This window comes from Prionailurus viverrinus, chromosome C2, assembly GCF_022837055.1.
Source record: "Prionailurus viverrinus isolate Anna chromosome C2, UM_Priviv_1.0, whole genome shotgun sequence".
Classification (NCBI taxonomy): Eukaryota; Metazoa; Chordata; class Mammalia; order Carnivora; family Felidae; genus Prionailurus; species Prionailurus viverrinus.
Genome location: NC_062569.1, coordinates 71,291,731 through 71,434,420, shown reverse-complemented (window position 1 = coordinate 71,434,420; position 142,690 = coordinate 71,291,731). Strand labels below are relative to the sequence as shown.

Here is a 142,690-nt window from a genome sequence, read left to right as displayed (position 1 = left end):
AGAAAAGCCATCTCAGCTATAGATTAGATTGAAGCTTTGTGCTGCGTGCCGTAGAAACCCACTCTCCCCCCCCCTCCCCCCCCCCGTTTTTTTTGAGAGTAAAGCGATCTATTGCTTTTTGAGATCGCTACTGGTAAGGGTCCAGCGTTCTGCGTATTTCTCCCCCTGGTGGTCTTTCATTGTATTGAAAAGGCAAAGGAAAGTGATTGAAAGTCTTCGATACAAGTCCCCAAATATCCGTTTTCCCTTCAATTTTTTAAGTAGAGGACTTGGAAATGACCCGCCCTAGAGATGTTACAGGCAGTTTCATTTGTCATCCAAGAGCCAAAAACTTGACCAATTACCAATTTTTGTTGGAACACCACACGTTCATAATCGTAAATGAGATCCATTCCTTTATGTTGCCCTAGTTTTCATTTGAGTGCGTTTCTTGTTTTCTTTCTTTTCTTAAGCTCTGGTTTCCATCTCACATTCCAAGGGTCTATGTTTCTAAGTATTTTTCTTGAATCTGTTTTTTTTCCCCACAGTTTCAGAACATTATGTTTCACCAGAGCAGGGAATTTAAGAGCGGGGCCGGGGAGGGAGGAGAGGGAGGGAGGCGGGAGCAATAACATTGCATCGCGAGTCAAAGTAAACCTTAAGGCAGCACTTCCAAAACTGTGTTTCCAGACAGAGTTCTGTGAGATACTAATAGGTAGTCTTTGCTAGGTATATTTTTCCTTCTAAAATGTATTTTTAAATAAGAAAATGCTAATTACATTATATAATTTTTGTTATGTGATGACAACCCTTTAAGAAATGTGTCATAGCAGAAAATGCCATGCCTGGTATTTGAATGCATGATTATTCACTGTGCAGGAGTAGCATTTTTTGCCCACTTCACAGTTGATGCATTTGGTTTATTTGGTGACCATTGATCTATCATGTGTTTTATCTTGCTTTCAAAGGTGTTTGTACTATTATTCAGTGTATAGAATATGTTAGACATGTATATGACAAAACTCATTGGTCAAGGTCCTGTGGCTGTAGGAAAAATGTTTTATTTTTTAATTAAAAAATGTTTATTTATTTTTGAGAGAGAGTGTGTGTGTGTGTGTGTGAGCAGGGGAGGGGCAGAGAGACAGGGAGAGGGAGAATCCCAAACAGGCTCCACATTCAGCAAGGAGCCCACCTCGGGGCTCAGTTTCACAGCTGTGAGATCATGACTTGAGCCGAAATCAAGAGTCTGATTTTGTTGGATTTTGGCCTACCATTTTATTATTTTATTATTTGTTTTCTGTTTGTTCCTTATGTTTTTTTCTGTTTTCACTTTCCTGCCTTATTTTGGATTATTTGAATGTTTTTAATTTTCCATTTTAATTTATATATTGTCCTTTTGAACATTCTCTCTCTCTCTCTCTGTTTTGTATTTGCTCTATGGCTTACAGTATATCACCATAAACTTTTGCAGTCTACTGAGTGTTAATATTATATCACTTCAAGTAAATTTTAGAAAGATACTTTGCAATCATATAGGTCCTTTCCCCCATTCATTGACCTTTATTTCATAGCTGGTATATGTATTTGGGAATCCCATCATTTTTGCTTTCAATAGGTATACATATTTTTTGTATGTATACAATATACATACTATTGTATACAATAGTTATACATAGAGAATTTAAATGGGAAAAAAAAGTCTTTTATACTTAGCCATCCATTTCCATTTCTCTTCTTTCATTGCTGAAAATCCATGTTTCCTTTTAGTATAATTTCCCTTTAGCCTGAAGAACTTCCTTTAGCATTTCCTTTAGAGCAGTTCTACTGGTGACAAATTCTCTTAGTTTCTCTTCATTTGAGGAAGTTTTATTTAGTTTTTGTTCCTGAGGGATATGTTAGCTGGTTATAGAATTCTGGCGTTAACAGGTTTTTTCCCTCTAATATTTTAGAGATGTTGTTCTCTTCAGGCTCCACCTGAAGAGACCTGTGGTCATACAAATAGTTTTCCCCCATATGTACTTTGTTACTTTTCTCTAGATTATTTCCATATTTAACATTTTTTCTTTCATTGTTTTTTTCTTTGAGTTTATTCTACTTGGGTTTGCTGAGTTCTTTTAAAAAGTTTGTTTTAATGTTTTATTTATTTTTGAGAGCAAGAGAGAGCATGAGCCAGGGAGGGGCAGAGAGAGGGAGGGAGACACAGAATCTGAGACAGGCTCCAGGCTCTGAGCTGTCAACACAGAGCCCTACTTGGTGCCAAACTCACAGACCATGAGATCATGACCTGAGCTGAAGTCGGACACTTAACTGACTGAGCCACCCAACACCCCATGGTTTGCTGAGTTCTTAAACTTGGAAACTTACATGTTTTGCTAAATTTGGGAGGTTTTCAGCAATTATTTCATCAAATATTTTCCTATCTCAATTTATTTCTCCTCTTCTAGGAATCCAATGACAAGAATGTCAGACATTTTGATATTTTCCTACCTGTCTTTAAGGCTCTGTTAATTGTTTTTGATCTTATTTATTTCTCATATTGGAAAATTTCTGCTGATCTGTCTTCCAGTTCACTTAATTTTTGTCTCTTTTATATCCATTTCTGCTACTGAGCCCACCTAGGAAACTTTAAAATTTCAGAATGTTGTATTTATCAATTCTTAATTTTCTCACTGGCTCTTTTTTTTTTTTTTTTTTTTTTTTTTTTAAATTTTTTTTTTCAACGTTTATTTATTTTTGGGACAGAGAGAGACAGAGCATGAACAGGGGAGGGGCAGAGAGAGAGGGAGACACAGAATCGGAAACAGGCTCCAGGCTCTGAGCCATCAGCCCAGAGCCCGACGCGGGGCTCGAACTCACGGACCGCGAGATCGTGACCTGGCTGAAGTCGGACGCTTAATCGACTGCGCCACCCAGGCGCCCCTCACTGGCTCTTTTTTAATGGTTTCTATATCTCTATTAAGAACCAGTGTTTTCCCATTCATTTCAAATTTGTTTGTCTTTACCTCAGAGACTATAGTTAGTAGTATACCTTGCAGGCATTTTTATGAGGCTTAGTGGGAGAAACAGCTCCTAAGGGAAGAATAGCCAATTTTACTTCCTTTAAAAAAAAAAATCAACATTGCTAAGAAAAATTGCACACCTTGACTACAACAGAGAACAATTTTCTTATACTCAATAGCTATGGTTATAATTAAATCTGCAGTTACTAAAGATATTTGCAGTGCTATTATATAGTCTAAGGTTTTTCACAATACTCTGTTAAAATATTTCTACCTAGGAAATAAGAATATGTGTATTTGTGCTAACCCTGTAGTTAGTCAGACCAGTTGTATGAGAAGAGTAGGACCATGAGGTTATTTATTTATTTATTTATTTATTTATTTATTTATTTATTTATTTTTACATGGGCTGTATGCCCAGCATGGAGCCCAACACAGGGCTTGAACTCATGACCCTGATGTCAAGACCTGAGATGAGATAAAGAGTCAGATACTTAACTAACTGAGCCACCCAGGCACCCCTTGAGTTACTGATGGGTCAGGTGAAACAAATCTTTTAATTTAGCCAAATGATTTTTAGTGTTCCCTGACTCATAAATACCTAAATATTGAAAAAACCAGCTGTTTATTTTCTTCTTCCATTTGGTGAAACATTCTCATGTGAAACAGAGTTTTTGCATTATGTAAGAATAAAAGCAATTTGTAGAAATGGACTTGATTTTGCAGTGAGTAAGAGTATCCATTTCAACAAACATCATTCCTGGTAGTGGGTATTATAGGATAAGGCAGAAATATTTATTCTTATTAAAATGTTGGCTTTTTACAAATGTAATTTTATAAGAGCTTACTCATTAAAATATTATTTTTATTCCTTTAAAAATAATACATAATGACAAAGAAACAACTTATCAAACTCAACACCACAATAATAAATAATCCAGTTAAGAAATGGGTAGAAGACATGAACAGACACTTCTCCAAAGAAGATACACAAATGGCTAACAGACACATGAAAAATGTTCCACATCACTCACGAGGGAAATACAAATCAAAACCACAATGAGATACCACCTCATACCTGTCAGAATGACTAAAATTAACAACTCAGAAGCAATGGATGTTGGTGAGGATGCAGAGAAAGGGAAACCCCCTTACACTGTTGGTGGGAATGCAAACTGATGCAGCTACTGTGCAAAACGGTGTTGAGGTTCCTTAGAAAGATAAACATAGAGCTGCCCTATGACCCGGCAATTTCACTACTAGGTAATTATTCAAAGGATACAAAAATACTGTTGGAAGGGGCACAAGCACCCCACTGTTATTAGCAGCACTGTCAACAATAGTCAAGTTATGGAAAGAGCCCAAATGCCCATCGACTGATAAGTGGAAAAGGAAACATATACAATATATACAATAGAATATTACTCAGCTATCAAAAAAAAAATGAAATCTTGTCATTTGCAATGATGTGGATGGAACTAGAGTGTATTATGCTAAGCGAAATAAGTCAGAGAAAGGCAAATACCATATGATTTCACCCATATGTGGAATTTAAGAAACAAAACAGATGAACATAGGGGAAGGGAAGGAAAAACAAAATGAAAAAATAAGAGAAAACAGAGAGGGAGGCGAACCATAGAGATTTTAACTATAGAGGACAAACTGAGGGTTGCTGGAAGGGAGGTGGGTGGGGGATGGGCTAAATATGTATGGACATTAAAGGGCACTTGATGAGCACTGGGTGTCATATGTAAGTAATGAGTCACTAAATTCTACTCCTGAAACCAATACTGCACTATATGTTAAATAACTTGAATTTAAATAAAATCTTGGAAGAAAAATAAATTCAACCCATTAAAAAATGTTTAAAGGGAAAAAACCCAAGCCTCCCTAAAAGATAAAGGATGGTTATTTTTACTTTGGTATACATCTTCCTAGTCTTTTTTTCCCCCAATGTATATACACAAGTTATTTTACAAAATAAGTAACCAAAAATTATAGCCAACGTAGATGTTTTTCAATAAGTGAATAGTTAAACTGAAATACTAATCAGCAATAAAAATCAGCCCTGAAATACTAACCAGCAATAAAAAGGAACAGACTCCTGATACATGCAACAGCTTGGATGAATCTACTGAGATTCATCTTTTGTAAATGATTTATCTTGCTTCTTTGCCATTTTCCTGGTCTCTTCATATATTTGAAATGCCATATTTTTAATGTAATAAATTCCTGCATACATCTGAATCTGTTTCTGGACTTTACTCTGTTTTATTAATCTCTGTCTATGTTAGCATGGCAGTATTTGAATTATGGTAACTTTATTATTCATTTTGATATCTAATACCTCACTATTCTCTTAAAAATGTATTGGCTAATCTTTTGGAGAAAATTTAAATTCAGAAAAGTACAAAAATAAGATAACAAACACTCATTTTCTTACCACCCAGAATTAACAATTATTTAACAGTCTGTTATACTTGAGTGAAATTTGTTTTACATCAAAGAAATAAAATATTGCAACAAAGCTGAAGTACTTGACCCCTTACCCAAGTTCAATCCCAATTCCCTCTTCCCCAGAACTAACCATTATTTTCAATTTGGTATTGTTCCTTCTTAGTTTTACCTGTATTTTTTCATATTTTTACCTACTTTTATCTAGGAACAAGAAATAGTATTATTATTTTAAAATTATTTTAAAAAATAGTGTCATGTGGTATGTTTACTTTTATAGCCCTTTTTACTCAACATTATGTATTTAACATCTATCCATGCATATATATGTTGATCTAGTTTATCTATTTTATTTAAATTTTTTTTTCAACGTTTATTTATTTTTTTTGGGACAGAGAGAGACAGAGCATGAACGGGGGAGGGGCAGGGAGAGAGGGAGACACAGAATCGGAAACAGGCTCCAGGCTCTGAGCCATCAGCCCAGAGCCTGACGCGGGGCTCGAACTCACGGACCGCAAGATCGTGACCTGGCTGAAGTTGGACGCTTAACCGACTGCGCCACCCAGGCACCCCTAGTTTATCTATTTTAAAGGCTTGGTACACTCATCTCCCCACCCCCAACTCCTATACTCACTTGGCTTGCTCACTTATTTTTTTCTACTCTTTATTCCAAATGTCAGTATGGATTTCCTTGTCCATCCTTTAAAAAAACTATACACATACTCTTTCCCAGGGCTCCTGTTATCCCTCCCCACCTTTGTTTTTCTCCGTAGCTCATATTGGCATCTAAAATTTTATTTATTTCTTTATCATATGTCTCCCATGAACATACAAGCTACATAAAGGCTAGGATTTTTGTCTGTATTATTAGGTTATATTTCAAGTTTTCAGAACAGTGCTTGACAGACAACATCCATTCAGTAAATATTTGTTGAATGAACAAATGAATTTTAGTGATATGCCAGTTGATAGACAAGCTATTTTCAATTTTTCCATATTACAAGTAATGCTGTGTTGGCTAGCCTTCTACGTCTCATGTATGAATGTAAGTTTCTAGGCAGTAGTATGTGCACGTTTTCAGCTTTACTTTATTGCTAAATTGCTTTCCACAGTTGGTCACAAATTTACTATTCTATCAGTTGTGAATTTCCCCTTATCTTTCCTGACTATTGGTAATGTTCGAGTTTTAAACTTTTGCTAATCTATTGAGTAAAAACTGATATTCCATTACCAATTTATTTCTTTTTAACACTATTGCTGGTGAGTTTCCTTATGTTCTTTTCTTTTTAAAGTTTAATACAGTAACACATGCACATAATGGAAAAGAATATAATACTGAAAAGATTATATAAAAAAACAGTAGTTCTCCACACATTCTATTTTATTTTATTAAAAAAAATTTTTTTTAACATTTATTTTTGAGACAGAGAGAGAGAGAGAGCATGAACAGGGGAAGGTCAGAGGAAGAGGGAGACATAGAATCTGAAACAGGCTCCAGGCTCTGAGCTGTCAGCACAGAGCCTGATGCGGGGCTCGAACCCACAGACCACGAGATCATGACCTGAGCTGAAGTCGGACGCTTAACCGACTGAGCCACCCAGGCGCCCCCGTTCTATTTTATTTTTGAAGCCAAACACATTAAACTCTTCTGTTATTCCAGAAATTAGTATTATAGAACTATTTTCCAATTTCTTGTTTTAGCTTCTTTAAATAGATACATATGTAGTCTTCCCTTTATCCTATACTATCGGTATAAGGATAATTTTCAGTTAAAAATCAATATTTACTCTATGACTATATTCATATTGTTAATGTCACAGCAAACTAGTACATACTTTTCTGTCTTGATAAGCTTTTAATTTTCTTAAGGGACATAATTGCATCATTTATCCTGTGTATACCTTTTCTATGTACCTATTCTTACTTTTTTCCCAATTATTTATCAATTATGTCATATGCCTAATACTAGTTCTCATCCTCGTTGCTCAGATGTATCAGATAATCTATTAATTCCACTTGTATTTTCTTAGAGACCTCTTCCTGGAGCCCTTCACCCCAACGCTCCAGTCTGGACTAGTTACTGTCTAAGCTCTTGCTATCTGTCATCTGGAACTTCCCTTTGCTATTTCCTATCTTACTATCCTTGTTTCCTGAATCCTGTGTTTTCCTCTGTCTTGCTACTTCCTCATTAGTAGCTTCTTGAGAAAGGGTCAGTGGAAGTAAACTCTTTGAGATCTTGGATATCTGAAAAGGGTTTTATTCTATTCTAGTGGTTTTCAACCCTGGTTGAATATTGGAATTATAAGGGAAATTAAAAACAAAAGCAAAACTTCTCAAGCCCTGCTTCAGACCAACTAAGTGAGGAGTCTGATGTTAGGATTTAATAGTTCCCCAGGAGATTCTAATGTGATAACAGAGTTGAGAACCAGATTACCTCAAACTTGAAATGAAGTTTTGGTTGGATTTGTTAGGCAGAATTCTAAGATGGCCCTCAAGATTTCCTCTCCCCGATGTACATGACTTGCATAATACCTTTCTGTTGATTATGAGTGATACTAGTACATATAATGGGATATTATTCCCATGAATAAGTTGCTAATCAGTTGACTTTGAGTTAATCAAACAGAGATTATCCTGGTTGAGTCTACCTACTTAGGTGAGTCTTTCAAGCGAAGGAGTTTATTTATATTTTTCAAGAATCCATTTAATGTCATTTTTAGATGGGAATTTGGAGGAAGAGGAATTAAACTTACATGGTCAATGTGCTATCTGTTTCCATTTTGATGCATTATTCTTCTTGATAAGAATTTGTAAGCAGTTGTCCATGTTATTCTAACTCACCTACCATCATACACATAGGAATCTATTTAGAACTGCATTAAATCTATAGATTAATTTCAGAGAAACTGGTATCTTTATAACACTGAGTCTTCTGTTCTGGAATTATTTGTTTATTCCAGTGTTCTTTGATATATTTTAGTAAATTACCACCGGTTCTTCATATAGAGCTTGTATATTTCCTGTATTCTTATTGATAGATATCTCATCTTTTTTATTGCGTTAGAGAACAGACCTCTACTCAAACCCCCTCACTTCTTTTTTAACTGATTATAGAAAAGATTTGTATATTCATTTTTATCTGATCACCTTGATGAACTGCAAGTTCTAAAAAATACAGTTGATTGTTTTATTTAAATGTGTATAGGGGCGCCTGGGTGGCTCAGTCGGTTGAGCGTCCGACTTCAGCTCAGGTCACGATCTCACGGTTCGTGAGTTCAAGCCCCGTGTCAGGCTCTGGGCTGATGGCTCAGAGCCTGGAGCCTGTTTCCGATTCTGTGTCTCCCTCTCTCTCTCTGCCCCTCCCTCATTCATGCTCTGTCTCTCTCTGTCTCAAAAATAAACATTAAAAAAAATTAAAAAAAAATGTGTATAAATGTAATTTGTAAATGTGTATCATGTTTTATAATAAAAATATGAGATGAAAGCTATTATACTAAGCTTGATAAATTTTGTTTTTGTAGGTAGGCTCCACATCCAGTGTGGAGCCCAACGTGGGGGTTTGAATCATGACTGTGAGATCAAAACCTGAGCTGAGATCAAGGTCAATGCTTAACTGACTGAGCCACCCAGGCGCCCCTTGATAAATTTTGTTAATAAATATTTTTTTGTTTTCTTGCAGCAATTCATCTGCAAAATTTTTTTGTTTCCTTTTTATGAATATAACTATTATATGTTAGAAGTTCCTCTTGATGGAGACATATTCGCATACCTTCATTCAAGAAGTATTATATAATCAAATTAATTTGAAAAATGCTGTCTTGAAATACCCAACACCAGCACAGTGCCAGGCACTTAGCAGTAGCTCAGTAAGAACTTATTGTATGAATGAATGTATTCAGTCTTTCTAACCATCTTCTTTCCTTCAGGCTTTTTCTCTAAACTCAGACAGATGGAAATGTTTTCTAAAAAATCTCGAAGGTGAAGTTTTTATAACATCCCTAGAAACCTATGTTAGTGTTTAACAAATCTCAATGTCAGGAAACTTCCTTACCCTAAAGCTATTTTGCTGTAGTTTAAGTCATTTCCTTTTATTCTTCCTTTATAGTGCTGTTAAAGAACAGGTTACCATTCCCTGTGTATAAGAATGTTACATGGAACTAAAATTTAGTTTAAGATGCGCTTTAAATTTTTTTTCTCCCCTCTCCACCATGATTCTATCAAATTAGGAAAATTCTGCCACTCATTAAAAAAAGTGGATTAATTTATAGCATAATATTAGAAAAACATGTCCAACAATTTTAGGGAAAGGAAATCCTTATATATGAAGATGTTTATCTCATTCTCCTCAGAGCTCTTTAAACCAATTATTTCTAGGCTTGGCTCATCTTTAAAAGTGCTTGGGGAACTTAATAGATATAAAGATTTTTAGTACCCACTGCAAACATATTGAATTTGAATACCAGATGGGTGGTTCTTGGAAACTTGTCATTAAAAAAACCAATTTTACTTTAGAAACTTTTATGATCCCATCTTTATTTCTAGTGTTATCAAGTTTTCATTTGGGTCATTTTTTATACTTTGCACTAGGCAGTAAGGGATCTCTTTTACAAAGTTGGAGATTTGTATCCTTTGAGTCAAGGGAAATTTTTTCTTTAATTATTTTCCCCCTCTTGTTTTCTTTGTTTTCTCTTCCTGAAATTCCAACAAGTTGGGAATTTGAGCTTCTGGATTATAGCACTATTTTTCTTACCATTTTTCTTATGATAACCATTTCTGACTTTTTATTAACTTTTCTCAAGTTTACCTTTTAATGTTCCTATTGAATTTTTATTTTGATGGTTATACTTTGATCATATTTTAATTTCCTGGAGCTATTTTTCTTCTTGTGTGGTGATTTGCAGTATGTCCACAAATTCTTTGATGCTCCCATCAGAAAATAGAGCCTAATAACACTACCTGTAAGTATGGGCTGTACCTAGTGACTTGCTTCTAATGAATAGAAAAAAAGTGCAAGTGATAGTGTGTGACTTTTGGATACCAGGTAATAAAGACAGTGTGGCTTTCTTATTGTTGTTTCTCTGCAATACTTGCTCTAGGAGAATCCACTTGCCATGTTATAAGAACACACATAGTGTTATGGAAAGTTCCATGCAGTGAGAAACTGAGGTTTCCTGCCAACAGCCATGTAGTGAGCCATCTTAAAGAGGATTTTCTAGTCCCTGTCAAGTTCTCAGAAAGTTGCAGTCCCAGCTGACTGCTTGACTGCAATCTCATGAGAGAGCCTGAGCCAGATATCCAGCTAAATTGCTCCCAGATTCTTGACCTACAGAAACTGTGTGAGATAGTAAATGTTTGTTGCAAGTTGCTAAGTTTTGGAGTAAATTGTCATGCAGCAATAGATAAGTAACATATCTTGCCTCTACATGTTCCTTTTTATAGAATCCTGTTCTTGTTTCATAAATGCTTTTCATTTGTAATTTCATAGCACATTAATAATTTTTGTTTATCTTAAATTTTCTTTTCCTCACTGCATTGTCTCTTTTCCCTCTAAGTTTTTCTTTAAATTCCAGTTGGCTAACATAGGGTATAATATTAGTTTCAGGTATAGAATTTAGTGATTCAACATTTACATACATCACTCAGTGCTCATCATGACATGTGCTCTCCTTAGTCCTCATTATCTATTTCACCCATCTCCCCCGCCCCCCACCTCCCATCACCTCCTCTCTGGTAACCATCAGTTTGTTCTCTATAATGAAGAGTCTGTTTCTTGTTTTGTCTCTCTCTCTCTCTCTCTCTCTCTCTCTCTCTCTCTCTCGCTCTTTTTCCCCTTTGCTCATTTGTTTTGTTTCTTAAATTCCACATATCAGTGAAATCATAGTATTTGTCTTTTTATGACTTATTTTGCTTGCATAATACTCTCCAGTTCCATCAAGATTGTTGCAAATGGCAAGATTTCATTTTTTTTATGGCTGAATAATATTCCTTGTGTGTGTGTGCATACACACATATATATGTATGTATATGTGTGAGTATATATATATATATATATCTGGCATATATCTGGCATATATCTGGCATATATCTGGCATATATCTATATCTATATCTATATCTATATCTATATCTATATCTATCTATATCTATATCTACCACCTCTTCTTTATCCATTCATCAACTAATGGACATTTGGGCTCTCTCCATAATGTTGCTATAAATATCAGGATACATGTATCTCTCTGATTTAGTATTTTTGTATTCTTTGGGTAAATATCTAAGAGTGCAATTGCTGGATCACAGGGTAGTTCTATTTTTAGTTGTTTGGGGAAACTCCATACTGGTTTCCAGAGTGGCTGTACCAGTTTGCATTACCACCAGCAGTGTAAGTGGGTTCCCCTTTCTCTGCATCCTTACCAACACCTGTTGTTTCCTATGTTGTTAATTTTAGTAATTCTGACAGGTGTGAGGTGGCAGCTCATTGTGGTTTTGATTTGTATGTCCCTGATAATGAGTGTGTTGAGCATCTTTTCATGTATCTGTTGGCCATCTGGATGTCTTCTTTGGAAAAATGTCTATTTATGTCTTCTGCCCATTTCTTAACTGGATTATTCATCTTTGGGGTATTGAGTTTTATGAGTTCTTCAAATATTTTGGTTACCAACCTTTTATCAGATATGTCATTTGCAAATATCCTCTCCTGTTACGAAGGTTGCCTTTAGTTTTTTTTTTCAAGTGTATTTTGTTATTTATTTATTTAGAGAGAGCACGACCAGGGAAGGGGCAGAGAGAGAGAGAAGAGGGAATCCCAAGCAGGCTCCAAGCTGTCAGCACAGAGCCCGAAGCAGGACTTGAACTCACAAACTGTGAGATCATGACTTGAGCCAAAGTCAAGAGTTGGACACTTAACCAACTGAGCCACACAGGCATCCTTTAGTTTTCTAATTGTTCCCTTTGTTGTGCAGAAACTTTTTATTTTGAAGAAGTCCCAATAGTTTATTTTCGCTTTTGTTTCCTTTGCTTCAGGAGACATATCCAGTAAGATGTTGCTACTGCCACTGTCAAAGAGGTTACTGCCTGTGTTCTCCTCTAGGATTTTAATGGTTTCCTGTCTCACATTTAAGTCCTTAATCCATTTCGAATTGATTTTTGTATGATGCAAGAAAGTGGTCCATTTTCATTCTTTTGCATGTTGCTGTCCAGTTTTCCCAACACCATTTGTTGAAGAGACTCTTTTCCACTGGATATTCTTTCCTGCTTTGACAAAGATTAATTGCCCATATAGTTGTGGATTAATTTCTGGTTTTCCTGTTCTGTTCTATTGATCTTTGTGTCTATGTTTGTGTCAGTACCATACTGTCTTGATCACACCTGTTTTGTTGTTGTTGTTTAAAAAATTTTTTTTAATATTTATTATTGAGAGACAGAGAGAGACAGAGCGTGAGCAGGGGAGGGGCAGAGGGAGAGGGAGACACAGAATCTGAAGCAGGCTCCAGGCTCTGAGCTGTCAGCACAGAGCCCAACACAGGGCTCAAACTCACGAACTGTGAGATCATGACCTGAGTCGAAGTTGGAAGCTTAACCAACTGAGCCAGCCAAACGCCCCGATCACTACACCTTTGTAAAATAACTTGAAGTCTAGAATTGTGATGCCTCCAGTTTGCTTCTCTTTTTCAGGATTGCTTTGGCTATTCAGGGTCTTTTGTGTGTGGTTCCATGTAAATTTTAGGATAATTTGTTCTAGCTCTGTGAAAAATGCTGGTGATATTTAAAAAAAATGTTTATTTTTGAGAGAGAGAAACAGAGCATGAACAGGGGAGGGGCAGAGAGAGAGGGAGACACAGAATCCAAGGCAGGCTCCAGGCTCTGAGCTGTTAGCACAGATCAGCACGGAGCCCGATGTGGGGCTCAAACCCATGAACCGTGAAATTATGACCTGAGCTGAGGTTGGATACTAATGGACTGAGCCACTCAGGCACCCCTTCTGGTAGTATTTTGATAGGGATTGCATTAAATGTGTAGTTTGCTTTGGGTAATATAGATATGTTAACAATATTTGTTCTTCCAACCCATGAGTATGTAATGTCTTTTCATTTGTTTACATCATCTTCAATTTCTTTCATCAGTGTTTTATACTTTTCAGAGCACAGATTTTTTACCTCTTTGGCTAGGTTTATTCCTAGATATCTTATGGTTGTTCATGCAGTTGTTAATGGGGTTAATTCCTTGATTTCTCTTTCTGCTGATTCATTATTGGTGTATAGAAAACTGCATTGTATCTATTTCCTTTGAGTTTCTTTTTTTGGAGTCAGGATAGTTGACAAAAAGCCAAAAAAAAAAAAAAAAAAAATGGAAGGGGATACAGATTCTGGGAGTCAAGTGCGAGGAGAGGAGACAAATGGCAAGTGTCTGCTACAGGATTCAAGAAAAGTAAAGTTGGAAGAAAATATTGAATATCCTATAAGAGAAAAAGATCAATGAATATATTCTAGAAGTTTTTGTTTGTTTCATTCATGATTTTGTTAACTATCACCACACTGAAATTCCATAATCCACACTATCTCTGGCAAAGATTTTTATTGTAGCATAAGTTAGAAGTACTCATGGTGATTTTGCACTGTTTTACTAAAACCATATGATGGATAAGCCAAGAAGTTATATGGTTATGGTAAGATAATCCACATATTGTTTGCATATTAGATTGAGTGTTGAATTAGTATGACAGTGGTTTCCAGACAAAGCTAAAGGTCTATGGAATCATTGGAGATCCCATCACCTATTGTCTATGACTTTGAGTAAGTTTCCCACATTTTAAGAGCCTCTTTTATAAAATAGGAATATTAATAGTATCTACCCTAGGGGCATAAAGATTTAATGAAATAAGACCCTTAGAATAGTGCCTGGTGAAGTGTTCTGTGTCTATTTTCCTCTTCTTCTGCTTCCCCTCCTCTCTCTTTCTTCTCCTTATTCTCATTCTTCTTGTCCTTTTCTGCTTATCCTCCTTGACCTCATATTTCTCTTTAGTATTAATATTATATAACAATGTATTATCATGAACCTTGAGACTATCTTGGAGGCACTTCTGGCTTATTGTCCACTTTCACAAGTCTTATCCATATGTTACCACATCACATTATAAAATATTGGTATCTATATTTGTAAGTTATTATCAGACCTCTGACACAGAAGGTTGATTTCCTGTAACACACCTAAATCTCTCAACAAAGTTTTACAGAAGACCTCTTTGTGAAAGAAACTGTCCTGGATAGTGGCTATATAAAAACACTGCTCAGAGTCTAGTGGAAGAGACAAATATAACACAGAACTCTCCACGATTATAGGCATTCTCAGAATTCTGTGGGAACAGGGAAGAAGGAGCTCTGCTTTACTTATGATGGTTGTTGAAGCTGATCTGAAAGGGCTAATAGTGCAGTGTGTATGGGGGGCATTGGACTAACTCCAGATACAGAACATGATATGAAAGTTACAGAGGTACAACTCTCATACTGTGATTGGAAGCTAACAAGTAACTGAATGTGAAATCTGAACCTACTATGTATCAGTTATATAGTAGCACAGAGTATTCAAAGAGAAAACATAGTTCTTGCCTATACAAGAGCAACAAATTAAGTCCTCATGTGCTGTTTAAGGATTTTAAAATCAGCATGAAGTACTCACATTTCACTTTGTAAAAATTAAAGTGTTTGTTAAATAATTTGGTAATGTTTGTTGAATGAAGGAATACATAAATGGTAAATATCAAAGAGTTCAGGGGGTTCCTGGGTGGCTCAGTTGGTTAAACCTCCAACTCTTGATTTTTGCTCAGGTCATGATCTCATAGTCGTGCGATTGAGTCCTGGGTGGGGTTCTGTGCTGAATGTGGAACCTGCTTGGGATCCTCTCTCCCATTCTCTCTGCACCCCCCCCCCCCCGGCTCATGCCCTCTCTCTCACTCTCAAAATAAATAAATAAACATTTAAAAAATAAGAATGTTCAGGAGTCATATAGAAGTTTTATTTTTCTGTCTCAAATATCATTTCTCTATTCAATCCAGTGCCTCAATATTTATGAGATACTCAAATGTTTGCCTTTATTTGGCCCTCCTAATTATTTGCTGCCACCTAGTGTAATAAAATTGACGTAATTTTTCCCAGTTTCATTGAAAAATAACTGATATGCATTATTGTATAAGTTTAAGGCATATAGCAAAATGGTTTGATTTATATATATTGTGAGATGATTATAGTTGGTTCAGCTAACATCAATTTTCCCATATAGATGCAATAAAAAGAAAACAAAGAAGGAAAAAGGAAAAAAAAGTCTCCTTTTGGTAAGAGCTCTTAGGATTTACTTTCTTAACAACTTTTCTATATATCATGCATCAGTGTCAGCTATAGTCATCATGTCGTACATTACATCCCTAGTACTTAAATGTAATTTACAACGACAGGTTTGTACCTCTTGACCACCTTCCTTCATTCACCTCTCCCTCATCCTGCCTTGAGGAACCACAAGTCTGATCTTTTTTCTGTGAATATTTTTTAGATTGCATGCATAAGTGAGATTATCAGTTGTCTTTCTCTGTCCGATTTATTTCACTTTGAATGATGCCTTCAAATTCCATCTATGTTGTCCCCGGTAGTAGGATTTCCTCATTATTTTTTATGGCTGAGTAGTATTCCAGTGTGTGTGTGTGTGTACAATTTCTTCATTCATCTATTAATGGACACTTAGGTTGTTTCCAGGTCTTGGATTATAAATAATGCTGCTATGAACATGAGGATGCAGATGTCTTTTTGAGTTAGTGTTTTTGTTTCCTTAGGATATATTCTCTGAAGTGTAACTGCTGGATCATAAGGTAGTTTGAGTTTTAATTTTTTGAGTATCCTCCATACTGTTTTCCGTAGTTGCTGCACCAATTTATAATCCCACCAACAGTGCACAAGGGTTCCCTTTTCTCCACATCCACGTCAGCATTTGTTATCTCTTGTCTTTTTGATGATGACCCTTCTAACAGGTGTCAGGTGATATCTTATTGTGGTTTTAATTTGCATTTCTCTAATGACTAGTATGTTAAACATCTTTTCACGTACCTGTTGTCCTTTTGTATATATTCTTTGTAATGTTGTTCTTAATTAACCTGTTGCTCTGTTGGTTTTTGAGGAGTACTTCCCTTCATAATTCATTTTAAAATTTAGGCCATAATTAAAATTTGAAAAAAAAAGTGCGAAAGTATCGTAAATGATGGCGCTCCTTTTTTCTTATTTATTTATTTATTTATAACTTGTTTTATTTTTATTTTTTTTAATTTACATCCAAATTAGTTAGCATATAGTGCAACAATGATTTCAGGAGTAGATCGTGAGTGCCCCTTACCCATTTAGCCCATCCCCCCTCCCACACCCCCTCCTGTAACCCTCAGTTTATTCTCCATATTTATGAGTCTCTTCTGTTTTGTCCTCTTTCCTGTTTTTATATTATTTTGGTTTCCCTTCCCTTACGTTCATCTGTTTTGTCTCTTAAAGTCCTCATATGAGTCAAGTCATATGACTTTTGTCTTTCTCTGACTAATTTCACTTAGCATAATACCCTCCAGTTCCATCCACGTTGTTGCAAATGGCAAGATTTCATTCTTTTTGATTGCCAAGTAATACTCCATTGTGTGTGTGTGTGTGTGTGTGTGTGTGTGTGTGTGTGTATACATACATATATATATATACCACGTCTTCTTTAGCCATTCATCCATCCATCGATGGACATTTGGGCTCTTTGCATACTTTGGCTATTGTTGATAGTGCTGCTATAAACATGGGGGTGCATGTGTCCCTTCGAAACAGCACACCTGTATCCCTTGGATAAGTGCCTATTAGTGCAATTGCTGGGTTGTACGGTAGTTCTATTTTTAGTTTTTTTGAGGAACCTCAATACTGTTTTCCAGAGTGGCTGCACCACCTTGTATTCCCAGATGGTGCTCTTTAATAGTGTATAATGATGATTTTTCAGATTAGAGTCTATGTATTAAAGCTAAATCAGTGAAAGAATCTGATATAAAATTCAAGGGATGGTGGGCACAAAAAAAGATAACGTAGTTTTAAAAATTAAGAACACTCTAAAGTAATGTAATGGAATTTAGTTGCAATTTGGAATACCCTCTGTCCTGTGTTTCTGTCTCTTTGGTTCTGTACTCTATCTGCCCCGAGTTTGTTAATATTTTCCTGATGATGATTTTTAATGTTTTAAGATGAAGTAAGTCATATCATTTTTTGATAATTCAAAATATCCTAAGTAAATTAAGTTCAGAAAATGCTATTTAATTTATTCGCTGGCTTTAATGGTCATATAGGTATGGTTATGTCATTTTCTATTTCTCCCTCCATCCCCTCTCCTTTCTTTTGTATTCTGTGCAAAGGAAAATACTGTTTTGTTTTTTATTTCAGTTCTAGAAAACCTGTGGCCCTGAAGGAAATGTTGGCTGGGTAGGTCTGCCATGACATCATTACTAAACTTTTAAGGCAAGTGTAAAATTAAGTTGTTTTTTTTTTTTATTTTTTTTTTATTTTTGGGACAGAGAGAGACAGAGCATGAACGGGGGAGGGGCAGAGAGAGAGGGAGACACAGAATCGGAAACAGGCTCCAGGCTCCGGGCCATCAGCCCAGAGCCCGACGCGGGGCTCAAACTCACGGACCGCGAGTTCGTGACCTGGCTGAAGTCGGACGCTCAACCGACTGCGCCACCCAGGCGCCCCTAAAATTAAGTTGTTTTTGAAGCCAGCACTTGCTGTGATGGAAGAGACTCCGGAAGGAGGACTTCCTGTCCTTCCAGGCTTAGGGCCCCTCAGAGTTTCCTCTGAGAGGTACCAAATTAGAATGGGAATGCTTTATTAGAATATTTCATCTTCCTTCTTTTCCCCACTTCTCTCTTGAGTTATACCATTAACATGATGAATTCCTACATGGGAAAAACAAAGTTGGTACCAGGAGACCTTGAATTCTAATCCTGGCTCCTGTTACAAGTGGTGGTACAACACTAGTTAAGACACATAGGCCACCCTGGGCCCCACTTTCCTTTTTTTTAGAAGTTCAAGCAATTAATTTAGAAAAAAAATTTTTTGGGTCCTTTCCATTTCCAAGATGCAGTGATTTTTCTTACCATTTATTGAACTTGATATATTCTCCAGATTTGAAAGGAATGCAAACCTTGGCTAGAAAACAATTCCTGAAGAGGGAGGGTTGAGCAGTGGAAGAGCTGTTGGAGAAATAAGGAAGGTTAATTGGTTGCCATTCTCCTCTTAGGTCCATCTGCTAAGAGGCAGCAGAAGAGCTTCAGACATCCTCCCACGATTCAAAAAGCTGGTTATATTAAGTCTGAACATGTGTATCTGTTAGTAAAAGGATACAATCTCCAGTGTGAGGAAAGATGTGAGTCTACACTATGCAGTTTGTCACAGAGAGCCTCGTGCTCCAGTGAGATAAAATGAACTGGAAGGCACAGGACAGTCCTGGAGGCAAGTTGAAACATTCAGAACACCACAGGGGACGCTGAATATCCTGACTCCTCACTGATAAGCTGTAGGCTGTAACCATCTACTTGCATTACTTGTGGAAACTGGAGCTCTTTTTTATGAAGTAATTACTGATTTTCTGGAGTGGTTTATGAAAATTGGTCTTATTATCGGCTCATAAATAGGATATTAGACTTAATGAACACATTCTTCAGATTATCTGAGAATAGAAAGAATTTCACCTTTAAAAGTGAGGCAATTTTGCTTCATTTGGAGATAGCAGCACGGAACCACTTGACCTTATAAAGAAAATAAAGAGTTATGTGTCAGATTGAGAGTCTATCACAGTTAAGAACTTTTCCCAGGAGCTTGTATTATGGGAAAGAAGATTCAAGCACTTCACTCTTTCTTTTCCATTTTTTTTTTTCTTTTTGGATCCTATTATCTATCCAAAAACATTTACTTAGTTCCCTATTATTTCAAAGGTCCCCTTTTAAAAACATAAAAAAATAATGAGATGCTCATCTCATAGCAATGACATTTTTGTATCTAGTAATTAGATGACACAATATGTAAAAACCTGCTATGAATTTAGACCACTTTTAATGGAATTTGATTCATTATGCATACCAATTCTATGCATTTGAAAGAGTGCATATATTATCTGATGATACTCTTCAGACTATACATAATGTTAAGTGAGCAAAAAGATTGGGTAATCTCTTGTATTGTCTCCAAGGGCCAAAGATAGGAACCAGTCTACTTCTCTGGAATAATGGAACTCAACCAGGTTGGGGAAGGGAAGCCCTGCGATGCAAGTTGGTTAAGCTTTTGCTTCTGTAGTTAGTGTTATGAAAACAGAGTGTATTGAAAGTATGTATGTTCTTGTCCCTCAGACATTCCTCTGCCTTGAGATTTGTGCACTGCTTTGCCATCTTCCTCACCATCCTTCAATACTTCCTTAGGAGCTGAGAGGTTCCTGCAGTCAGTGGTTTCATGCACAGGGAACATTTAATAAGACAAAACCAAACAGAAACACATAATGCTAGGGGAAATGAGAAAATGGTATGATTAAGAATATTAAAAAAAAAAAAAACCACACCATAGAGGCACCTGGGTGGCTTGGTTGGTTAATTGTCTGATTCTTGGTTTCGGCTCAGGTCATGATCTCACAGTTCATGAGTTTGAGCCCCACATTGGGCCCTGCACTGGTGGTACCCATATGTCTCCACAGGACTGCCTGGGTGCCCTTAAAACATGGCACGTGGTTTTTCCAGAGTGAGTGATTTAAGAGAGAAGGCAAAAGCATATTGCTTTTAATGATTTAGTCTTGGAAATGACATACTATTATTTCTATGGTATTCTGTTGGTGACATAGACCAACCCTATTACATTGTGGGATGAAACTACCCAAGAATGTGAGTATCAGGAGATGGGGATCATTGGAGATACCTTGGTGGATGGTGCCACAATGATCAAATTAGGGATTCAGTGTTATTAATTTAAGAAACAAAGAAGTTTTGTGGGAAAAGTTTGTTCCTGACCACCCCCAGGCTGAGATATAGAAGAAATTTATTTCATGGAACTAAATAAAGGGGACATTATATGAAATTATAAAAGGTGATCTCAACAATCTAAAAGAGCTCTAGTATGAGTTACATATCAATGTTTTTTACATTACTTCTTATTGGGAACTGAGTGATTGTGTCCTCCCAAAATTCATATGTTGAAATTCTAACCCCCAATGTGATGATATTAGGAAGTGGGTCCTTGAAGAGGTAATTAAGTTTAGATGAGATCATAGGAGTGGGTTCCTCATGATGGGAACTTGTGCCCTCATAAGAAGAGTCCGGAGAACTCCCCACCTCTGAGCAGAGCCAAGGGAGGATACAGCAAGAAGATGGCCATCTGCCAACTGGGAAAAGGGCTCTCACCACACACGGAATCTGCTGACACCTGGATCTTGGATTTCTCAGCCTCGAGAACTGTGAGAAATACATTTCTGGTTTTTAAGTCACCCAGTCTCTGGTATTCTGTTATAGCAACCTGAACTAAGTCACTCTTTAGTGTAAACTAATGGCATGAAAACAAAGTAACACTAAGTGAAAGCAGTGATCTGAGAAATCTATACAATCAGTCAAGACCCAAAGTATTCAAGAGTGTAATACAAAGATAATTTTTAGGAAAACTAAAGTGATGCTTCTCAAATTGGGGTAATTTTATCCCTAAAAGTATACATATCAGTGTTCTGGGGATACATAAAACTAAAGAATTAACATGTCCCATCTTTCTGAAGCATTAAATTTATATAAATATCATAGAGAAAAAATTGTGAATATTTTTTATTAAAACATTTTGTCACATAAATCTACAAGAACAATCAGCAGTTACCTTGTTATGGTTTGTGTGTGTTTGTGTTGTGTATTTTACCAATTTTGTTTTACATGTGTTCAATTTTTGCACATTTTAATATTTTTATATACCAGGAATTACTGGGAAATTCGAACTTTGTATCATTGAAGAAATCTGGTTTATTTTGCCCTTCCCTCCTCCCAGTTGGGTGCATTATGGCTGTGAGTCCACTTCCTCCCTGTTATCCACCTCTGCCCCTTCCGCTTTGTAGTGCTTAGAACTGGACCATGTGATTTCTCAGTCAGCCTGTGGAAGTCCACACATTAAGTATTTTGAAGAACAAGATGGCCTCTTTTCAAACCCTTACATGCATTTGTGTATTTATTTATTTATTTATTTTTGATTTTAATTATAGAAAATAATTTTCTTACAAATCAGCCCAACTTCCTAACACAATTTCCCATAACCAAATGTAACCCTTAATATTACTTCCTGTGGCAGTTAGTTCCCTTGTAATAAAAATATACCTGAAATTCTGCTTTATTTATTTATTTATTTATTTATCAAAACCAATTTTTTTAATGTTTTTATTTTATTTTTGAGAGAGAGAGAGACAGTGAGAGCAGGGGAGGGGCAGAGAGAGATAGAGACAGAAACTGAAGCAGGCTCCAGGGTCTGAGCTGTCAGTGCAGAGCCCGACATGGGGCTTGAACTCACAGACTGCAAGATCATGACCTGAGCTGAAGTCGGATGCCCAACCAACGGAGCCACCCAGGCACCCCTGAAATTCTGCTTTAAAATGACTGCAATGCCTCTCTTCATCTTCTTAAAAATGTAATATTTAAAATTGTATTTTCAATTAGGGCCACACATTGCTGGCAGCAAATGAAAAATTTGATGATTAAGCTTAAAATCAATGAATATGTAAACTGTTCATACTCAAATAGAGAAAATAATGGAAATGATCAAAGCTTGTGAGGAAGTGGCATTTTCGTTAAAGACTCCCTTGTTGGCAGGAAAAAAAAGAGTTAGCCTTACTCCGTCATAGGTTGTGAGTCAGCAACAGTAAGAAGCAGCAGTTAATCAAAAAAGGTAGAATACACTCAGATGCTAGGTTTTGTGTGATAGAAAATTACTCTTAGGGGCTGAACAGTACAACAGCTCATTTGATCCCAGCCCAAAGCTAGTCACACAGGCTTATCTACCTGCAAGTGTATCAGGAAATGTGGAGGAGCCCAAGTTTATTTGGTGAGTAGTATATGTCTCTGCCATAGATGCATCTCTCAGCATGAGTCTTACTATTACAGAGATACAAAATAGCTTGAACCTTAGTATGACTTATAGGGGTAAATTCTGAGTACATACCACCAGCCATTTTTCAGTGACTTTTAGAAACTGAAGAAAGAAAATAATTAAAGAAGGTAAACAAAAACAAAATTTAAAATCAATTTCAGAATTATTGTGGGCAATGAAGCTATTGAGTAGGAGAAAATTTGGTGAAGATTTGGCATTATAGATTTGGTGAAAATATTTGGCCCCCCAAATTGGTATTCGAGGTGAAATAATGGAACTATCCCATCAAAAAACACATCCTGATATGCTCAAAACATGTACTCAAACAAATACAACGATATGTTGAAGACAAATTATTGATCTAGGTTTTCATTTGTTTTTCTTTACTATTGTTGACAATGAGAATATTTGTGGAGTCATCTTTATTTGCCAAGGGCAAACAAAAGTATTTTCGACAAGATATGTGAATTTTAAGTGAACAGAGTAGCAACTGAAAAAAATGAATAAATGGGCATCATATATAAAGCTGCAGGAGTGCTTATCTCCTGAATTTATTAACTAATCCTGCATCATTTGCTAAGAACATTTCATCTGAAAAAAATTTGCCTCTTTACTTAGCATGTTTAACAGAATGGTAAAAATAACAGGCTGTGAGCTTTCCAAAATAAAAAACAATAGCATTGCTTCAATGAAAAACGATTTTTGAGTGTATGTGAAGGAAGTTGATCTTGAGGATCACGAACCATTGGAGACTTTTAAATTTACACATGACAAAAATTATAGATTTAAGGATAAATCTCTCTTTCTTCATTAAAAACGTCTTTTGACAAGTAATCCCAAGATTGTAAAGGGTACTGACCCTGGATTAAGGAGCCTATCAGTCTTTCCTATGTCACTAGTGATGTGTTCCCGTAGAATGCCTGACATTAGCCTGAATTTCTGCTTGCACCTTATTATATTTGTGACTACATTTTGAGTGTCTCCCCTTAATGATTTCCCTTCATATCTTGTGATGTAGTAGAAACAAACATCTTTTCAGTCTCTATTCACATATTTATGGGATTCTGGGGTCTCCAAAATATTGTCACCTCAGGAGAGAAGAGAAAATTGACAAGAAATTAAAAATGTGTTTGGTAGGAGTTTGCTTCAGTCCAATTTTATAAAATCAATGCATTCACTGCTATAGCATTTTGTCCATTTACCACAAGACACGCCTTCACTCACTTCTTCCCCCACCCCCAGCAACTAATTTAAAACATTGTTTCTATACACAAACATACATGTTTTGAAGTAGGATGCAAGAGTTCTATTAGCATCTAGAAGTTCTACTAGTTTTTATCCTCGTAGTCGATCAGGCGATTAAGACTGTCAGATCTGCATTGTTCTTTAATTTTATTTTTGAGAGAGAGAAAGAGAGATAGCATGAGTGGCAGAGGGGTAGAGAGAGATGGAGACAGAATCTGAAGCAGGCTCCAGGCTCCGAGCTGTCAGTACAGAGCCCAATGTGGGGCTTGAACTCACAATCTGTGAGTCATGACCTGAGCTGAAGTTGGACACTTAACCAACTGAGCCACCCAGGTTCCCCAAGATCTGCAGTGTTTTTTGAAGGTTTTCCTGCCTAGTCCTGCTTCATTCCCTTTAAATTTTGCAGACATCAACCTCTAATAAACCTCTTGCCCTCCTAATATTGCCTTGGCGTCTGTCTACTCAGGCACCTGAAGTAATGTAGTAAGGCACCAGCTGTGAAGCCTGCGGATTGGATCATTCATCAATTGGCTGGCAATAGCAGCCCCATTCCAGGTGGTATACAAGGCAAAGATAGTTTATGTACAAGATGGCAGCCAAATTGCTAAAACTTCCACCAGTGGTGATTTAGGAAAATGTTCTGGTGGAGGAGAACATCTTCGATGGTGCAATTATTCAGGTTTTTGGAAAGTTGCCAGGTAGTGTGTGGACAATGCATACAAAGATATTAAACTGGTTGGCTGTTATTAAGTTGCATTGATGCCCCAACAACAGAGGGATAATGGAATGTTGAGGGCATTTAACAAAGAATTGAAAACTAAGTGTGAAGGTCATAGGACCTCCTTGGTAACACCTAAAGTCCATTGTTTCCTAAATTAACAGAGCAGAGGTTATAAAAACCATACTCGGGACTTAAAAGTTTGAATCACCAAGCTACAAAGATGAATTGACCACTCAGCTAAGGCAGGACTGCTGTGCTAAGGTTGGGGCTGTTGTTGGGAAGCTTGGGTCCCTGACAATTTGTGTGGATAACCTCAACGACTTTGAATCCCCAGGCTCCTCTCAACCCTCAGAGCTAGCACATTTGGCCCTCCCTATTAAAAGCTAGTACACAGGGCACCTGGCTGGCTCAACTGGTAGAGCACAGGACTCTTGATCTCAGGGTTGTGAGTTGAGCCCCACATTGGGTGTAGAGATTACTTAAAAATAAAATCTTAAAAAAAAAGTTAGCACTCCAATCTCCTATTCCCCATAGCCTCTCCTCTGCAAGGCAAAATTTCCCTCAAGATCTGCCCTTGTTTACTCTCCTGGCTTTCAGGCCAGTAACCAAGATTAAACCACAGTATAGCCAGTCCAATGACATACTAGACATGATGTGGGAAGAAAGAGATCATACCACAAAGGAACTGCAGGAGTTAGTCAACATGTACTGTCAGGACCCAGGAAAATTTCTTCATCAAAATGGCTAAAATTTACGGGTCACCTGGGTGGCTCGGTCAGTTAAGCGTCTGATTCTTGATCTCAGCTCCTGTCTTGATCTCAGGGTCATGACTTCAAGCTCTGCACTGGGCTTCCCATTGGGCTCGAAGCCTACTCAAAAAAAAAAAAAAAAAAAAAAGGCTAAAATTTAAAACTAGATAAGGAAGATATTGCTAGGGTGACTCCAAGAAGCTTGAAGAAGGCAAGGGCCCATGCTGAATGAAATTGAAATGCCTGAATTCTATGGCTAATGGTGGAGGGAGGGATTAAAAGGCTTAGACATTAGGAATGCCAAAATGTTTATATTGTATGCTGCTAGAAAAACCAACTGGGAATTACAGTCCAAGACCCAGAGGGTCACACTATTTAACAAGGCCACCATAAATGTACAGGTGAGAGGAGCATCACTAATAAGGTCAGTGGTGACTCTCCTTTGCAGGCTGTGACTAATGATAAGAGTGGTTGCCACATAGCTTGGCTCATGGTGGCAATGGGAACAATAGGGCCTCAAAGCTGTAGAGCCCTGGGGGTAATGATTATCTGCTGCAAACCAGGGAATTCAAATTATTATAGTGTCCAGAGAGGCTGGAATGGCAGCTGTCTTGCTCAGTTTGGGTTGCTGTAACAAACACCATACAGTGGTTGGCTTAAACAGCAGAAAGTTATTTCTCACAGTTCTGGAGGCTAGAAATCAGCAATCAGGGTACCAGAATGGGTTGTGGTTTCTGGTGAGGGCCCTCTTTCTGGTTTGCAGACAGCCTTTTTGCTGTATCCTCACGTGGAAGAGAGAGGAAGAAGCTCTGGTCCCCCTTTCTTCTTAAAAGGACATTAATCCCATCATGGGGATTCATCTAAACCCAATTACCTCCCAAAGTCTGCACCAGATACCATCACTTTGGGTTTTAAGGCTTTCAACATATGGCTTTGGTGGGAGGGGACACAAACATTCAATTCATAGTAACAGGCTTGAGCTACAAAGAATTGTAGAGATGGTTAATACAGCATGGTATCCCTAGGGACAAAATAGATGAGTTGACAATGAGGGTGTTGTTTAATACATGTGATCAAAAGAGAGTGGCAATGGATGAACAGGAGGCTGAGTTATCTTCCACTAAAAAGTAATGATCAAAGGTGACATATGACTCTATTTATATGAAATGTCTACCATAGGCAAATTCATAGAGGTAGAAAGTAGATTAGGGGTTGTCCAGGCTGGTGGAGTGGGGGGTGGTGGAGAATAGTCCCTATTACTCAATGAGTACAGGGTTTCTTTTTAGAGGTTTGAAAATGTTTTGGAATTAGATAGTGGTGATAGTTGTACAACATTGCAAATATGCTAAAAATCACTTAATTGTACACTCAAATGGTTTAAACAATGAATTTTATGCTACTTGGATTTTATCTCAGTGAAAAAAAAGAAAGAGACTCTCTTGTCCAGACATGAGTCAATTTTCAGGTCCAGGATCCACTGACTGAAAAGTGGTCAGATCCTAACAGGAAGGACCCTGAAGTACCACAGGAAGTATATCCTGTGATCATAGTCTGAGTCCTTGCCTAAAGGGATCTATGGCCATTTACTGAGGTGACTGTTCATTGAGGAAAAGGGACTATCCAAACATTTTGAAGACCACTGCACACCATACGTAGTAAGACCCTTATGACGTCATTTAATCTTAATTTTTTCCTCCAGGACCCATCTCCAACTATAGTCATACTAGAAGTTATGGCTTCAACATATGAATTTTGTGGGGCCCCATTCAATCCATAACACCTCCTATTATAGTAAGGGCACAGGAGGGCTGGGTAATAAATGGAATCCTGGCCAAAGCCTGGCTTCCTATGGGTCCATTAAACTGCAGACCTACCTGGTGTTCATTTTTATTTTTTTGAATTGGGAACGATATTCTTGGTTATGTCAAGTATGCCATAGTAACATACTGCGTCCTTGGTTTGTGAGGTAAGAACTCTCATACTGGGAAAAGCAAGTGGAAACCTTTTAAATTTCCCACCCTTATGTCCAGCCAGAATAGTAACTTGAAAACAATGTTGCATCCCAGGAAAGACAGGAGAGATTAGTACCTCACTTAAATATCTAAAGGATGCACATATGATGATCCTGTAGGTCTCCATTTAATCCACCAGTTTGGCCTCTGCAGAAAACAGATTTATCCTGGAAAATAACTACAGACTACCTCAAGCAGTAGTCTGACTTCATAAGTCATGCTGGCTGTAGTATTTTTGCTAGAACAGATGAATATGACCGCATGTACATCATGTGTGTCCGTTTATTTGGCGAATAAATTCTTTTTCAACTCAGTGAGGAAAGAGGATCATATATGCTCATATGAAATGTATAACAAAACAACTTCAGGGCTCAGGGCTGTACTAATTCTTCTATTCCCTGTCATAAGGTAGTCAATAGAGATCCAAATCATCTAGCATCCCACATAACTTCACATTCAGCTGTTGCATCAATGACATTATGCTGATTGACCAGGATAAATAAGAAGTTGCTAGCATGCTGAAGGTATTCGTAACACATATACACTCTGAGATCCCTATCATGATTCACATTAATACAAATTTTAGGGATCTAGCTGTCAGGGGCATCCCAAGAAACTTCCACCAAAGTAAAGACAAATGGCTTCATCTTACATCCCTCAGTGTGAAGAAGGAGACAATGCCTGACAGGACTGACTGACTTATTTATTTATTTATTTATTTATTTATTTATTTATTTATGAGAGGCAGCATGAGCAGGGGTGGGCAAAGGGAGAGGAAGAGAGAATCTTAAGCAGGCTCCGTACCCAGTGTGGAGCTGGACACAGGGCTTGATCTCGTGACTGTGAGATCGTGACCTGAGCCAAAATCAAGAGTCAGAGGCTTAACCAACTGAGCTACCCAGGCACCCCTTGAAAATACTGTTCTATCCAGGGAAAGAATATGCACAGGTTCATGAGCAATGGTGAATGGGCTGGCACACGGGTCTGGAAAGAAAAAAAAAACACTGGAAGATCAGAGAAAAGAAAGTTAGGAGTAGAGAGATGTGGATGGATGTAATGAGAATAATTATGAAGTGTGAAAATTTCTGAACCACACCCACATTCACTTTAGAAGAAGCCCTGAATATAGTTGGGTGTGCTGGCCAACTTTTCTCATCAGCCATTTGGAACTGAATGATGACACAAATGAAATTGTCATGGTGGCAGAGAGATGGAATCTCTCTTATGGGCCTGATAGCTCTGCTTACCAAAGCTGCTAGATATTATTGCCTTTGAATATCCAAACTGCCAAGCAACAGAGAACAATCCATGCTGAGCTCCTGATATCATTCTATTCCTTGATGGGCCAATCAACTAATTGGTGGCAAGTTGACTTATGGGGCTTCTTTCATTCTAGAAGGTCCTCATGAGAATAGACACTTAATGTTCAAATGCAATATTCAGTAACATTGAAGCGTTGTCTTGCCTGATGCTGAATGTACATATGATTTAGAGGCCCTCCATTGGACACTGTGTTCCCAATAAGAAGTATACATGGGCCCAGGAACTGAGGACCAAGGGATTGAGATAGGACTAAGCCTCACTTATCAATATTCATAATGATCCATTGGAGGAAATAGCACTTCCTATCCCTGCAACTGTGGATAGAGGTCCTGATCCCTAAAGGGGCGCACTCTCCAGAAGACACAGCTATAATCTCATTGAACTGCAAGATATGGATATTGCCTATGCAATTTAGACATTTTCTACCTAGGAATCTGCAGGTGGAAGAGAAGTCTTCATCTTCGCAGGGGTAATTATCTCTGATCAGTAGGATACTGTTATATCATGGGGAACAATGTGGGAAGAACAATGTGGAACTCAAGTGATCCATTTGGGTGCTTCTTGGTTCTCTCTTGCCAAGTTGGATCTGTGACTGGGGAAGTACAACAACCACAGCCTGAAAGCGAATGGTTGCCTGGGGCTCAGACCCCTCAGTAATGAAGGTGGTAGATCACACAATGGTAATCCATGGAGACCTGCAGGGATGACAGCTGAGGGTGAGAGGGAATGGAGGAGGTTAGAGGGTGAGTGCCCATCACAGTCTAACGATCATTTGTAAGAATGGGGCTATAGTTTTTCCCACTAACCTCCTTCTACTAATTTTCTCCCTTAGCAGGAGAGGAGAGGCTGCTGCCTAAATGAGTGTGAAACAATGGATCTATTTGGTGTAAGGGATGGACTGTGGCAGCCTTGGAGGTGTGCCACTTAGATCTCCCTTTAAGAAAGAAGCTGCCATTCACCTGTGAGGTGTGCAGTTAGCCGACAGCCTCCACTGTAGCACCTTCAGAATCTCCTGCAGCATTTGAGACAAAGCTGCATTCTTTAGCCTATGACTAGGTACATGGGGGTACTGAGGTCTGGCTTTTTTTCCCTGCCTACTTCTGTTGGGCAATCTCTGCCTTCAAGTTTCTCATTGGATTGGATGAGACTTATTAGATCTGTATCTTCTGTAGTTGTTCCACAGTTCTTGGACATTCTGTTCTGGTTCCCCCCCCACCCCCCCAGTCTCTTTTCTCTTTGCGTTTTAGTTTTGGAGGTTTCAGTTGAGATATCCTCAAGCTTAGACATTCTTTTCTTTGGTATGTCCAGTTTACTAATAAACACAAAAAGGAATTCTTCTTTTCTGTTATGGTGTTTTTGATCTTTAGCATTTCTTTTTGGTTCTTTCTTAGAATTTGCATCTCTCTGCTTATATTGCCTGTGTGTTGTTGCATTCTTGCATGCTATCTACTTCATCCATTAGGGCCCTTAGCATACTCATCATAGTTGTTTTAAATTCCCGGTCTGACAATTCCAACATCCTGCCATATCTGAGTCTGGTTCTGATGCCTACTCTTTCTCTTCAAATTGTGTTTTTTTGCTTTTTAGTATGCCTTGTAATTTTTTCCTTTGATATCTGGACATGATATACTGCGCAGAAGGAACTTCTATAAATAGGCCTTTAGTAATGTGGTGGTAGGTGTGGGTGGGGAGGGGGAGTTTCTACAGTCCTATGAGTAGGTCTTAGTCTTTAAGTGAGCCTGTGCCTCTGGACTGTGAACTTCACACATACTTCTTAGTCACCCCCACTTCCTTCCACTCCTTAGGTGGGACAAATTGGCTAGAGTGGGCTGCAGTTGGGTAATTCTCTTCTCCCAGGCCAGTTAGGCTTTCTTAAGACCCTAGCAGGTTAGTCTCTACTTAAATAGTTTCTCCTGAGGGCAGATATTGTCAAGAAGAACATAATGCTCTTGCACATTTCAAAAGATTTCTTTTTTCCTTCCCACTGCCAGAAGTGCATGGGGACTTTTCTCTGACATTCACTTTGAGAAACTGGTGGAACTCTAGGAGCTAAAACTTAGAAAAGTGTGCCCCTCTGCCCCACCCTGTGATGAGGTCTTCCTAGAGATTTTAACTCTCAGAATGGTCTATACTGAACTTCCAGTAATTTGTCAATTACAGTGTCACTTTGCCTACTCCAGCCACTCGTTCCCAAGGAGGTTTCTGATTACAGGTTTTTGGTCCATTAAGTTGTGATTCTCTATATTCCCTTGTTGGTCTCTCCAACTTTAGCGACAGTGATTTACCCTTAACCTCATTTATCTTCAACTCTCTGAGGAGAGTTGTTGATTTTTCAGTTTATTCAGTTTTTGACTTGTTAGTATGAAATGGTGACTTCTAAGCTTCTTACATCCCGGACTGGAAAGTGGAAGCGCTAACTTTTAAAATCATAAATAGCGCTTGCATTTTTAATCAAATGCTTTCCTTGCACCTATTGAAACTATCATGGATTTTGTCTTTTAATATGCTAACTGGCTTAATTACATAATTGGTTTTCTAATGTTAAACTAATATCATATTTCTGGAATTAAAAAAAAATTTAAGGGGCGCCTGGGTGGCTCAGTAGGGTAAGCATCCGACTTTGGCTCAGGTCATGATCTTACCGCTCATGAGTTTGAGCCTCTTGTCTGGCTCTGTGCTGACAGCTCAGAGCCTGGAGCCTGCTTTGGATTCTGCGTCTCCCTCTCTCTCTGCCCCTCCCCTGCTCACACTCTGTCTCTCAAAGATAAGTAAATATTAAAAAAAATATATTTTTTTAATGTTATATCTATTTTTGAAAGGGGGGGGGGATGAGCAGAGAGAGAGGGAGACAGAGAATCCCAAGCAGGTTCTGCACTATCAGCGCAAAGCCCAACACGGAGCTCAAACCCACAAACCATGAGATCATGACCTGAGCCAAAGTCAGATCCTCAACTGACTGAGCCACCCAGGTGCCCCTTAAATTTTTTATTTTTCAAGTAATCTCTACACCCAACGTGGGGCTTGAACTCACGACCCTGAGATCAAGAGTCACTTGCTCTACCAACTGACGTAGCCAGGCATTCCCAGGTCATTTTTCACACAGTTAATAAAGTGATTATAAAATAAGAATCAGGTCATGTTACTCTCTGTTCAAACTGAACCTTCGCATTGTACTTAGAATAAAACTCAAATTCTTTTTGTGGCTTCCAATATCTGGCCTTGCCTCTTTTTCCAGCATCATTTTCTGTCACTCTCCTTTTATTTTTTTATTTAATTACTTTTAAAGTTTTTTTTATTTTGAGAGAGACAGAGACAGCACATGAGGGAGGGGCAGATAGAGAGGGAGAGGGAGAATCCCAAGCAGGCTCCACACTGCCAGTGCAGAGGTGACATGGGGTTCGAACTCAGGAAACCAAGAGATCATGACCTGAGTTGAAACCAAGAGTCAAACGCTTAACTGACTGAGCCAGTCAGGTGCCCCTCTATTATTCTCCTCTTAATTCATATTGAACTTTTCCTATTTCTCCACTACATCGTGCTTATTCCTGCCTCAGTGTTCTTGCCTTCAGACATATGCTTTTCCTTTAAATCTTCCAGTGGCAGACTATTGCTTATCTAGGCCTCTGTTCAACTGTCACCTGCTTTGAAACATCTTCTCCATTGACTCCTCTCTCAGGTTTCTTCTGTTATATGTTCTCTAGTTGCTTTTTTTAAAGCTACGTTTTCTTCATAGCACTATGGCTCTTTGGTATTATTTTATCCATGAGTTTACTAGGCATTTATTATTTATCTTCTTAATTAGCATATAAACACCAAGAACTGAGGGATCTTGTTTGCCTTCTTCTCTGCTGTGTCCCCAGCACCTAGAACAGTGTCTGAAACATAGCTGACTTTGATTGATATTTGCTAAATAAATACATGAATGAGGTGATATAATCCTCTAAAGTAATAGCAACCTTCTCGGAAGCTAGTCAACAGGGTCTTTTTTTTTTATTTTTGAATTTTATTTAAATCCAAGTCAGTTAACATTTAGGGGAGTAATGATTTCAGAAGTAGAATTTAGTGATTCATCACTTGCATATAGCACCCAGTGCCCATCACAAGTGCCCTCCTTGCCCATCACCCTTTTAGCCCAACCCCCCATCCAACACTCCTCCAGCAACCCAAGTTTGTTCTCTGTATTTAAGTCTCTTATGGGTTTGCCTCCCTCTCTCTTTTTATCTTATTTTTCCTTCCCTTCCATGTTCATCTATAACAGGTCTTTTCTATTCATACTATGGATATGTTTTCATTACCTGTGGTGATGGTTTTCCAGATCCCTGCTTATTAAGCAAAGGGAGGGTGATGTTGTCCTCCTTGAAAATAAGAACTAATTTGATAGTGAAGACCAGGGACAGGTTATAGCAAACCATAAATAGTTCCATCAACTTTGAGTGCCCTTTCTTTTCAAATGCAACTTGTGAGGCACACTGACTGATGTTAAAGAACACTAGCACTGGAATGGTTCATTGGGACCTCATCAGGTGTGCCTACCATTCTTTAATAGCTTGAAACATACTAATGGAAGATGGTGCTATTTGATAGATTAAAAAAAAAAAAACTAACGGTTAGGGGCACCTGGGTGGCTCAGTTGGTTGAACCTCTGACTCTTGATTTTGGCTTCAGGTCATGATCCTGGGGTCCTGGGATTGAGCTCCGCTTTGGGCTCCACTCTGAGTGTGGAGCCTGCTTAGGATTCTCTCTCTCTCTCTCTCTCTCTCTCTCTCTCTCTCTCTCTCCCTCTGTCTTCCTGCCCCTCTCCTCTGCTCTTGCTCTTTCTCTTAAAAAAAAAAAGCTAACAGTTAAACTGAAAGGAATTCTACATTTTTATCACATAAATGTATAGGCTTATAAAATTTTATATTTGGATATGCGTTCAGACATCTAATCCAAAGCATTTATTACGCATATAAGGAAGATGATACTCAAAGCTATTAAGTGATTTACCCACAGTCACTTAGAAAAAGGGTGTCACAACTGAGACAATTACCTAGGTTTCTTCCAGTTCTTTCCTTTGGCGCTAATGTCTTTCACTGTAGTCATCACCAATTGACAGGTGAAGTAGCTAGTACTTCCAGAAATATCCCCTCTTTCTGGCCAGAGATGTTGGATTCAGGGTGGACATTTGACCCACTCCAGTCCAAGTAAACTCTGTTTCAAGAGTTTGTTTGTTTGTTTATTTATTTACAAGTTTTATTTAAATCCAAGTTTGTTAACATATAGCGTAATAAGGATTCAGGAGTAGAATTTAGTCATCCCAACTAGTGCCCTCCTTAATGCTGTTTTCAAGGGTTTTAAAATTTGGAACAAAAACAAAAAGGCCTGAGATTCAATCTTCTCTCATGGTGGAAGTCTTAAGCTGTAATGTTTGGGAGCTATTGGCATCCAGGCCTTCTACCTGTGAGAAACAAAACTGCAATGAAACAGCCTGAATCCCATTAGCCTTAGGGGAGAAACAGATCCGAGAGAGAGATTCCTGGCAGCATCTGAGTCCTTGTTTCTAGGAGCCCAGCTGCCTTTCCCATAGTTGTACTACTACGAAATCTGAGATCCTTCCATTCCTTCTCAGTTTTAGTTGTTTTCTGTCATTGCCACCAAGAAGTACATGTATTAAACAGCTATAATTTTTATAGCAATATTTTAAGTTCCCAAGAAGAAGCAAATTAAGGAGAGGCCTCTGCTATGTGTCAGATATTAGACATAGGTTCTTATTATTTTTTTATCCTAACAATCCTGCGAAGCTGGTCTGATTTTCTCCACATTTCATACGAGGGAACTGAAGTTCAGAAAGAATCTATGTTAGGTTAGAAGGCTAGTGAGTAACTGCATTAGAATTTGAATTCAGATGATCAAATTCCGAAGCCTGTGCTCCTTCCAATGAGTCAGATCATCTTAAATTCTGTGCTTTCAGTTTTGCTATTCAAAGTGTGGCATTGAGACTACTAGACTACAGTGAGAGACTGTGTTGGCATCACCCGTGAGCTTGTTAGAAATGCCAAATCTCAGTCCTTACCTCAGACATACTGAGACATTATCTGCATTTTATCAAGATCTTCAGGTGACTTATGTACATATGAGTTTGAGAAGCTCTGAATGGAAACCAAGACTTTGGGGGCCAAGAGACCTAAGCTAAACAACTTTAAACTATAATCCAAAATTTCAGAATCATTTCTCTCATCTACAAAATGGATAAATTAATACCTACCTCAATGGAGTTATTGTAATGATCATAAAGCCACCAGCACAGTGTCTGATATGGTAGACTCTTATTTCACATTAGTGTCCTTCCTTTCCAACATTAAATAATTGTATGATTCTTGCCGTTATTGGATGTCACTGATAAGCACATACACAAAATGGTACAGAAAAGAATATGTGGATGCATAATGGTTTCTCCCAAACAGAGCAGTGACTGCAAGGGTGAAGGGTCAAGAAAAAGTATGGTTCGGCTTTCTTTTTCATAATGGATACACAAAATTGAGTTCACATTAATAGTATCAATGACAGAGAAACAGAGGGAAACTAATTGGTCTGAATAAGAAACACATATTTAAAAAAATTTTTTTTTCAACGTTTATTTAATTTTGGGACAGAGAGAGACAGAGTTTGAACAGGGGAGGGGCAGAGAGAGAGGGAGACACAGAATCGGAAACGGCTCCAGGCTCTGAGCCATCAGCCCAGAGCCCGACGCGGGGCTCGAACTCACGGACCGCGAGATCGTGACCTGGCTGAATTCGGACGCTTAACCGACTGCGCCACCCAGGCGCCCCAGAAACACATATTTTTTAAATAAAAATTAACTCTAGTATTTTTTTTAGAATTGGCAGAGAAGTTATGTAGATTGTGAAGGGAGCAAGGTATTAGGCCAGGGAAGAAATATGGAGTTTTTAGGAAAGTAGCCAATTATTTCTGCTGCCTGTAGATCTTAAGACCAAAACTGGATAATCTGAAATCTCACAGGATAGAGAAAAGAAATATGATTGCCATTATATTAAAAGTACTCATTTTTGTCTCTTGTATGTTGATAGATTTGCTCACAAGGCAGAGTATATGATTCTAGTGATAGTATAAGAATATAATAAAGTTACTTAAATCCTTGAGCATAATACAAGGCTTTGGTAATTTTTCTGTATGTCAGCAATAATTACTTAAAAGTAAGTAGATTTCATTCAGTAAAACAAAATGTATATTTTACTTATTTGAATAATTATAATAATATGTCGAATATTGTACCTATGATGAAAAAAATCACAAAATCTTAGTGAAGGACATACAAGTCTTGGATCATTACAGAATGGTTAGGAAGATAATGCTATAAAATTTTAACTTCTCTCCAAATTAATAATTAATTAATTAATAAATAAAATTTGGATTAAAATCCCAATGAGGTTTTTCTTGGGCAATTTGACAATGTGATTATAACATTAAGCAGGAAGTACAAACAACAAAGAATAGGCAAGAAAACAAGAACAAAAGAGTAGTGAGATATATATTTTTATTTTTATTGAAGTAATATATATATAGTTTAAATTTTTTTTAAATGGGGATGCTTATATTAGTTATCTTTGCTTAACAAATTAACCAATTTTAGCAGCTTAAAATAGCATTCATTATCTTACATAATGTGATTATTTATTTATTTGAAAGAATTTTTTTTTTAATTTTTTTTTTTTCCAACGTTTATTTATTTTTGGGACAGAGAGAGACAGAGCATGAACGGGGGAGGGGCAGAGAGAGAGGGAGACACAGAATTGGAAACAGGCTCCAGGCTCTGAGCCATCAGCCCAGAGCCTGACGCGGGGCTTGAACTCACGGACTGCGAGATCGTGACCTGGCTGAATTCGGACGCTTAACCGACTGCGCCACCCAGGCGCCCCTGAAAGAATTTTTTTTAACACTTATTCATTTTTTGAGAGATGGAGACAGACACAGATATGAGCAGGGAAGGGACAGAGAGAGAGGGAGACACAGAATCTGAAGCAGGCTCCAGGCTCTGAGCTGTCAGTACAGAGCCTGACACGGGGGCTCAGGCCCACAAACCACAAGATCATGACCTGAGCCGAAGTCAGACGTTAAACTGATTGAACCACCCAGGCGCCCCTGTGATTGTTTATTTTATGTGTCAACTTGACTGGATCATGAGATCTCTACGTATCTGGTAGACATTATTTCAGGGTGTTTCTGAGGGTGTTTCTGGAAGAGATTAGCATTGGAATCAGTAGACTGAGTAAAGTGAATTGCCTTCCCCAATGTGGGTGGGCATTACGCACTGTATTGAGGACTGAATAGAAGAAAAAGATGGAGGAAGAAGAATTTACTCTCTCTCTTCCTGACCGCTTGAGCTGGAGTATCAGTCTTCTCTTGACCTTTGATGCTCCTAGTTCTATAGAGATGTCTTCCTCCCAGAGGGAGATTTTAATCTGCAGGTTAAAGACTTTTAACTGACCCCCCCCCCCACCCCCCAAGTCTCTTTCCCTGTCCCTGTTTTGCTGTGTAATTTAAGCTTGAAGAAATCAGGTAATTTGTTCTATGTCTAGATTTTATTGAATGCATCCCCATAGTGCAGTTTAACATGTTTCTCTTCCCTGTTATGTCTTGCTAGCTGGCAGTTGAATCTACAGGTTCAATCAGGAGCTGGAGGATGGTGATTTAAGATACCTTTTCAGTGTCCGACTTCAGAGCTCACTCTTCCCTTCTCCTCATGTAGTATCACCAGGCTGCTGGCTTACTTTCTGAGATCTCCTGGCTCTTTTCCCTCTTCAAGCCTGGATCTCCTCTCTCCTATTTCTGTCACCTGCAGCGTTTGGATTCTATTCCCAGTACTTTCTCCTCAGTTGGGGAAATGGAGTTAGGGTTAGTTAGCTCTGAGGGTTTATGGGCCCTGATGTGCTCCAGTCTCTTCTGAACTCATCACGTACCCATTGCATGCACCTGCTTCTGGACTATGCATGGCTCTTCTCCATTTCAGCTGCTGTCCTCAAATTGGCCCACTGAGCTTTCCGGTGCATCCCTGTCAGCTTGATTGGTATTCTCAGTCTGTCTCGTGTCCCTGCTGTTTTTCTCTGCTTTCGCTCGCTAATACCACACAGCTCTGTAGCTATTGGTGGTTTGTCTCTGTTGTTACTTATATTTTGAGGTGGTGGGGATACTTTGTGGTAGTAGTTGTCCAAAGACTTTTGGGCTTGCTACTTACTTTGTCTACTTTTTTAATCGGGGGAATTTAGGGAGGTTAAAAACTCATGCCAGTGATGTTGCCGTTTTCCCACTATTTCTTCACACTTTATTTTTAAGTAAAAAATGTTAAAATGTTATTAAAATTCCTGAGAGATTATGTTGCTTGATTTGAGTTTTGTTGTACTGCTTTGATTATAAAGGACGGATTGTGTTGAAAAGCAGAGGTTAGTGTCAAAGACAAATAATTTTGGAGGCTTTCTCTGATAATTTAAAGAGGGAAGTAGGTCTGGAAGACATAATGTTCCATGGCCTGGGCATGAGAGTAAAGGATATAGTCTCAAAAGATGATGGAAATTTATATTCCAAAGGGGGTCTGAACTGACAGATTGCATCAGTCCATGGAGAGGAACGAGTGTTTCTCCTTTTTTTGATTTTGGGTATAACATGAAGACTTCTGGCTTAGATTCACCATAGGCTCACACCATGACACCAAAAGTGTGTTAGAACCGTCTTCGTGGTAAATAAACTAATGAAAAGTGTAGATTTTATCATATGGGATCTAACAGAATGAAAAATCATTATCCTTATTTTAATATGGAAGTTTCGTCTTGATAAATTGAGAGTTTCCCACATAATAGTTATACCAAAGAGACAACATTCCTATGAAGTGTAATTGTCAAGCACTATAATCCCCATTACAGAGGAAGGAAACAGAAGTACCTCATTCATTAATTTATTCATTCATCCATATATCCAATTGAGCATGGTGATACAAATATACTAGTTATGTTAAATCAAGTAATAAAACTCAAGAGTGCAAAAAAATTTAAAAGAAAATTGTCTCAACGTTGAGATTTCGCTCTTCCTAAGGCCAGAAAACTTCACTTGGTCAATTCCACCTGCATTTCTGTTACCCACAAATCTCTTCTGTCCCCACATAATTTCTGGCTAAAATGTAATCACTTTAGAATGATCTGATTCCCCTTGTTCTTCTCAGGGAAGCAACTAAACTCTTTGGGGTGGAGTGCATAGGTAGGGGGTAAGAAGAGATACCTGATTTCAGATGTGAACACCCTTGCGTTTGACCTCAGAAGCTGATGTCCACGTTTCCATTGCTTTTGGATCACTGATATATGCACTCAGCTGTGTCCTTAATTTTGACCTCTAGGCCATTCAACCCTTTGTAGTCCTCCCAGCCTCTTTGAAGGGCTTTATTGCCATAGACACTAAAGAACAGGTTTGAGGGCTTTCCTCTGGCTCTTCATACACAAATGCTTCATGCCAACATGATGCTGTCTGTTGGCTTATTAAAGAAAACCCCCAGGACCTTGGTTGTTTTCCTGATCGCTGTGCTAGTAATAGAACTCAGATCTTTTCTGTCTTCAGATCTTAGGAACATATCTCGGGGTTCTGTTATTTTTAACTCCATAGTTTCTTTTAGGTTAATCTTGACTGTGAAGACGAGGCACAAGTCCCTTCTTGGGAGATACACACTAATACCTCCAGGATGAGAAAATTGGTTCCTCTTTGCGGCAGACTGCATTACTGTTTATAATTAAATCACCACCCATCACTGCCCTGTAAGATTGTACTCCATGCCTATTGACATGTGATTTGCCTCTGGAAGCTGTCGACTTCTCCAGTGACTTGGGGTTTGGATCTATGAAAGGTTTTGGCCAATAGGATTTGAGTGGACATGTCATGATACATTGGAGAAGCAGTTTTAAGAGGTCTCATGTGTTTCCACCAGCTCTCTGGCTCTTCCCATATGCCGTGAGAATTGCCAAGTCCCAAATAAGGGCTGCTTCTTCAGCCTGGGACCTGGAACAAGAAGACAACAAGAACACAGCATGTTATTAATACAAACAAGAAAACTTTGTGGCAATTCGCCATTGAGATTTGGGCGTTATTTGCTTTTACAGCAAAACTAATACATTATGGTCTAATGTCTGTCTTTCTTTCAGCTCTTTAGAAGCTGAAACTCATGAAGTACAGCTACTGCAAAACCAAACCTTTGACTTATGAGACTATTGTGACACCATGAGCTTGAAATCTATTAAACAAACATCTGAGAGTTGCTTCTTCTTTCTTCCTGAGGCAGGGAAGGAAGTGCTCTGGCTGTTTGGGAAGAGTCTGAGACCAGAGGTAGAGGACATGGAAATGTAGGTGTATGTGTACAGAGCTGGGGGATGACACGCCCCAGTTAATATTTCATATTTTTGTCCTGACATACAAAACTGCACAAAAGAATGAAATATACCACTTGAAAACTCCAAGATAGGTATCCTTTCTATGCTTAAGGGATTTATAGGGCAGATTAGTCATTTCTTTAAGCAACTGTAACAAGAGGCAATAAATACTAAGTGTGTCAGCGAGGTGTGCAGAGAAAGTGCTATGGAGCTCATTGAAGAAGAGGCCTTTAAGGATAGGTGGGATTTAGAAATGCAGGGATAGGTGAGAAAAAGCACTTTGCACTCAAGATGCTGATAGAGCTAAATTACAGAGGAGGGTGAGTGCCATGGATGGGGCCCATCCACGAGTAAACAAGTAAATGTGAGTGACTTTATTTTGTTCATTATTTAGGAGACTGGTGGGAGGGTCAGGTCAGAAAGGTTAGCAGAGGTCCAGTTGCAGTCCTAGCTAAAGAGTGTAGACTGTGACATGGCTAAAGAGCATGCAGAAAAAGGACTGGAAAGTGGATTTCAGCAGCATTTATTATTTTAAAAACAATGTGTCCATGTAAAATTTTGACACATAAAGTATGTATACATAAACAGTTGGAGAATCAATTCAGAAAAATTCTGTTATCTATTTAACCATGATAGATTACTGTCCCCAAATGGCTTGGGTATACTAGCTGTGTGTGTATGATTGCTAAACAGTCACTGTATTTATGAAGTCATTTCTGGAAAACAGTCAATCTGGTTTGTTGTTAGTGGTACTGGATGCTATGTTTCAGTCAAAGAAACAGCCTTAATTGCCTGAAGTAGTTGCTTGCTATGAGGGAACATCTTGCTATATTTAGATCTCCTTGACATTTTAATTAATGATTAAAAAATAAGCACATGAATGTGTGAATATACCTAATGGCACTGAAGTGTACACTTAAATGGTGAAAATAATAAATTTATGTATATTTTGCCATCCTCGGTCCCCCCCCCCCCCCAATCTTCTTATGGAATAGTTTACAAATTAATAGAAGTTTGGAGCTGGAAATTCCTCAGCTCATCTCTCTAAGTCAACTCTACAGGTGTTGAAGTTGCCTACGTGATGATGTGACATTCTAGCATTAGATAACCTCTTCCTGGTCTTTCCTACTCTGCAGATAGGGATCCAGGGGTCAGGAGAAAGTCTTCTCTTTCTCTTGCCCACTGTAGCATAGGAGAGAGGGTGTGTGTGTGTGTCTGTGTGCCTTGGCGCGCACACGCGCTCTTGTCTGATTGGAGACCTCTGAACCGTCAGCCGCGCTCTTCTTCCATCCTGGGGAGAGGTGCAGTTTAAAGGTTCTGTCACAGCACTTTAAAGGATCCTGGACAATTTGGCAGGAGCTTAGGAGGCAACCACCGGACTGAAGGCGCGGCTGGAGTGAAAAGGTTTGGATCTCAACGACAGGAGATGAAAGTTGGCAAAAGCTCTGCCCAAGCTTTTGCTCTGGATCAACTTTCCAGCGTGTTTGTGATGAACAGCACTTAGGACCTGTCCGCTGGGTGGTGCACCCTCCTTCCGCCCTGTGCTTGTTTCCCATTCCCGCCCCAGGGGCCCCGCTATCGCAGTGCCCGCACTTGTCCCGCGCACACCCGGCCTGTCAGGGATTCTGGAGACACGCGTGCAGCCGCCGCGGCCGCCGCCGCCGTCGCTGCGGCCGGGCTGCCCCGCCTGGCACATGCGCAGTGGAGACGCCGGGCCGGCGCCTTCAGTCTCCTCCTCCGCCGCCTCCCGGTTCCGCAGTCACTTCCTGCAGCTGTTTCCCAGTGGGTACGGCTGGACTGACTTTTGACAGTCAGCCTTCAGCTGCGGAGGGGGCTTGGTGGGGGCCAGCCGGGAAAGTTGCGTCGAGAGAGGCGGAGTTGAGCCGGGCCGAGCCGGGTGCGCGGGGCAGACGGTGGCGGGCGCCCGGCGTGGACGCGGCGCCCAGACTCCCCGCGCGTCCCGAGGGTTCCGGTAAGTGCCGGTGATCGCGAGCCGCGGGGCATTTAGGACGAGCCCCGGAGCGACGGCGGCTAGCGGTTCTTTCGGGTGCGGGCTTTCCACCTGCCCTCCACGTGACAGGCTTGCGCTGCTGATATTTGTGTTTGTTTTTGAGCATTTCACGTGCACCTTTTGGATGGTCTAGGCGTGCTGCTGCCTTGGCCCTCACGCTTGCCCCCGCCCGGTGGGAGACCGGGGATTCCATCTTTCGTGATGGCATCCTTATGGGATCGAGGTGCGTGAGTGTGTGCGCGCTCGTGTTTATGCAGGCACATATTAGGAATGTAAGGTATACGTGGGCGATACTGAAGTGTATGTAGCTTAGATTCAAACGTGTAAATGGTTCCCTTGGGTTCGGAACCGTCTTAGCTGAAACTGGAAAACATTCGCCAATTCACCAAGGCCTCTTCTCCCCCAGATTCCTGCATTCTTCTGAATCTTCCTTATATGATAGACCTTGCCTCAGCTGATTATTTTTCTATTTTTCTCTCTTTCATTACTTCTCGCTGCGTTCTGATGACCTCTGAGTAATGCTCACCATTTCCCCTCATTTCCTGAATTCCCAATTACTGTAGACTTCCCTAGTTTGCTGTGGTACCAATAACCTGTTCCTTTACACTGTATTCTTTCCTCTGTAGGTTTCTCCAACTGAGAAAGTGATTGTCTTTAATACAGTATGTGAAAAGTAGGCCCCAGTCTGATCATGAAAACTATGCCATGATCATTCCTTTTCTTCGAACAGGGTACACCATGAAAGCTTGACTTTCTTTATTGTTCCCTCAACCCCTTCCAAACCAGGACGTTAACCACTATAAGTCATTCGTTTATGCCACTTAAAGCATCAGATTGAATGGTTTTTAAGGTCTGAGGAATATATTATTTACATTAGCCATCAAGTTAGTTTCTTTTACTCTAATGCAGTAGTTGAACAGATCCGAGTCACATACGCTTTGGGTTTCTCTATATTCTATCACTAATGCTTTCACTAAAGACTAGGTTTTATTTCTTTTAGATTTAATTTTTATGTTAGGTTTTTTTTTTTCCCCCCAAGCATGGTAATACTTGATGTAGTTGTCATGCACATATCCTTTTTGGGAGTTGACATTATCATTTTGCTTGTTAAATATCACAAGAAATGATTTTGGAATATCTGGCTATTCTTTAAAAATTATAAAGATAAAATGTGATAATGGGTAGTTCGTACTTGGCAAGAATTTTTTCCGTAATGCACAGGATTTTATCACCTCTGGAAGGGCCCTCTTGGACCTTTGTGCTTTGAGACTGGACTTTATTTTGATGGAAACCTGTAGGCAACACTGGGGGGATGCGTGCTGGAATTTCCTCAAGTGGGAGTGAGCTTTCATAAAACAAGTCCAGACATGTCTAGGCAATCAGTAGTGTTTGATTTTGTTTGTATTGTCGATTTCCTTTATCCAGATGTTTCAACACTCTCCTCCATTTTCTGAACTGGCAGCTTGTTTGTGGCAGTTTGGTAGCAGTATGTCTCTGTACAGGTGGCATGTGTAGTCTTTTAATATTACGAATTGTTATAATTAGATAGCTAACTTTTTGAAAAAGTGGCTTTGTCTCCTTAGTTTTCCTTTTTCAAATATCCATGCCTGTCTTGTTTGATTTAATCGAGAAGGGTAATATGATTATAGAGAATCTGACTTTTTAAAGGTTCTAAATCTGTATTGCTTTTCTTTATGTTCTTAGAGATATGGACAGTATACTTCTGCTTAAGAATAAAATAATATTGTTCTTTTAAATATTATGATGAATGAGAAGTATTGTTGAATATCATGACTAATAATTTTTGTATTTTGCTCTTAACTCCGTTATTTTGCCATTGCCCTGATATCCTCTGCTGCCCCCAGACCCTGAATTTAGTATAAAAGTTATTACTTGATTGCAGTTTCCACAGGTATACTTATAATTGTGCTAAAAGAGATGTTTAACTTTTTAAAATTTTGGTTAATTTTAGTAAATCTATTATCGTCAGAAAATGTACACATTTCTATTGCAGCTGGAAATTTTCAGCAGTTTAAAATAGCCATATTTTATTGACCAAGAAAAGAGGTTTTAGTAGTGTTGAGAGAGTGGAAGGAATTGTGTGTTTTGGAGTAAGGATTTTAATTTGGGCTAATTAGAATCATGGGAACTCAGAGCGTGTACTGTGGTTCATTTTGAGATACTCAGGGTTGGAAGATGCCAGCTGGGTGGGAGGCTGGAGAAACCATGTATAAAATTGAAGAGGTATTGGAACATATTGGATCTTTTTGGAGCAAAACAGAATTGAGATTATCAGTTACTTAATAAAAAGGAGAAAGGAAATTGCTGAAAGACCGATGAGGAACTAGAATTAAATTGGGCTAATGGTAGTGTGATCCATTACCTCTTAGGACATTTAGTTGATACATTATTTTATGCAGGTAATTTATGGCTAGAAGAAGAGAAAATATTCTGATTTTTTTAGGCGACTCATGAATGTAAGGCCATACAAAGTGGGTCCTATGCTTAAGGGCCTACAGGGAGCAGGCAAGTAGCACAGATACAGACAGCAGGCTAAGTGGGGAAGAAGGTGGCCCCAAGAAGGCAAGCCTGGCTACTGGCCTCTCAGCCTCTCAGCACTGACTAGCTAATTGTCCATGTAGGACCAGGTGCCAAGTGTTGCCAGATCATCCTTTTATCAGGAGAAGCCAGGAATCTCTTGATTTTTAAATGTTGATGACTAATTCAATTTAAAAAGTGAAAGCAAAACAAAACACTGTATATTCCAAACAGAGGACATCTGAAGTTGCATGTGGCCCACATGCTGTCTACAGCCTCTGCTGGGAGGAATCATTGGTTTACCTATTTAACTATTACTGGTTGATGGGAAGGAACTCTTTTATTTATTTTTGTTACACTGTAACTGAGTTATTCCTAAACTTCCTTGATATTTTAGCTAGCTCTCAGAGTGTTTTCAGGGTTCCAAGACATGACAGTCTTTATTTTGCTCTTTTTGACATCATCTGGATGGAAAGACTAGTTTGGATGGAAAGGAGACATTTGCTAAGGTTCTTAGCCTGTAGTGTTTTTGTCTATGCATAATTATCATCAAGAGTATTTAAGTGTAAGTGTGCCTGAGGGAAGGGGTCTGGACTAGGTGACCTTTGATGTCCATTTCAGCCATGTGACTTTTAGATTTAATTAGCCATGGATGCAATGCTATTAATGTTCATGGGCCAGAGGGACCGCAGTTGGAGCTGTGCCAAGCAAAATAAAGCGAAATCTATAAAGCTGTTCTCAGTGGAAGAGCATAGTGTCAGTGTGGATTAACAGACAGGGGAGGTCTGCTAGAGGAGGCAAGAAGAAATCCCAAAGGTGGCTTGGAGAAGTAGAGGAAGGGGTCAGGTGGTGTGGTCATTTACATGTCATATTGCTGAGGTTACATTTTTAAGTGAGCATTTTTTTCCCCTCTTGATTCAGATTTGAAGAACTGACTTCTCATCGCCCATTGGATTATGCCCAAGGCTTTCCTACCCAATGATCCTCTTGCAACACGCCGGGCTTCCTCTGCCTAAGCGGCCCTCATCCTCTCCTCCTATGTCAGTGGCCGCCAGGTCTACAGGAACCTTGCAGCTTCCGCCACAGAAGCCTTTTGGGCAGGAGGCTTCCTTGCCTCTGGCAGGGGAAGAGGAGTTGCCTAAGGGAGGAGAGCAAGACTCTGCCCTGGAGGAGCTATGTAAGCCCCTGTACTGCAAACTCTGCAATGTCACCTTGAACTCAGCGCAGCAAGCCCAGGCTCATTATCAGGTAAGGAAAGAAAAGAAAACCAGGAATTTAGTGAGAGAATGTTTTAGGGCTTTGCCCATTTCAGAGTCATGTCTCCAGATATGACCAGTTGTTCCTGGAATAATCAAGATGGCTTAGTGAAGAACTAGATATTAGTTTGTCTGATAAAAAAGCATAAGGTTCCTACATTAAAAGAGAGCATCACGTTTCACAGAATGGGCTCTCAACGTAACTGTGTGGCATTTGATAGCTTACTACTTGTTGTAGGCAAACGTGCATCATCTGTGCTCGTGGGCCAACGTGCAATCCTCAGGTGAATAGGTATTTGAAACATAATGTACCAAGCTCAGTTCAAATGGTTTATAAGAATTAGCCTTATAAATAGTATCTTGTAGCTAATACAGTTTATCTCAGTGCAAGGTAATCTCTATGAATCTTACACTTTGTCTCTTTGACCTCTGACTCTTTTTATATAACCTGTCACTCCTAAGGAAAACATGTATTTTTCTGTCGTTAGAATAAAATGACGTTGGAATATTGAGCCTTATCCTTCATAGGAAGCATACTGTGGTTTCTTTTAGCCCGTTAGTGTGAACTGATAATCATTTCTAAGGTTTAAAGCTTTCACCTCCATGTAGAATGGCTAGCGGAAAGGACAATTTTAAAGGGTGTTATTACCTAAGAACAAATAGAAAGCTAACTTTTGGCTCGAAAGAGAGGGTACGGTATTTGTTTTTATTGTAGATTGCTATCCGTATACAATTATGTAATTTCCTTTTTTGGAAAAAGGCGACCTGAGAAGCAACTGGGGCCAAACACCACTGAATGAAAGGATGTCTTCTGGGTCAGCATTGATTTGGCTGTTTATTCTTTGCACGAGTAGCTGCGATAATAAGACGTAAGGTAGAAAGATGACTTATACAAGTATTTCTTCCATTGTGCCACTATAACCATCTCTAACTTACGGGTTTTATTCACTGTAAGTGTAAATCTTTTTTGTTTTGTTTTGATCCTAAAGACTGATGACTGTGTCACTTGGTGATTGTACATCAGAAATATTGTGATGGTATATTGTTTTCCTGGGGATTTGGGGAAGAGACAATGTGTGGCTTCCCTGGAGTTCCTTTTGTTTGGGTTTGTTTGGCCCTCAGGTGCAGAGGATTGAGTTAATTATATCTCATATCTTGGCACATGTCCTCATTGGTGCATGAAGGCATCTTCTGGTTTTATTTTTACATTTTCTCCCCTTCTCCAGCCCCACTGTCATTCTCTCTGTGTACCACTCTCCACCACAGTGTTTGATACAGGGTCTTCCTTTGCCTCTTTTACTGTTTGAGGGGAGTCAGGATGATGCTTGTCAAACCCAAGACTCAGTGCTAGTTTTCCTCTTCATTTATTCCTGCAGAATGGCCAGTTTTATAGGCTAAGACTCACTTTGAAAAATCAAGCTTAAGTTCTCAAGTTTTGATTTTTTTTTTTCAACGTTTATTTATTTTTGGGACAGAGAGAGACAGAGCATGAACGGGGGAGGGTCAGAGAGAGAGGGAGACACAGAATCGGAAACAGGCTCCAGGTTCTGAGCCATCAGCCCAGAGCCCGACGCGGGGCTCGAACTCACGGACCGCGAGATCGTGACCTGGCTGAAGTCAGACGCTTAACCGACTGCGCCACCCAGGCGCCCCACAAGTTTTGATTTTTAAGTCATTAACTTGAGAGAAAACCTACCTGTGTGTGCCCTTTAAAGAAGAGTTGCTTACTTTTATGAGGTAAAACTCTTGGGCAGTGTGTAATTTTAATATGTGTGTATGGATTATATCTGTATCTCCTGCCTTTTTTTCCCCTCCTAATACCACGTTATGGCTCTATAGACAGTAATGGATGCTTCTGGTTATGAATAGAGAGAATTCAATTTGAAGAGGGTCATTGGATTATAAGGCTTAACCTAGATAAGAAACAATCTGCATTTATTTGTTGTTGTTTTTTCTTTGATTTTACATTTGTGTGTGTGTGCGTGCGCACACATGTGTGCTCTGAACTTTTTAGTTGGTAAGATTAGTAATTGTACTTAATTTCATCTCTGTTCATGATATGGTAAATATGTAAATTAGAAAACATGAGAACAGGGAAGTGAAATTTAGATAAATGTCTCTATAATCAGAATTTTTAAGGGGAAAAGTTGGAGAAGGATAGCCTGTCATAGTGGATAATTTAAGCAGCCAAGAACTAGGGTAAAAATAGAGTAAAGAGAAGCAAGTGGGTATAAAGAAAGTAGAACCTAATGGAAAATTAAAAGTTTGGGGTTTTTCTTAGTTTGTTTCTAAGAGCTTAGAAGCAAAGATTTGAAAGAAGTCAGTGTTATTGTTAAAGAGGGAGGTGTTTTGTTTTTGTTTTCCCTTTACAGAGAAACAAGGGAAAGCAGTTAATGTATGAGCATGTGAAAGTATGGAACAATTTTATTAGCATAGTATAGAAGGAAAGTTAATTTTATTTATTTATTTATTTATTTATTTATTTATTTATTTATTTATTTAGAGAGGGAGAGAGAGAGAGAGAATCCCAAACAGGCTCTGTGCTGTCAGCGTAGAGCCTGATGCAGGGCTCAATCTCATGAACTGTGAGATTGTGATCTGAGCTGAAATCAAGAGCCAGATGCTGAATGGACTGAGCCACCCAGGCACCCGGAGGAAAGTTAATTTTAGCAGTAAAATCTGAATGTCAACAAGATAGATGTGGTTGAGATGAGCGAGTGTGGATCAAAGAGTAGGTCAGAATAATAAACAGTCAGAGCATGGACATAACTTAGAGGTGGGTGAAACCACTACAGAAGGGAAACAGAAATGTCAGCCTGTAAGATGCATCAAAGGCTAATAGACAGTACACCAATAGACAATGATTAAAAACGGCTACTGAAGGGGTGCCTGAGTCGCTCAGTCGGTTGAACATCTGACTTCGGTTCAGGTCATGATCTCACGGTTCAGTTCAGTTGCTGAGTTTGAGCCCTGCATCGCCATCTCGGCTGTCAGCACAGAGTCTGCTTCCGATCCTCTGACCCTTTCTCCCTCTGCCCCTCCCCTGCTCGCTCTCTCTCTCTCTCTCTCTCTCTCTCTCTCTCAAACATAAATAAACATTAAAAAAAATTAAAAAGAAAAGGGCTACTGAAGACCAGGGTAAGACCAGTGAGTAAGTCTTACCAAGAACCAGAAATGGGCAGAACAGCAATGATTGTTAAGTAGGCTAATAAAACAAAGTGGTTGATGAGGTGATGGAAAGTTTTACTTCTGAAAACCTGCTTTATAATTTTTAATACCAAGCGATACCAAGACCACAAATTCACTATTTCTCTTACGCGTAAGATAAAAGGGGTCAGTGGTAGCCTGTTTATAAGCTAGAAACAGGTTTGTGTGAAATGATAAATCACGGTGATTACATTACTCAAAACGTTTTAGTCAGTTGGTGCCATTGTTGAAATCGCAAAGTTTCAAATTGCTCAGGGTATTATAAACAACCTTCAGTGTGGTGTGGGCAGTGTTATGCTAGAGTCTAACTGTATCATGTTCCAGAAATCCAAGACACACAATGGAAGCTGCTCAATATTTCCCTTTAAACTCACCACCTTCTTTCCCTGACATCCTGATGTTCCTGTGTTGGGGCTGCCTTCGCAATGACCCCTGTGTATCTGTGGTCACCACAGATTTAGTTTTATTCCCGGGTCTTTTTAACCCAGTCCATCTGCTTCAAAATACCCTGAGTTGTTTTACTTTTAATGAGATTACCTATTTTTACAGTCTCACAATTATGGCTTCAGTTATATCTTAATTTAAAATAAAATCTTTGGAGGAAAAACATATCTTCGTTTTATTAGAATCTGTCTGCAGGCTTCAGGTCACTTAGGGCAAGCCTGGCATGGAGTAACACAACACTGTTTTAGCAGCAGACATGCCCAGAGGAAGAACTACTTTGGATAGAAGGTCGTTAGCAGAAATAAAACAAGCAACCAAAAATGGATAAATTTTGCCAGGGCATCCACAATTGAGAATAAAGTCAACCAATTTATTTGCTAATTTGTGTGTCGATTTGAAAAATAACTGCTCACTCAAGGTGCATTTCCAAAGTTTGTCATAAACATAGATCTATTTCTATTTGTAATATTTAGCAGCTAAATAACAATGTACTGTATTAATTAGATTAATTTGAAAGGGAGACAGAATGCAGGTTAAAAAAAGTAGTTCTACAGTTGTGATGCTGATTGTAGTGATGTTAATTGATAATGCAGAGAATGCAATTGATGTTATCCCAAAGTTTAGAGTACTGATTTTGGTATTTATATTTTAACATTGGCTACCCGGTTTCATGATCAGCGACTCTAATCGCAGCTAATTTTTATGTTTTTCAAAATTCTCCCATCTGGTTGTTTTCCAAACGAACTTGCAGTGGACTGAGTTTAGTCAAAATGCACTTACTAGAAGACAGGAGGTCTCCATGATCCTGCCGGTGGCTGTGTCTCACCAGCTTTCTGCCTCTCCATCCTAGTCCCCTTGACCTCGTTCCTTCTTATTTCAGAAGAGTACATGTCCCTTCTTCTGTACGAGGCTGATTCCTTGCCCTAACTGTGGATTCCATCACCTGTTATCACTTCTTTACTTCGATCAAATTAAAAACCTGCTCAGGTTTTTCTATATAAATAAAAATAGCAACAGCAACCTTTCCTGTGCTTTTAATCCCTTTCTTTGGCAACTTTTCTCTTCTCTCCTAAGAGTTCTGACAGGTATAATTGTCCTCTCCTGGTCTTCATTTTCTATTCATTCACTGCATTCTGATTTCCGTTCCAATATTCTACTGAAATGGTCCTCTCCAAGGTCACCTGTGGTCTTACAGGTCAAATCTAGTTCTTTCTCGACCTTTTGTAGCATTTGCCACTAGGAACAGCTTCCTCAAAACATTTAAAGAAATTTTTACTCAAAATAATGCATATAGAACAAAGGGCATATAATGAAAAGCAGTAATCACCTGTTCTCTCTTCCTCTTCTACCCCTTCCTTTTCTTCTCCATTCTGCCTTCCACCTCTCATCTTGTGTTGGCGATAGTTTTACTTTGACACTGTTAAGGTTGACCACATTTTTGTTTATTTGATAATCAAATTAAAATTTCTGTTGCTCTATTTATAAGGTTGATTCCAATTTTTGAAAGTTGACATTCAGCTTTTGCATTACTATGAGTAGGGGACTATTGTCCACAGTAGAACTGTTTTCTTCTCTGTTTCCAATGTCACGATCCCATGCTACTCAAAAGCGAAGTTCAAATGGATGACCCTTTCTTGAATGCCACCAGTTGCTCAAAATCATGCCCTTTTTAGTTCGTTTCATATGCGGATTGTAACTTAGAAAGAACCTTTTGTTTTTCCTCGAGTTTCTGATACTTTAAAAACATAGGGAGAAGAATCTTATGAATTTATAACAATTGCTAGCTTCTTAATCTTTGTTTCTATTGCTTACAATCCGTTTTATTTATCCTTATTAGACCCACTGATTTCCTGTTCTAGTTTGGACTAGTTGTTTCACATTTGGTTCCTGACTTCATTGTGCAGCTTATTGTATACCCTAGAGTTTTTCATTGCTTTTCTTCTTGTGCCTTCTTTTTCTTACATAACATATCTTTATCATATCCCCATTTTCCCCTCCAGTGCGTCGCACTTTCCACTATGTGGAATCCCCCCTTTATCCCAGATCCCTCCATCCTCCCATGCTCTCTGGGTTTGCTGCAGCAATGTCAATTTTGGATTTCTCTTCTTCGCTCTCTGGCTTGGACAACGCTTTTCTAAATATACATGTTTTCTTCCTGTCTTTCTATTTTCCAATCTTGTTTTATTGAAGTACCTCTTCACATTACTTGAAGGAAGAAAGAATAAATATAAATGTACGTTACAATACATCTCTCTCTTTAAAATAAAGTGAGGGAGTAATAAGAAATAAATTTTTCTGAGCCCTTGTATGTCTAAAAATGTGTGTATTATGTTTTCTTATGTGACAGTTTATTTTCATGTTGAAATTTTTTTTCCTAAGAATGTTAAAGGCTATACCTCATTGTGTGTGCATGTGTATGTGTGGTTTTTTTTTTTTTGTAATCTAGCATCGCTGAAGAGAAATCTTACTCTGATTCTTACTCTTTTCTGGGTGACCTACTTTAATTTTGGAACTTTTCTCCTTGGAAGCTTTTAGGCTCTCCTTTTGATCCCCAATATCTGAAATTTCACAGTGATGGATGTGTTTAGTTGTGCCTCTTTTCCCATTGGCCTTGGTCAGTGCTAGTAGTTCCTTTCAATTTGCATATTCCTGTTTCTCTTGAGCTCTGGGGATTTTCTTTGATGCTGTTTCCTTGATAAAATTCTTTTCTATACTTTCTCTCTTTTCCTGGCAATTCTGGTAGCCCTTGCCTAGACTAGCTGGATCGATTCTTTATATTGCTTATCTCTTCTCTCTTTCATCATTCCTTTGTTTCTAAGAGGTATTGAATTCTAACTCTATATTGAATTTTTTTACTTTGGCATTTATGTCTTTAATTTTTAAGGGTCTCTTGTTTTCTTACCGTTTCCTTTGCTAGTATCTGTTCTGTAGGCTATTAGCTTAGAACATGAAATCATGGACTTTGGGGTCAGACTAGTCTTCAAATTGTAGTCTCACTAGTTACTAGATGTATGACATTGGAAATATATCCTAACTCCTCTCTGCCTTATGATGAAGAAGATGATGATGTCACTAGTAATAGTATGTGTAAGACATTTAGAAAAGTTTCTGGTACCTGAGATGGTTCTTAATACTGTTGACTTTTCCTAGGGTGCAGTGAGGCGTGGTGGCTCAGGATTGACCCCAGCTCTGCCACTTACTTGTGGCTTTGGGCAAGTTTTATCCTATTTTATTAACTTTTCAGTTTGAATAACCTTTAACTTACAAGCTGGTTCCAGAAACACTACCAAAAATTTCTGCATGTACCTCATCCGGATTCCCCAAATATAACTATAACTATATTTTATAACTATAGTACAATGATCAAAATCAGAAAATTAACACTGATAACAATAATATTATCTAATCTATAGACTACATTTCACCAGTTGTCTAATGGGGTCCTTTTCCTGGTTCCAGGATCCAATCCAGGATGAAATTTTGCATGGGGTTGTTATGTCTCCTTTAATCTAGACAGGTTGAGTTTTTTCTTTGTTTTTTACAATCTTGCAATTTTTGAAGAGTAGTTTTGTAGAATATCCCAATTTGGGTTTGATTGATGTTTTCTCATTATTAAGCTCAGATTCTGTGTGTGTGTGTGGTTTTTTTTTTTTTTTTTTTTTTTTTTTTACACAAATACCACAGAAGTGATGTTGCATCATTCCCGGTGCATCATACTGGGAAGGAGATGATATGAAAATTTTGCATCATTGGTGCTGTTGACTTTCGTTACTGGTTAAGGTGGTGCCTGCCAGGGTTCTTCTTTATAAAGTTACTATTTTTCTTCTTGTGTTTAATAAGTATCATGTGGGGAGGTACTTTGAGACTCTGTGAGTATTTTATTTCTTATGGTATTTTCACTGAGTAATTTTAACATCCATTGATGGTTCTTCCCTGCAGTGATTATTACTGTGGTGTTTGCCAAATGGTGATTTTTCTGTTTTAATTATTCTTTCTACCTTTATTAGTTGGAATTTTACCTTAAGGAAGAACTTTCTGCTTTCATTCAATCACCATAGATTATGGATTCTTATTTTATTCTATGGATATAATGTATTATTATCATTATTTATTCCGATGTTTCTGTTGTCCCAGATTTGAAAAGTGTGAGAATCTTCAAACTGGTGCCTGTGTCCTTTTAACACATCCCTGTAATTTTTGTCATGCTTCCTTAATTCCTGAATACAAAAGATTCTAGGATTTTCTTGTATTTTCCCTATGCTAGCCACTTCTTCAAGGAGCCAGGTATACTTCTATTGGAAAATGGTGTTTAGAAACCAAAATCTGAGTGCAAGGCATACTCTTTGCTACTGGGATGTTAGTGTTTCTAGATGATCTCAGTGGCAGAGCTAGTTATATATATTTATGTGTATACACATTTATATATACTTATGTGCATGTATGTTGAAAACTGAGTTCAGATTGAAACTTCCAATTTCAGTACAATAGGACAGTGTTCGTTCTAGCCTTTCATCTTTTCTTAATGTTTAATTTCTTTCTGGGATAGTGAAAAACTTAGGCACTCATTAACCACAACTCACTCACTCTCTCTCTCTCTCTCTCTCTCTCTCTCTCTCTCTCCATAGTTTGGGGATTGATAAGCTATATCCCCATGAAAAACCTACTAACGAGAGGATAATATTTGTGTATTGTTCTTTTTGTCTTTAGCATGATATATAGTAAAAATATTGCTTTAAAAAGTTACTTAGGTTACAGAGATGCTGCCTGCTATAAGGTTCTTGTTTTGTAAAGTTACTATTTTTCTTTTTGTGTTTAATAAGTTTCGTGGGGGTGATACTTTAAGACCATGTGAATAGTTTCTCCCCCCCCTCCATTCAGTATTGTTGTGTTATTCATTTTTTTATACAAAAGGTTTGTTTGTTTCTGTTTGTATTTTGAGTCCTCCCCAATTCTTGTTGACTTTGATTCTTTTTCTAAGTTTGTGAAACGTTAATATAGTTCTAAAAGTAAGAACTATACAAAAATGTATACTTAGGAATGTATATCACATCCTACTATAACTTGTAGTTCATTCTCATATCCCTATTATTTATACATTTTAAGTGATCTTACTATCCCGTTCAGTTATTTAATGTATTATCTGGTTTGTCAGTTAAGGGTTTTTTATTTTAACGTTATTTGTTTTTGAGAGAGAGAAAGGGAGAGGGGCAGAGAGAGAGAGGGAGACACAGAACCTGAAGCAGGCTCCAGGCTGTGAGCTGTCAGCACAGAGCCTGATGCGGGGCTCAAACTCACAAACCACGAGATCATGACCTGAGCCAGTCAGACACTTAACCAACTGAGCCACACAGGCCCCCCTCTGGTTTGTCAGTTTTTAATGGTATTCCAGCTAAATTACCTATTGCAGAATCAATGGGCTTGTTCTACTTTCCTCTTCTTTTTTCTGTTTTTTGTTGCATGATTTCCATTGTGTCGTGTAATATTTGAGCATCAATCTTTCATCCTGATCTCCACGTTTTATTTAGTTTTTGATCTAGAATTATATCTATGAAAACACTTACCATCAGCCCTTTTGCTGAAGTTTTCCCAGTCATTTTTTGGTTGAACGAAGCTCCAAAAGATTCCTCAAGCAGGACTTTACACGTCCTGAGTTCCTAAGGTTGTGTATGTTGAAAATGTTTTTCTGTAGTCCTGATCCTTGACACAGGGACAGTGGGCTATACATAAAATCCTTGGTTGACACTTTCATTATGTGTCATTAAAAAAAAATGCTTCTCAGCTACTGCCTTGTTTTACATATTGTGGATGCCATTCTAATTCTTATGCATTTGTAAGTTATTTGGTCTTTTTGCCTGGAAAGCTTGAGGCTTTTTCTTTTCTTTTTCTTTGAAATTTCATACCTTTTGAAAAATATACTTCAGATTTGATTGTTCTAGGTTGATTTTCCCAGAAACCTGGTGTGCCTTTTCAATATGTAGATTCAGGTCTTGATTTACTTTTGGACAATTTTCTTGGGTTGTAATTTCAAATATTCTATTTGAATATGGTTTCAAATATTCTATTTGGCTGTTTTGTTTTTTGTCTTTCAGGGGCTCCTGTTTTACATAAAGTATTCCTTCTTGTCCTCCATTTCCATTGCTTCCTCTCTGAGCTTATAAGATTTTTGTCTTTATATTGTTTTATTTTCTAGACTGCTTTTCTGTCTTTCTTCGGTGTCTCTTAGTACATTTTCATTTGTGTCTGTTTTCCTTTGGCACGCATTTACTTCTCATTTTTGATAAAATTCTCTTTTTTCTTTCCTAAGTTTAATTACCCTTCTTTTCATTTCTTACTCTTTTGTGCATTTTTCCTTGTACCTCTTGGATTCTGATTGAAGGTGATAAGGTGATGTTTCAGATTTCCAAATAAATGACTATATTAGTTCAAATTGGAGTATTGTCTTAATGGTTTTCTTCTGTTTCATATGTTTTTTTTGGGGGGTGGAATTCATTGGCTGATGTGTTAATTTTTTTGGTAATAACTTTTTATAGATTTGATTAGTTTTCAAAAATAAAATAAAATAAAGAACTGACTAGTTTTCATCTGTTCATTATGAGGATTTGGGGTGCTTTATGAGAGTCTTAATTCAGTGACAATCTCTTCTGTGACCGTAGCAAAGTTCAGTTCTTCAGGTTTTTTTTGTTTTTTTTGTTTGTTTTTTTTTTTTGTGGTTTGCATGTCCTCTAATTTTTGTTGTTGTTGTTTTGTAGGATGCTAGCTTTTCCTGTTTTGTTGTTTCCCGCCCTTTGCCTCCCATGTGCCAAAAGGTGCCTCTCCCTTCCTTCTTGTCTTTTTCTCCTCCAGAAGCCACTTTGCTGCCTCAGATCATGTGTACATTTAAGCCCCGTTCAGTAGTGAGTGCTCTGCTCCACCAGATCATGTTTTAGTGTTTACAAACTTAGGGTGGGTTTATTTTTCCTGGTGGTGGTTTGAAAGCAATTTTAGGTCTGCTGCTAGCTTCCTCTTCTCTCTTTCCTGCAGAAAGACTCTCTTGCTTACTGTGAATGCATGTGGCAGAAGTGTGAGTGAGTGCTCCCTGGGATTTGATGTTTTCTCCATTTTTACTTATAGTTATGTTGAAGTCTGGGCATTCTGTGCCTTCTGGTTATGTGGAGGGCATGGCTTTTGTGTAGTTTTATTTGTTTTCCTTACTGTTCTGTATTGTTTGTAGAGGGTAGATGGGGACACACATCTACCAGGTACCTGCTGCCTAGCTATCTGGAAACTCTTGGGCAAGTTTTTAACTCTCCTGAGTTCTGTTTCCTCATGTGTAGAATGGGGATGGTAATTATACCTACTTGATGGAGATTTCACGAAGATTACACGAGATAACATATATGAAGTATTTAGAACACCGCTTATCACATGAATGCTAAAAAACATTAGTTGCCATGATTGTCATTTTGTTTTGGACGTAACGTCGGCTTGAAACTTGTGAATAGTGTCTAATATTGGCTCTTCCTGTAGTACTATGTGCCTCGTCTTCTGCCTTTGCACGGACATGCTTTGGCTCCTGTACCATCTGTTCTTCAGGTTTCACTGACTTCCTTCTGTTGTCATGCAAACGAGCCTAAGTAAAACCCAAATTTAAAACCAGCCTTCCCTTGACCCACTTCCCTTTCTCACTCTCCACCCTACATGTCTGCTCCCTGCCCTGTCATAGAACCCTTCTAAACATTTGCCTATACTAGTTATTTCTGTTTTCACATCTCCCGTTGTCTCGCCAAGCCCCTCCATGTCACCTCTTAACCCCTCTATTGAAATGGTTCTAGCAAAGTTACTCAACCTCTGATTTTAAATCCAAGCATTACTTCTCTGTCCTGACGTTACTCAACCCCACAGTAGCATTTGACCTGGTGAACAACTCTTTTTTTTCTTGTCGTTGTTAGTATTGTTTTAAATTTTTATGAGATACTTCAGACATAAAAAAGCACAAAAATAATATAATGAACCTGCATATTTGCCATCAAGCTGAAAGAGTGAAAATTACCCATTCAGTTGAAGCCCCCATGCATCCCTTCCCAAATTGTATCCTCTCCTGTGCTCCTAAGTGTAGCTACGGTACTGAATTGATATTTATTGTTCCATTACTTTTTTGTACTTTTGCTACATACTGTTTCCTTATGTAAACTGTAGTGGCTCTTCATATTTTTAACTCCCATATTAAAAAATTATTGTTATATATCTCCTTTTGCAACTTGTTCTTTTCATTCAGCATTTTGTTAGAATCATTCACGTTGCCATGCATGGCCCTGGAATGTTTATTTTTCACTACTGTATAGTGTTTCATTGTAGGAACAGACTATGATTTATGCATTATCCTGTAGATGGACACTTCAGTTATTTTTACTTTTCAGTGTTACTAACAGTCCTTCTAGGAACATGCTTTAAGAAAAATTTTTTTAATGTTTATTTTTGAGAGAAAGAGACAGAGTGTGAGCAGGGGAGGTGCAGAGAGAGAGGGAGACACAGAATCCGAAGCAGGGTCCAGGCTCTGAGCTGTCAGCACAGAGCCTGAAGTGGGGCTCAAACTCACAAATGGTGAGATCATGACCTGAGCTGAAGTTGGGCACCCAACTGACTGAGCCACCCAGGCGCCCCCTAGGAACACTTATAGATATCTCCTTATATGTATGTTTCTGTTTGGTGATATGTAGTACAGTTCCTGGGTCATAATGTATCTAATTAGACTCTTCTTTTGAAACACTTTATTCTAGTTTCCATAATACCATACTTGTCTGGTTTTCATTTTATTTGATGGACCAGACATTTTCAATCTTATTTTCTTGATCCTCATTCTTACTACACGGTTACATTATATTGTCCCAGGGCTTTGTCCTTAGCTCTGTTCCATCTATCCAGCTGCAGCTTTGATCTACTCTGACTTATCCCCCGTGCTAATTCCAGGTTGATTTTTATCAAATGCAATCCAGTCATGTAACTACTTTGCTTAGAGTCCTTCAGGGGCTCCCTGCTGCCTCTGAAGTCCAAGATCTGTTTCGCCATTAAGCCCACCATGTATCTCAAGTCCTTCTCTTCTCCAGAAGACTCTCTCTCTTGTGATTCCTCAGTAGGGCAGGCTGGGCTTTTGCTTACAGTATTTCCTTACAGTATTTCTTCTGTTCACAATTTTCTTTCCCCTCACTCTTTACCTGCCTGGTAAACTTCTGCTCATTTTAAAAGATTACTTGATTGTCCCCTTTTCAGGGAAGCCTTCTCTGACACATTTAGCCAGAGTTAAGAAATTCCTTTTCTGCGTTCTCTTGGCAGTGTATTTGCTATCTCCATTATAATACTTGGTTCATTTAGCCAACAAATCTTTACTGATTGCCTGCTATATGCTACAAACTGTTCTAGATCTATTTATTTACTTACTATTTTATTTTTAAGTAATCTCTACATTTGACGTGAGGCTCAAACTCACGAACCCGAGCTGCACACTCTACCGGCTGAACCAGACAGGTGCCTTGAAGCTGTTCTAGACATTGGAGATAGAAGAGTAAACAAGACAGGTCCTTATTTTTAAGGAGTCTACATTCCAGAAAGTACAAAAGAGATAAAAAACAAACCAAACAATGTCATTTCAGATCATGCTAAGTGGAACTAGGATAGAGCAGATGGTGTGGTAACGTGTTAGAGAGTATGTATGTGCAGAGTAGGGGAGGATGGCATTCAGTGAGATGCCATTTGAGTTAAGACCTGAAAGATAAGAAGGAGCTAGCCATGCAGAGAACTGAAAGAAGAACATTCCAGGCAAAAGGAACAGCAAGTACAAAAGCCCTGGAGCTAGAATAAGTTTCATTTCTCATAGTTCTGGAGGCCGAAAGTCTGAGATCAGGGTATTAGCATGGTTGGATTCTGGCAAGGTCCTCTTCCACGTTACGGACAGCCAACGTCTCCCTGGATCCTCACATAGCAGAATGAGGAGGGTGAGGGAGGTCTTGGCCTTCTTTTTATAAGGACAGTGATTAATCACCTCCCAAAGGCTCCACCTCCAGATTAGATGTCCACATACAAATTTTGGTGGGACACAATCCTTCAGTCCAAAATAGGGATGGAGATAGATAATTTGGGAGCTACTAACTTGTTGATTATTTTAAAGCTATGAGGGCAAAATAATGTAGATGTAGATGGAGAAGAGGGCCAACGGTGGAGCTTTGGATGTTGCAGAGTTTAGAGTATGAGAAGTCAGGAGGTAAGTGGGAGTCACAGAAGACAATAGAAGGGAGTAGCAATGGTGTCATGCTGCTTAGAGTTAGAATGTGGTGAAGCCACAGATGTGAGTTTGACCACAAGGTCACGTGACTTTGGCAAAAGCACCTTTAGGGCATTCCAGTGGTCAGAAGGTAGAATTTATCGCCTTACTTTAATTACCTGCTTATATATCTGTCTCCTCCTCTTGAGTGTGTGCTAGGTCTTTTCGTTTCTAGGGCTTAGCCTGTAGTAGATGGTGAATGAATGTTTGCCTACAGGCTTGAAGTTTTTGTCAGTTCAGGGAATATAATCGTGTGAATAACAACTTAAAACACACCGAGAGAGGGAAATGCATTTTAGTAGAGGTACACAGTGCCTCCTGAAGCCATTCTGATATAGTCAAAAGGGACTTGCTCTCAATTCAGAGGACCTGTCCCAAGCTCTGGCTCCACTTCTCACCCCAGCTGAAGGTGCCAGGGGCAAGTCCTCCACCATCTCCAGATTGAGTTCCTCAGCTGTCATGTGTGGGAAATACTAACAAATTCCTCTTACAGGAAATTTTGTGAGCAGCAAATGAGCTGATGCACAGGAGAGTCCTTTGCAAGTAAAAAGATACTCTGCAAGTGCTATTTTTGTAAAAATAACTGGATTATCCATTTCATTACTGACTTATAAAGTAGATTAGATCAGAGTGTAATAAAACTCATATTTAGGCAGTGGCATATGAATGGCAACAAGTTGGGGGAGGACATAGATCACTGGAAAATGCGATACTTTTCCAGAAATAATAGGAAATTCAGATTTTTTTGGCTTTGTTCCCTCATCTTTCCCAGATAAATCATTCTATTGGAACCAAAGAGCAGACTCTTTTACTTTAAGATCTAGTAGTCTCTTTACCCCACTGTTGCATATATCTGAAAAAATAAAATGTAGGTAACATCGCTTGGGTTTTTCTCCCCTTATTTCTGTGTTTTTAGTGAGTACATTAACTCAATTTGACAGATTTTCTTCATGGTGATTACTCATTTCATTTTACTTCTAGGGTAAAAATCACGGTAAGAAACTCCGAAATTACTATGCAGCAAACAGTTGTCCTCCTGCTGCCAGAATGAGCAGCGTGGTGGAACCTGTGGCCACCCCAGCGGTTCCGGTCCCTCCACAGGTGAGATGCGTGTGTCAGGGTGGAAGCTGTCCTGTGCACAAGTGGTCATGGATGAAATTTGTCATCCATGAGCCCATCAAGGTACAGTTGGGCAAATACTCCCAAAAGGTTCTCCTTGGTACTTTTAACTCCTTGAACTGTAGTGCTGGATGTAAAGCTTGCCAACATCCATGAGCCTCGAGATTTCTCATTGGCTTTGGTTGTGATGCATGAAATGATGAAACAAATATTGGTACATGTACTTTTCTCTAAGCATTTCTCAAAATTCTGGGTTAAATAACTCTGAATGTCTAGGCTAAGCTCTGAATGAAAAGAGAGGTTCTTAAACACTTATATCTTTATTACAGTTAATCCCCCTGACTTCCTATTTGCCTTGCAGCAAGGTCAGTTTTCTCAGATTACCGCTTTCTTACCTCTATGGCGAGAGCCTGTATAAACTTTATCTGGACTTTGGTGTAATGACACATACTGGTGAGCCAAGTTCTTTCACTCTTTGGTAGGTAAAGCAGGTGTATGAGGCAAGAAATCCTGTACTCGGTAACAGTCTCTGAAATATGGATTGTATTCCTTCATCTGTCTTTGTCCGTAGAACAATACATGGTCATAGATAATAATAACTCTAATTGAGCACTTACTATGCCAGGCACTCTGCTAAGCACTTTTCATGCGTCACTTCATTCAGCACTGGGACTAAGATGAGGTCAGGGATGTACTTGACTTAGGCACAAAAATTAAGAGGGAGCCAAAACATTCAGTTATCAAGATAAATATTTTAATGTCGTATTGTAAAAATCCAAAATTAATTTGAAAAAATCAGTAGTAAACAAAATGTCAACAACTTAAAGACGGGGTAGGTATTACTGATTTTCCTTCTGCCTTGGCTGCCATATGGCTTGGCATGGCGCTATTCCTGATCCTGTCTGTATTTAAAATTTTGATACTTTGTTTACATTGATTTCTTTTGGCATCAGGTTTGATTTGTAAGAATATTCCGTTAAAATATTATTTATCTTGATGGCTGAGTTTTTTGATACACCTTTAAATTTCATGCCCATGGCAAATGCTTGTCTTGCCTCATTCTAGTCCTGGGCCCTGATTGCATTTAGTGCTTCCAAGAACGTAGAGGTATTGTTCTTATTAGTGGGCGTGTAATCCATGGGCCAGCAACATTTGTCTCAGCTGGACATTTATTAGAAGCTCAGGTAAGCTAAGTAACTTGTCCATGGCATTACATGTTTTGTGAATTGGTGGAACAAGAATTTCTTTTGACCTTGGACCTCTACTAACCGTGACAGCATAATTTTTCTTGTCTGAACATCAGTTTTCCAGTATTTAAAGTGTGGACAGCCATTCCAGCTATCTTTCCATCCTCACGAGTTTGTGGGGTAAATGAGAGAAGGTAGAAACAGAGTCAAAGGACAGGAAAATACCCAGACAGATTTTCAGGCTGAGCAGTTTACAGGGCCCTTATTCCTCAAGGCTGCTCTGGAACGAGATGGTCACTCCTGGCTGGGGACTGTTTTCAGCTGGTGTCTGCCTCCTGAGCAAACAGCCATCACCTTCTTTCACAGCCTAGCCCTTTGTGACTTTTGGAGACAGCTATCCTGTCCCCAGAAAATCTTTCTGACCAGATGAAACAATACTGTTTCCCTCAGTTGGTCCTAATACGATATGCTTTCCAGGCTCCTTATTATGTATTTTATTCTCCTCTAGCCAAAATCTAGTTTGTCTTTTTTTGTTAACTGTATTTATTGAGTCGATACTATCTTCCAGGCACTGTGTTAGGTTTCTCATAACTCGTTTCTCAGCTGAATACAGTTGTCTGAATCTGTTGGTTATTTTTCCCCAGCTACATCTGTAGCTAATTTTTAGACTCTTTGGGAGAGGGGCTCATTTGTAAATATATGTCTGTATATCCCTTCTGCATTAGGTAGCAAGCCCTAAAAGCAGTAGGCATTCATTAAAGGCTTGCTGATGGATTCTGGATGGACTTTACCTTTCTGATAATGTGATATTAGGCCTTACCTGTACTGCCCTGAATCTTCTATGCTTCTTTTAAAAAATTTCTCCACGGAGATAGCAACAAGCCATTAACCAGTTCGGTACATAGGTGATTGTAATACAAAACCACATTGTCTCTCAACATTTTTTTTTCTTTCTGTTGTTGTTGCTTTTTTTTCTGGAATGAATTATGTCCTTTCCTTATAAAGCCAAATGCTGTGGCCATAACCTTTGGTTATCTTTCAACACTTAGAGGGAACTTTGAAGGAAAGAAGGGAATAAACGTCACATTTTTTTTTTTTAACTTTGTCTCTTGTGTCTTTGATGTCAGATGGGCTCCTTTAAGCCGGGAGGCAGAGTGATCCTGGCCACAGAGAACGATTACTGTAAGCTCTGTGATGCCTCCTTTAGTTCTCCGGCTGTGGCTCAGGCTCACTATCAAGGGAAGAATCATGCCAAGAGGCTGCGGCTGGCGGAAGCTCAGAGTAACTCATTCTCGTAGGTATTGCCACTTTCTCTGAGGCCAAAGTGTTGTGTAAGACTGACTGTCTAGAGAAAAAGAGTTGAAAGGGATCCTTGTTTAGAAGTCTCACTCTTTTAAAATTTCTTTTCTCCAGGGAATCCTCAGAGGCGGGTCAGCGGCGGACCCGGAAAGAAGGGAATGAGTATAAGATGATGCCTCATAGGAAGAATATGTATACGGTACAGAATAATTCAGGTATCCTGTGGATTTCCACATACCTTGGCTACATTCTGCAGATGGTCTTCTTTATTTTTATTTCCTTTAATGGGAATAGGTAGTCCTGAGAATTTGGGGCTAGCTAATTGTTTCGTTCAATTTGTCTAGTGGCTTTTCAAGTTGGCATTTATTTCCAAGCATTTATTTATTTATTTATTCATTCATTCATTCATTCATTCATTCATTTATGCTGAGGTATATTATTTATTTTTATTTTAAGGTCTCTGATCATAGTCCTTTATACTGCTCCTGGTGTTTGCCTGCTGAGAAATGTAAAATGCATTATAAAAATGGGCTGTTTGGTTTAAACTTGTACAATGTTAAATCTTCATTTTGGGGGGAAAATAAACAAAGATTATAGCAGTGGCTTTTAAGTAGGGTGGTGAATCAGATTTATTGGGGGAATTTTTACAAAATACACATGCCTGAACCATGACTTAGAGATTTTCAGTCAGTAAATTGGGAGTGGGACCCAGACATATGTGTGGTTTGAAAATGCTTCCTCAGTGATTCTCATATACACCTTCAGTTTAGAACTGCCACTTTAGAGGAATGTTGTCTGCATTTTCTGATTATCTCCAGTAGGGAGAGTTGAACTGAATAGTCCTTCATTCTCTCCCCATCACAGCCTCCAGTGCACACACATATCAGCAGAGGTAATTCACGTGAACAGTAAATCAAACAAAAAAACAAAAAAAAAGTTAGTTGGAAAGGCAAGAGAAGCATAGAAAAAAGGGACATATAGAAAGCACAATGTAATAGGATTAATAGAAGTTCAGATATATGTCAGTAATTATAGTAGGTGTAAATTTACTGAGGTCCCAGTTTAAAGACAAGTGTTATAAGATTAGATAAAAAATTCAGCTGAAAGGAAGCTGAGATAGCTGTATTGATTTTAGATAAAGTAGGGTGCCTGGGTGGCTCCATCAGTTAAGCATCCGACTTCGGCTCAGGTCATGATCTCACAGCTCGTGAGTTTCAGCCCTGCGTCAGGCTCTATGCTGACGGCTCGGAGCCTGGAGCCTGCTTCAGATTCTGTATCTTCTTCTGTCTCTGCCCCTCCCTTGCTTGCACTCTGTGTTTCTCTCTCTCTCTCTCATAAGTAAACATTTAAAAAAATTAAAAATTAGATAAAATAAACTTTAGGACAGATGGCAGTTTAGACTACATTCTCTGGCCAGAATACAATTAAATGAGAGGTCAATATCAAAAAATACATTTAAAAAAATGTTATGAAATTTCCGTTTGGAAATTTTAAAATACTTCTAAATGACTCATGGATCAAAGAAGTAATCGTACTGGAAATTAAAAATTCTTAAAATCAAACAGTAATAAAAATATATTAAACTGTAGGATTCAGTGAAAATAATATCTTGAGAAAAGTCTTAAGTATTTCTTACAGTAGAAAAGAAAAGCAGAAAATTAATAAGCAGTGGTCCAACTTAAGTCAGTTACATAACTGAGTATTGACCCAAAGAAAACAAAAACACTATTTTTTAAAAATGTTTATTTATTTTTGAGAGAGACAGGGAGAGAGAGAGACAGAGCGCGAATGGGGGAAGGGCAGAGAGAGAGGGAGACAGAATTGCAGGCAGGCTCCTGGCTCTGAGCTGTTAGCACAGAGCATGATGTGGGGCTTGAACTCACCAGCTGCGAGATCATCACCTGAGCTGAAGTTGGATACTTAACCAACTGAGCCACCCAGGCACCCCCAAAAACACTATTTTGAAAAGATATATGTACCCCTGTTTATTGCAGCATTATTTGCAATAGCCAAAATATGGAGGCAACCCAAGTATCCATTAGTATATGAATGGATAAAGATGTGGTGTGTACATGCATGTGCATGCACACACACACACACACACACACACACACACACACACTATGGAATATTAATCATAAAAAAGGATGAGATCTTGCTCTTTGCAACAACATGGATGGACCTAGAGGGTATTATGCTAAGTAAATATAGAGAACAAATAGTTAGTAGGGGAGGGGAGGGCGGCTTGGGCAAAATGGTGAAGGGGAGTGGGAGACACAGCCTTCCAGTTATGGAATGAATAAGTCAGAGGATAATAGGTATAGCATAGGAAATATAGTCAATGGTATTATAATAGTGTTGTATGGTAACAGATGGCAGCTACACTGGTGGTGAGCATCGCATAATGTATAGAATTGTCGAATCACTATGTTGTACACCTGAAACTAAGGTAACATGATGTGTCAGGTATACTTCAATAAAAACAAACAACCCTCCCAAGGAGCGCGTGGGTGGCACAGTTGGTTAAGCATCCAACTTTGGCTCAGGTCATGATCTCACGGTTTGTGAGTTTGAGCCCCACCGTGGGCTCTGTGCTGACAGCTCCGGAGCCTGGAGCCTGCTTCAGATTCTGTGTCTCCCTCTCTCTCTGCCCCTCTCCCCATTTGCACTCTGTCTCTCTCTCTCAAAAAACAAACAAAAAACAAACAAAAAAACAACCTCCCCAACTTAAAATACATTAGTTATAATTTGGTTTACCTATAAATACGTCACATTGCATATTTTGAATTCTAAAGAATTTATTTACATAATTATAGATTAACTTTTTTCTTTTTGAGAAAGGGAGAGAGTATGAGTGTAAGCTGAGTTGAGGGACAGAGAGAGAGAATCCCAAACAGGCTTCATGCTCAGTGGAGAGCCTGATGCAGGGCTCAATCCTGTGACCCTGGGGTCATGACCTGAGTTGATACCAAGAGTCAGATGCTCAGCTGACTGAGCCACCCAGAAGCCCCTAGATTACCTTTTTTTGAATGCACAGGCTAATAAATTCAATTTAACATAGTTTAAAAAAAAAGAAGTCAGTTATGTAAAAAGAAGAAAATAAAATTATTAGTAATCCCACCCACGTTTTTGTATGTCATTCCCATCTGTCTGTATACTTCTTTAAAATAGAAATGCGATTATATTTTGTGATATTCTTGTTTCACTTAGTAGCATATTATAATTATGTTTCCATGTAATCAAAGAGTTTTCGTTACTTACGGTGACTGCATGGATTTTCATTGTATCCATTACCGTAATTGTTCAAATCATGTGTTTGATCTCTCCTTTCCCCACATCCTCTGATAAAAACTTATATGAACACTGGTCATAAATAATGTCCTTGTTGACAAATCTCCGTGCAAAAATTCTCAGTATTTTCTTGGGATAATTCTTAGAAGTTGAAGTTTTGAATTAATGAGTTAGCATAATCACAAAAGTTTCCATGTAATGTTTGGAAGTTAGACAGTTTTTAAAATTTTATTTACTTTTTAGCGACATTGCCATTTTGAGCTTGGGTTTGGCTCTACGGTAACCTTTCTGATCATAGTTGGAGGAATCATTTTAGCTTTTTAGATTGCACCTGTATAAAATTGTAATTTAAGAAAATCTGGGAATTTTGCATTCTTTTAAAGCTGGGAGTTCAGTGAATTTTATAATTTGAACTTAGAGTGACAAATTACAGTGATAATCAGCCAGGCTGCCATCATTTATTGAGTAAATATTTGGAAGTGACTACACTACTTTCATCTCTTGCTTTAGCAGGTCCTTACTTCAATCCCCGCTCTCGGCAGAGAATCCCCCGTGATCTGGCCATGTGTGTGACTCCAAGTGGCCGGTTTTACTGCTCCATGTGTAATGTCGGGGCTGGCGAAGAGATGGAGTTCCGGCAGCATTTAGAGAGCAAGCAACATAAAAGCAAGGTGTCTGAGCAGCGGTACAGGAACGAGATGGAGAACCTGGGATATGTATAGTGCTTGTTACATTCAGAGAGAGCAGCTTTGCCTGCCTGGTGTTTTGCCTTCTGTCGACATGCCCTGCTTTTGTGGTCCTTTTGATATAAGTACATTCCTCTGCTTAATGTTAATATATGTAACCTGCAGTGGTACCGTGAGATGTCAAAACTGGGGAAGGTAAAGAATGTGCTTCTTAGGTCACGATGCGTTTTCAGGTCAGTTGTGTTGAGCTACTTAGAGCATGTGACCTACCTACCCCATGAGAAATAACTTTTTATCTTGACCGAGTTCTGGTCAACTAGTAGCCTGATCACTTAGAGCTTTAACTATTTGAAAATTTCACCTTCTTTTGCAATTTTAGTTTTATGTACTGTTAAGAATATTCTTGAGTTCTTCAGATAACGGTGACAACAGGTAAGCAGAGATTTTGGTTTCCCAAGGCTTCTTTGGAACCACCTCAACGCAATGCCTTGGCAGTAGGATATACTATTATTGTAAACTGCATTAGGGTCTTTCCCAGGACATGTTTTCCCATTATCATGTCTTCCCATTATTGAAATGCAGATTTTCATGGATTCATACACTTCCAATGTGCTTGTAGACTTCCAAATGGTGAAATTTCATTTCCAGTCATTGATTTCATTCATTTAAATGCCACCTTCTTCCTTTCCCCTCCCCTGCCCCTCCCCGTCCTGGTTGAATTAGCTTGTAAAATAAGCTCATTCTCATGCCCCAGCCATATTATGGGCTTTCCAAGCCCCCCGTTCCAATATCCAGTGAGTGTAAGATAGATATGCTATTTTTTACAAAGATATTTTTCGGATGGTTTTAGAGCTATTCACTGATAATAACATGTACTTGTATGATGGTCTTGATCCTAAATTCAGTTCTCTTGACATTTGTTTTGGCAGACTTTTTTGATAAACTGATCCTTACATTGTACATTCTTTCCTGTCTCGCCAGTTTGTTGGCCGTCCTGAGAAAATACTACTACCTTACTGTTTCATAAATAGAGAGGAATTTAAAAAAAGTTAATCAAATTTTAGTAGCATCATTTCCAATAGTAAAATACGTGAACTTTGGTTTCTTTATAATTTAGCTTTCTAAAAGATAATAGAAATACATTATGGAGTACTTTGGTATCTGATAATTACAACAGTATTATTTGTTTTCTTGTTTTCAAAATAAGAAGCTCTAGTGTATGGCTAGATTAACTAATGGAGTACCCTATGAACTTTCATTACTTGTATTTTATCTACTTACTATAGTTACATGGATAAGACTGGTGCTCATCCATAGTTCTTTTGAAAGGCCACATTCACCAGGAAGTTTATATTGAGTAATATCTTTGCACTATGGTCAATTCACATTTGATTGCTTACATTACTCATTAAAAATGAAACTCCTTTTTCCCTTGGGAATTCTATAAGCAAAGAGATGAGGAGAAGGAAATTATCATTGTCATTCTTTTCCTTTAATACTTACGAACAGTTTTTGAGCAATCTAGATATGTATTTAAAATTCAGTTTTGGGATTAACCTCTAGTTCAGTATCAAGTTGCCCTTCGGTTGAAGTGGTTTTTTGAAAAATAGAATTGTTTAGTAATTTTTTTTCTCCCCAAAATAGAAGAATGAAATAACGTTACTGAGATTCTATCTAGACTTGTGACTCATAGTATAATCCTTTTATATAATTAATTTGTTTAGGGCAATTTAGAGCTTATTTCATTGGTCAGTAGGTTACTCATTTTGCTGCTAAGTAGAATTTTTTGGTAGATTTTAATATAACAGTGCTGGCCACTTGGTTCTATAATTATTTAAAAATCTCATTTTTCCCTCTTTCTCTTTATGTCTCTGTGTGTGTGTGTGTGTATGTATATGTACACACACACACATATATGTGTATATATATTTATATACATATACACACATATGTTTATGTGATACCATAGAGAAAATTTCATTGGATCCTTATTTCAGATAACAGTAAAGGATTGTGAATAAGAATTTACAGTTTGTAAAAGTGGCATTTATCTATTTTCCATTTTTCCTTTACAAATAAAATTAAAGGAAGGATTTCGCCCACTCTCCCCACTTAACAATCTCATTACATATGTACAAAGAGCAGTGGACTTAAAGGCCTTGATGGTTTTCCTGGCCTTGCACATTCAGGTTTCCAGTCTCCCAGTGCCCTTAATGGATGTTATGAATGCATAAACGCATTTTCTTTAAAGAAAAGTTAGATTTATAGTGTTATTTCTTACTTGCTCTATTTGTTTGCACTAAAAAAGAGCTGTGTGTTTGTTTTATATGACACTTTAGATACCATATTGCCTACAATAACTCAGTTTGCTCCTTAATTTCCAAACTGTAGGAAGTTGATAACTTCCATGATCATTTATAGAGGTTACATACACATCCAAAAAACAAAAAACAAAAAAACCCACAAATCTCTGTGACAGTGGGTTGTTTTGGGCTTGTTATCTTGCAATATTCTCCTATATTCCATAGGTGAAACAAAGGGTGACAGAGGTTGTCAGAAAGGAAATACCTAAATAAACACATCTCTGCATGGTACAATTTCTCATATTCATACATTCCCTGTAGACAGTGTTTTTTCCCCTGTCGAAGAAGGCTGTTGTTCCTGCTGCAGTGATAAGTGATCTCCATTGGTTTCATGTTGTGAAGTCCACTCCCGCTCTGTAATGTGCTTTAGAATTTGCACCCTGTGCTCCCCAGGAGTCATGTTAGTATCTTTTTATATGCTGTATACAAGGATGGACAGAGGCCTAAACAGTGGAAAATCTTGAGTCAAACAAATAGATTTCAGTAATCATCTGCAAGAACTCATAGCATCAAAGTCTCTTTTCTCTGTGAATATCTTTGTGTAAGTTGTCATTCAAAGTCAATGTTAGAAGATAACAATTAGAAACTCTTAAGATATTGAGGGCAAGAAGTTGTAAAGGAAAAATTCCATGTTCCAATTAAAAGGTTGGATTGCATATGCCTTTGAAGTGTTTTTTTCAAAAAGTTAAGCTACAAAATTGAGTGTGCCATGTAATACTTTTGACTCCACATTGAACAGAAAAATACTTTGTTGGTCTTGTCTTTGTATATTATGTACTGCAACTTGTAAATATGTGCATGTTTTTTTATTACATTTGTCTGCTTGTCTCTTATTGCACTGGATTCTGCAAGATGAATAATATTTTATACCATTCATTTAGAAAAAGTAACTTCTCCAACTCCCTCATTATTTCCCCTTGTAATTAGTTGGTAAACTTAGAAAACCATTTAGGATTTTTGAAACCCTGAGATTGAATGAAGAATCATGGCTGTCTGAGATCATCCTTATGTTCCTCTGACTTAAACATGCTAAAGGGAAGCATGAAATCTTCCACCTTGTTTTATAAAGCTGTTCTATAGAACTGATAATGCTTGCTTATAGCTACCTATCTACACTTTCAATGAAGATAAATGGAGAAATATATATTTCATGTTTATATATAAACATATGTATATATATTTGGTTAAATCTTTCTCTGTAGATAGATTCTAAAGATTAGCGGTGGGATTTAGGATTTCTTCACTCCTGAATTGGCTGGGACCATGAACAATGACAGCTTGAGGACTGTCCAATGACCTGTGTAAAAAAGAGCCTTACTTGTGTCAGGGGAGACATGTAACCGTTAGGCGGAGTATCCTCTACAGAGAGGTCTAGGGATGGTATATTTGGAACCTATTTTGTTTCCTTAATATCAGGATGTAGGCTGGAAGTGCTCTTTGAAGAACTTGGTGAGGCATATACTAAGAACAATAAAGCTTCCTTAGAAATAGAAATATTTTGTCAATATAGGCAAAAGTTTAATGCAGGCTTTTGAACAAATGCTTGAAAAATATTCCACCTTGCCAACTTTTTTTTTTTAACAGCCAAATCATTGTTCAGGAGTTTCATACATAATAGTGTTTTGTTGTTGCTTTTGTTTTTTGTTTTTTGTTTTTTTTTTTTTTTTGGGTTGTGGACCTCTACCATCGTAAGTTATTACTATCGGTCTAGCTGAATGGACAAATAGCTGTGTAAATAGCTTCTCATACGACGTTCCTACTGATAGCTCTTTGACCTTTTCTTCCCATTATGAATGGGAAGATCATTTGTAAACTCCCTTTCTGGGTAGCTACCAAAAAAACAATACTGGTTTGTGGTCCCATGTGACCCTGTCTCCGTTAAGCCCAGAATATGAGTGCCTTTAGCAAGTTTTAGCATTTTACAGAGAGAAGAGATGATAGAATTATTGCCATTAATCACAGTTCATAAAACAGAAGCTTGGAATAGAAAAGGTCTGTGTGAATTGTGTTCTACGTCTTTTTTTTTTTTTTTTTGGCTTAGTGCAATTTCAATTTGATATTGAGTAAAATTGTTAACATTATTGATCAGGAACCATACCCCTGAAAATAAATCCAGTTATCCCAGGCTGGCAATAGTCAGATTATTTTTCACCTTAATCTGTGTTAACGTTTATATTTAGTGAATAGTAGTGTGGTGGGTTGAAAAGGGCTTGACATTGATGTTTGGAAGAACTTTTTTCCAGTGGTCTTTTCCCAACATGTCTATCCAGGAGAGAGGAGAGAATTATTTACTTGCAAATGAGATGTGTGAAGAGACTATCTTACCCTTGCCACAATACTTATCTTGTTAATTCATCTCTATGTTAAAGAAAGGATCTTCACAAATCAGGGGTGAGGACTTTTAAAACAAAAATTCCCTACTTCAATTAATTTAAAATTCTAAATTGCCTGGGTACTTTGAGTCTTTAAAACACACTGCTAAATTAATTTTATTGTAGAAATATTAACATTTTCCTCAACATTTTATTATGAAAAATGTTAAATGTACATTGCAGTTGAAAAAATTTTACCATATATGCACCAGTAAATTCTACCATCATCATTTTACTAGGTTTGTATTACCACATGTCCATCCATCCCTGTATCCATCCATCCATGGAGTTTTTTAAAATCCATATTTCAGTGTAAATTTCAGACAGTACATTTCCCTTACACACTTCAGCATAGGTGTCATTAACTAGAGTTTATTACTTGTTTAAATTAATATCTTTTAAAAAGCAGTGTATTAAGTTGATAACCTGAACCAAATAACATGCATTTTTTTTTTTCCTCTTGTGAACTTTAGCTTTCTAGGTTTCTGTTTTATATGCGCGTAGCATAAAGGAAGACAGTTCCTTTCCAACCTGACATTTTTGGGGGTTGGTCATTTTAAATGCTTAGTTGTCACACATTTTAAAATTCGATGATAAGAACTTTTTTCTTTACCCCTCTTCTATGATGTATTTTTGCTGAACTATGCAGCTTCTTAAAAAAACTGTAAATTACCAATTGGGGTTTATTAAATCAGTGTATACCTCATTTTAATCTATTGCTGCTTTTCTCCACGATACTACATCTCTGTCATTACTTTTACCTGCTCCACCAGAATGTAGAGAGGAGGAAAGTCAAACCTGTAGATGATTAGTGGTTTTAAACAACTTGAGAAGAACAGATTTTGTAGTTTAGAAAGTTGAAACCATTAACTTATTTAAGGACTTTGAATTCCCTGAGAATTGTAATTGTCCATGCTTCCTCTAGCCATAATTAGCAGGATCAAAAACGATTGTACTGTACAATTAGTTGTTGAAATTGTAAGCCTTAGTAAGCATCTTTAGCTTTACTCTAGTACTGTCTAGAAAAAAAGTTTTTTGACATATGCCTTTATTTTTATGCCAAATTTTTTTGTGGATAAAATCTGAAGAATTTAAGTGACTTGCTCCAGGTCATGAAGATTGAACAAATAAGTCAGAATTGAAACTTGACTATTCCTGATTCCTATTCTTGTGCTTGTATGATACAAATCATGGCTTCCAAAATAACTGAACGTTCCTTTGGGGACCTTAAAATGAAAGTATGTACTTTTACTAGTTAGACTTTCGTTTTTAGGCATTTTACGAGTCTTTGAACTTAAAGATTTTTTTCATGGTCATGTTCCTCATTAAGCCAATGTAATTACTAAAAATCTCACTTCACTGTTGAATACTGACTAATAATGAAGGTTTTATGAGATTTCTTTTTGCATTTGAATAACCTTCATGACTCACTCCTTTTTCTATGTAAGTGCTTAAGTGACCCCCTCACTAGTGAAAATAAATGTTCTATATCACTGATTCAATGTATATTGTCGACATGATATATTTTTTTAAGGAAAAGTAACCCCATGTGTCAGGATGAGTGATATCCTAGGGCAAAGCACACATGAAGTTTATTTCTACTCTGCAAAACTGGCATTTACTGGAACAAAACTCTTTTAGAGCGGCTGGTCGTTGTTTTGCCTTCTTTTGGTACTTGAGCACCTTTCTGTGGTTTTGTAAATCAGTGTGTCATTTTGTAAGAATTTCTTGTTAATTCTGTGTACATTGGCGTTCACCTTGTGGTATCCTCAGCTGACCATAATAATTTAGTTTGGGTATGGTGTGTCTGCTTTGAAATGCCTTACTAGAGCATGTCTGATTCTGCTCTCAAGCATTCCATGCATCTGCCAGGGCAATACGTTGCCTGTCTTGGATGTATGCTCTAGATCCAGAAGCAAAACTGATTTTGCTTTCACTGTTAAGGTTGCATTTTAGTGTAGTTATTGTTTTAAATTAGAGAATAAAATCATAAAAAACCAAGGGAGACTTTAGAACACTTCATTTAATGGCATGGCAAACTTTTAAAATTGGCTTTTGCTGTTTCACTAGAACAATATCTAGTAAAGGATATGGCTAAAAAGCGCCAGCCAGAACTGTATGAAATTGGGGTTGTTTCCTAAAATTTTTTCTAAATGTCATTCAGGGGTTTAACATCTGTGTATGCTGTTGGGGCTAAGTGCCAGTCACTGACTTGGAAATCTTTGCATTCTGGGGCCATAAAATGGCAAAAGTATGGGATTAAAACCAATCAACTGTGGTTTTACACAACTGTGAATTGTGAAATTGAAATTGCTCTTTTGGTTGTTTTTTTTTTTTTTTTTAGCATATCGAATATAGAAATCCAAAAGTTATTTAAAATTTACACTGCTTATGTTGATGGCTCATTTTGGCTGTGTATCCTCACTTCTGTACTGATTTCTGATAAAAGCTTGACATTATTATAACAGGCATTTTGTGTTCAATTTAATAAAACAGTTTCTGAGTCTTGTCTGCAAATTGTTTGGTTATGAGTTGGAGATCACAGGGAAAAGGTACATTGTCAGCACTGAGGCGTTATTTTCAATGCTGATGGTCAATGACTAGGTTTCCCATTCATCAGTCTGCATATGATCTGCCAGACTTCTTGAACTGATACAGAGTATGTTAGCTCTTGGGCTTGCGGTAGAATTGACCTAGCTGCTCACACGACTTCTTCTGTACATCACTGGAGTTAGCCTGAGCCTGGAGCAAGTCCTTAATTTTATTGATGTATTTTAAAATTTATCTTTTCTTCAAATTCTAAGGAACTTTGGGCTTAGCAGGACCATAATCACTGCTTCTGAAAATAAACAATGTAAAAAGGGATCTACCCATTAATCTTTCGAGTGTTTCACATATAAAATACTCATAATTAGCTTATATATGCAAATATTGAGCTATGGTCATTTAAGTACTCTGGGTTACTATATGCAATGTGCTTTTGAATTTAAATACTCATTTTAAAAAGTAGATTATAGGGCTGGAAGGTGCTGTTATGGTTTGTTTAATCAGGATGCAAGACACATACACTTACTGTCGTGGGAAAAATTCTTGTGTCTGCACAAAAAAATGTTTCTGAATGAAGTGAATAGATCACATTGAATCTGTCTGTGTGTTGTAAAAATACTCAAGGCAGCACATTTTATTAAATCATCTCTAAGAGATTTTTAACTTAAAAGAAGTCTATGATAATGGGCATCAAAAAAGTGAGTCTTTAACCATTAGAGCTTTTCAGCTTTTCTTTCTTCAGACATTTCTGAAGCTTATTTGCTGAAAATCTATTCACGATCAATTGCTGGGTGTTATCCTTTACAATTGCCTGTATGTAAAAGACTAGTAATGAAATTTCACAGTCTGTTATAAATTAATATAAGATTGTAAAGAGATCAGAAATAGGTATTTTTGTGATGAATTTTAAGATTTTTATCATCTGAGTTGAAACTTAATCCACCAACTTTTATTCCTACTTCTGGGATATTCACAAACTGTTGAAAAGTAGAAACCTACAAAAAGATGAAGACAGGCAACAATTGTGAACTGTAAATATTTAATAGGGATGTGATTATGAATCTTTGCCAAAAAAAAAAAATCACTTAAAAGTACATTCTGTGGTGTGTAGATACATGTGTGTATGTGTGTGTAAGAGAGAAAGATGTGGAGATTCATGGATAGAGAGAGAGAAGCGTATTAGGAGGAAGTGTACGGAAGTATGTTGTATGTATGTATAATGAAATACGTTCAAAGGAACAGATGGATATTTGCCACTGGAAGAAATATGCTTCATCATAGGAGTCTATAACGTCTGCTTGGTACTTTGGTTGTCTTTAAGTATGTAATTAGAGCTTCAAATATACTTTGGCTGGCAGCCATCCCTCCAGACAGGAACAAGATGTCTTTCATAGTAGCTTTAATTTTTAATCTTTGCTAATGCCAGAGGCTCTTCTCTATCCCTGTTTTTTTAGAAATAGCTTACTGGGTTATGGACTTTGACCAAAGGTATCTAGTGCCACCCTGTGGACTCTCTAAATCTTAGCAGTTTGAATGTGATTGGTACACTACTTTGGGAGCAGGATCTTTGGCTAAAAACCATCTAGTGGAGGAGAAGAGTTGTTAATCCATAAATAATGTAAGGGCAGACATCATGTTAGGAAATAACAAGGGCTGTATTCTTTTTATAACTTTAGGTGCTAAAGTATGCAGAATGGGAAAAATGGTGGATTGGGAATCAGAATGCACATATGTGTGTATGTATGATTTTTGTGATTTTAAAAAATGTCTATTTTGCTTTAAAAGAATCCATTATCCATGCATATTTGGATAGGTAAACAACAATACGGAAGCTAAATAGAAATAATGATCAATGAGAGCCTCAAATTGGAAGGAAAGGACTAGAAAAATGTCTTACCAAAGGAGATTGTTAAAATTATAAAAATTATATATAGGGGCAAATGTTACAATATATGTGGAAATGATGCTGACAATATAAAAACTAAACTACAAAATGCAAAATACAAAAACTTTTCCCAAGCATAATTTATTTTGGGGAAAATATGATGTTTTCTGCTTCAATAAGCTGGCAGTACAGAAGTAGACATTTTTAAAGTCTCGTTAAATACTTCAAACATTTAGAAAAAGTGCATTCTAGGATAATCGGTGCCAATTCTGTCACCTGTGTCCCCCCGGGCATGTCACTTGACTCCTCAGTTACTCAGAATTGGGGTATTAAGTGTGATTTCCAGTTATTTATTTTTAGTCCTCTTAGTAGCATGGAGAACTTAGAGAATTGATCTTCTTTAAAAATCAGTTGAGGGGCGCCTGGGTGGCGCAGTCGGTTAGGCGTCCGACTTCAGCCAGGTCACGATCTCGCGGTCCTTGAGTTCGAGCCCCGCGTCAGGCTCTGGGCTGATGGCTCAGAGCCTGGAGCCTGTTTCTGATTCTGTGTCTCCCTCTCTCTCTGCCCCTCCCCCGTTCATGCTCTGTCTCTCTCTGTCCCAAAAATAAATAAACGTTGAAATTTATTTAAAAAAAAAATCGGTTGAGGTTTTTGGATAGATAAGGCCAGTATTCACCCATGAACTCATGCTGCCATGTTTTCCTCTCACGAGGCAGTGGCAGTTACCAGTTTCTTAGGTATTTTCCAGAGATCTCCTATGCAATATGAATGGTGGCCTTCCATACACATTTTCATTTTTCTGGTGACCAGTGTGCCTTGGCAATCATTCTTTACCAGCACATGTGGATCTTACTCTTTTTGACTACATGGTATTCCCTCATATGATTTCCAAAATGTCTTTTACTGGTTCTTCTTTGACCCTCGATTTTTTAAATTAAAAACTTTAAAAAAAGTTGTGGTAAAATGTACATAATATAAAATTTATCATTTTTAACCATTTTCAAGTCTGCCTTTCAGTGACATTGAGTACATTCACACTGTCTTACATTATCACCACCAGCTGTTTCAGAAAAAGATGAACTTTTTTCATCTTCTCACACCAAAGCTCCATAACCCTTTAAACAATAACACCCATTTCTCCCTCTCTCCAGCCCCATGGCAACCACCATTTTACTCTCTTTCTCTATGACTTTGACTACTCTAGGTAGCTCATACAAGTTGAATCATACACTCTTTGTCCTTTCGTGACTGGTTTATTTTATTTAGCATATTTTCAAGGTTCATATGGTGGTGTATGTTAACATTTTCTTCCTTTGTAGGCTGAGTGATATTCCAGTATATGTACTTGCCACATTTTGTTTATTCACCTGTTGATGGCTTTTTGGGCTGCTTCACCTTTAGGGTATGGTGAATAATGTTGCTCTGAACCAGGGTATACATTAATTAAAAACTTTTAAAAATTAGAAATTATTTCACAGATGCAAAGTAGAGAAGACAATGAAATAGACATACAGGCACTCATCATCAAGCTCCCCAGCACCATCAAATCCTAACATTTTGCTATATTCTGTTATTTTTAGGAGAATAAAACATAGCTTCAGTTGAAGCCTACTGTGCACCTCTCTCCAGTTCTGGTCTTTGTCCCTCCCAGATAAACCACAATCTTGAATCTGGTATTTATTATTTTCATGTATATTATGTTAATACCGTATCTATCCATAAAGAATACAGTGTTGTTGTTTATGCTTTCAAAATTAATGTAAATGGCATCATAATGTGCAAATACCTTTGTATTTTCTGTTTTTTCTCAACATTCTGAGATTTATCTATGATGATACATGTAGCCATAGTTTATCCATTTTAAGTGCTCTATAGTGTTCCATTGCCCATATATACTGTAATTAATTCATCCTGTTGATGGACCTTTAGGTGGCTTTCAGTATTACTTTATTACAAACAATACTGCATTGAATGCTTTTTTTTTTTTTAAGCTTATTTATTTTGAGAGAGAGAGAACACATTTATTTTGAGAGAGAACACAAGCAGAGGAGGGGCAGAGTGTGAGGGAGACAGAGAATCCCAAGCAGGCCCTGCGCTGTCAGCAAGGAGTCCAATGCAGGGCTCAAAACCACGAACCATGAACTGTAAGATCATGACCTGCCTGAACCGAAATCAAGAGTAAGATGTTTAACTGACTGAGTCGCCCACGCGCCCCTACAGTGAATGCTTTTTACATATCTTTACAGGCCTATTGTGAAAGACTCACAAACCACATCCTTGCTACATCACCTAAGAGCTCATTAGAAATGCACCATCCCAGGGGCACCTGGTGGCTGAGTGGGTTAAGTGTCCGACTTTGGCTCAGGTCAGGATCTCGTACTGTGCATTTTCTTAATGTTTATTTATTTTTGAAAGAGCGACAGAGAGAGACAGGGTGCAAGCAGGGGAGGGCAGAAAGAGAGGGAGACACAGAATCTGTAGCAGGTTCCAGGCTCTGAGCTGTCAGCACAGAGCCTACCATGGGGCTCAAACCCACGAACTGGAGATCATGACCTGAGCCGAAGTCGGACCATTAAGCCACTGAGCCACCCAGGTGTGCCTAATAATGGAATTTCTAATCCAGCAAATATCAAAACACTTGAGCAAATGCTTTGTCCTATTTTAAGTGCAATTAGCTTTTCGTCGACAGAGTTTAATTTACTTAACAAATATTTGTAAGACACCAACTGTATATCAGATAATCTCCTAAAAAGCACTCCATTAATATTATTTCTCTTAATATTGTTGGAAAATTTACTTTCCACTTAAGAAAACCTTGAGATTTTGACTGGGATAGTGCAGTTTATCAAAAAGCCAGAACATGTGAGTAAGGAGGAAGAATGCACCACAGGGCGGTGAACCCCCCTGCTTTGTGCCCAGACAGACCCTGCAGCACTCCTTGCTCAATATCCAGCCTGGGGTGCTTCCAGAAGGAAGCAGCCCTCCACCGACCGTGGTCAGGGTGTGCACACGGCAACAGATTCCTCAAGGAAGAGAACTCAGGACTTTGTCCATTGAGTGATGTGAGCTTTTCTGTCCAACAGTACATCGTTGTGGTCAAAACTGGGAAAATTCCTGGGGAGTCTTGGGGCTAATTATTCATCTATCCAGTCCCTCTGCATTTTTGTGAATAAGTTGAAGGACAGAGCACTTTAATCGCAACTGGATTGGCTACTTCAAAGTGTATTTACGTGACCTGAAAGAACCTTCTCAGAGATAGGAAATTCTTTATTTCCATTACTTAAATTCATGTTCAATCACATAAGTAGACCTACACACATTTTCACTATCTAATATTCAACACTTTTGAAAAGGGGAAATACTCCTTCAACTCCTCATTTCCCCAATCCTACTTTTTCCTTCCTAGAGGTAACTGGTATTTTTAGCACAATGCTTATCCTTCCAAACCTTTTTCTATGTATTTCTAAATATGTTGTCTTGTAATTTATGGAGAAGAATTTCTATGCCCTCTACTTGAATATTTATTTAACCTCATACAGAAATGCCAGCCAATATGAACAGAAATCCAAATTTTTATGTTAAGTCCCTTGACCTTGGTCTCTTGGAAATTCTAATTTTTCTAAAACACGTTGGGGCCAAACAAAACATATCTGCAATACAAATTCAGTGCTAGGCTGCTGGTTTGTGGCCTCTGCTTTAAGAAGGCTTTGATTTAATTCTATAATAGAATTGAAATTTTTGGCACTGAGGAACCAGTGAAAGTTTTTAGGCAAAATTGTGTGATGGCAAGATTTTATTTGGATATATGCCCCTTCCTCACATGCTTGCCTTTTGTTCTTTGGCCCATTAGTCCATGAGTTCCAAAGCAGCAACTGCCTGCAATAGGGCAGTTATGAGGGAAAATACAGGTCTCTCCTGAAATCTAGCACGGGCCATAGTTTTCCTAACTGAGAGTGACTTTGTAAAGTCCTTGAGCCCAGAGATGAAATCCTGTTTTGCTTGCCAGCTACCAAGTGGTAAAACGGTGATCACATGCAAAGAAATATGAAGCTGCTCATTCCCTTTCTTCCGTCCACTAAGAGAGACTTGGCAGGAGGGTATGTTGGTGAAATGCACAGTGGCATTAGGCAACAGCCATTCTGGCAGCACTCATCTGCAGAACACGATGAATGTAATGTTTCGAAGGCCCCTGCTGGAAACACAGACCCGTTGGCGGGATGTTATCCTGTCAGCAATCAGAGAATTCCTTCGGAACAAAATTCATCAATGCTCCTGCAGAGGCGGAAGAAGGGAACAGAGGAAGAACAGCCTCACCATGAAAATCCCCCAGGCTGCTGATGGGGTGAGCCTCTGGCACCGGAGGAAAGGGAGTTGGGAAGCAAGAGTAGAGGCACATCTCACACCCCCAGGAAAGACTTTGGCTTTACAGTTTTGTCCATCTAAAACAGGATGTATCCTTTAAAATATAATTCTGACCCAGCAATGAACTCCAACTTTGGTTATTTGTTTTAATTCTCTAGAGTATGATTTTAAGCTGTTTCCTGGGGGAATAAATGCACAGCTCGTATAACACATGGGTTAAATAAGACACACAACATCTCTTCTGCAGGCTGAGAGCCAGGCAGAAGTCACTCATCTCTGTGATACAGGTGTGAAAGGGTTAATGCCCTATGGGCAGCTTTTGAGTAAGGATCAAGAGCCAGTTGATAAGTGCATCACACTTTTATGTCTCAGGTGAGTAATCCCGAAGTGTGTTCTACATAGTAATTCTATATAGTTCCTCCAGAGTCCCCGGTGGACAAGAGTCTCTCTTTTCCTCAGCAATATTGGCTTTCTCGCCTTGTTCCATCCACTCTTTGTGATTCCTCACACTCAGTCCTTGGGAACGCCTCCTGAAATACTCCCTGTACTTAGGCCCCTGTCACAGCCTCTGCGAGGTGAGACCAAGTGAGAGCTGAGGTGAGAGCTCAGGCCAAGACCTCCTCCATTCCTGATTTTCCTAACCAGCTTACTTGACTCATTCATTTCCCCTTCCTGGTTCTGTAGGCTTTTGAGGTTGTGATTCTGCCTTAGAGACACCTTGAGGAACTCATCCACTTGTTCAACACCAAGAGCACCCTGAACAACTCCTTAAGCACCCCATGCATGTCAAGGCTCTTAGCTAGAGCTGTTTCCTTTGCTTGAGACCCCACCCTAGCTGCCCTCCCACCCCCCACTAATCTCTTGGTACCTTCCTTTTCATGAAGCAAATTCTTACTTGGTCTTCAAGGCCAGCTTCAGTTTAGCTTCTCTGTGGACCCTTCCATAACTCCTCTGCACACAAACAGCTTTAAAGGCTAAGGAGAGGGAGCTAGAGATTTGCACACAGGGGAAGAAGACACGGGGGCAGCTCTTGTTGGAGATGAGGAGAATGGCATCAGGGGTACAGGGGCAGTGGCTTACCTCCAAAGAAGAAGGATTCTTAATTCTCTGAGATTGGAATAATGATAGCAAACACTGATGTATACTTACTCTGTGCCAGCCTCTGTTCTGAATGCTTTCAAAATATTTGGTAAATGGTAGCCTTTCTTCCTCACAAGAACTTTCGGAGATATGAGTTATTATTGCTCCCTTTTTCCAGATTAGAAAATGGAGGTACAGTTGAGTAACTGCCCCAAATCACACAACTGGTGGATAGTCAGGTAGTTTGGTTTCAGAATTCATGCTTGGCCACTGTATCTTATTACTTCTTAAGGGAAGCTAATGTAGAAAATAGACACATAGGGAAAAGAAAGCTGAGACAGTTTATGTCTGTTGGCCTAAAATTTCTCAGTGAAACAGGAGACAAGGGCAGCTAATATGACTGTAGAAGGCAGGGATCCTATTTGAATTTCACTAAGGAGAAAAAAAAAAAGCAGGAAGAGTAAATTGGTCTTGGTCGTATTTTGCAAAAGCTCCTGAACTGTCAGTAATACTGTGCCTGCCTCTTGCCTCTTAGCACATCGCCAAGTATTTGGCAACCAAACTGGTTTTCCCAAATGGCATCATTCCTCTTTTGTTGGTTTCCCCTGTGACACTTCCGGAAACCACAGTACTCGAGGCTCTGGTATGTTTTGGAAATGATAGTTATAGGAATGCACCTCAGACTGTCCAGAAGCCTCAGTCTGGGAGGAGCATACGTCTGGAAAAAGGACCTTTGCTTTTCCCAACATTGCTGTAAAATACCTAGGAAGGATTTGGGGGTGTTGTGCAGGCAGGCATAGGCTGGGTGGTTTCCAGAACAGATAGGCATCAGATCTCCATGAGAATGGAAAAGGAGTCTCATCCTTAGCAAATTCTTATCCCCAAGAGGGTGGTTGGTCCACAGCAGGGCGTCTCCCTGTGAGATGTGGTGGAGGCCTGGGAAGTTTTGCTTCTGTTTGTGTTATTGCCTGCTTTATATGACCATCTTCGAAGTTTGCATGTCCTCTGCCATTAAAGAAACCTAATATCCTTGGTGTCTGTGGGAATCTTTCCATCATCTCATAACCACCCTTTGGGGACGCACACTGATTTACCACAACACAGGCGGGAATATGGCTGTGTGCGGCCATGGTAGAATAGTGTGCCTGATTCGGGGATGTAATACTTAAACTTACTACATTTAATCAATTTAATCTGGAGCCTAAGCCAAAGTAAACAAACCAATATGTGGATGCATATGTGGGTAAAGTAATGGAAAAGAAAATGTGGGAAAGGGAAATTGCATTTCCCATTTCCCCACTGTGGCTAGCTTTTCCATATTTAGTTTTGTAAAAAAACTTGTCTGTCATAGTATTCTATTATCCTTGCCTTATTGAGAAAGCTAAAAGCCCTTCAGCTGTGGCAATTACCTTTCACTCATGTGATGGTAACAGAAGATAGGACAAAAGTGAAGAATAAAAGGCAACATTCTGTGTCATCTTCGATTTCTTTCATCAATGTTCTATAGCTTTCAGAGTGCAAGTGTTCCACCTCTTTGGTTAAGTTTATTCCTAGGTATTTTATTATTTTTGGTGCAATTATAAAATGGGATAGTTTTCTTAATTTCTCTTTCTGCTGCTTCATCATTAGTGTGTAGAAATGCAACCAATTTCCGCACGTTGATTTTGTATCCTGTGAACTTACTGAATTTGTTTATCAGTTCTAGTAGTTTTTTGGGGGAGTTTTCAGGTTTTCTGTATAAAGTATCATGTCATCTGCAAATAGGGAAAGTTTTACTTCTTCATTACCAATTTTGATGCCTTTGATTTCTTTTTGTTGTCTCTTTGCCATGGCTAGGAGTTTGAGTACTATGTTGTATAAAAGTTATGAGAGTGGACATCCTTACCTTATTCCTGATCTTCGGGGAAAAGCTCTCAGTTTTTCCCCATTGAGTATGATGTTCACTGTAGGTTTTTTCATGTAAGGTGTTTATTATGTTGAGGCATGTTCCCTCTAAACCTACTTTGTTGAGAGTTTGCATCATGAATGGATGTGGTAGTGTGTGAAATGCTTTTCCTGCATCTATTGAAATGATCATATGGTTTTTATGTTAAGGAGTGTACTTGTCATGATGAGCACCAGGTGATGTATGGAATTGTTGAATCACTATATTGTATGCCTGAAACTAATATTACGTTGTATGTTAACTAACTGGAATTAAAATAAAAACTTTAAAAAATCGGGGCACCTGGGTGGCTCAGTCAGTTAAGCGTCCCATTTTGGCTCGGGTCATGTTCTCATGGCACAGGAGTTTCAGCCCCATGTCGGGCTCTGTGCTGACAGCTCAGAGCCTGGAGCCTGCTTGGAATTCTGTGTCTCCCCTCTCTCTGCCCCACCCCCACTCGCACTTTGTGTCTCCCTCTCTCAAAAATAAATAAACATTAAAAAACATTAAAAAAACTTAAAAAAATGGACAAACCTCTAGCAAAATTGACAAAAATAAAAAAGAGAAGACACAAATTACCAATGTCAAGAATACGATGGGTATATCACTACAGACTCTACAGCCAACAAAAGGATAGTAAGGGAATACAATGCATGACCCTACACACATAGCAAACATTGACAACTTAGACAAACAGAACCGTATCTTCAAAAAACACAAACCTGTACAACTCACCCAAAGTATGGATATAGTGTCAGTCTACTCATTTTAATAATCCCAGTAATGGGTTAATTGAAGCATTAGTGCAATGCCTTCTTTTCTTTAAAAAAAGCTTTTTTTTTTTAATGTTCATTTATTTTTGACAGAGAGAGAAACAGAGCATGAGCGGGGGAGCGGCCGGGAGAGAGGGAGACACAGAATCTGAAGCAGGCTCCAGGCTCTGAGTTGTCAGCACAGAGCCTCACGCGGGGCTCAAACTCACAGACTGCAGAATCATGACCTGAGCCGAAGTCCGATGCTCAACCGACTGAGCCACCCAGGCACCCCTATGCAATGCCTTCTTTTCATTTTCTTATCTTTTCAAACAAAATGTAAACATTCCCTCTAAACCCGCTCTGGCCTCCCTCCATCAGGTTCATCTTAAGTACTTGTTCAAAATTGGAATCTTGGACTCAAGTCCTGGTTTACTTAATCCGTATCACTGAGGGTGGGGCTAAAGAACCAGCAGCCTGGGTTCTACTGTGCCTCAAAGTTTGATAACTACAGCCTCCATCCCAAGAAGCCTCTAAGGCCAAAGAGCTGTCTGGTTGTTTTTAGAATGTTGCCTTTCTAATTTTTTTTTTTAAACTCCTTTTTTTTTTTTTCTTTAAAAAAATTTTTTTTTCAACGTTTATTTATTTTTTTGGGGACAGAGAGAGAGACAGAGCATGAACGGGGGAGGGGCAGAGAGAGAGGGAGACACAGAATCGGAAACAGGCTCCAGGCTCTGAGCCATCAGCCCAGAGCCTGACGTGGGGCTCGAACTCACGAACCGCGAGATCGTGACCTGGCTGAAGTCGGAGGCTTAACCGACTGCGCCACCCAGGAGCCCCTTTTTTTTCTTTTAAAAAAATTTTTTTCTCGAGTTAGTTAACACATAGTGTAGTCTTGGCTTTAGGAGTGGAACCCATGATTCATCACTTACATATGATACCCAGTGCTCATCCCAACAAATGCCCTCCTTCATGCCCATCACCCATTTTCCTCATCCCCATCAACCCTCAGTTTGTGTTCTGTATTTAAGAGTCTCTTGTGTTGCCTTTTTTTAAATTAAGTTTTTAATTTTAGTTCCACTACAGTTAACACAGTGTTACATTAGTTTCAGGTGTACGATGTAGCAATTCCATACATCACCTGGTGCTCATCAAGGTGTGCTCCTTAATCTCCTTCACCTAGTTCACCCAACCTCTCTCCCCTCCCCTTGGTAACCATCAGTTTGTTATCTATAGTTAAGAGACCGTTTCTTGGTTTCTCTCTCCCTCTTTCCTTTTGCTCATCTATTTTGTTTCTTAATTCCACATAGGAGTGAAATCATATGGTATTTGTCTTTCTCTGACTGACTTATTTTGCTTAGCATTATACTCTGTATACTCCCTAGCTCCACCCACGTTGTTGCTAATAGCAAGATTCCATGGCTGAATAACATTCCATTGTAATATATACCACATCTTTATCCATTCATCTATCCATGGACATTTGTACTGCTTCCATAATTTGGCTATTGTAAATAATGCTGCTATAAACATAGGGGTGCATATATCTTTTCAAGTTAGTGTTTTTGTATTCTTTGGGTAAATACCAAGTAGTGCAATTGGTGGGTTGAAGGGTAGTTCTATTTTTAACCTTCTGAAGAACCTTCGTACTGTTTTCCACAGTGGTTGTACCGGTTTGCTTTCCCACCAACAGCACAAGAGGACTCCTTTTTCTCCACATCCTTGCCAACAGAGGTTTGTTAATTTTATTGATCTTTTCAGAGAACTAGTTCTGTCTTTTACTGATTTTTCTTTATTGTTTTTCTGTTTTCAGTTATACTGATTTCCTCTCATGAAGATGAGAGGATTATTTCCTTCCTTAGGCTTTCTTTCTTTCTTTCTTTCTTTCTTTCTTTCTTTCTTTCTTTCTTTCTTTCTTTCTTTCTTTCTTTCTTTCTTGTTTATTTACTTAGAGAAAGAGAGAGCAAGCAGGGGAAGGGCACAGAGAGAGGGAGGCAGAGAGAGAATCCCAAGCAAGCTCTGTGCTGTCAGCACAGAACCCAATGTGGGGCTTGAACTCACAAACTGGGATCATGACCTGAGCCAAAACCGAGACTCAGACACTTAACTGACTGAGCCACCCAGGCATCCCTTTCTTTGGGTTTATTTTGCTCTTATTTTTCTAGATTGTTAACGTGGGAGCTTAGATTATCAATCTGAAATTTTCCCTTGTTTCCAATATCTGCAGTTAGTACCATAAACCTCACTCTCAGTACAGACTTACTGGTGTCTCACACATTGTGATATGTTGTATTTTCACTTTTGTTCGGTAATATATATATTTTTATTTCATTTGAAACTTCCTCTTTGACTCATGGATTATTCTAGTGAAGTGTGTGTAAACTTCCCAAGGGTTTGGAGATTTTCCTGTTATTTTTCTGTTGTTGATTTCTAGTTTGATCATACTCTGTCTGACTTCAATTTTTAAAAATTTATTGAGTTTTATTTTATGGCTTAGAATATGGTCTATTTTGGTATATGTTCTGTGGTAATGTGAAAAGAATGTGTATACTGTTGTTGAGTGGAATATTTTATAAATGTTGATTTAGATCATGTTGATTGATGTGTTTTTGAGTTCCAAGTCCTTGCTGATTTTCTCTCTACTTGTCCTAGTAATTTGTTGAGAGAAGAATGTTGAGGTCACCATTTGTAATTGTGGATTTGGCTATTTCTCCTTTCAGTCCAGTAAGTTTTTGTGTGTAAAAATGTGTGTAAAATCACACATTTTACAGCTTTATTGTTTGGTATATCTATTTAAGGACAGCTATATCTTCTTGATGGATTGTTTTTATATATAATGCCTCTCTTTATCTTTATATAATGCCTCTCTTTGTCTCTATTGATTTTCTTTGCTCCAAAGTTTTCTTTATCTGATATGCATATAACCGCTACTGCTTTTTTTTTGATGAATGTTTTCATGATATACTTACTTCCATTCTTTTACTTTCAACATGCTTATATTGCTATATTTAAAGTGAGTTTCTTGTTGACAACATTGAGTTAGGTCATGACTTTTTTATCCACTTTGTCAATCTTTGCCTTTTAATTGTTGTATTTAGACCAGCCCCATTAAATGTAATTATTTATATGGTAGGGCTTAAATCTTCTATTTTATTTTCTGTTTATTTTTTCTTCCTTTTTCCCCTCTATTTTCCTTTTCCCACCTGCTTGTGGGTTTTTGAATGTTGTTTAGATTTCATTTTGATTTATGTATAGTGTTTTGGCGTTATCTCTTTTATATAACCTTTTTGGTGGTTGCTTTAGTTATTACATTATACACACTTAAGTTACCACAGTTAACTGGGGTTGTCTTTTTACTAGTTCAAGTGAAGTATAGAAACCCTACCCACTGTTATGTTCTTTTACCCTCCACCATTTATAATTATCTTAGTGATTTCCTCCATATACATTTAGAACCACATCATATAGTGTTAAGATTTTTGCTTCAACCCTCAAACCTAATTTAGAAAATGGAAGAGCAGAAGGAGTCTATTGTATTTACCCATATTTTTGGTTCTTGTGTTTTTTCTTTTCTACTGATGTTCCAACATTCTGAATTTTATCATTTCTTCTTTGTTTCAAGAACTTTCCTTACCTATTCATTTAGGGTAGGTCTATTGGTGACACATTCTCTTAGTTTTCTTTCACCTGGGAATGACCTGATTTTCTCTTCCTTCCTACAGGTTATTTTGCTGGGTATAGGATTTTGGGTTGACAGTTCTTTCTTTCAGCATTTGTAAAATGTTATGTCATTTCCTCTGGTCTCCAAGGTTTCTGATGAGAAATACACTGTTGTTCAAATTGTTAGCTTCTATAGATAATGTGCATTTTCTCTCTTACTTCTTTCAAAAGTTTGTTTTTTTCAGAAATTTGACTATGATGTGTCCTGGTGTGGATTTCTTTGGATTTTCCTCTTTAGGATTTTATCAGCTTCTTGGATCACTAGATTTATGTCTTTTGCTAACTTTGGGAAATTTTCAGCCACTAACACCTTAAGTCCTTTTTCAGCCCACCTTCTTTCTCCTCTCTTTTTACAATTCTGATGATACAAATGTTTGAGCTGTTTTTATGGTCCCACATGTCCTTGAATCTATGTTCATTTCTTAAAAAATATATTTATTTATGGTTGTTCAGATTTGGTCATTTCTATTGTTCTATTTTCTATTTTATTGATTCTTTCCTCTGTCACTTTCATTCTTCAAGGCAGTGGTGAAGATCCTGCCTCATCTGTAGGCCTCCTCTGACACCACACCCGTGGGCATCCATGGGGTCTCTCCTGACACTGCTGGAGGGGAGGCTTATAGGGATGAAATTCAAGGCTCTTTACTTGACCTTCTTGGACACAACACTGGCAGCGGTATTGGGGTGTCTTGTGAGGGTGGAAGTCTAGGTTTCCTACTTAGCCTTTGTTGGAATGGCTAGGGTGGGGACAACAGTGTTTTTCTGTGGTGTTTGAATGGAATAGAGTAGTTATCATCTAAAAATTTTCTATCTTGCTTGGCTCTTCCTTTCCTAGTCTTTTTGGAAAGACAGCAAAAAATCTGCACTTGTTGGTGTTTAATGGGCACCTGGCTTCCTTAGCTGCAAATCTGAGATATATGAGGCAAACCAAAAATCCAGAGTACTAATGACCATATGACTCCTTGGGTCTTGAGATCCCTAGACATTCTGTTGTCTTTCTTCCACCTTTCCAATTATTCTTATGTTTGTTTTACATAAAACATTCAGAGCTTTTAGTTGTACTGAGCAGGAGGAATGAAAAAAGTACATCTACTCTGTCCTCCCAAAAGCAGAGGTTCAGAACTTCTTATATACATATCTCCACACAAAAAAGTGAGCTATGAACCATAGCTGCTATTTCTATCATTTTACTTTCACATTTTATTATGGGGATTCTCTTTAGGATATAAGTCCCTGAAAAATGCCACTTTTAATTGTTGTATAATATAGCATTGCTTTGATAGGTCTCAGTTATTCAACTATTCTTATTTTAAAAAATATTTAGGCTATTTTCAGTTTTTCACTAGTTTAGATACTACTAAGTAAACATATGTTTTTCATAATAATTTCCTGATTTTCTGATTATTTTTCTTAGTATATATTTCTGGAAGGGGAGTTTCTAGAAGAGAGGGTATGAAATATTAAAAGATCCTTCATACACTTTTGTTTCCAGGACAGTTGTACTGATTTTGGCTTCTTAGAGCAGCATTCTCCTAAGACAGAGTGCCTGACTTACCATACTCTGAAGCTGAACATTATTAGTTAAAAACTTTAAAGGGGAAAAAGAGAATTTTAAAATTGTAAATAGGATTTCTTTGATTAATAGTGAGGTTGAACTTCACTATAATGCTAATTCAATAATTTTACCAAAAACATGAAAGTGTAAGAATAAATCACCATATTCAGGAAATTTAAAGCTTGATGATATCATAATTTGATCTTGTGGTATTATAATATATCATGATAATGTATCATGATATTAATCTACATACATAATAAAATTACGTAGAACTACACACACACACACACACAGAAACACATACAAATGAGTAGATATAAAACAGGTGAAATCAGACACTTGTAATGAGTATTGGGTATTGTATGAAGTGTTGAATCATTATACAGTATACCTGAAACTAATATTACACTGTATGTTAACCAATTGGAATTTGAATAAAAACTTAAAAAAAAAATCAAGGTATTTTTAAAAGGAAAAAAAACCAGGTGAAATTTGAGTAAGATCTGTGGGTTGTACCCATGTTAACTCCTTAATTTTGATATTATACTATAGTTGAATAAATTGTTACCACTGGAGGAAACTGCCTGATGGGTACATGGTACCTCTCTGAACTATTTTATTAATGTTGGTAATCAGTATCCTCTGTTTTATTTCTATAAATGTTATTCTTTTGGAGTGTCTGAACCAGCCTGGTTCTTGAACTAGTTTTTTCCAAAGTTTCTCAGTTTAGATCAGAGACAAGAGAACTCTCTATTCTAGTAGACACGCCTGAATCTGATATGGACATTTGTCTTTTCTCATGGGGGAGGCCACACTCCTGTTGGGTATATCAGATATCTGGCCAGGACAGTGCTTCATACCTTGTTCCTGACTCATACTTGAACCTGGGGTTTCTACTTCCCACCTCACTATTCTGCTGGGTAGGAGGACACTGAATCTCTTGCCATTTGACCCCAGCTGGAAATAGAGTCTGTTCTGTTCTTTGTTTTTCCCAGAAGAGGATCTTGTAATTTTCCACAGAACCTGTGACATTGGAGGGTTATGAAGAATATTGATGGGGTGGTCTCTGATCAAAAGTAAGAATGGGCATATAAAATGATTAGCTTTTAAAATAGTAAATAACTTTCTAAGGACTATAATAATAGTAAAAAAGAATTTCAACCAGTGTGTAAGAATATTCCTAGGCTATCAGGAGTTTTCCCTGTCAGGCAGGACCAGAGTCAGGGCTTGCAATGTTGCTTTTGAATTTTGTCTGCTCCCATAGCAATATACATCCAAATACAACTTTTATTGTTCTGATTTGGGCCATACATAAAGCATACTCACTTAGATATCAAACTTAATGTGCCTTGCAGTTATATTCCCAAAGGACAGAATTGACAAAATATTCTATTCAAAAGAAGTGAAGCTTTGGAAGTAGACATGCAAGAGGAGATCAGAGAAGGTCTCATTAGACCCTCAGTTAGTAGGAAGGGGTTTGGAGTACCACATCCAGTTTGTGGTATCGTACTTTGACGTGGCAAGAATGTACCAGTGCACTTTCTCAAGTGTGGTCTTTGGCTACCTGCATTAGGAAGGGGGACCTAAACATTCTGATTCAGGGCCCATTCCAGATATCCCCACAGCATCAGAACATGGTGGCGGCTTGGGAGACTAGCAGTCTTCGTCTTTAACAAGCATTCCAGGTATTCATAGGCATACTGAAATTTGATGCCAAAACACAGCCTCTAGGGTTTTTGAGAAATCTAGAAACCATGCTGTCTGAGTTTCAAAGGGAACTATAACTAGTTTGGAGAAAAGCAGGCTTGGAGAGGGGCTGATGACTATCTGGTTTTCAAGGCCTGTCTTGGAGACTTAGTCTCATTATTGCAGTATATGCGAGTTATATAGTGGCAGATTGCAGCCCAATATAAAAAGAAAAAAAATTTTGTCTTTTAAATTAGCATTTAAAAATGTAAGGCTGCCTTGATACTAACCTTCTGAACACTGGAAATTTTCAGTCAAAGGGTACAGAACCATGTTGAGTATAATCAGGGTCTACATCTCTAAAACATTTTCCAAGAATCTATGATCCCATGTCACTTAGTTGGTTCTTCTGCCTTCAACATTTATGTCACTCCAAATCTATAGAATTTACATCTTCCTTTGTTAAGCCTTGGAAAACCAGTGTGTTAACTACTTTCTGTTTTGAGGTACTTTTTAAACATTAAAAAAAATGTTTGTTTATTTATTTTGAGAGAGAGAGTGAGTGAGTGAGCAAGTGCTAGCATGGGCGAGCACAGGCAAGCAGAGAGAGAAAGAGAGAGACAGAGAGAGAGGGAGGAATCCCAAGTAGGCTCCAGGCTATTGGCATGGATCCCACTTGGGGCTTGATCTCCTGATCATTGAGATGATGGCAGAAATCAAGAGTCAGACACTTAACTGGCTGCGCCAACCAGGCTCCCCTGTTTTGAGGTACTTTTTTGTATGATACTTACATCCCTTGATATGTTGTGCTTCCTTCTAGACCCCATAGGTCTATGTGAAGAAAAGTTTCTAGGCACCCCAGTGTTATCGATGCCCTCCATTGCCTTTCTGTTTCTTAAATGGCAGCTCTGTGTGGTTGGAAAGTATCACTGACAATGAGGCCTCATCTTTCTTGTCCATTTTGTAATCACATACCTTTCACCCCTTTACTTCACTTTGAAAAAATATCTGGAATTATTTCTGTCTACTCTTTCACTTTTCTGAGGTGATTTTGGATTTGTTGTTTTGAGTACATGTCTGAACTGAGGGGCCTGGGATTAACCTTGGACCACTTGGGTGGCTCCTGTGAATTCAGTGAATCTCTTATCCATTCCATCTATGGCATGAAGCTTACCAGCAAGTTCAGGGTCAGGATGGTGTATCTGCTCTCATACACTGTGTATGTGTGATGTGCTATGTGATGAGATCTGATTGATAACAATAGACCCCGTGATACTCCTCTTGTGTCTCTCCTTCTAGGTGAGGAGGTGTCACCTCCTTCTAGGTGTCTCTAGAAGATGGGGAGAAGGGTATGATGGAGAGAAATGTTATACTTCTCAAGTTAGTACTACTAATATTTCTCAGAAGGGCAAATTATAGAAGACAGAGCCCATTATTTAGTCAGCATTTTCAAAAATAAATTGATACTTCCAAGTAAAAGGATCGTGCACGTTCCCTGATAGAGGAATCTTTTTCCTGGCAGGTGACATGCTGTGGCTTTGTGTAGAAATGCCTAAATGTCTCTTCTTTTTATCTGTTATTACTATCAACAATTCTGACACCAAATGTGTAGGTTTTCCATGCCAAGCAATTCTCCTATTGTCTGTCAACACCAACTGGATGTCCTACACTTCAATTCAATTCTGATACTACCTACCCAGAGTTAAGAGACCCCAGAGTCCCATAAGACTGCCTCCAACTTAACATGCCAATTGTAAGTAGTGGGTTTCCAGGGAACTCATGCTTTTATCTGACTTGACTACAAATCAGGAGTTCCTATGACCCCCTCCCCTGGTGTGGTAATTTGTTATAATGGCTCATAGGACTCAGGAAAACAAACACTTTGCTTACTATTACCAGTTTATTATAAAGGATATTATGAAGGATACAAATGTACAGGCTGATGAAGAGGTACATAAGGCAAGATCCAGAAGCGTCCTTAGTGCAGCAGCTTCAGTCCCAGTGGAGTTTGGGGTGTGCTTCTTTCCTGGCACATGAATACATACATTTGCCATCCTGGAAGCTCTTGGAACCCTACTATCTAGGTTTTTTATGAAGGTTTCATTACATAGGCACGAGTGATCAAATCATTGGCCGTTGATGATTAACTCAATTTCCAGCCCTTCTCCCTCCTTGGAGGTCAGGAGTGGGGCTGAAAGTGTCAACCTTCTAGTCACATGATTGGTGCCTCTGGCAACCAGCTTCCATCCAAAGTTATCCAACACCCACTCAGCACTTTAGCACAAACTCAGGTAGGGTTGGAAGGGGCTTATTTTGAATAACAAAACACACTACTTTCACCCCCTATCACTCAGAAAATTACTAGGACTGGGCACAAAGACAAAATTCATATTGGTTATTATATTACAGTTCCATTTATTCTTGTTTTGTTTAAATTTTCCCTTTCTTAAAAGTAGGCAACTAATAACAATGACCACTTAGTATGGGAGAAGGTGATTAACTAATGTGGTTAAACTTATTTGAAGCTCTTGGAGAAGACTGCTTTGGATGAGAAAACCTTATTCGTGTGAAAACTGTTAATTACCCTGTTAATTACCCTTTTTCTGATGGTTATTTTTTTCTAAATAATTATAAGTAAATTCTGAGATTTTCATCCCCATTCCCCTATTAAAAAAATTAAATATCATGTCTCCTGCATAAAGGAGTCCTTGTTGAGGCTAGGGATCACTTGCTGTAAGTCACCTTGTCTTTACCTCTATCATTACAGAGCCCTTCATAGTCCAGCAAGTGTGGGGGTCTCCTTGGGCCTTACGGTGACCCAATGGAAAAGGCTGAGGCTCAGGTGTCTGGGGCTTTGAAGTTTGCTACTCTGAGCTGCTGTTCAGTGAGCTGAAAACCCTGGTCCAGACTTAGTGCTTTCACAGCCTTCTCCCTCCTGTGGAGGGGACACTGTGTGCTGTCCATCACTGCCTTCCTCACCCTCAACTTCTTATCAGTGGTAGGTGAGTCTATGTCACAGAGGTGGGCTTCTCAATTGAACAGCAGCATCTTAAGATTCTGTGTGATTATTTTCAAAAGGGTCTCAATGATGGGTTTTGAGTCTTCTTTTTTTTTTCCCCTATACCCTGTTCTCTTTATTTCCTGGAGGGTGAAGAATGAAGAGGGTGAAAATGAGAAGCAGTAAAAATCCCACTGATTTGATCATTTTCTAGTGGTAATCAGCGAGTGTGAGGCATGTGGTAGATGGTCCATACAGAGCTGATGAATAAATGAACGCATAACAACACCTGACATTCACACTCGAAGGCAGTGTGTATGAAGGTGGTGGTGTCAGCTCTGGACCCAGACTAACTGGGTCTGAATCTCAGAGATTCCACTTAGCAGCTGGGAGCCCTTGGGCAAATAAGTGACTTAATCTTTCCACCTCACTCTTCTTATCTGTAAAATAAGGATAAAATAATCTTCATTTCATAAAGTTGTAAGGATTCAATGAGTTGATAAATAGTAAGTGCAAATAATAGTATCAAAGTGCATTTCCATATGTATCTCATTTTATCCTGACAGCTCCTTGATTATGGAACCGAAACAGGGATTTCTGAATCTCACAGTGGACGAATCTTAAGTTCTCGGGACTGGTAAGAAGTAGAGAGGTGTCTAAAATTCAGTTCTGGTTCCAGAGTTCAACCTTCTAGATCAGAGTTGTTTGTTTAGTTTTGAAGATGATGAAAGACACACAAAAAAGCAATTAGCTTTGATTTCAGTAGAGTGTATGGGTCTTATGGAAGGACAAATCCCTTTCTGTAGTCAAACGAGATGAAAAGAGGTTGTGAGAAGTAACAAGGATGAGAACTGGGACTGCAGAAATAATGAGCCCTTATCAAAACACCTCAGTGACTCCAGGGAAGAGGCAAAGAAGCAGTTTAGAATAACTGAGGAAAAGAATCAATCAATCCAATTTAAAACTAAATAATACCTTCTTTATTCATTAGCGTTAGCACTGAGCTTTTGCTGAAAAATGCTTTGCTCTAAAATGGCCTAATTTTTCCTTTTCATTTGCATTTCCTTCCTGCCCAGATGCAACTGGCAGCAGCCCAGTGGCAGTTCCACTAAAACAACCGAACTCCAGCACCTCAATTTCGATCTCGGAACCGTCCTTTTACATTTGTTTCTTTGCATACATAATTTGTCAAACTTTGCAAGCCGCACACCAAAATTCTGCCAACAAAGAACAGGAAGTTTGCGCCATCCTTCTGGGTTTACTGCTATCTTCTTGGTTTTGCAGTGACTGGAATCGGGCCCTGGTGAAAGTATTAACACATTAGCAGTTTGGAATTGCGCTCAAGTCTTCTGGGCAATGAATTGAAAAAAAGAAAAGAAAAAAACCAACCTGAGCAACAAGGGGACTTGGGCACATTATTTATACATCTGGTGAGCTCATTCACTTGCCTAGGGAAATCAGGCGCACAGCCGCCTGCCCAAGGTTAATTTTATTTTCTTCTCAGCCAGGAACAGGGTGTGCTATTACACAGAGAGAGGAATGAGGACTTTTAATTGGCAAAGAGGAACTTCTGCTGTATAAGGAGATACTCCGGTCGCTGGAGGTCAATAGAAGTGCTTTAGGATTTTAAAATCCTGCTGTGTTCACAGTTTAATACGAAATCCTTTGAATAGCTAGGATTCAAAAAACCCTTGCATTAACTGTTTAGAAACAGAAGAGGGCATCTCATCATGCCTTATTTCAGGTTTCTTTTCTTTCTTTCTTTTCTTTTTTTTTTTTTTTTTTAAGAATGGAAAGGAAGCTGGTCTTTGAATGAAAATGAACAGCATTTCCTTTTCAGAATGAATGAATGCAAATATTCTGTTAGTTTTCAAAAGCTTAATTTTGACTAAAAATGATGGATTTGCCTTCTAGTTTCAAGAGATTGGAATTTTAGCTGTAGACTAGCCATATAATAAGCTTTATTATATCACAAAGTGGCTGTCGAATACAACGCACTTAGATTTTAAGGCAAATACCACATAGATACCCTTCTCCCCCACTGGCTAGGAAGCCCTCATTATGTACCCCCCCCCCCCATTCTTCCCATATTCAGATTCTGTTTTTTCTCAGAATTTCATCTAAGGGTTTGTGAATCTCTTAAAATCTTACACAAAATGTGTGTGTGTGTATTTTTCTAGAGGAGGTGTGTAGTTTTAAATATACCATCTTCCTTCTTTCTCAGGTTAAACTCCTAGGAAGTTCCCATGCTTAATTCTACCTTCTACTAATTGATTCTTTATATACTGTGTATATTTAGAGGCTCAGTTGGTGATACCCTGGATGAAGCCTGTTATAATAAACGCTGCTGAACTGAAAAATCTCAGGTTTTGCCTAGCAATTTAAACAACCATAATGGAATACAGCAGCAAGCCTTTTGAAAGTCTTTGGTATTCTTTGTATTAAGTTGTCAGAGCTGAAACAAACTTTTTAAAAAATCTAATCTAGTCACTTCACTTCCTGGCCGAAGAGAGGAGCAGCGTTCTGTGCAGCATTACACAGGCCATGTGTCCGTGCTCAGGAGTAGATCCCAGTCTGTGACCTCTCGGTCTACTTTTTATTTCCCTCAGTCTGCTTGGTCCAAAGCTTGCAGTGGTCCAAAAATACATGGGATCTTTCCATTGTTCTGCTAGTGCATATGTGTTGTTTTTTGTGTGTTTTGTAGTTTTGAGTATATTTTACTTTCTAAGTGAACATTTTAAAAGCAGAAAAAGAGATTTTGTGTCTTTTCCAGTTGTCCTAAATTATCTAACCTGGCAGTGCTGAGTTCAGTTTTATGAAAAGGTGAATGTAATGAGGGCAAAGTGAGTTTGGAAGCAGAGAGGGTTTGTTGGACAGGATAGGGTAGGAAAAATGGCTCCTGATTTGATGTCTGGACTTTTTATAATACATCAGGAACCTGATGTTCATCGTTTTATTAATATCTTCTTCAGTGGCCCCATTTGAAATTTGGAACTGACCATTTGTAGCACCCTCTCTATTTCCATGGAAGCATCTAGAACATCCAAGCTGATAATTTTCTAAGAAGCATTAAACTTTCAGGAAAAAAAAATCATTGTTATATGAAATGTCTCATTCCTGAAGCTTACCCTTTATCCCTGAGTCCCAGGATTAGGGGAAAGATGAGGAATATTTGTAGGTTACATTACTTGATAATTAAAAAAATACTTCTACATTTTGATGTGACTATTTTGACTTGATGGATCAAGTCAGTTAATATAATGTCTTGCTTTGCCCTGGGAGTCTCCAGTAGATATCACAGATTGCCCTGGAGTTGAAAGTAGAGCCTTTGGGGACCAGAATGGCCTAGGAAGGATTCTTCCTGGGACCACAGATTTCATGTGCAGGTTAGGGCTGCAGTGCAAAGATGTCTCTGTCCTGCTGGGCAATGTTTTAGCATATAGGCTGCTTCCAGGAGAGATAATTAAGACTCACTGTACTTTACTCAATGATACTCATGTCCATGTATTTCCCCTTCCTGCATTTATGGAAGGCATATGTGACGATGTAATAGCTGTCTATGTTCTCCTCTTTGTAAAATTACAATCGGTGCTTTGTGCATTCCTTTATATCAGGAATATTATATATGATATATAATATAATATTTTCCTTCTTTTCCTTGCCCCATATCATATCCCCCACCCTTCCATAAATCCCTAACCATCCAAGTAGAGGTTTTGGGGACAATGAGAAAGAAGTTAATCGTAAGTACTTCCTTTTGGAAAGGAAAAGTCAGAGGTAGAAAAGTGAGCTCAAGGGACTTCTAGTTAGATGGGGCATCAATATTTGTAGAGCCATGAGGGGAACTTCGTGTTGAAGACATTATTGTTATTATTTTTAAACAAGTTATTTATTTTTAAATTAAGAATACGTAGGCCAAGTGAATAATTTGGAAAGTTGATGTAGATATTTAGACATTTCAGGACCTAAGCTCTATTACCTACTTTATACGGTTAAAAAAAATTAGGGCTTTTTTATCCAGGCAAATTAACTGTTTTCACTTAGTTCAACTTATTTGATAATTTATTTGCTATTTAATTTTAATTATGTAGGCATAATTTCATCAAAGTGTTGTTTATATGTATTCTGGGGATAGATAATTTTACAAAGTGTGATTGTCAATTATACTGACACTGGACAAGGTGGGACTGTTGTTTTTTTTTTTTTTTTAATATAATTTACTGCCAAATTGGCTTACATACAACACCCAGTGCTCATTCCAACAAGTGCCCTCCTCAATGCCCATCACCCACTTTTCTCTCTAAGGTGGGACTGTTTATAGAGACAGTTGCTTTCCTATAGTAATATTAGCAAACATTTTGTCAAAACCAAAACTCTGCATACTGAATAAAACAAAGCAGAATGATGAATTTATTGTAAGGCTTTCCTACCTGCAAGCTACAGGAGCAATGGGTTCTGAGTTGCTCACAGACTAAGGGATTTTCATAGGATAGATATGGAAGTTTTTGCATTTTTCAGCTGATTGGTTGCCTAGTGGTCTTTTTGCTTACTTGAATCAGGTAGCTCACTCAGTCAGGGGAATAGGAAGTCCAGAGATGGCATGAAAAGATTTGGTGTTTGAAGATTGGCTGGTATCCTCTGATGATTTCTGAGAAGAGCTGTAAGTTTCTGTAAGGAATAGGTTTCTTTCATGCACCTGTGTTGATCATCTCCATTTCATCCTTGACATAGTAATTCCATTTTAGTTTGGTTCTACAATGTATATAACATTTACCACTTACCAGGCATCATTATGAGCGCTTAATTTCACCCTCAAATGACCCTACAAGGCAGATGCTATTATTACCCCCATTTTGCCAAAAGGGCAGCTGTATCTCTTAAATAATTTGCCCAAGGTCACAAAATCCAAAATGGCAAAACCAACATTTGAACTCAAGTATCTGGCTCTAGAATCTGGACATGTAGCTATATCAAACTTTGGACAGCTTCTTGATTTCCTTCTGGCATAGGCCTTCCAGATTAGCAAGAACCCCACAATCTTGAATTTTTTTTCTTTCAAGAGATTATTTAGTTCTAACCTAGGAACATTGATCACAAACTCAAATGTCTAGACAGGGTCAGACAGGGAGCATTAATAAGGAGGACTGGGCAAAGGATAATCAAATAGCCCTCTTAGTTTCTATTTTTTCTTCCAATTTTTAACTGACATTTTTAGAGAAAATATTTATCCACCACAAAAAGAAAAATAATGCAAATGAAATGATAAATAGTAGCTGGTAATGGTAGTGTTAGGGAGACTGCTGGGACAGGTGGGATTGCAACATATTTGGAGATTGCTTGCCTTGCTTAAAAAAGCAACATTTTTAGGTTTGTATCACCAGATCTTTTCTCAAAAAGAAAAAAAAAGGAAAGGCAGGTACTCATATTTTTTTATAAAGTTTGTGCATTTTTAATTGTTTAAAAGTTATAATAAGAGCTAAATAAAACTTACTCTTCATCCAGAGATTACCAGTTTCTAGTTATCTGAAGGAAGAAAAATCTTGTAGTTGTGTTTATGGGTTCGTGCAGGTGGAAGAATAGATGAAAAAACAGAGTTACTTTGTCCCTTAATAGCTCTGAAGTCAATAATAACCAATCACATTTATCACCTTTTAGCTGGACTGTATTATAAATAGGGATGGTTTTCAACGATTTGGCTTCCTAGTCAGAGAAAGAAGAGCTATGGAAACTTCATAATAACAGGCTTATAGATTTATAAAGTAAAAAAAAAAACCTTCATAAATATTTAAAGTGAATCAATATGGCATGGACAATAATAACAGGTGAATATTTTTCTCTGTGAGTACAGAGTAATCTACAATTGCTATAGCAATTTGCATGTTGATGGATGGATTATTCTATGTGGATTTTGAACTCCTTTTATTCTGTAAAATATAGGCTTAGGCAATTCTACTCTTTTCTTTTACTATTGAGATACTGAAAAATATAGACAGTAACTATGCTTGAAGGAAAAGAGAAATTAGATTGTTGTCAATTCCTGCTCCATTTAGTCCCATCCCCTGTGTACAGCGCACATTTCTGAGACTTCTCTTTCCGTCCACTAATGAGAGTACGGTTGCAATATGGCAATGATTCTTTTTAAAGTTAATATCTAGAGACTGAGGCTTTTGCAATGATAGAGTGATGGGCATAGCAAATCCTCTCCCCCAAATGCAGTGATAAAACTGGATAAGACTACCAAAAACAACGATTTTAGAAATCTGAAAATTGACTACTGGCACATGACAAACTGATAAGTGTTTATTTAATAAGAACTACTGAACTTCAAGTATAAGCAATGAGAGTCTGGGCTGCTCCTGTTCTACCTTCTGCAGTGCTATCATGTGATAGTTTGGCCAGGGTGTGCAAGCCATGAACAAGGAGAGCTTAGCTGCTGGAGGGGGCTGATTTGATTTGGAGAGGGGAGTGGAAAACCTCATGCTCTCAATTATTGTCAGATATAGTCAGCAAACAAACAAGGAAGGCTAATGATGTAGCTAGCTTAGAGTGGTGCTGCTAGTTGGGATAAGCAAGAAACCAACAGTCTGGTGGAAATTTAACAGGGAGACGAAGGAAATGTGACAGTCACAGGGTGTCTTGGTAAGCTCCCACTTATCCCTGGTGGTCTGGAAGAAGGCCTGCATGCCCAAGGCTGTATACATGCTCAGTAATTCTCCACAAACCCCTGGGTGAATCTGAGGCCTTGCCAAGAAGTAAAAGTTGGAACAGGCTTGAAAACAAAGTGCCTTGTGTACAGGGTTGAATAGTGTACCCCCAAAGGTTAAGTCCAAGTCCTAACCCCAGGCACCGTAAACATGACCTTATTTGGAAATAGAGTCTTTGCAGATGTATTTATGTTAAGGTTCTTGAGATAATCCTGGATTTAGAGTAGGCCCATAAATCAATGACTGGTGTCTTTTTAAGGGAAAGGAGAGGGGAATTTAAGACACACAGGCACAAAGGAGTAACACTGAGAAGAAGGCCATGAGAAGATAGAAGCAGAGAATGGAATGATGGATCTACAAACCAAGGAGCACAAACCTACCGCATGCCAGGAGAGAGGCACGGAACAGATCCCACCCTCAGCCTCCAGAAGGATCCAGCCCAGCCGACATCGTAATTTCAGACGTCTGGTGTCTAGAACTGTGAAAGAATACATTTCTATTGTTATAGGCCACCAAATTTGTGGAAATTTGTAACAGTAGAAATGTAAGAGTTGAAATGAACATGCTTGGTGTTGGAAACGCACAAACGAAAATGTTAACTTCCCACCATGGAAAGGGTGAGAAAGCTGGGCTCAGAGAGTCCTGCCTTGTCTGATTGCTGGCTCCACCAATTACTAGTTCGTGCTCAGGACATTGACCCTCTGTAAACCTCAGTGTCCTTATTTGTAAAGTGGGCTTCCTTGCAGAATCCTTCTCCCAAATTCAGCCAGTAATAAACTCTTGTTCTCCAGGCAAACTCTCCCTTTATCTCTGTACTTAGCTCCGTATGTTGAGCTATTTTTGTACAGACAGGTATCCCCCACTTTTCGAAAGTGCTTGTGACACCACTTTACTTTTACAAAAGACCTACATTCGTGACTGTTTTGCTAACTGAAAGAAATCCCCAGAGCATTTTCAATTTTACGACAAAAGGTGAAATGGGATGTTCAGCGTTACTTTGCAATGAGCTCTTACAAAGGCAGCACACCCTTTAGCAGTGAGAGGGCTCCCCCGCCCCCCGCCACCAGCCCCGAGGAGCTCCTTCACCAGGAGCTACACTCAGCATCAAGCTGCCATGGCTTTGACCTGTGTCTGTGAGCATCTGTGCTTTATCTAGATTTATTGTGTGCATCTGTTAGCAAGATGTGCTCTACGGTATCAGAAGAGCCTAAGAGGTTATTTTTCGGGTCTGGAAATACTAAAAAACGTTTCCTTATAAATTAATGATAATTGCTTCTTTCCTTTACAACCATTTTGGGTTATGAAAGGTTTTATAGCAATGTTCTACTTTCAGATAGTGGGGGATATCTGTATTTGATTTTATCAGACTTAAAATTCTGTAAGGGCAGAGACTATATTTATGTTTACCTGATGGTCACAGTATCTATAACATAGTGGGTATAATCAATCCATGCTTGTAAGGTTGATATGAGGATTAAGTCTGGCACTTGGTAGCAAGGCTACCTATGATTATTATTTATGTCTGTCTTTAAGGTTTGTATACCCCCTTTTTATTTTTAGCTACACACGTGTACATCCCTCAGGAAAAAAGGCAGAATTTGAACTGTTCTTTGAGCAATGTGTAGGCCTTAGGCTGGCGAAGGTCAGGGAAGATGCTCCAGGAGAAAGAAATAATAGGATACATCATGGTCTTTTCATAGGATGCTAGGAGCCTACCTGCTTGGAGGGAAAGCTGCAACCCTGCCTAAAAAAAATGCCCGAGGTACTCCTAGCTGTACTGTAAAGTCCTTCTTTCTTAAAGGGCAGTGTGCAGACTTTATAGTATAGGGTCCATGTTTCTGCATGTATGCTTTATGCTTATTGAACTTCTTAGTTCATATATTTGCCCTTAATGTGTTTGTGGTCTAGGGTCATATGTGGTAAAACCAAATGGGATCACAGATCTCAGAACCAGACCAGCTGTCTGAATCCGGGATTATCTCCAGTTATAAATAGTGACTGGGCACAGAATCAACTAGCAAAATTAAGGGGTAGAGGGCTTGGGTATTTGGGGAAAAGAAGGAAAGAGTGCCAAGAAACCCAAATGTTACAAATTAACTCTCCAGGAGCAAGAGCAGTGGAAAACCATAGGCAACTGCAATTGATGGCAATAAAGTAAGCCTTGAAAGCAAATATGTAAAGAGGAAAACACAGGGTGTTTTGACGGGCTACACCCCCCCTCTGAATCAGAACTGTTTTAAAATAGCTTAAAGGATACCACTTTTTAAGGAAATTATTTGTGGAAAAATGTGTGAATCAAGTTTACAAACCAACTACTAAAAATTAGCATGTAAAAGGTATGTGTGTGTGTGTGTGTGTGTCAATGTCATAACAAGCTTAATGTGCCTTTTAATTTTCTTTTTTTTTTTAGAAAGCATCATATGTTGTTAAAATTTCTGGAATCATTTAAATTATCTGTAGAATTAGAATGCACTTCATTGTTATTTTGGTAAAAAATTATTACACACATAATACATACAAGTGCCTATAAGTGGCAGAAGAATTTAAAGCTGTAGCTAAGCATGAATTTTTCAAAATTACTCATTCCCCACCAGTCAAAGGTAGTAGCATAAATGTGTTCATGCCGATCCTCCTAGATAATGATATGTATCATGCTAAAATGGACTTCCACATTACTATTAGATTCTTGAGATTAGTTTGAATGTTGCGATCGTTCTCAGACATGTTTAGAGGGGTTTAATTCATGTAGAAATGAATGTATTTCTTTAAGTTGCTCAATATATACGCTTGCTGTGGACAACGGTTTATTGATCTGTGCCTAGATAGCTTGCTAGCTCTCCTGGATCTGGACCCCTTCCTGCACTTGGGGAAGTCCTGTGGCAGAGCTTGCTTACTAAGCTAGAAGCTGAAATGCCAGGTGCACGTCCCTCAACCTACCTTGCAGCTAGGGCTTAGGTGCAGGGCCTCACTTGGACCATTTGAATCCTGAAGCGATGCCTGAGGCTGGTAGAGAATCCAGTCTAAATTGATGGCAGCCTAAGGTGGGGCGGCGGGATTGGGCAGAAATGCACGGGCTCCAGAGTTCTGTGGCTCCTGTGGTGGTGACACAACCGACCTGGCCTATCACCTCATTTTCATCGTGGGTAGTCCTGGCTGCCACCTTGTTCCTATCTGTTTTCCTAGCCTGTTTCTCTGTATTATCTGGTGATTCTACAAACTACCAGAAATCCTTTAAAAAAGTTCTTTCCTTCTTAAATCAGCCAATCTTTTGTTACTTGCAACGAAGAACTCCGATTGATAGAATGCTCTTCTCAGTTCCACCCGAAAATGGAAGGCCTGTGTTTAGGAAGAGAGTGAATCATTGAAATTTTAGCCATATTCAGGGAGCCTAGAAATTTGGACTAGAAAGAATTTTGGAGATGATCTTGTCATGTGCACATATTGAAGGCAATCATTGCCTGTAGCAAAGAGAGCTTAGAAGGCCTGTTACCTGCTGGCTGCAGGATATTGAGAAAAATTAGCTAATTCTCTGGGTATATATGTATGTGTGTATGTGTATGTAAATAACTCTAAAGGGAGGGAGCTAGACCAGAATTTCCTTCAGATTTGGAATCCTGTGACTTTTAAGCAGATCCAGAAATGTTAGACTTCAGACCATAGCTCCTAACTCTAAATTCTCCATCCTAGTAATTACACAATGCTAAATAAGTATAAATAACACTTAAAACATCAAGGGGGTATGCAGGAAGTAAATCTACATCCTTCCTTTGAAAATTTGAACTCGTTTGATCTTTTGGTGAATCAGTAGCAGCGCAGATATCCAGACAGAATAATTTATATGGACCAAGAGGCACTGCCCGTCCTGTTCATTGCTAAAGACACAAATTAGTCTTTCACAATAATAAGTCACTAGTTTCCTGTACTGTAGCTTCTCAACTTATAAAAAAAATGTTCTTAAATGTGGTTAATACTGTGTATGTTAAGAATGTCCTTCTCACTGGCATCTCAAGAACCCCCAAAATCTTACCTCATGTAAAACTCAGAAGATTAAAATTGGACACAGTTGACCTGTGCATTTACAGTAAGGCAGAGGCAGTGAACTTGACACTGTCTCATGGATGTTTGGAGAAAGGGTACTCTCACCTGCTTCCTGTGATGCAAAACTTAGGTGGCAGTTTCATGAATATTCTTAGTATTTCAGTGCTGGAAATGATCTAGTCCAGCTTTTATATTTTATAGATGAGCATAAAGAGGCTGGGAGATTAAGTGATTTATCTAAGGTCATATAGGTCATGTAACTACAAATTCAGTGGGAGATTGGAGACTGGAGCCCAGGACTTATACCTTAAACAGTATGATGACTGAGATGGTGTTTCTCTGGATCGCTGTTACAACTCAGACACTTGGACATAGTGAGCACTTACTTCATCACTAAATGTTGACTGTCAATTCCAGCACAGTGTAATTTTTGCTATGACATGCATACTGAGGAATCTGAAAAATATTCTAAGATTTAAGTGTTTAAAAATAGGACTGAATATTTTAATGCTGGCAGACAGTGATTTATTTTAGTACTTAGGTTTAGATTCAATTTGCTCAATCTGTGACTGTTAATACTATACAGAAATGGAAGCTAACTGACCCAATGTCTTTCATTCTGAAAGCTCAAGTTGGTGTAGGATGATGGTGACATTGCTTGTCTCTTTAAATAGTTTATCAGAATATTAATGTTGATGTCGAGCAGGTGTTGGGGCATTTAACCCATGTTCTGATTAATAGGCCATTATTACTCCATCAAGGTATCTGACATGTGCACAGCATGGCTCAGTGATAGTGTTCTTATCCTGGCTGGGTAAGGATTATTTGCTTAGGTTTTGATCTGAAATACTTATGGTGTATTAAACAGCTCAGGCACTTATTTGAATGTGATAAAGCAGAATAGCAAATCTTCTCCAACAGTGTATGATAACTTGTTAAAATATAACTTACCAGATGAGATTGATAGGTTCTGACAATAATGCCCCAATCAAGTTAAAATCAAGGGGAGCAGAGATAAAATCCCACCGAGGATAAATTCACAACTATGTGTCTATGTTAATTTCAGAATCTTGGTAATTATGATATAGCTGATCTGATTTCTTAGATCTCCTCTGCCTCCTTCCATATTTCACTGTCATCTCGTCCCAATTTAAGGCTCCTTTTTCATTTCCTGCTTTAGTGTGCTGACATTTTCTTCTCTTCCAGTGAGAAGTGATTGAACCTCTTTTCATACATAAAAAAGTAGTCTTTTATATCTTAAGGTTTTCAGTTAGTTCTCTGGAGTTAGAAGGTCTATTTGAATAAGATAAAATGAAAAAAAAAGTATATTCTTTAACACTTATAGACCTAGAGTTTTCATATTTGGGATATTTCCTGGTAAGAGACTATTGGCATTGAAAATTCAAGAGAAAAGTACTCTGCTCTGAGAGTTTTCACTGAAGGATTACCCTTCCATACAGTTTAGACCATGGTGGGGACCTTTACAGGGTTCTGTGGTCTACAGAGTATTGTGAATATTATTTATACGTTGATGTTAATTAGAAGACAGGAGAGGAACAGAAATGACCGTGGATAAATAGTAACCAATATGAAAGAAGGTCAAAGGAAGTGGGATTTTTAAGGTCCAAAAAAGAACCACATTGTATTTTCAACAACATTGTGTTATCTAACATGCTAGTAATTCTGTCATCCCATTACCAGGCACATCTGTGCTGATACAGGACAGGAAGATTTATAATAATAATAATTGGAGGCATCATGACATTAAGTCCTTTTTAAAAAAACTGGGTTTTCAGGGCACCTGAGTGGCTCAGTTGGTTGAGCATCTGAATCTTGATGTCAGCTCAGGTCATGATCCCAGGGTTGTGGGATTGAGTGCTGTGTTGAGCTTTGCGCTGAACGTGGGGCCTGCTTAAGATCCTCCCTCTCTCCCCTCTGCTTGCACTCTTTCTTAAATAAGTAAGAAGTAAGTAAGTAAATTAAAAAAACTGGGTTCCCAAACTAACAAATTAGTGGAAATCTTTTAAAAATGAAATCATGTATGAAACCAACACATTAAACAGAAAAAGCAGAGCTCTTTGCTGCTTGTAGGCTGAGCCTGGCTTACTTGGCCACCTGTATCTGCTCTCCCTGAGCCTACATTCCCAGCACAGTGTTCTTGAAAATACCCTTCTATAATTTCAAAGAACATTTCCACCTCATTCAGCATCATTTTAGTGTAGCATATTTTAAAAATCGAATTCTGATTTGGAAAATATCAATCTCTAATTCATGTGTGTTGAGGTTCTCTGTTAACTAAAATAGAAAACCCATTTTCAGGCCTTGCTAGATAACAGTATATTCTCTAAGTAGATTGTATAAGTGGTTTCAGTAAGTGGCTTCATTTATGATTACATTTGAAGGGTGTCAGAAGGCCTGTGGGCAAAAATATCTCCCTCAGAAGATTAGAGACCACACCTGAAAGAGGATTCTGTAAGGACCCTTGATTTAAGTGGCTTAAGTAATTACCTTATCTGGGTAGGTAATACATTAGCAGGAAATTCAATGCAGTAGAAGGGGAACATGTTGAATATGATGTGCGAGGTTCTGTGCTATCATTTTGGAATACAAAGATGAATAAGTATATCTTTTCCTAGAAAGTTTATGGTTTGGCAGTGGATCTTGGCAAGTATGCACCTACATACATGATACAATTTTTGTTCATGGTATGAAGAACTATTTTGGTGGAATGATACTGGTGAACTTTGAGGAGGCCATACTGCTGGGAGAGGGTGAGGTCAGAGTTCTATGTAATTCACAGGTAAATAGGTGAATTTGATATCAGTCAATGAAATCTGTGTCATAAAAATAAGGTGGGTGGGAGTATTATAAACAAACTTGTTTTTTTCTAGAGGTTTGAATTTTACATCCTGGTGCTGTTGGAGTGTGGCTGGAGGAGACCAGCTGATTGGCTATTAAGAAATCTAACAAGATAGAATTTACCTTGGTTAATTTATTTAGGTCCAAGATTTAACCCTGGGCTCTGCAGACTTAGAATCTCTATGGGATCCCTCAAAACTGATGGAATCCAGGGATATTGCCTCAAGTTTGCAAAGCTTGCAAGAGATGGATGTTTAAAGCCATAGAAGAATGACAATGATTAACTTGCTATAAAAGTATATCATTGTCAAGTGGACAGTCTGCAGAATGAATTCTCTGTCTGGAAAAAGTTTCAGAATGTTGTTAGGTGATCATGAATCAGAATAAGAAGAATTATTTTTGTGATTTAAATATTTAATAGCATCAGGCTCTGATGCTTCCTTCTTAACATTGGGTTATTCCTGGTGGCTGATAGGATATTTGGACCTTTGGGTGAAAGTGCTGTCTTGGATTTTTTGTCTCCTAATTACCAGATTCCCCACCGTGTGCCCCCTGAGGGTATACATTTCTTGTGTATCATTCCAGAGGTATTCTGTGCATATCATAGCATATATATATATATATATATATATATATATATGTATATATATATTTCCCCCCTTTCATCTAAATGATAGCAAAACACACTATTCTGCAACTAACTTGCTTTTACCCCCACCTAACAATATATATTTAGGACATCTTTCCTATTAGTAAAGTACTTATTCCATTTTTTTTTTTAAACAGCTGCAAAGAATTCTACTGTAGAGAGTGCCATGATTTATTTAGCCAGTCCCATACTGATAGGCATTGATTATTTTAAATCTTTTGCTGTGACAAACAATGTAGCCATGGAATATCCTCTACCTCTTTGTCAATGTCTACCTCTACCCAATGTCAACCTCTTTCTACCTCTACGTCTACCACAACTTAGTGGTGCCAGTTCCTTTTCTTCTTCAATTTTATGTTCCTCAAGATTTACCCTCTTTACTTCTCACAGTATAATCACTGACCCTGAAATCTTCATTCTCATGGCTTTATCCTCTATATGCTGATGATTCTTACATCTGTATGTCTACCCCATACCTCCCCTTTCATGTTCAGAACTATATGTGAATTGCCTGTTGTATAATTCCATTGGGATATTCAATGTGAACATCAAGTCTGAGAGGTGTCTAACTGGATCTTTTGATATGTACCACTTCCCTGCTCCCATCAGATATGTGCTTCCTCTGTATTTCCTACCTTGAGGACTGGCACCACAAACTCCCAGTGACACGAGGTAGAAAGTTGAGAAGAACCATGACTCCTTTCTCTTCAACATCTTCCTGCAGTCATCAAGTATTTTGATCCCTCTTATATACTTTCAAATGCCTTTTTTGTTCCTACAGGCCCGTGCTTCTCAAAGTGTGGTCCCTGGACCAGCAGAATTAGCATTACCTAGGAACTTACTGGAAATGCAAATTCATGAGTCCCTTCTCAGACATACTGATAAGAGACTCTTTGGCTTATGGGGCCCTGTAGTTGAACAAGTACTCCAGGTGATTTGGATGCATGCAGAAGTTTGAAAAGCATCCCCCCAGGCTCAATTTCTTAGTTCAGCAACTGGTTCTCTTTTGTTCCTGGATGAGTTCAGCAGCCACCTAAGTGGTTTCCTTGTCTCCAGACTTGTTTGCCAGAAATCCCCAGACAGAAGCCAGAGTTGTGTTTCTGAAATGCAAATCTGACCGTGTTATGTTGTGTTTAAAAGTCCTTGGGATTTTATTTTCTTAATCATTTTTTAAAGTTTATTTATTTATTTTGAAAGAGAGAGAGAGAGAGAGAGCAAGCAAGCAAGAGATTAGGTAAGGGGTAGGGAGAGAGGAGGAGAGAGAGAATCCCAAGCAGGCTCCACACCGTCTCACGAAGTGTGAGATCGTGACCCCAGCCAAAATTGAGTCAGTCACTTAGTGGACTGAGCCACCCAAGTGCCCCAAATTCCTTGGGGTTTTAACAATAAAGCTCGAACTCTCTTTGGTATGATGTGATGTTCTGGCTTCTAGTTTCTTCCCTAGACTCATCATGTCTCATTAGTCCTTGCTGAAGTGCTTGTGATTCCCAAACGTGAATCATTTTCTCTCTTGTTCTTTACTTGTGTCTCTACCTGGCATATTCTCTTTTTCCCTTTGTCACCACCTTTCTTTTCTCCCTCAGTTACATTATTTAGTTCTTTTACTGGCTATTCTTGTCCCTGTAAATAATATATTTAAACTTCTCTTTCTCTTTCCCTCAGTGATTGATGACTCTGTGGCTAGAGCAAGTTTCTCTGCTGTGGTATGAGGACCTCACTCTGGAGTGGGGATCCTGACTAGCATCTCCCTGTCCATAGAAGGGGCATTGACTTTGATAGACTTCACTTCAGGGGTTGAGAGGGCTGTTGTTGTCTGGCTTCTCATCAACACCTCCTGTTGTGTTTGATAATTTTGTACCCCCTTGTCTCTGGTATACCCTGTTTCCTCCTAACTTTGTTTCCTCTGCTTAATGTCTTCCAAAGATTGGTGAAATTTGTATGATTTCTTGTCATTTAATGGCCTCCATTCCCACTTGGAGGCCACTTTGAGTATTTTTCCAGTGAGGTTTCAGAACGTACAAAAAGTGTGTGTGTGTGTGTGTGTGTGTGTGTGTGTGTGTATGAGAATATGAGAATCCCTTCTTAAACTGGAAGCACTGGTGAATTTCTATTCTCATTTTGTATAAGGAATACCTTTTCACAGTTGTGTAACTAATAGTTGTGTAACTAATAGATTGTCATTTGTTTGTTCAATCAAAGACTATGCAGAGAACAGACACACATTCAATCACTTAGCTGCATTTGGTCAATGAAATGTTTACTTTTGGTTTGCATACTTAATATCTTGGTGTTTTCTTACCTTTTGGTAGCAGAGCACATTGAACATGTATAGTCTGTTGACATTTAGAAGTACTGTTTTAGAAGTGTCCTTAGTGCCTCTCTCAGCATCCTTTAGTGCATCAGGAGTTGAGTAATAGTGATATTATACCATTTCTCTTCATTTACTGGCTGGAATACTTCTGTAAAAGAAACATTCCATTGTCCATTGTTTGGTTAAAACAGTGGTGCAATTTAAGTAGGAAAGGAAGAATCAGTATTTGATTTTTTCCCCTTTATGTATAAGCTTTTAAAATAATGACTTGGTTTCCTATCATTCTTGAAGGGGACAAATAAGGGATTTTTCCACCTCCCCCTAGGTATTATTGGAAACTCATGGGATTTAAATAAATTGGATGTGTTTTAATCAACTGCTCTTATCATTCTTGATGCACAAATTTACCCATCTTTGGCCAGTGCAAATCCCTTCATGTTGACTCCTGAGTCTTTCTTTCTTTCTTTTTTTTTTTTTTTTGACTCCTGAGTCTTTCTGACATGACCTTGGTCGTCCATGATAGCTATAGCTCTACCTTTCCAGGCTTGTCTTCTATATTTCCTTCCCATTTGTCAAAAGTTAAGACACAAACATTTCTTAAGAATTTTCCTGACTCAGAATTGCAAGGTTGAGTTTCAGTGGCTCTTCATGGTATTAACCTTCACAGGACAAACTCTCAGAGGTACTGGCTCTGAATGTGAGTCTGTGCTACACAGCACCATAGCCATTTTGGACCACGCTTACCTTCGCTGGCACTATCCCAGGCTCTTGTCTGAGCCGCTTTGCCAGCCTTAGGTCATGTCTTTTCTTCACAGAATAAATCCTGATTTGCCAGGGGATTCTCCAGCAAAGATATCATCACTCAAGACGAAGCGATTCATTACACATATCCTGTCCTGAATTGCAAATGACATCACTTCTTTTTTACAGCTGTCAGGTTTCTCTGACTACATATTCCCCCATCATTGTTGTAATGAATTCTGTTCCCTCAAAAGATACACTGAAGTACTAACCCTGATACTTCAGAATGTGACCTTATGTGTAAATAAGATCATTGCAGGTGTAATTAGTTAAGTGGGATCATACCAGGGTGTTCATGTGAGAACACCTAATACAATATGAATGGTGTTCATGTGAGAAGAGGGAAGATGATGTGATGAGAGACACAGGGAAAACACCATGTGACCAGGAAGGATGAGGTCGGAGCGATGCTCCTGTAAGCCAAGGAATGTTGACACCTGATGGCTACCTCCAGAAGCTAGGAAGAGGCAAGGGAGGATTCTGTGCAGAGCCTCAGAGGGAGCATAGACCTGCTGACACCTTGAATTTGGACTTCTAGCCTCCAGAACTGCGAGACAATACATTTCTGTTGTTCTAAGCCAACCCGTTTGTGCTACTTTGGTACAGCAGTCCCAGGAAACTCGCCTAATTACCTTCACCAGTAATGTTCTGCCCTGGCCAGTCTAATTAATGAATTATTGAGTCAACTGTAGAAGGTGTTTTTTAAAAAGGTGGATTTTTTAAGGTTAGAAAAGAAATTGTCAGCCTTTCTTAGTTTGCACTTAGCACAGAGTGGCTCAAACTCTCACTGAATTGATGGGCGAATGAAGCCTCCAGAAAGAAAGAGGTTTGCCCAAGGTCACACAGGTATTATGTAGAAGAAACAGAACCAACCTCAGATCTCAGAATGCAGAGTTCAATGCCTTTTCCATTATATGCATTTGAACAGTTTCAATTATTTTCAAGTTCCTTTTAGCTCTTTGACTCCTTTTTATCTTCGCAGTGAAATTTTAATAACATGCAATGCAGTGTGCCTAATCAATGGAGTATAGCATGAAGCTCAGAGGATAGTCCATCCTTATGCCTAAAATAAATCCTTTTATTATATTCACCCTGATTTTGTGACGGCAGATTTTGGTTTTACTGAGCATCTTTGTAATCCCTCTATGTCTCTAGAGGTCAGTGTGGCTTAAAAAAACTGTTTCAAAGTATATTCAGTTAACATTTAATTCAAGGCAATTTAAATCAAGGTGCTTGAATATATATAATACTGATTTTGACACATGGAACTTTTCGCTGAACCAATAGACCTTGATATATTCGTAAATAATTGAATTAATTCCTATACCTTTTAATGTGTAAAATATGATTGTTTTTGCTTAAAAAATATGATCAATCATTCTCAACTCCTTTTTACAGACAAATGTTTGTCCTTTTGAAGGCTGTTTGAATGAACATTTATGACTATAGTCATATTATTTATTTGTGATGATATTGTGAAACGGTTATGTCTTCACGTTCATGTGGCATTTAATGCAGCAGAGGCTTTGGGAGCTACTTAGGATAGAGAATTTCTGTGGGGAAAACAAGTGATGTTAATTGAAAAGTTTGGTAAATGTGACAACTATCAGTTTAATTATTTACCAGAATTTTCAAAATTCTCTTCCTCTTTTATTCCCTCTTTCTCCCCCTTATCTTTCTTTCTTTGTTGGGATGGAGTAAGGGTGAATTACTGATAACATTAATAGGTTTTGTGTCATGCATAAGAAATCTTAGGTGAACTTGCCTATTGAAGTGCTTTCCAATGTGCACATAGTAATGTTGAAGCAAGGGATGGGGAGGAGGGAGGACCCCAGTTTATTCAGTTTCCTTGGGGCCAGGCAGCCGCTAAAAGAGCAAATATCTCCAGCAGCCACAACGTGGATAGTTCTGCTATTATTTTTCCCCTTTATTGGGGCTTCATAGATGATTTTATTTGTAGAAAAGTTCCCATGGCTAAGGTTTTAAAAACACTATATAGCAGATTAAAGATGGGAAATTGTGGAAGAAGCAAACATGTGGGATGAATTAAAAGTAGTAGCTAAAAGTCTGACTCCAGGCAAGAGAAAGAAGACCCAAAAGTGTGGCCCAAGATCTTTCCATTCTTAGCAGTCTGGGCCATTTAGCACACAGGGAGAAAACTCCACATACCTCAGCAGCTCGTAAGGCATTGCTGTCACTCCCATCAACATTTACTGAACTTCTACAGTGTGCTGGGCGTGATTCTAATAGAAAGGTATACTAAAAAATATTTTGTGCAGATTCTGGGTGACAGGTGCGGGAGGGGATAGAGCTGAATGAATGAGGTGTTAAGTGTGAATGTGCATGAGTAACTGTGGGAGCACTGACAGAGGAAGGAAGGAATGGAACTTCCATGTCTGCATATTAGCTCAGAACAGTATGAACTTGGGAAACAAAAAAAAAAAGAGTGTAATGTTTATTGCTGTCCTTAGGAAAGCAAGGGAATATATAATATCTTCTAGAAAGATTACCTTCAGAGTAGTTAACATACAAAAATGTTAGCATATGGTACTGTTACAAATCTATTTTATCTTCCTGGGCACACAGAGAGACTACATTTCCCAGCCTTCCTTGAAGCAAGGTGAAAACATGTGGCTGAGTTCTAGCTAAAGGAATATGAATATAGATGGGGTATACCACTTCTATTTCTATCCATAAAATTGTGTTTCTATCCATAAAATAATAATTGGGAAAAATTATCTTCCCAGCCTCTTTTCTCCTTCCGTGGCAATCTTGGAAGCTATCTGTTCCAAATAGTGAGCTGCCATATGGAAGAATCCTGGATCCCAGAGTCACACTTGGATGAGAGCTTTCCAAAATTGTCACCTAACCACATTGAACCATGACTTGAGAGAGAAATGAATCTTTATTGTTTGAACTTCTGAGATTTTAGGGTGTGTTAGTTATAGCAGCATAATTCACCTCTTCCTGAATTACACTTAACACTGAATCAGTCATTCGCCAAATTTAAAAAAAATTAAAAAAATTTTTCTAAATTTAATTTTGAGAGAGAGAGAGAGAGAGAGAGAGAGAGAGAGACATAGTGTGAGCAGGGGAGGGGCAGAGAGAGACAGAAACAGAGAACCTCCAGTAGGTTCTGGGCTCTAAGCTGTCACCACAGAGTCCGATATGGGGCTCGAACCCACGAACTGCGAGATAATGACCCGGGCCAAAGTCAGCTGCTTAACTGACTGAGACACCCAGGTGCCCCTGTGTTCAGCAGACTTTTATTGAGCATCTTAAATGTTTAAGGAATGGGCTAACCTAAAGTCAAACTTTATTCATAATACCTCCTGGTGGAATATTCCCATGATAGCCCTGTTCCAACAGGTTTTTACAATCTAGAAATTCATTAAAATTTTGAAGTTTTGCACCTCCTGTGTACTCTCACTCTCCTATTCTTTTGATCTTAGTTATTAAATTCTAACACTTGTGTCAGTTTTTTTTTTTTAAAACAGCAGTGTTTAAAAGGAGAGTTGGCAGTGTATTTTTACTCTGCCTTTTATTAAATTCCTTTTTGACAAATTTCCCACTAAGTAGATGAGAGAGGCTTAAAATAAGGAAAACTTATCTCACAATATCTTGCCTAAGATAGTTTTGGGCGTGTTGACAGATAAAATGCAGAGTTTCTTTTATTTTTCCTTTATCTGACACTCATTGACTTAATGATGCCAAAACATCTGCCCACATGAACTGGAGATCTGAGCAGAGATTAAAAGCCTTGATCATCTTGGGAATTTCAGTTCTGCTTCTAGAAGTTAAAAAACCTGAAGTTTTTATTGAAATGGATTTATATGTCTTCTCTCTGTCAGGCCCAGCTTCACATTTGGATGTGGGACTCTGATGTGAACACTTGTCTAAGAATAAATTAACTGCCAACGTACTTTTAAATCCTCATCAGTACTTTCATTGAACAGTGAATGAGTAGTGACCACGTACTAATGTTAGTATGGAAACTGTAGGCAGACCTAATCTCTGGAAAACAGATTGTTGCTCTTAATTAGTGTCAGTTTGTATTTTCATTGAGATAGAGTTCTAGGTGGGTTGGAAGGTGATAGCTAATACATAGTTTCAACATTTTTCCCAAAATAAAAGCAGTTTTCTGTTTTTTTTTGTTTTTTTTTGTTTTTTTTTGAGAGAGAGAGCATGAGTCGGGGAGAGGGCCAGAGGGAGACAGTGAATCTTAAGCAGGCTTCATGCTTAGTGCAGAGTCTGATTCCATGACCCTGGGATAATGACCTGGGCCAAAATCAAGATTTGGACGTTCAACCAACTGAGCCACCCAGGTGCCTCAGTTGTATTATTTTTATGATTGCAAATACCCTATGTGACCATTTAAAAATTGGGGCAGTATAGAAAACATTAGAAAGACTGGAATACCACAAACCTACTAAGGAGAGAACTGCTATGTTCAAGTATATCCCTTCAGTCTTCTTTATCCACAAACACAAACACACATGCACTCAAAGGCAGACAGTTTTACATAAATAGAATTGCACTACAGATATTTTTAAATTTAAATTTGTACTCACAAATCTGACATGGATGTATTTGCCTATCTATAAATCCAGAGGTACAAAATCATCTTAAGAATAATAAATTGCCTTGTAGGAAAATATCATAATATAGACAGTCTTCTGTTCATGGATATTCAGGTTGTTTTCAGTTTTTCACTATTATAATGAATTTATATGAATATATGAATTTATGTGTGTATATGTTTGAATTTGTGTGAGTAGTGTAAATTACGAGAATGAAAGTATTGGGAAGATTTAATATTCCCAAGTTTAATATTGCTGGAAGGAGAGCATATGATACATATGCAAATGCATTGGCAAAACAGTGGACAGAAGGATGACTAAATTTCCAGAGCCTGAGAGAAAGCCATTCTCTCTTCCAGTTTACCAGGAGTGAGTCAAAACCACCTGAGACAGAGGAGAGTCTGGGCTGCTTCTAAAGGTCATTCTGTGGGTCTTTAAAATCTTTCTTCTTTATGAAGGCTTGCATTCCAATGTGTGACAATCTTTGGGGGTATCAGGCAGTTTATTAAGGTCGAAGCCAAGATGTAAAGTTTGTGTGGGTGGCAAGAAGGGGAAGGATTTCGTTAGGGCAGGATAACGCCGCAGCCATTTGCAGTTAACTCGCTTCTCTCGCTGCCAGCCGGCCTGTAGAATCCCGCACGACACAGTTCCGGTGTGATGTGTTGCGCAGTTCTCCATGAGCTTCTCGGGGTTTCCATCTGGCTGCTTCACAAGCATTTTAGTCCCACACCTCTGCTGAAGAAGAGGCAGTTGCTGCCTTTGTTCCCTCATCTCCTTCCTCTGCCTCGCGCTGGAGAAGTACTCTGAAAAGGCAAGTTGGAAAAAGTTGGGAGTTTGAGGGTTGACAACACAGGATCTGGAGTCTGTATGCATCGAGGCTATGGTAACAACAAACCTACAAAATCTCTGAAGTCTTAGGGGATTAGCACAGACGAGTTTGTTTCCTGCTTTCAGAAAGTCTGATGCACATCTCAGAATTCCCACAGCTGCTCTCCTACACGTGCTGCCACCTGCATCCGGGCTTATTCTCTTTTTCTAGAGCCCACTATCTCATCTCAACTCATGGCTTCCGGGGCTGCTGCCCCTTAAATGCCTCGGTTCAGAAGGGACACACATCACTGCCGATTGCTCATGGTTTGTTCTGCTCAGGGCGCTTTGGCCGTGTGACCCCAGTGGAGCTGCAGGGGGGCTGGGAAGTGCGGGGTGGAGCGCAGTCATGGTGAGCACGGCTGTCCTGCGCAGGCAGACCTGGTACCTCTTCATAGTTCTGCCTCTTGCTGGTTTGTGAACTTGGGCAAGTTTGTTAACATCTCAGTGCCTCACCTTCCTCATTTGTAACATGTGTGTGTGTGTGGGGGGCGGTGGGGTGGGTGGAATAACCTCTTTCACTTGGTGTTGAATGAGATAATGTGTGTAAAGACATGCATCAAGTTCTTGAGAAATAATAACTACTAGTATTAGTGGGAGCCACCGTGGGAAATGAGTATAATTACACCTGATCAGGGCTTGACTTGTTATAAAGAATGTGTACTAGGAGATCAGAGGGGAGAGAGTTCACTCCGAGTAAGGTTGACAAAGGAAAACCTTGTTGTGGAGAAAGCATTTGAGTTAGCTTCTGAAAAACTTGTTTCTTCTCCTTTAAATCCCTGGAGGGAAAGCAGTGTTGCAGAGCCTGGGGCATTAGGGGGAAGACAATTAGTGCTGAGGAGATTTCAGTGTGTTCTGACCTGAAATGAAAACCAAATTGTGAGAAAATGACAAGTAAGCTGGTATTAGTTATGAGTCAGTAGTCTGTGCTTCATAAACAAAAGACTTCAATCCTGGTTACATTATTTTGGCATCTGCTATGAGGCTGGGAGGGAATCATGTCCTTCTGAGTTAGGACAACCACAAGATTTGACCTCCAAAATTCTGAGTTAGGGGATGTAACAACCCTATAAGGAGGTGCCTGATTCTCTCACAAAAAGTTTAAAGCACACTGATAGCTAGATTAAAAAAAATTTTTTTTAATATTTATTTTTGAGAGAGAGAGAGAGACACACAGCACGAGTGGGGGAGGGGCAGAGAGAGAGGGAGACACAGAATCTGAAGCTGACTCCAGGTTCTGAGCTGTCAGCACAGAGCCCAACACGGGGATCAAACCCACAGACTTCGAGATCATGACCTGAGCTGAAGTCAGATGCTCAACCGACTGAGCCACTGAGGTGCCCCTAGATTTTTTAAAATAATTTTTCAAACAAAAGAAAGTTACTGAGCTCAATTATGGGGGTTAAGGGTGAATGAGGCTCATATGGCATTTCTTTTTTTTTTTTTTAATTTTTTTTTTTCAACGTTTATTTATTTTTGTGACAGAGAGAGACAGAGCATGAACGGGGGAGGGGCAGAGAGAGAGGGAGACACAGAATCGGAAACAGGCTCCAGGCTCTGAGCCATCAGGCCAGAGCCTGACGCGGGGCTCGAACTCCCAGACCGCGAGATCGTGACCTGGCTGAAGTCGGACGCTTAACCGACTGCGCCACCCAGGCGCCCCTAATATGGCATTTCTAACAGCATGGGTGGACCAAGAGGGTATTATGCTCAGTGAAATAAGTCAAAGAAAGATAAATACCATACGATTTCACTTATATGTGGAATCTAAAAAACAAAACAAATGAACAAAAAAAGAAACATAAATATAGAGAACAAACTGATGGTTGCCAACAAACAAAATGGGTAAAGGTTGGGGGGGGGGATACAGGCTTCCAGTCACAGAATGATTAAGTCATGGGGATGAAAAATACAGCATAGGGAATGTGGTCAATGATAGTGTAATAACTTTGTATGGTGACGGATGGTAACTACACTGATTGTGATGAGCATAGCATAATGTATGGAACTGTCAAATCTCTGTGTTCTACACTTGGAACTAATATAACATTGTATGTCAATTATACTTCGATTTAAAAAAATGGTTAAAGAAAAGGTCAATAAGGTATTTTCTTGCTTCTGGAACCAGCCTCGTCCCTGACTCTCTGATATTTGATTTCAGAGCTCAGCTTCTGAACTTTGCATTTTTCCCTTGATTTGGAGGATTTGTTACAGTTTTTCATCTCTAGTTTGCTGGACTTGCCTTTCCTCTCAATTCTTGGCCCTGCTTATTTTCCCAAAATCTGGGGCTCCCCACAAATTTTGTATCAACCTTAGTTGATTTAGTTTTAGAATCGACCTCAGTTGGCCCGTGCCTCAGAAAATCCCTTTGCCTCGCTGCGCCCTGGACTCTACCAGCTCCATCCCAGGAGGCTCAGTTTATTGCCTTTGTGGTGGGGGTGGCAAGAGTGAATGCCACAGGCACCTGGGTGGCTCAGTCGGTTAAGTGTCCGACTTCAGCTCGGGCCATGATCTCACGGTCCCTGAGTTTGAGCTGTGCATCAGGCTCTGTGCTGACAGCATGCATCCTACCTAAAGACTGCTTCCAATTCTGTGTCCCCCCCCCCCCCCCCTTTGCCCCGCCCCTGCTCGTGGTCTGTCTGTCTCTCTTTCAATAATAAACATTAAAAATAAAAAAGAGTGAATGCCACGGAGTCAAGGCCACCTGGGTCTAGAATCCTTTGTCTGTCACTTACTGGCTGAATGACCTTAGTCAAGACACTCAGCCTCTTTGTGCCTCAGTTTTCTCATTTGGAAAATGAGGATAATAATAATAGGACTGTCTTCATGGGTTATTGTGAGATTAAATGAGGATTAAATTGAATGCCTGGCCTATAGTAAGTGCTTAATGATTTCCATCTATTATTATTTATAACAAGGGTGCCCTGGGAGCACAAGAAAGGAAGTGATTGATTTGGCCCAGGGGAAGCTGGAAAATCTCCATAGAAATGGTGATCCTTGAACAGAGTTTGGATTGATGAGTGATTTCACACAGGAGGGCTTGGATGGAGGGTCATGTAAGAAGAGAGAAAGACTGATTCAAAAAGCTCAGGTATGGAGTGCCTGGGTTGCTCAGTCGGTTCAGTGCTAACTTTGGCTCAGGTCATGATCTTGCGCTTCATGAGTTCAAGCCCCACATTGGGCGCTGTGCTGACAGCTTAGAGCCTGGAGCCTGCTTCGGATCCCGTGTCTCCCTCTCTCTCTGCCCTCCCCTGTTCACACTCTGTCTCTCTTTCTCAAAAATAAAATAAAAAACATAAAACAAACTCAGGTATGGGACGTAAAATGGAAGTTCATCCAACTCGTGGAGCATTGGATGGATGAAGTGGGAGACATGCCGAATGTCAAGGCTGGAGAGGTAGGACAAGGGGAAATTAGGACTTTAATGATAAAGCAGTGAGTTGGTGCTTTCCTCTGAGGCAGCAGGAAGCCGATGAAGACCTTTAGGCAAGGAAGCGATTATGGTCAGGTTTCTAAGATGGCACTGGCTGTGGTGTGAAGGATGGATCACAGCAGGCTGGAGTGGTGGCAAGAAGTCTAACTGGGGAGGCTATTTCATTAATCAGGGGGAGAAATCATGTGAGAGCTTTATATAATGGGCCATTAATAATGACTACTCTCCCCCTTCCTTTTTTGCCATTGGGCTTTTGGATGGTGTATGAGGTTTTTTTTTTTTTTCTTGTTTTGTTTTTCTGTTATTTTATATTTATGGTTTGCTCCCAAAGCTTAATATGAAAAAAAGTCAGTCCTGATGGTAATAATTCACAGTATAAATTCAATACACTGCATTCTCTCAACTCACCCACTGCATGAGTCAACTTGAAATCCTTTCTATGGCCAGTGTAGCCTATGATGGGTTAAAATGTATTTGGCACAGCACTGTGGCTTTAAGTATGTATGAGCTTCAGTGGCCTTAGAATTTAGTCCTTCCTCTGCTTCACTTGTCTCTCCATTAGCAATATCCTTGGGTGAGTGACCTAAGGTTAAGGATTAAGTTTAAAAACCATCTTGGCATTTCTCTGCTTGCATATGTTGGACGTAGACTGAGATTTCATTAAATATTTAATTTTATTTGGTTGCTGCAGGGTAAAATCTAAAACAATTCCAAATGGTCTTTTAGTTTTACAGTTCACCTGCACTTCTCGTTACTCTTAAATGAAAGGATCTTGCTTTCAGACACCAAGTTATTTCAAGAATTTTACTATCCTGTGCACTACTTCAAGTGTTTTGGATTATGTTACCTATAGAACTAATCCATTGAGAGCTTTGTAAAAGCCCTACACAGATTTGGAGAGTGTGTCCAATTGGAATTCTAAGCCTTATTTCCTGTCCAAACCTTCCCTTCATTTATAAAACTCATGTTTTTTCCCCCTTTGCTTTGCACCTCCTGAAAAAAGTAGCAAAGCTACCCATGCTTTTAGAAATTCCTTTTCTCAGAGCAGTTAGAACAAAAATCTACAAAGATAGAAGAAAACTCTGGCAGAGATCTTTTTTCCAAACACATTTCTGTTTAGCTCAGAAAGACTATGCACGTGCCATGCAATTCAGCATTCCTTTTCATTAATACTGAATGAAAGGTTTTTAGAGTTGGCCATTTCGCCACTCTTTGAACCATTCGTCATCATTAAACAACACTTAGAAATGTTCCGCCCAACCTGAATAGTAATCAGGTTCCTCTTCCCTTTCTCTTTTTGCTTGGTCTTCAGAGTAGGATAAAGTAATTGGTGCTGCCTCCAAAAGTGCTTCCCCCAGAGGCAATTAATGTGGTGAAATCATTGCTAGAGGCATTCCCCCATTTCTCTTGAAGGATTTTGAGTTTTTCAGTAGGCTTCTTGGGGGGACTTCCAGCTGACACTGAAGACTCTTCTTTGTTATGAACATCTTTTGTGACTCTCTGGGTGTGTTAAAAGATCCAAAGAATTACAGATCATCTGTGCTTCCAAAGCCACTAGAGGTCCCCCTTAATTTTTCTTTTCTTTATGCCTACATTGCCATCTTCATTTAGAAACTGTCTCAGTTTATGTGCAGCCAGCCTCTGGAGGAATATGAGAGCTGTCTTCAGATATTTGAAAGTCCATCAAGTGGAGAGGATTTAACATTTCGATATACAGCTCTGAGTGATAGTGCCAGGATATGGAGGTGAAAAAATGTCAGGAGGCAAGCGTTTTCCCCGATATATGATGTGCAGGTCTGCAGAATGCTAATGGGTGCTGGGGCTGAAGTGTGGAAGGTTTCAGGGTTAAATACATTAGGAAATACTGCATTAAAGGTAGTGAAACAGATGATCAAAGCTAATGGATGTTGTAAGTATCTAAGAGGAGCATATGATCTATGCTTATTTGACCATGGAATGTTTCTTGGAGCAGATTAAAGGGTAGGTACTCTTCGCTTAAGCGCTGAGAAAGTTGCTTTGCTGCTTAACTGGAGAATAAGTATTACTTTTATAAGTTAGAAGCCTTAGATGTGAATTATAGATACAATCAAATGCTGTGGGACCCTGAACACAAATATAAACACCTTGAGAATTAGTTTATTTGTAAAACAGGAAGTAGAACTGAATATTCCAGAAGTCCCTACTGGCTCCAAATTTCTGTGTGTGGCATTGGGACCACTCCTCTCATCTGTTGAGGTTTCACATCTAAATTGGACCGCACAGATGGGCATGTAGCACAGGGCATTCATGCTGGTTGTTAAACGTCTACCAGCATCCCACTTCCGGAGCCTCACCAAAAACTTATCTTTCAGATGTGTCTCTTCTGAAGTTGTACAGAGCATTGCCTATATTACTATTCTGTTAACTGCAAAATGAAGTTAATAATAGTGTTGATTTCACTGTTAGATATTTGGGGCTTACTTTAATAAGCGAGAAAAGATTGGTTCAAAGATACATATTACTTTGCTAGAATATGGTGGTGATATTGTTATAAATTGTAACTCACTTTAGTTTGGAATTTAAAAGACTAGAAGAGATTTTATTATTAACATCCACAGGGGTTGAAAGTAAGTAACACGGTATATTTAAAACTAGTTTTTTTCCAGCCGTATAGTAGGGACATTTAAAATGGGGGAAAGAACATGGAAAATTGATGTTTTGCAACAGACATTTTTACCCTTCCTATAGGTAATTTGAACAAAGTGCTTTTTGATCCTGCCTCAATAACTGTTGGAGGGAGATAATTTTGATCAGCAATGAGTACTGTAAGTGTCCTGTGGCTATCAACAGAATAAATATGCTCTTAGATTGCAGGTAGAAGTCTGATGTGTGAGACAGAGATGACGATCATATTCAACCCAGCACTGAGCACTTTGTACCCTTTCTTGGCTATTATTATCTTTTTAAAGAGTAGTTTTAGGTTTATAATAAAATTGAAAGGGAGGCACAGAGATTTATACCCCTTGTCCCTACACATGCATAGCCTCAACATTATCCATATCCCCTACCAGCGTGGTACCTTTTTGCCAAGGATGGACCTGTATTGACACATCATAATCATCCAAGTCCATAGTTTGTATTATGGCTTACTCATGGTGCTGTACATTCTACGAGTTTGAATGAATGACATATATCCACCATGATAATATCATGCAGAATATTTTCACTGTCCTAAAAGTTCTCTGTGTTGTGCCCACTCACCCCCCCCCCCCAGAGCCTGTCAACTCCTGACCTTTTTATTTTTCCCATAGTTCTGCTCTTTCCAGAATGTCATATAGTTGGAATCATACAATATGTAGCCTTTTAAGATTGGCTTATTTTTTTAAAAAAATATAATTTATTGTCAAGTTAAGCTAACATACAGTGTATACAGTGTGCTCTTGGCTTTGGGAGTAGATTCCCATGATTCATCACTTACATACAACACCCAGTGCTCATCCCAACAAGTGCCCTCCTCAATGCCCATCACCTCTTTCCCCCCTCCCCCGCCCCTTCCCTCATCAACCCTCACTTTGTTCTCTGTATTTAAGAGTCTCTTATGGTTTGCCTCCCTCTCTGTTTGAAACTATTTTTTCCCCTTCCCTTCCCCCGTGGTCTTCCGTTAAGTTTTTCAAGTTCCACATATGAGTGAAAATATATGATATCAGATTGGCTTCTTTAATTTAGTAATATGCTTTTAAGTTTCATCCATATCTTTTCATAGCTTGATAGCTCATTTCTTGAGACCTTGTTTGAAGGTTCTAGCAGGGGAGCACAGCTATTCATATACCATTGTCCTCCTCTATTGGAGAAGGTTGTCCTCTTTGAATGAGTGTGCAGCTTTGGGAGGGGTGCACTTGGAGTGGTGAGGGAGGAAGCGGATTCCCACCTATCCAGCCAGATCATCCAAATCAACCCTGGTGATCAATGGGGTGACAGATGTTGCAGCCAGATTGTGTTTACATCCATGTAACATTTTAGTGCTGAATAGTATTCCATTATCTGGATGTACCACAGTTTATTTTTCCATTAACCTACTGAAGAATATCTTGGTTGCTTTTAAGTTTTGACAATTATGAAGAAAGCTTCTGTAAATGCCCATATGCAGGTTCTTGTGTGAACATAAATTTTCAACTCCTTTGGGTAAATACCAATTTGCACAGTTGTGTAAGAGTATGTTTAATTTCATAAGAAACCTTCAAACTGTTTTACAAAGTGACTGTACCATTTTGCATTCCCACGAGCAAGTGCTCCAAATTTGGTGGAACACATTTGGTGGTGTTAGTCTTCTGGATTTTGGCCATTCTGATAGGTATATAGTTACATCTCATTATTACTTTATTTTGCATTTCTCTGATGACATAAGATATAGAGCATCTTTTCATGTGTTTATTTGCCATTTGTATATCTTCTTTGGTGAGGCATTTGTTAAGGTCTTTGATCCCTTTAAAAGTCAGATTGCTTATTTTCTTATTGTAGAGTTTTAAGAGTTCTTTGAATAGTTTGGTATTAGTCCTTTATCAGATGTGTCTTTTGCAAATATTTTCTCCCAATCCCTGGATTGTGTTCTCATTCTCTTGGTATTGTCTTTTGCAGAGCACAAGCTTTTAATTTTAACAAAGTCCAGTTTACTAATTATTTCTTTCATGGATCATATCTTTGATGTAGTTGTTGTCACATCCAAGGTCTGCTAGGTTTTTTAATGCTATCTTCTAGAAGTTTTATGGTGTTGTGTTTTGCATTTAGATTTATGAGAGACTTTGAGGTAATTTTTGTGAAGGTTGTAAGGTCTGTGTCTCGATTCATTTTTATTTGTATGTAGATACCCAGTTGTTGCAGAACCATTTGTTGAAAGCTATTATGTTTTCAGAAGGATAGAAACAATCTAGTGTATTCAGAGGATAGAGACCGAGATGACAAAGAGGATTTAAACTATGCTAAAGGAGAACAAGCTTAAGTTTCATGGAGGTGTTGAAACTTGGAGAGAGAAATCATCATAGGACATAATACCTGTCTTTGGCTATTTGAAGCGTCATTAGATGTATGATTAGAGTCTTAATGGAATTTTAGTGAGTGAATTTGGCCAGCAAGTAGAAGGGAATAGGCTGCAGCTTCTTTTCACAATATTCTGAAAGCTAGAGATTTCCAGAAATGGGAAAGATTGGCACAAGAAGAAATAAGTTCCCCTTTGCTAGGTGCCTCCATGGGATGTAGTTCAGCTTTGGGAAGTAAAAGAACTAGACTATCTAAAACATCTCTTCTAATTTTGAATTCTGAGCTCTTAAGCTTTGCTTAGATATATACACAACTCAATCCTGTTAAATGCATAAAAATCAAGGAGAAGGGCAGCACAATTTAGGTATATTTTGGAACAACTTAGAAATAATACTGGGGAAAAAAAAAGAAAAAATGACTATTGGTGCCAGGTATATGAGAACATTCTTGGGGATGGTCTAACTCTGCTCTGGATTTTACTAGAGGGTCATTTTGCCCACTTTATAGCTATCCACCAACCCATAGCCATAGGTAAGTGTGGAGATAGATATGTTTAAAACCTTTTGAGGGATATAAGCCAGGGTCTGAAAGTGCCAACTATAGGACTGCTCTGACACTCAGCCATATGTCTAGGAATTCTGGTGTCTTCTGTAAATGATGTCAAGATATCATAACCTGGAATAACTCAATGGGACCTTCATTTTGTTTTTAAATTAAGTACATATTAAGCATCTATTTTGTGCCAGCCAGGTACTATACTGAAGTTGGCCATGTTTCACAGTTATATAGAGAACAGTTTTCACTCATTTCGTTGGAACTTATTTTCAATTAAGTATACCAAAGATTTCTATTCACTGATCATTCTAAAACTAAGGATTTTGTTTCTGGAGCTGAGGAATTTCATAGTGCCCAGAGGTACTTCAGAAATGTCTCTTTTGTGAACAATCTGTGAGGGAACGAGGCCAGGAAAACATACATCTAGTTCCTAGTTGGGAACATTGAGATGAGACTAATTTTTATTGAACTGGCTGCATGAATTTATTGTCATACAGAGTAAATATTATGGCTGAAAACTATAATATTTGTTAATGTTTGGCAGCATGGAAACTAATTAATCATTCTCTCTTCATGCTTCGGATCGGCGTGGTTTGCATATTCATCACAGGCCATGAGTGACACTCCAGACAGGTTGGAGCTCAAATTGAAAAACATGTCCAATGTTATGGGACCAAGTGTCTCCTGGGTAGGATTAGTGTGATAATTTAATTTAATGTATTAATTTATTCAGAATTTAATTCCAAGATAAAATTACTTTTTTTCAAATATATTTTCTTTCCTTCTCCTTTCCCTTCCTCCTTCCTTCCTCTCTATGATAAAATCAGAATCATCTAATTTTTCTGCCTGTTTTCATGTCTGCCACAAAGCTTGGAACTAAATTTGGTATTTAGTTACAGAAAGTCACTCATTCATACTTCCTAGTTGACTGTTCTCTCATATTTTTAATGATCATCATTACATGTCTATTTCCAGTATTTTGTTTCATACATATCTTTATATTATATATTCCTTCAAGTTATTTTTAGAAATTGGCCGAATCTACATGAAACACACATTAAAAAAATGCAGGTAGGAAAAGTACTATTAATAGAGGAAATTGTTTGCATTTCACTAGTAGCTTTGAATGTCTGAAGCTTTGCATTTCATACCAAAAAAAAAAAATCAGGCTCTATCATAAAGAAACAACCTATATGAAAATGTTAAACATGACTTAAGACAAGAATGGGTGCCATCTGCTTAGTGTTTTCATATTACGTAGAACTTTCCTTTACTGGGAGAGTTTTTCCAAAATACGTACTTTGATTCTCTTTGCCATTCTCTCCAGCCCCCACGATAAGCAGAAATAATTTCATCATTGTACATACGTCTTGAAATTCAGAGACCCACTACATCCTAGACAGGGCTAGAGATGTTGGAGGGGCACACGGAATGTTAATGTCTGTGTAGACTATGTGGGGCTGGTTCATTGGGTGCAGCAGTGGCAGTGGTCCAGAAAACGTTGATGGGATGCATCTGGTCGAAGCTCTATTGTCAGAGAAGGCATCAGCTAGGGTGGGGAGATCTAGCAGGTGCTTGGAGGGCTGGTTATCAAACTTGGCTGCACATTGGAATCACCTGGGAAGCTTTAGCAACTACCGAAGCCTGGGGAAGACTGCTGAGGTCAATGTAATACGGATTTTTTTTTTTTTTGAGGCGGGGGACATCAAGGTTTTTTTTTTTTTTTTTTTTTTTTTTTTTTCCTGCAGCATAACTGTCTATACCATTACTAGCCTTGGAGGAGGTGGGTTGCCTTCCAAAGGGCTTAAGAATGGAAAGAAGCTGTTGTTTTGTTTTTTTGTTTTTTGTTTTTTTTCTTAAGACACTGGTGAGCAATCCTCGTGGTTCTGCTGTAGGTAACTGTTCTCTTTTCATTTGAACATTGTGGCCCCTTTAATGCTGGCTTTAGTGTAACCTCTGCCTTATTCCTCAGGGACAGATACTATGTCCACAGAAAGAAAGAATCTGTTTGCTTATTTCAAATGACACTTTGCAATGAATACATATGAAATGCTTGTGATGAAGCACGTAGCACCTGAAGTTGACTGCCTTGCTGGGAATGCTTTCTCCACCTCTTAGGAGCATTGTGACTCTGGGCAGTTACTTAGTCCCCTTCCCTGTAGAATGCATATATTAGTGATGCCTAATATAGGCTTTTATTTTAAGTATAATATAATGTAGGCAAACAATGTAGAAGAAGGCCTGGGCTGTAGTTAACACTAGGTCAGTGTGTTTCCAAGTGTTGTCCCCAGACCAGAAGCTTCAGTGTCACCTGGGGACTTGTTAGAAATGGAGATTCACTCTGCCCACCACAGACTTATTGGTTCAGAAACCTGAGTGGGGGGGGGGGATCAGCAATTTCTGTTTTAACAAACCCTCCAAGAGATTCTGATGTGGACTAAAGTTTGACGGCCACTTGTGTTTTTTAAATTAATTCCCACCAGCATACATTTTAAATAGCAAACTCATTGTGGTGGTTATTACATTGTCTAAAAAGAAACATCCTCTTAGAGCTAAACTATTTACATTTAAATAGTCAAACTATTCTTCTCAATTCACAATTCAAACAATTAAAGTGGTTTATGTATAATTATCACCTTCATCACTGAAAAAACACTACAAGTTTTGCAACTGGGGTGTATACCAGTCCAGGAGAAAATTTGTCAGCGTTGCTCTGGAATACACATTTGGAGAACCTTAGGGATGAGGATAGCTGTCTGGGATTTTGAACTGATGGGGCTGACTAGAGACTGACTACTGACTTCCAAATTGTGATAAGTTAAACTGGGTGTGTTGATGCCATTTATGGAAAGGCCTTGAAAGTCAGTAAAATTAAGCTTGATCTAGTAAAACTCAACCATAACCTTTGAGCTTTTTTGAGTACAGAAGTAGGGAAATAAATGGAAAGTGGAAAGATTGAATTATAGTGGGCCAAGGGCCAGTCCAAGGCCAGGGTCTTAGAGCTGGACAGGTACTGAGGAATGTGGAGGTTTCAGAGGTCCTAGAATGTAGGGATGGGGAAGAGGCTGGGAGAGAAACTCACTGGCCTCTACCAGAGACTATCTGTTAAATTATAATAAAAGCAGTGACATGACCAGGCCTAAGGATGTCATCCAAAGAGGCATCTTCTAATGGAGGTTGTGGAGCTATAGGGTTTCTTAGACACAGGCTAGGCAGTTGCTTTTTTTTTCTTCTTCTTCAAATTTTACTGTTTATTTGTTGCAGTGTTGAGTACATATCTTAAAGATCTCAGATCCCATAATTTCCCCTTTAATGATATACTGAGACATCAAGTCCTTAAGGTTTTTTTTATTATTAAAATATTTTATTTATTTATTTATTTATTTATTTATTTATTTATTTATATGAAATTTATTGTCAAGTTGCTTTCCATACAACACCCAGTGCTCATCCCAACAGGTGCCCTCCTCAATGCCCATCACCCACTTTCCCCTCCCTCCCACCCCCCATCAACCCTCAGTTTATTCTCAGTTGTTAAGAGTCTCTTATGGTTTGGCTCCTTCCCTCTCTGTAACTTTTTTTTTCCCCTTCTCCTCCCCCATGGTCTTCTGTTAAGTTTCTCAGGATCCACATAAGACTGAAAACATGGTATCTGTCTTTCTCTGTATGACTTATTTCACTTAGCATAACACTCTCCAGTTCCATCCACGTTGCTACAAAGGGCCATGTTTCATTCTTTCTCATTGCCAAGTAGTATTCCATTGTGTATATAAACCACAACTTCTTTATCCATTCACCAGTTGATGGACATTCAGGCTCTTTCCATAATGTGGCTATTGTTGAAAGTGCTGCTATAAACATTGGGGTACAAGTGCCCCTATAGGCAGTTGCTTTTATTTTCAGGTGATCGTTCATCATTGGCTTGTGGGTACAGGCACAGGCTGACAAGACAAAACAGGTGATCTGGATGGACCTCACCAAATGTTCTGAGACTGGGGGGAACACTTCAGTTCAGAGCATGTCTTTTTCAGGGTTTGTGCCAACTGTACTGGATATGGACCATCTAGACTCTGGTGCCCTAAACTGAGAGTGTATTTGTGTGTGTGTGTATGTGTGTGTGTGTGCGTGTGCGCGCGCGCGCGCGTGTGTGTGTGTGTGTGTGTGTGTATGAGAGAGAGAGAGAAAGGCAGAGAGAGAGAGAGAGAGAGAGAGAGAGATGCTTTTCTGGTTTATTCTTTTCTTTAACATAATTTTGTGAGTCACTCTGGGTTTGGGTTCTTTTCTCAGGAAAACCTGGGTGTTCTGTGTTCTAGAGCCTCTCCTTACAGGTCTAAGTCGGAATTAGGTTGACTTCTACCTCTTGGGGAATTCTTGCTCAAAGTTGTCTAGGTGCTCAGAGTCAGTTGCCTTTTATTCTGTGATTTTGGGACCTGGAGCTGTTGGGTGTTGAGTGTGACAAAATTTAATTTTTGCCGGGGTCGCTGTAACATGGAAGTTTTCTTCCTGAGTAGATTTTGTGGTAGGGACAGGGTAGGAGACTCAAGATTTCTAGAGATGCCCTATTTTGGACTTATTTATTGTAATGATAAGGCAGACTTAGTACTGTGATCATCTATTTGTGGGAACCCTTGGGCATTAGATACCAGGTAAGTCTCTCCCTCTGCCCCTCCTCCTCTCTAGATCATGTTTAATGTCATCACTTGGGTTTTAGTTAGGTGGGGTTTCCCAAGGTCTCCAGGGTTACCTCCACCTATTTTATGAATTCCATTTTATCTCTCCCTCTCTCCCCCTCTCCCTTTCTCTCTTTCTTCACATTCCCTCTCTTTCTCTGTGTCATCCATCTCTCATCTACCATCTATCATTTATCTATCATCTATCTTATCTTATTGGTGTTTAGGCTAGGATCACACAATCATAGCATATGTGCATGAAGATGCTTCTATTGGCAGAATAAGTAAATTATTCCCCTTTAAAGCTTTGTGTAGCCTTTAAAGGCCTATTAAAAAAAACAGCATGTGATCCCTTAAATGACACTCTAAGTTATTGTTTTAGTTAAAAATCTGTTTCAGTGAAATTCGAGTGAGTCTGAATACAGTGCTGGTTCAATGCTTTCCCATTGGCCAAGGTTCCACTTGGTCTTTCTAGCGGCACCACCTATTGAGATAAGCAACAGGGTCCTTTGATGCCGAGGAACAATGGGGTTGTAGGAACCCCCTTTCAAGAGAATGATGAAAGAATCCAATGGACGTTTAGTTTCTTTTCCTCATTCATTCTTCCTAATAATATAATAGCTGAAATGTCACCCTTAGTGTTCAGAAAAGTCAGAATGTTACAAGTGATAGAGGATCTTAAGAAAAAGAGTATAGACTCAGGAGGAGGAAAACAGCAACCAGTTGTTCAAGTGTGTGTGCGTGTGTGTGACAGAGAGAGAGAGAGAAAGAGAGAGAGAGAGCGAGCTTACATTGGTGTGTGCATGGGGTGCCTCATGCATTAAACATTTTAGAAAGTGTAGGCACAGCTGGTGCCCGGACAGTGAGTCATGTGATCTCTGAAACATGATGAGGTAATCCTTCTCTGCTCATCTACTTGGTAATTATGGCCTGCCAAATTTCTTTTTGGTATTTGCTTTAAAAATAAATGCCCAGCCAGAGCAGTTTAACCCTTTCCATCCTTTCTAGCTGTTCCATTTGCATCATTGACTCAAGTGTCACCCTGAGCTGTTGAAACCTGCCTATGTGGCACTGTATTCCCTAACCTTTCATTTCACATAGGTTAACACTTGGCTTTTAAATGGTGGTAAATTTCAGGCACTACTGATTCAGGCTGGGCAGCTAGAGGTGAAAGGCTTTATCTCTTTGGAATCCTTGTGAAATAGCCAGTCGCTCAGAAAGCAATTTTGAATCTTTTACACAAAGCAGAAAGATTAACACTGTTACTGAGGGGACACAAAGGGGATACATCTGTCTTATAAAGCTAGTAGCTTTTTCATTGCCTCATTCTTGTAACAGAGGTTACTCTGAGTTGCTGGCTAGGTTCTGTGGTCTTTTGGAAGCTTGGCCCAGGGACAGGTAAATGTGCTATTTAGTCCTGTCATTGTGATTTTTTTTCAATCACCGTTTGGATGGGGGAATAGCAATCCATCAAGTTTATCTTCCCATATCAAAGCCTCAGTGAAATTTCTTAAGGCTTATCACTATATCTGATTTGCTGGTTAGCATCTACCTAGCATCCCTTGATTTGCATCATCAGCTTAACTCAGAAAAGATGATGAATTATACAGGATATGCCTCTTCTCCTCTTTGCAGGTAGCTTCTCAAATTCAAGATTCAAAGTAGCTTAGGCACTTTGAAAAGTAGCTTAGGGGCTACTTTCCAAATTGCACTTGGAATATCTCTAGGAAGAATTTACTTTCTCTACTTTTTCTAAATATCTCTACTTCATGGTACATTTTTGGTCCTGTTTCTGTTTTGGACCTATTTGCCACCTCCTAAGAAGGACAGAGAGATAGGTTAGGGGATGGGATGAGTTAGCTCCCAGTACAGGCATACTCTATGTGGAATCCTGGAGCCAGTGGAATTCAGAAAGTAGAAGCTATATGCCTGGGTTTTAAATGCCATTTGTCATCATGCTCATACCAAACTTGGCAGAATGGGGCACTTGGGGGGCTCAGTGGGCTGAGCATTAGACTCGATTTTGGCTCAGATCACGATATCCCAGGGTTGTGGGATGGAGCCCCACATCAAGCTCTGTGCTGAGCGTGGAGCCTGCTTGAGATTCTCTTTCTCTCCCTCTGCCCCTCCTCTCTCTCTCTCTCTCTCTAAACAAACAAACAAACACTTGGCAGAAATTATGACAGAAACTGTTAAAAATTGTGGAATGTATTTTCTATGCTTGTTGCTATGCTAATTGATGGCATTTACAATATTGTGGAACTTATAAGACAGTTATTATCCTTATTTTATGGATGAGTATACTATGGAGAAGACAAAGTAAGTGAATTACCCAGTCACATGGTAACTAAGTGGCAAAGCCAGGGCAGAAATCTATTTCCTCTGACTACATGTCAATTTCCCATTTTGCATATTCAATAAGATAACATGGTTAACTTCTTGATACTTAGTTCTCTCTATTCTTCTTCTGTTCCCCACTCCAATGCTTTGTCCACCTGTCTCCCTCTTTAGGTCATCTTCAGTTGGAATCGTTAGCACTTTGTTGAAATATTAGTTCTTTAGGGGACACTCAGATTGTCCAGACAAAGGAGTCCCTCTGATACACGCTCTCTGTGCAAACGACACTTCTCTTTCAGAGTCTATATCACAACTAATAATTATTTGTGCAATTATTTTGTAGTGTCTTTTTTCTATACCAGACTTTATATAGTCCATGTGAACAGAAATCACTCTGTCTTGCTCATCCTCATAATTCTAGCTTTTAGCAAAGGCTACCTACCTAAAAAGCAACTCAAACCATATTTCTTAAGTGGATGAAGGAAGGACTAGCACTTTTTGAGTGATAGCTGTTGTGTTATATTTACTACTTTTGAAAATTGAATAAAATGTCTTATGTACATATCATTGGGGAAATGGAAGAACCTGTTACAAAAGCAATGCCAGGGTTAGTGATTTCTGAACATGGCCTGAGGTTGAAGTGAAGGCACAACGAATGACATGTTCAAAGCCGAATCAGGAGGCAGGAAGAGGGGAGTACAAATGAGCACATGCTTTGCCTTGACCTAGCTGTCAGTCACTTCTCAAGTACTTTGGAAAAAGAATAGCCTTTCAACCTATAGCTTTTATTCAAGGGAAAGAACTGGTTCATCTCTAAGCCTTAGTATGTTAATAAAGAAAGATCTCGAGGCAATTCAGTTCTGTAGTTTTCTTCCTCCAAGTATTTTCCAGTTTACCCCATTGTTTTTCAGTGCTAGTTATGGCTTTCTACATTCTTAATCAGAGTTTATTTTTGAGCCAATTATCTTCGTGTCTTATGAACTTGAAGAAGCATTCTCTTTTGTATCTGTGTGAAGTTCAAGGAGAGATTTCATTTTTTCCTCTAGGTTTTGCTGCTTAGTCAGTCATGTGAGACAGCTTCTATTGTATTCCTTTCAGGTCTGTTTCGTAGTGTATCTACACTGTGGTTTTTGCAATATCTTAGCCAAAGATAATATAATCTGACCCAGGCTGGCCTCTGATTGATCAGTATAATTTGTAGTTGAAGTTTCATACTGGAGAGATATAAAAATGTCAGTTTTTAGAGCTTTCCAGCTGGCTAAAACAACCATTGTAGCAGTGTTTTTAATTCATTCAAGAAGATTGTGTCCAGTGAATATAGCACTATAACAATGCAGTAAAATATTTTTAACCAAGGCAATCTGATTTTATTGCACCAAAACTTATTTAAGATTATGAAAAGACACAGGAACCGTTTCTTTTTTTTTGTATAATAGGAAATTATGTTTCTAAACAAGTAAGACTGAGGTAGTCAAATATATAATAGGACATGCAGACACACAAATGACTGTCAAACACAAAGTGCAAGTAATTAAAGCTAAAAACAATTATCCTACTCATTCAAAGAAAAAAATCAGGTAACTTACAGAAATACACAAAATATGATAGGATAAAAAAGAAACAGAAGAGTTTCTATTCAGTTTAGTACCAACACGAGAGGAGAAGTTTTTGTTTTGAAAAGTTCACTGAGTAGCAACAGATTTTTTATTTTTAAATAGCAAAACTAAATTTTTACTTAGATGGTATCAGCCTTTTCCAGGTACAGTGAAAGAAATAGAGGAAGATGCTGATGTAAGAATAGACAAATTAGTAAAAATAGAAATACTTTATGATCCTGTAATCCCACTACTGGCTATTCACCCAAGGAAAATGAAAACACTAATTCAAAAAGATATTTTCACTCCTATACTTATTTACTATAAATATTTATTTACATTAGCCAAGATATGGAAGCGGCTCATGTCTATCCATAAATGAATGGATAAAGAAAATGTGGTATATATATATACACAATGGAATATTATTCAGCCATGAAAAGAATGAGATCTTGTTATTTTCTACAACGTAATTGGACCTAGAGGGTATTACACTAAGTGAAATAAGTCAGACAGAGAAAGGCATAACAGCATATGATTTTACGTACATGTGGAATTTAAAAAACAAATGAACAAATACATACACAGACAAAAAAGCAGAAATAGGTTAATAAATAAAGAGGACAAACTGGTGGTTGCCAGAGGGGAGAAGGTAGGGGATAGGCAAAATGGATGAAAGAGAGTGGGAGATACAGGCCTGCAGTTATGGAATGAATAAGTCACAGAGATAAAAGGTACAACAAAGGGGATATAGTCAGTGGGATTGTAATAGTGTTGTATGGTGATAGAAGGTAGCCACACTTGTGGTGAGCATAGCCTAAGGTATAAACTTGTCCAATCATTGTACATGCACTGAAACTAAAGGAACATTGTGTCAAGTACATGTCAATAAAAATCAGATTAGCTCATTTAGGAAGGGTTTGCCCATGTAAACAAAGTCAGCTGTTTCTCTTCATTCTCTTCTAGGGATAGTTGCCTCCGGTCCCTGTTTAAAGACTACTAAGACACAGAGTAAATGAGCTAGAAAGATCTTGTATTATAAAAATACAGGAATGTAGAGTCCAGAAAGTAGCCCTGTCCCTCCTTGCTCTGTCTCCCCCACCAAAATGGGGCTCAGATCTGTTTCTGGGAATTGTTGATGCAGAAGTAAGTGAGGAACAGAGTAGAGGGTCTGTTCCGTCTGAAATTTATTTCCCTTTATTTTTATGTCATATATTTTTTAATTAAAAAATTTAGGCAAATGCAAAAATCAGGTATGCAACATCACAAGCAGGATATTGAAAAGTTCCCTTATCCCTGTCCACCTCCCTCCTGCTGCGCCATGTGTTAAAACTTTCCCCACAGAAATCTCCTCCTTTTATCTGTTCTCGGTCTCTTTAGTCTTAACTTTCCCAGGTTGTCCAATAAATAAATGGAATCACACAGCATGTAATCTTTTGAGTCTAGCTTTTTTCACTTGAGATAACGCATTTTTAAGATTCATCTATGGGGGCACCTGGGTGGCTCAGTTGGTTAAGTGTCTGACTCTTGATTTCAGCTTAGGTCATGATCTTATGGTTCCTGAGATCCAGCCCTGTGTTGGAGGGGGGAGGCTCTGTGCTGACAGAGCAGAGCCTGCTTGGGGTTCACTCTCTTCCTCTCTCTGCCCCTCCTCTATGTGTGTATTCTTTCTCTCTCTCTCAAAATAAATAAATAAACATTAAAAAAGATCCATCTATGTTGTTTTATGTATAAATCATTTTTATTGCTGAGTTATTTCATTTCATTGTATGGCTATTCCATAGTTTGTTCATCCGTTCATCTGTTGAAAGACATTTGGATAGTTTCTAGCTTGTGGTGACTTTAAAAAACATGCTGCTATAAACATTTGTGTCAAAGTTGATCTTTTGTTTTCTGTGTGTGCTCTTATATTCATAAGTTTTCATTTCTCTTGTGTAAATACCAGGAGTGAGATTTCTGAATTTGGGTCATATGATAAGTGTATGTTTAACTTTATAAGAAACTGCCAAATTATTTTCCAAAGTGGCTGTACTATTTTACATTCCCACCAGCAACATTTTAGAATTCCAGTTGCTCAAAAAAAAAAATCATTCTCTCAGTACTGTAGCTATCTTACTGTGGTTTTAGTTTACATTTGCCTAATGTTCAATGGTGTTGAGTATCTTTTCAATTTTTTTTTTGTCATTTGTTCCTCTTCTTTTGTGAAATGTCTATTCAAATATTTTGCCCATTTTTTGTTTTCTTGTTGAGTTTCAAGTGTTCTTTATATATTCCCAATGCAAATCTATTGTTATGTATGTGATGTGCAAATATTCCCCCCACAGTGTGTACCTTGTATTTTTATTCTCTTAATACTGTCTTTCACCAAACAAAAATTTTAACTTTTGATGAACTGTTTTATCAGCCTCTATTTTCCTTATGGTTCATGCTTTGGTATTGTATCTAAAAACTCTACATTACCCAAGGTCATTAAGATTTTTCCTATGTTTTCTTCAGAAGCTTTATAGTTTTATGGTTTATAGTTAGATTTATGATGCATTTTGAGTTATTTTTTGCATAAGGTGTGAGATCTACATGCTTTAATTTTGAATATGTATGTGTAGTGGTCCCAGCATCATTTGTTGTGAAGATTATTCTTTCCCCATTGAATTTCCCTTTGCATTGCTGTCAAAAACCAATTGGTAGGATTCACTAGTGAAAGCATTTGGATCTGGTGTTTCCTTTGTCAGGAAGATTTTAATTACATATTCAATTTCCTTAATAGATATAAGGATATTCAGGTTATTTCTTTTTGAGTAGGTTTTGGGTCATTTGACTTTCAAGGAATTGTTCCATGTTTTTGAATTTATAGCTATGGAGTTGTTTTAGTATTTCCTTATTAACATTTTAATATCACAGAGGTTTATGCTGATGTATCCTCTTTTATTCATGGTGTTGACATTTTGTATGTTTTTTCTGTTTTGTTATTGATCTATCTGGCTAGATATCAACTTCATTGGTTTCTTTCTAAAACAAACTTGGAATCACTAATTTTTTTGTTTTCTTTTTTCACTTTCATAGATTTCTGGCATTGTAATTATTATTTATTTTCTTCTACTTTCTCAGGGTTTAGTTTACTCTTATTTTCTAATTTCCTGAGTTGAAGTGTACCTTATTTATTTGAAATCTTTCTTCTTTTCTAATATTAGCATTTAATACCACAAATTTCCCCTCTAAGCACTCCTTTAACTGTATCCTATAAATTCTGATGAGTTGTATTTTCACTTAGTTCAAAATATTTTCTAATTTCCCTTGAGGCTTTTTATTTGACCTATGGATTATTTAGAAGTGTGTAGTTTAATTTCCAGGTATTGGGGAATTTTTTCCAAATATCTATGTTTGTGATTTCTAGTCTAGTTCCATTATGATAAGAGAACATATTTTGTATGATTTCAGTTCTGTTATTTTTTTCCAGTTTTATTGAGAAATGTTTGACATTCATCACTGTATACTTTTAAGGGGTACAGCATGATGGTTTGATTCAAATATATTATGAAATAATAACCACAATAGGTTAGTTAACATTCATCATCTCACATAGATACAACCAAAAAAAAAAAAAAAAAGAAAAAAATTCTCCTTTTGTTGAGAATTCTTAGGATCTACTCTTCTAACTACTTTCCTATGTACCATACAGCAGAGTTAACTGTAGTCATGCTATACATCCCCTCTCTAGTACTTAATTTATCTTCTGTCAGTTTGTCCCTTTTGATCATTTTCTTCCAGTCTCCCCTCACCCAGTTCAGCCAACCCATGCCTTTGGTAACCACAAATCTGATCTCTTTTTTAATGAGTTTGGTGGTTTTTGGTTTGTTTTGTTTTATATGTGGTCCCACATATAAAACAGTGTCGTTCTCTGTCTCACTTTTTTCACTTAGTATCATGTCTTCAATATTTGCTAAAGTTCATGGTACAAGGTAGAACATGGCTTATGCTGGTTAATGTTTCATGTACATTTGTAAAGAATATGCATTCTGCTGTTGTTGGGTAGAGTGCTTGATAAATGTCAGTTAGGTTTGATGGTGTTCAGTCCTTCCATATTTTTTTCTGATTTTACTATTAGTTCTACTGATAGTTGAGAGAGAAATGTTGAAAACTCCAAATATAATTGTGGATTTTCTCTTTTTCCTTTCAGTTCTGTCAGTTTCTGTTTTGGTTATTTTCAAGGGCTATCTTCAGGTATATATGAAATTTAGGACTGCTGTGTCTTCTTGGTATGCATTGACTCTTGTCATTATGTAATGTCTTTCTTTATCGCTGTTAACTTTCTGTGCTTTAAGATCCTTTTTTTGTCTGATATTAACATAGCCTCTCTGACTTTCTTCTAGAGTGTTTCTGTGGTAGATCTTTTTCTATCGTTTTAGTTTTACCTCATCAGTTTTATGTTTTATGCATTCTGACCAGCTCTGTATTTTAATTAGTATATTTAGACCATTTCCTCATTTGCTTTCAAGCAGTTATTGATATGGTTGGATTTAGTTGTACCAATTTTTAGTTTGTTTAATGTCTGTCTCCTCTATTTTTTTTTTTTTTAAATTTTTTTTTTTTTCAACGTTTATTTATTTTTTTTTTGGGACAGAGAGAGACAGAGCATGAATGGGGGAGGGGCAGAGAGAGAGGGAGACAGAATCGGAAACAGGCTCCAGGCTCCGAGCCATCAGCCCAGAGCCTGATGCGGGGCTCGAACTCACGGACCGCGAGATCGTGACCTGGCTGAAGTCGGATGCTTAACCGACTGCGCCACCCAGGCGCCCCTCCTCTATTTTTTATTTTTCTGTTTTTCCTGTCCTGACTTCTTTTGGGTTATTTGATTTTTTTTAGTGCTTTCTCCAGAGATTACAATAAACTGGCTTAATTTTTTAGTCTGATTATAATTAATATTTGGCCACTTGAAGTGAAATATAGGAACCTCACAGTTATATAGATAACTTTGTTGTCTCTTTTTTATGTTGTAGATGACATATGCATAATGTCTACATAATTTTAAGGCACAACAGGTGATGTTGTCATTTTGCTTTAAGCAGTCATAGATATTTTAGAGAACATAAAAAGAGAAATATCATTTATTTTTTTACCTAGATATTTACCATTTCTGTTTTTCCCTATTTATTACTGAAATTCCAAGTTTCTTTCTGTTATAAATCTCCCTGCCACCTGGAAAGCTTCTTGTAGTATTTGTTTTAGAGAAGATCTGGTGCTGATGAAGTTTTCTTAGTTTCCTTCATCTGAGAATGCCTTGTTGCCCCTCTTCATTTGTGAAGGTAATTTCTCTGGATATTGGAATCTTGGTTGGTAGTTTACTTTAAAAATTATTCAATTGTATTTTGTCCTCCATAGTTTCTGATGAGAAATCTTTAGCTATTTAAATCATTTTCCCCCTATATTTTCTGTGTTGCTTTATGTTTTGAAAAATTTTTTCTTGAGAAAAAGTAGTTTTCAACAATTTGATTATAATGTATAATGAACACAAAAGAGTGTTTTTTTTGAATTTAAGCTGTTGGGATTATCTGAGCTTCCCTCTACCAAATTTGGGAAGATTTTAGTCATTATTTCTTCAAATGTTTTTCTTCACTAATCTCTTTCTTTTCTCTTTTTGGAACTCCAGGGATCTGAATGCTAGAATTTTGAGGATGTTTCCCAGATTCCTGAAACTCTGTTCATCCCCCCAAACCTCATCTCTCTTTTTCTTAATCTCTGTTGTTTAACTTGGGTAATTTCTATTGATATGTATTAAATTCCCTCACTCTTTACTCTGTTATTTCTGTTTTGCTATTGAGACCATCTCATTAATATTTTAGTAATGTGTTCTTTAGTTTCAAAATGTCTATTTATTTATTTATTTATTTAATAGTTTCTATTTCTTTGGTGAACGCTCTGTCTCTCTATTCATTCCAGAGAGTTTGCCTTTCCTTAATGGAGCATAGTTACAATAGCTGCTTTAAAGTCTTTGATATTTCTAAAGTCTAGTCATTGTGGGATTGGCATCTATTGATTGTCTTTTGCCTTGAGAGTTGTTGAGATTTTACTGGGTCTTTTGATTAATGCTGTATTGTGTTCTGGACATTTTGAACAGTATGTTTTGAGAGTCTGGGTCTTTGGGCCCTATTAAAATCCTCTGGACAAAGTCAAGAGTTAACCTGGTTCAGTTTAGACCACAAGTCCCAATCTATCCTCTGTGGACTGTGGATCTGATAGCAATTTAGTTTTCAAAGACTTTCCAGTGACCCATTGCCATCCGAGACCTGCAGCAGATGAGGAGAAAGAGCTCTGAGCTTCTTGTGGGGGCTCTGCCTATGGTCCATCCAGGGGCCAGTCTGGGACTTAAGCAGTGGTTTGTTCTATAGGTGCACTCTCAAAATCTTTCTATTCGGCTTTGGTTCAGTTTCATGCATGCACAGCTCATGCACGAGCCCAGGACATCATGTATAGATTTAGGGGGTCCTCTTCTCTTCAGCTTCTTCTCTGTGATACCTCCCACACTCTCCAGTCCTAAGAGACCCCTTTCCCTATACCCCTGGCCGCAAGCTGGGGTTTTAGCTTCCCTGCGCTGTCACTCATTTCCCTTTATCAAAGTGCACCTCAGGGGTGAAACAGCAAGAGAAAAAAGGAAAGAAAAATAATGGAAATTTCTCACTGCACTGTTCAGAGCATATCAGCCTCATTTCCTGGTTTCTCCAGTAAAAGAGAAGATTTTACTCTCAGAGTTTTAGGTGTCTGCATACTGTTTGCACCATAGGAGTGCTGCCAGGGCCTGAGCTTGCCTCAGGGAAGGGCCAGGAGAATAAAAACAGAAAAACACTGGGGTTTTTCCCTAGACTCTCTGTCATGTAGGCTCCTACCTTCATTCCCTGTCCTGTAGCTAGAAAGAAGATTTTCTTGGAGATTTTTCTATATAAACTTGCTATGTGGGTCTGCAATTCAGGCTGCTTTAGTATCTAAGTAAGAAGACAGAGGAGGAGAAAAGGGAACTCTAGGAAACTCACTATCATATTGATAATTCCTCAAGTTTTGATTTTCCTACTTATTTCACATGTTATTAATAACTTTCCAGAGTCTTCAGGAAGTTCCGTTATGTAGTCTTTCCAGAGTGTAATTTGTGGGAGAGATAGTGGACTTTGTTCGTTTAAACTGGAAGCCTCCTCTTATTTTTCAAAACATTATTGATTCTACAAACAGTGGCCAACTGTAGTTGAAAAGTTCTATTGGTTGTGTGCTTCAGATATGTTAATGAATTAAATAGGATTGAAGGCTGTCTGGGTGATTTATTTCCACTTTAGCATTATTTCTACAGGAAAATATATTCTAAATTCCAAATAGTCATTATATGAAAACAACATTTGACAAACAACTCGCTCCTGTCCTGTCTTCTAGATGACAAAGGAGCTTGGAGCCTGAGGTAGATATTTGCTTTGTCATGAAAGTTTCCTCAGTTTCTGTGTTCTGTACTCTGTTGTTGGTTTTGGTTTGGGCATGTTTTTGTCTATGGCTGCCTCTCTGATTCAGAATCTGTGTCATTCTATTTCCTCATTGGTTCATGGCCTTTTTTGTTGATCTTACTCTTTGCTTCTGTCCTTCTGGGTCTTGTTCTTATGCTATCATACTCTGTTCATACCCTTTATGCTGATAATTGGAA

The 142,690-nt window shown here is 38.4% G+C and overlaps 1 protein-coding gene across 2 annotated transcripts; it reads left to right on the top strand.

Moving 5' to 3' along the window:
* The first annotated feature begins 41,791 nt into the window (after positions 1-41,791).
* ZMAT3 (zinc finger matrin-type 3) lies at positions 41,792-74,605 on the top strand. Of its 2 annotated transcripts, none has more exons than XM_047875946.1 (6): positions 41,792-41,999; positions 45,498-45,824; positions 60,759-60,878; positions 63,211-63,377; positions 63,497-63,597; positions 67,187-74,605. In XM_047875946.1, exons 2-6 carry the CDS (start codon positions 45,555-45,557, stop codon positions 67,393-67,395), a joined length of 867 nt encoding a protein of 288 aa, XP_047731902.1. In that variant the 5' UTR covers positions 41,792-41,999; positions 45,498-45,554; the 3' UTR covers positions 67,396-74,605. The 2 variants fall into 2 exon arrangements, with proteins under 2 accessions (XP_047731902.1, XP_047731901.1); XM_047875945.1 differs by having other exon boundaries at positions 67,184-74,605.
* Positions 74,606-142,690: the final 68,085 nt, after the last annotated feature.

Bases quoted from the DNA above. Each gene is read 5' to 3' on its own strand.
- ZMAT3 (XM_047875945.1), top strand. From the start codon at position 45,555: ATGATCCTCTTGCAACACGCCGGGCTTCCTCTGCCTAAGCGGCCCTCA. The intron at 63,378-63,496 runs GTAGGTATTGCC...TCTTTTCTCCAG, and splicing joins GCTCAGAGTAACTCATTCTC to GGAATCCTCAGAGGCGGGTC. The intron at 63,598-67,183 runs GTATCCTGTGGA...CTCTTGCTTTAG, and splicing joins TACGGTACAGAATAATTCAG to CAGGTCCTTACTTCAATCCC.